At 38.1% G+C, this 144,179-nt stretch overlaps 5 protein-coding genes, 5 long non-coding RNA genes and 3 pseudogenes across 17 annotated transcripts in view; 6 read left to right on the top strand and 7 right to left on the bottom strand.

The window, feature by feature from the left end:
* The window catches only part of LOC146707203 (F-BAR and double SH3 domains protein 2-like), a 6,176-nt gene extending 2,666 nt beyond the window's left edge, over positions 1-3,510 (bottom strand). For both annotated transcript variants that reach the window (XM_085458534.1, XM_085458535.1), the window contains exons 1-2: positions 2,934-3,510; positions 935-1,018 (exon numbers count right to left, since the gene is read on the bottom strand). In XM_085458534.1, the coding sequence (XP_085314660.1) occupies positions 935-1,018; positions 2,934-3,035 (186 nt within the window). In that variant the 5' untranslated portion in view covers positions 3,036-3,510. The remainder of the gene's footprint in view (positions 1-934; positions 1,019-2,933) is intronic.
* A 438-nt stretch (positions 3,511-3,948) lies between these two features.
* LOC146707202 (uncharacterized) lies at positions 3,949-31,286 on the top strand. The gene is made up of 2 exons (XR_014920783.1): positions 3,949-4,015; positions 31,161-31,286. It is a non-coding gene; the product is annotated as an uncharacterized LOC146707202 (long non-coding RNA).
* On the bottom strand, positions 29,443-34,150 carry LOC146707201 (ras-related C3 botulinum toxin substrate 2-like; annotated as a pseudogene).
* Positions 34,151-35,905: 1,755 nt separating this feature from the next.
* On the top strand, positions 35,906-38,557 carry LOC146707200 (uncharacterized). 2 transcript variants are annotated; one of them, XR_014920785.1, is made up of 3 exons: positions 35,906-36,367; positions 37,542-37,718; positions 37,879-38,557. It is a non-coding gene; the product is annotated as an uncharacterized LOC146707200 (long non-coding RNA). The 2 variants fall into 2 exon arrangements; XR_014920786.1 differs by having other exon boundaries at positions 37,480-37,718.
* Positions 38,558-45,368: 6,811 nt separating this feature from the next.
* On the bottom strand, positions 45,369-48,705 carry LOC146707199 (uncharacterized). 2 transcript variants are annotated; one of them, XR_014920774.1, is made up of 3 exons: positions 48,466-48,705; positions 45,672-47,049; positions 45,369-45,440 (listed from the first exon to the last, which is right to left on the bottom strand). XR_014920774.1 is itself a non-coding variant. In XM_085458518.1 (2 exons), exons 1-2 carry the CDS (start codon positions 48,515-48,517, stop codon positions 45,944-45,946), a joined length of 1,158 nt encoding a protein of 385 aa, XP_085314644.1. In that variant the 5' UTR covers positions 48,518-48,705; the 3' UTR covers positions 45,559-45,943. The 2 variants fall into 2 exon arrangements, 1 of the variants encoding a protein (XP_085314644.1); XM_085458518.1 differs by lacking the exon at positions 45,369-45,440 and having other exon boundaries at positions 45,559-47,049.
* Positions 48,706-60,055: 11,350 nt separating this feature from the next.
* Positions 60,056-66,281, bottom strand: LOC146707198 (F-BAR and double SH3 domains protein 2-like). The gene is made up of 5 exons (XM_085458549.1): positions 65,333-66,281; positions 63,940-64,004; positions 61,941-62,024; positions 60,267-60,450; positions 60,056-60,182 (listed from the first exon to the last, which is right to left on the bottom strand). Exons 3-5 carry the CDS (start codon positions 61,956-61,958, stop codon positions 60,097-60,099), a joined length of 288 nt encoding a protein of 95 aa, XP_085314675.1. The 5' UTR covers positions 61,959-62,024; positions 63,940-64,004; positions 65,333-66,281; the 3' UTR covers positions 60,056-60,096.
* On the top strand, positions 64,515-107,759 carry LOC146707196 (uncharacterized). Its single transcript, XR_014920781.1, has 2 exons — positions 64,515-65,014; positions 106,823-107,759. It is a non-coding gene; the product is annotated as an uncharacterized LOC146707196 (long non-coding RNA).
* LOC146707197 (uncharacterized) lies at positions 105,108-106,893 on the bottom strand. Its single transcript, XR_014920779.1, has 2 exons — positions 106,829-106,893; positions 105,108-105,625 (listed from the first exon to the last, which is right to left on the bottom strand). It is a non-coding gene; the product is annotated as an uncharacterized LOC146707197 (long non-coding RNA).
* On the bottom strand, positions 107,222-109,031 carry LOC146707195 (ras-related C3 botulinum toxin substrate 2-like; annotated as a pseudogene).
* Positions 109,032-111,351: 2,320 nt separating this feature from the next.
* Positions 111,352-114,874, top strand: LOC146707194 (uncharacterized). Of its 2 annotated transcripts, none has more exons than XR_014920792.1 (3): positions 111,352-111,775; positions 112,957-113,133; positions 113,294-114,874. It is a non-coding gene; the product is annotated as an uncharacterized LOC146707194 (long non-coding RNA). The 2 variants fall into 2 exon arrangements; XR_014920793.1 differs by having other exon boundaries at positions 112,895-113,133.
* A 5,874-nt stretch (positions 114,875-120,748) lies between these two features.
* On the bottom strand, positions 120,749-124,136 carry LOC146707193 (uncharacterized). 2 transcript variants are annotated; one of them, XR_014920773.1, is made up of 3 exons: positions 123,896-124,136; positions 121,060-122,467; positions 120,749-120,829 (listed from the first exon to the last, which is right to left on the bottom strand). XR_014920773.1 is itself a non-coding variant. In XM_085458517.1 (2 exons), the coding sequence occupies exons 1-2, from the start codon at positions 123,945-123,947 to the stop codon at positions 121,332-121,334; spliced, it is 1,188 nt and encodes a 395-aa protein (XP_085314643.1). In that variant the 5' UTR covers positions 123,948-124,136; the 3' UTR covers positions 120,859-121,331. The 2 variants fall into 2 exon arrangements, 1 of the variants encoding a protein (XP_085314643.1); XM_085458517.1 differs by lacking the exon at positions 120,749-120,829 and having other exon boundaries at positions 120,859-122,467.
* Positions 124,137-124,523: 387 nt separating this feature from the next.
* LOC146707192 (uncharacterized) lies at positions 124,524-128,647 on the top strand. 3 transcript variants are annotated; one of them, XM_085458528.1, is made up of 4 exons: positions 125,387-126,791; positions 126,937-127,180; positions 127,695-127,822; positions 128,031-128,647. In XM_085458528.1, the coding sequence occupies exons 1-3, from the start codon at positions 126,163-126,165 to the stop codon at positions 127,797-127,799; spliced, it is 978 nt and encodes a 325-aa protein (XP_085314654.1). In that variant the 5' UTR covers positions 125,387-126,162; the 3' UTR covers positions 127,800-127,822; positions 128,031-128,647. The 3 variants fall into 3 exon arrangements, with proteins under 3 accessions (XP_085314653.1, XP_085314652.1, XP_085314654.1); XM_085458527.1 differs by lacking the exons at positions 127,695-127,822; positions 128,031-128,647 and adding an exon at positions 124,524-124,800 and having other exon boundaries at positions 125,744-126,791; positions 126,937-127,688; XM_085458526.1 differs by lacking the exons at positions 127,695-127,822; positions 128,031-128,647 and having other exon boundaries at positions 125,382-126,791; positions 126,937-127,688.
* Positions 128,648-140,173: 11,526 nt separating this feature from the next.
* On the top strand, positions 140,174-141,152 carry LOC146707191 (histone H1 pseudogene; annotated as a pseudogene).
* Positions 141,153-144,179: the final 3,027 nt, after the last annotated feature.

Below are 144,179 nucleotides of genomic sequence, written 5' to 3'. Positions count from 1 at the left end.
AAAAGTAAAACAGCAACAATGCACAATGTTCCTTCAGGGAAATGATCTGAAAACAACCACACACAAAGTACACAATGACTACACACCAGCAGCTCTGCAGAGGCGTTTATAAAAGAATGACTTCACACAATGATGGGAGCATCCACAGCTGACATTTCTACATTTAAGTAGACACCACTGACCACCCGAAAAATGTCCTCAAAGACTTCTCAAATTTTCTCCCAAAGGTCCAGGAGCAACTTTGTAACAGTCTGTGACAAACAAAGTGAAAATGACAACTAAGTAGCTGGGAGATCATCAAATTAACATTTTATATCCATGACCAGGTCACTCCGCAGATCTCAAACTGATCAAGAGTCCACGAACCGCTGTTAAAAAGCAGAAGCTGACAAACTGTGATCAAACCGGAGCGCTGCTGAGGCAGGATTGGATCACCATCAATCAGGATTTGGTCCAGATTTTCAGTAGCTGCACTTAAGGTATGAATTTAAAAACTGCCTCATTCATGAATTATTGCATTCACAAACTTGGGTGCCATGCCCGCCCACCTGCCTGCGTGACGAGAATCTCCCATCAGCCCTTTACGGCTGCAGGGCCAAAAAAGAAGCAGAGAACTGTGTATTTGTACATTTTTTGATTTGTCTGTATGTTCAGCAGAGCTTCTACCACCCAGGCCAACCTGACCTGCCTCAATGCACCGCAGGCATTTTAGTTGAATTATTCTAATTCCTGAAGCCACATCAGTTCAACTGATCCCAGAGAAACACTAAAACGTCCAGTAGATAGTCTGTACCGGTGCGAGGTCTTATAAAAACTGAAACTAAATGTTTGTCAAACAGTCTAAGAGCCAGAGAGTGAACTAATACACAAAACAACCAACCCTCAAACATGAGAGTGCATCTGCTACATAACTGTGTTTGTGTTATTTTTGTACCTTGACCCAGTCCTCCATGTCGCCATCATCGATGACCTCCAAGATTTCCTGCTCCTCGATGGTCAGCTCGTCTGGCTGAGAAGCCTGCAGACAGACAAACACGTTCATTCAAATTAAAGCTGCGATGTAACAGTTTAACCATCTTCATTTCACCCGTGATGTATATTTTTCAAATACCGCCACACTGGTGAACGGACAAAAATGCTCACTGTGGCTTCAATAACATCAGCCAGAACACTGAAGAAAACACTGAGACCATGCCTGCATTTATACCACACTTTACTCAGGACTCAGGTAATATAAAACAACTAATACTCCAAAGCAGCACAAAACTCAGACTTAAACTAGAATTTCTGTACAAATTCAAAGAGCAGGTGTTTTAAGCCTGGACACAGAATCATTAGTGCCACAAAGTTTGGGAAAGTAAATCTAAATGGGGGTTAAACACGACTGGAACTGATTAAAAACAGCCAAAACAAAATTGGCTTTACTTCAAAGTCAGAATTATAACTGGTATCCCAGTATTCGCTGCCTGTCTGTTGTCAGACACATTTGTGTGACCATAAATACCACTTAAGTGGGAAAAGGAACTTCTGGTCATCTCTGCTTGGACTGCTGACTCAAGTGTCAAAAAATGATTTGATAGAGGAACTTGTATTGGAAAAAAGAGGAGCAGGGTATTGATCCCTGTTGATTTACCCGTCAGTCTACAGTCATAACTTTACCTATGACTAAAATCTGACACAAATGAGCATCTTCTGAAGGATGTCACCAGTCCTTCACCTGGTGACATGTTAAAGATCCACGTCCAATCCAAATATTTAATTAAAAGTGGAGGTTGTGCATTTATTTAGGAAGATAAACAGTCTGATAAAGTCGGAACAAACACGAGCTGGAAATAGTCCCACGGTGAGGAAATGAGACGACACATCTGTAAATAAAAACTAAAAATGGGAAATAATCTAAGTTCCTGTGCAGGGCAAGGAGTACAGTACAAAGTTCACTGTTCTGCCTTCAGGCTCATAGTTCAGACTAACAAAGATAAAGACCAATCACGCAGGACTTATTATGTTTCCTGCTTTGACTTCTTACCCAGACTGTTCCATAATGTGTGTGCAGCACTTTTGTGATTAAAATCTATTTAAATTAGTTGTTTATTTCAGTGCAGACAGATTATTGACACTCAAACAATGGAGCTACTTTGTCTGTTACTTACAATTTTTTAGAAAATTAGAACATTTTTTCCTGCTTGTGTATCAATTTAGAGGAAAGGTCATCACCCAGCTTCTCAAGCTTCATACTCCAGTGATCATGAATGTCTAAAAAAAAAAAAAAATCTTTTCTGCATCTGGTATTGTTGAGATGTTTAACTCTGGACCAAAAAGGTGGATCTGCTCTGCCTAAAGCCGCTTTGAGCATCAAGGTCCTGAGCCGAGTCCAGTCCGGGCTTTTGTGGCCACGGCCAGCTCAGCTTTCAGGATGCCCGTGAGCTGCTTGTTCCACTCGTCTGATTTTGTATTGATTGTTGTCTAAACAAATTAATCTGTCATCTGTTGAGCTTTGTTCCACTTCTCAACAATCTCCTCTGATCTGTGTTCATTACAGCATTTTACCTGTGGTTTCCAACCTGTGCAGTTCAAACCTGAAGGATCCACATTTCACTTCACTTTTCTGTAGAAATTGATTTTCCGGTAAACTGATTAACACCTCCTGCCAACTAAATTAGTCAAACACGAACCTTATTTTATGCTACAAAATTTGTATTAAAAGCAACCCAAACACTTTGAGATTTGGATTTTAATAGTTTCAAAAATTATTCTTCAAGTTTTACTTGAACATTTTAGAGAAATCATGTTAAGTTCTAAATTTTTAAGGTTGGGGATTTCATTCCATGCATAATAAATACGAGTTTATTTTCCCCAATAATCACTAAAAGCAATCGCATGTGATATTTTATGCATTTAATAATGAATAAAAAGAGAAAAACATCAGTATTTACCGTACTGCTTGCTGGAACGCCATGTTCTTCTGCACAAACAGCTGCTGTTGAAACTCCTGCAGAACCTGCATGCGTTTCAAGGGAACAGACAAAAATATACATATATACTTATTTAAGGTTTATCACAAGCTTACAAATCAGCCCATGTCTAAACCTGCATAATTAACACTTAGTAAAGCCTTTAGGGTTCAGGCTTGCTCCCTATTTAGTTTTAATTTCTTGCCCACATTTATTTCTATTTAAAATTAACTTTGAAAAAAAAAAAAGACCTCCAGCTGAATGAATTGTGGCCAGTGATCCGTGTAGCTTTGGGCCACATTTATAATTTTTTATTTTCCATTACTCTGTCAGTTTATTTCTGTTGTATTAAGTTATGTGATTTGCTTATAAAATGAACCCAAATCAGCTTTTTATTATTTTAAACAAGTCAAATAAAAGAAAACGCCAATAACAATTAAGAGAATGACCATAAAGCCGTTTCTGGTTACTATCAGCTGATCTGAATGCTGATGACCACTCTGGTGTTTGTGGTCACAGCCTGACATTAAAAACGTATCACAGGCTCGAGTTCACCGCCTGCCTATTTTCACACAGACTATTTTTAACTCTCCAGCTGCTGAAAGCTTAAAGAGACAGTTAACAAATTACATAACATATCACTGTAAGTAACACAGGTGAAGGTACAAACAGTTTTAATTCTAATTTCAGGTTTTTTCTAAAGCCAGCTAAAGCAGCCGGGGACTGGACCACAACCTGGACCACAAAGCTCTCTGCCCACCCGAGGGAGGACGAAGTACCTGTGTGGATATTTTAAGCTGAACTCATGGGGCACAGCTATTAGCTGTTCTGGAAAACAAAGAAACCTCCCCAGTACTGGTCCCAGGCTAGTAACTTTGGTCTTTTGAATTGTACTTAAGTTTGGCCCCTCATCAAGAACCAGTTGCCTTGGGGAGACCATACCAGGGGACAGCATAGCTTCTCCTCCTCAACTGCGATCATTCACAGAAAGGAAAGGAGCCAGTGTAGGTGGTTTGACTGGCATCTGAAATAGGAGGCCTCCAGAATGTCTCCTAGACGAGCTGGTAAGGGCAGACCAAACACACACTGGACACATTATGTATCTCGGCCGGCTCGCCGTGGTATCCCAGTATTCGCTGCCTGTCTGTTGTCAGACGCATTTGTGTGGCCATAAATACCACTTAAGTGGGAAAAGGAACTTCTGGACATCTCTGCTTGGACTGCTGACTCAAGTGTCAAAAAATGATTTGATAGAGGAACTTGTATTGGAAAAAAGAGGAGCAGGATATTGATCCCTGTTGATTTACCCGTCAGTCTACAGTCATAACTTTACCTATGACTAAAATCTGACACAAATGAGCATCTTCTGAAGGATGTCTGACCTCTGCCTTAGAAACACGATGAAGAGCTGAGTTATTTGGAAAGCTACTCGTTTACACCGAAAGGCACCAGAGTGGCGGCTCACTGTTCTCCAGGAAGAGCAGGAGTAGGTGGCTGGGGAGGGGGACGTCTGGGCATCATGACCGGACTCAGATAAGCAGCAGAAAATAGATGGAAGGAAGTCAGGTTTAGTAATATCAGTTTTATATTCTTTAATCTTGTACACCGTATAAATGCCTAACATTTTAATCAGGCTTCCTGTAGAAACAAGATGCTGCTGCGTCTCTGCTCACATGGAGAGGCAGAGGTTGAGGTTGTGTGTGAGAAATATATTACTATGAATTACAAGGCTAACAATTACACCAAACTGCCAGGCTTGACACCATCTGAAAAGTAAAATGAGCATAAAATGAGCAGCTTACCCAAGCCAAGTTAAATAGTATCCCACAAGTAGCTCATTTTACTTTTGCTCCCCCAACTTATTTAATCAACCAGCCACAGTGTGGAGCTGACATTCCAATCAAGCTTAATCAAACAATTAAGCTCTCTCTTTCATAGATATAAATAACTGCTGCTAGCTATGACGTTTAAGGAGTGAATAGTGAACTTCTTTTAATGGTGTGTTTAATTAATTTTATTTAATAACTTGTGACCTTTGAGTCCCTTCCTTGCAAGAATTATGGCCAATGACGGAAATGTATGTATTACATTTAAATCAAATCAAATCACTTTTTATTGTCACATCACATGTGCAGGCACACTGGCACAGCACATGCGAGTGAAATTCTTGTGTGCGAGCCCCACAAGCAACAGAGATGTGCAAACACAACAACACAAACGAGCAAAATACAAGAATGGCCAACCTGAAACTAATAAATATATGTACAATATATAATAGTGTATGCATTTCTGGATGTGTATACTAAATATTTTCCTACGTGTGTGTGTGTGTGTGTGTGTGTGTGTGTGTGTGTGTGTGTGTGTATATACACATTTTTACAAATTAAATAGTAAAAAAATAAAATAAAATAATAATAATAATAATAATAATAAAATATATAAAATATACAGAGTTGAATATGTGCAAAACAAGTGGCATTTATATACAGTGTGGAGTGCATAATGTTGAAGTTCCAGTAGTGAAGCTGAGGTGTCTATGACGTGTTCAGCAGTCTGATGGCCTGATGGAAGAAGCTGTCTCTCAGTCTGCTGGTACGGGACCGGATGCTGCAGAACCTCCTTCCTGATGGAAGCAGTCTGAACAGTTTATGGCTGGGGTGACTGGAGTCCTTGATGATCCTCCCCGCTTTCCTCAGGCACCGCTTCCTGTAGATGTCTTGGAGGGAGGGAAGCTCACCTCCAATTATCCGTTCAGAGCACTGCACTACTCGCTGGAGAGCTTTGCAGTTGTAGGCGGTGCTGTTGCCATACCAGGTGGTGATGCATCCAGTGAGGATGCTCTCAATGGCACAGTGATAGAAGGTCCTGAGGATGCGGGGGCTCATGCCGAATCTTTTCAGTCTCCTGAGAAAGAAGAGGCGCTGCTGCGCCTTCTTCACTGTTTTGTTTGTGTGTACTGACCACGTAAGATCCTCAGCCAGGTGTACGCCAAGGAACCGGAAGCTGCTCACTCTCTCCACAGCAGCGCCGTTGATGGTGATGGGGGTGTGTACTTCTCTGCACCTCCGGAAGTCCACTATCAACTCCTTTGTCTTTGCGACGTTGAGGGTGAGATGGTTGTCTTGACACCAGTGGGTCAGGGCGCTGACCTCCTCCCTGTAAGCCGTCTCATCACCGTTGGTGATAAGACCCACCACTGTAGTGTCGTCCGCAAACTTCACAATGATGTTGGAGCTGTTAGTGGCTGTGCAGTCGTAGGTGTAGAGTGAGTACAGGAGAGGGCTCAGTACACACCCCTGTGGAGCACCAGTGTTCAGTGTGATGGGGGATGAGGTGATGCTGCCCAGTCTGACCACCTGGCGTCTGTCAGACAGGAAGCTAAGGATCCAGCTGCAGAGGGAGCTGCTCAGTCCTAGATCCTGCAGTTTCCTGTCCAGCTTCGAGGGAACGATGGTATTGAATGCTGAGCTGTAATCTACAAACAGCATCCTCACATACGTGTCTCTCTTCTCCAGGTGTGACAGGGCAGTGTGTAGTGTCAGGGCTATGGCATCATCAGTGGACCTGTTGTGGCGGTATGCAAACTGTAGAGGGTCCAGTGAGTCGGGTAGTGCAGAGCAGATGAAGTCCCTGACCAGCTTCTCGAAGCATTTGCTTACGATGGGGGTCAGGGCTACAGGTCGCCAGTCGTTCAATGAGGAGATGGTGGAGGATTTGGGTACAGGGACGATGGTGGCCATTTTGAAGCAGGCTGGGACTACAGACAGAGAGAGGGAAAGGTTGAAGATGTGCGTGAACACTCCAGCCAGCTGAGCCGCGCATGACCTGAGGACGCGGCCGGGAATCCCGTCCGGACCAGTAGCTTTGCGTGCGTTCACCTTCCTGAAGCACTTCCGCACATCCTCCTCAGACACAGTGTGCGCACTGACGTCATCCGCGGTGCGCACACTGTCCGGTCTCATGGTGTTCGCTGTGTCGAATCTAGCGTAGAATACGTTTAGATCCTCACACAGAGAGGCCGTGGTCTGCGGTGTGCTGGTTTTCCCTCTAAAGTCTGTGATCGTGTTTAGTCCCTGCCACATACTCCGAGGGTTGTCAAACTGTTGCTCCACCCTGTCCCTGTACTCACGTTTGGCTGCTTTGTTCGTCTTCCGGAGTTGGTAATGTGCGTGTTTGTAGTCCGATGTGTTCGCGGAGGCAAAGGCGGTGTTCCGTGCCGCCAGTGCCGCGCGAACATCTCCGTTAATCCAGGGTTTTTGATTTGGGAAGGATTTGACTGTTCTGGATGGGACGACATCTTCCACGCATTTCCTGATAAATCCACAGATTGAGTCTGTGTATTCATCAATGTCTCTGGCGGCCACGTGAAACATTTCCCAGTCCGCGTGATCAAAACAGTCCCGCAGCGCAGACTCCGATTGGTCCGTCCAACAGTGCACCGCCCTCCGGGTTGGAGCTTCCTGTTTCTGTTTAAGATTGGAAAACAATGTTAATGCCACAAACGTGAGTTGTCATATACATCTGTGAGTTAATCTGCACAACCGTGTGCACATGTGCTCTGTGCATGTACACACACAAAGAATTGACCTTCGTTCCTTAAATTTGTAGCATTGCCTCTGTGCTGACTGATGGTGCTCAGTGGCTTTTGCTTCTTGCTTTTAAATCAGATGTCACTCTCAACATAAACACAAGCTACAGCAGCCAAGCAGTCTTAGCTGAGGAAACAAAGATACATTTCCTCATTTAATGTAAAATATTGTGGTGATGTTATGTTATATTAGGCAGGCAGCTGCCCAAATAACACTGTGACAATCAAAAGTATATCTATTTTGAACGCCTCAGCTGGAAAAATTCAAAATGGTTTGTAAAGTTGGCCACAGGTCTGTATGTAAATGGGAGTTAAAACATTGCTTCATATTTGGATATGTATGATGTTAGTGTTTCTAAAATACTAAAAAATGTGTTTATTAACAAAGTAAACTAAAAATAGACATTATTAAACTTTATACTTTTAACTACAGAATTGAACATAATATGAGATAATGTGTTTCCACTGTGGGAATGATGGATCCAATGACAAATAACTTTCAGATTAGTAAAGCTATATTTTTAATCTTTCTAGTTTTCCATTTCTATTTAGATGGTTTATATTTATATTTAAAAGGAACAGGATCATAACAAAATAACACCACTGCAAGTGTAACAAAAATATGTTGAAATCAAATGGTATGTTATTTGAAATCAATATGAAACAATGACACATGCATTTTATCCAATTTTTTTTATTTATTTAATTTTTCCCAATTGTCCAAATTAGTCTGTGATTTGCCTTATTGTCCAACAAATCATATTTATATACAAATATATGTGACTCTCAAATATGATTTAAATGGATCATTCCTCACTTGATGACGAATTATCCATTTAAATATTTGCAGAGTCCTAAACTTGATGCCAGTGAACTTATCAGCGGTTGGTTTTAAGAAAAAAAGCCCAAAAAATCCCCTATGAGCAAGCACTTGGCGACGGTGGGGAGGAAAAACTCCCTTTTAACAGGGAGAAACCTCCGACAGAACCAGGCTCAGGAAGGGGTGGCCATCTGTCGCTGCCGAGTGGGCTTAAAATGTTCACTGTCCATCCTCCTTCTGACAGGAACTTCCTACAGACCAGGTATGAAGGATGCCTGAGTGGATATACAAAACTCACAAGTTCCTGGCTCTCACGGCTCCTCTGCAGAGGGTTAGTCGAAGAAGGAGGGGCATCGCGAGGGGCGTCGGGGGACGGGGGACTGTGCCTCACTGCCCTCCCCTTCTCCAAGAAACCCGTCTTCAACCGAGCCGAGAGAGCCGGGAACTTGTGAGGTGTGCATGTCCTGGTGAGCCTCCACCGTTTTATGGGTGGGTGCAGCCTCGACTGTACAGAGACAGACCAGACCAGCTGCACCACACAGACACTTCAAACCTCATCTGTGGACAAAAAACAGACACACACAGACAGACAGACACACATACACACACACACACACACACACACACAGACAGACACACATATATACACACACACACACACACACACACACACACACACAGACAGACACACATATATACACACACACACACACACACACACACACACACATACATACATACATACATCTTACTATTAAAAAAATAAATAAAGTTAGGGTTCCTAACAATTAGCAATACAAGACATACATACACACATAAACATTACAAGACGTAAAAACAAGTCAAAGATATTTGCAACAAACAGACCTCAGTGCAAGAAAGTTACTTACCAGCAATCCAAGACATACATACACACATAAACATTAGAAGACATAAAAACAAGTCAAAGATATTTGCAACAAACAGACCTCAGTGCAAGAAAGTTACTTACCAGCAATTGAAGACATAAGTACAAATATAAACATTATAAGACATAAAAACAAGTCAAAGATATTTGCAATAAACAGACCTCAGTGCAAGAAAGTTACTTACCAGCAATTGAAGACATACATACACACATAAACATTAAAAGACATAAAAACAAGTCAAAGATATTTGCAACAAACAGACCTCAGTGCAAGAAAGTTACTTACCAGCAATTGAAGACATACATACAAATATAAACATTATAAGACATAAAAGCAAGTAAAAGATATTTGCAACAAACAGACCTCAGTGCAAGAAAGTTACTTACCAGCAATCCAAGACATACATACACACATAAACATTAGAAGACATAAAAACAAGTCAAAGATATTTGCAACAAACAGACCTCAGTGCAAGAAAGTTACTTACCAGCAATTGAAGACATAAGTACAAATATAAACATTATAAGACATAAAAACAAGTCAAAGATATTTGCAATAAACAGACCTCAGTGCAAGAAAGTTACTTACCAGCAATACAAGACATAAATACACACATAAACATTATAAGACATAAAAACAAGTCAAAAGTTATTTGCAACAAACAGACCTCAGTGCAAGAAAGTTACTTACCAGCAATATAAGACATAAATACAGACATAAACATTACAAGACATAAAAACAGGTCAAAGATATTTGCAATAAACAGACCTCAGTGCAAGAAAGTTACTTACCAGCAATGCAACACATAAGTACAAATATAAACATTAGAAGACATAAAAACAGGTCAAAGATATTTGCAACAAACAGACCTCAGTGCAAGAAAGTTACTTAACAGCAATTGAAGACATACATACAGACATAAACATTATAAGACATAAAAACAAGTCAAAGATATTTGCAACAAACAGACCTCAGTGCAAGAAAGTTACTTAACAGCAATTGAAGACATACATACAGACATAAACATTATAAGACATAAAAACAGGTCAAAGATATTTGCAACAAACAGACCTCAGTGCAAGAAAGTTACTTACCAGCAATACAAGACATAAATACACACATAAACATTATAAGACATAAAAACAGGTCAAAGATATTTGCAACAAACAGACCTCAGTGCAAGAAAGTTACTTACCAGCAATACAAGATATAAATACACACATAAAAAGTTACAAGACATAAAAACAGGTCAAAGATATTTGCAACAAACAGACCTCAGTGCAAGAAAGTTACTTAACAGCAATACAAAACATAAATACACACATAAACATTATAAAACATAAAAGCAAGTCAAAGATATTTGCAACAAACAGTCCTCAGTGCAAGAAAGTTACTTACCAGCAATGCAACACATAAGTACAAATATAAACATTATAAGACATAAAAACAGGTCAAAGATATTTGCAATAAACAGACCTCAGTGCAAGAAAGTTACTTACCAGCAATGCAACACATAAGTACAAATATAAACATTATAAGACATAAAAACAGGTCAAAGATATTTGCAATAAACAGACCTCAGTGCAAGAAAGTTACTTACCAGCAATACAAGACATAAGTACAAATATAAACATTATAAGACATAAAAACAGGTCAAAGATATTTGCAATAAACAGACCTCAGTGCAAGAAAGTTACTTACCAGCAATTGAAGACATACATACAGACATAAACATTAAAAGACATAAAAACAACTCAAAGATATTCGCAATAAACAGACCTCAGTGCAAGAAAGTTACTTACCAGCAATATAAGACAAAAATACACACATAAACATTACAAGACATAAAAACAGGTCAAAGATATTTGCAACAAACAGACCTCAGTGCAAGAAAGTTACTTACCAGCAATACAAGACATACATACACACATAAACATTATAAGACATAAAAACAGGTCAAAGATATTTGCAACAAATAGACCTCAGTGCAAGAAAGTTACTTACCAGCAATACAAGACATAAGTACAAATATAAACATTATAAGACATAAAAACAGGTCAAAGATATTTGCAACAAACAGACCTCAGTGCAAGAAAGTTACTTAACAGCAATTGAAGACATACATACAGACATAAACATTAAAAGACATAAAAACAAGTCAAAGATATTCGCAATAAACAGACCTCAGTGCAAGAAAGTTACTTACCAGCAATACAAGACATAAATACAGACATAAACATTACAAGACATAAAAACAGGTCAAAGATATTTGCAACAAACAGACCTCAGTGCAAGAAAGTTACTTACCAGCAATACAAGACATAAGTACAAATATAAACATTATAAGACATAAAAACAGGTCAAAGATATTTGCAACAAACAGTCCTCAGTGCAAGAAAGTTACTTACCAGCAATGCAACACATAAGTACAAATATAAACATTATAAGACATAAAAACAGGTCAAAGATATTTGCAACAAACAGACGTCAGTGCAAGAAAGTTCCTTACCAGCAATACAAGACATAAATACACACATAAACATTACAAGACATAAAAACAGGTCAAAGATATTTGCAATAAACAGACCTAAGTGCAAGAAAGTTACTTACCAGCAATACAAGACATAAATACACACATAAACATTATAAAACATAAAAGCAAATCAAAGATATTTGCAACAAACAGACCTCAGTGCAAGAAAGTTACTTACCAGCAATACAAGACATAAATACACACATAAACATTATAAGACATAAAAACAAGTCAAAAGTTATTTGCAACAAACAGACCTCAGTGCAAGAAAGTTACTTACCAGCAATACAAGACATAAATACACACATAAACATTACAAGACATAAAAACAGGTCAAAGATATTTGCAATAAACAGACCTCAGTGCAAGAAAGTTACTTACCAGCAATACAAGACATAAATACACACATAAACATTATAAAACATAAAAGCAAGTCAAAGATATTTGCAACAAACAGTCCTCAGTGCAAGAAAGTTACTTACCAGCAATGCAACACATAAGTACAAATATAAACATTATAAGACATAAAAACAGGTCAAAGATATTTGCAATAAACAGACCTCAGTGCAAGAAAGTTACTTAACAGCAATTGAAGACATACATACAGACATAAACATTAAAAGACATAAAAACAAGTCAAAGATATTTGCAACAAACAGACCTCAGTGCAAGAAAGTTACTTAACAGCAATTGAAGACATACATACAGACATAAACATTAAAAGACATAAAAACAAGTCAAAGATATTCGCAATAAACAGACCTCAGTGCAAGAAAGTTACTTACCAGCAATACAAGACATAAATACAGACATAAACATTACATGACATGAAAACAGGTCAAATATATTTGCAACAAACAGACCTCAGTGCAAGAAAGTTACTTACCAGCAATACAAGACATAAAAAGACACATAAACATTATAAAACATAAAAGCAAGTCAAAGATATTTGCAACAAACAGACCTCAGTGCAAGAAAGTTACTTAACAGCAATTGAAGACATAAATACACACATAAACATTATAAGACATAAAAGCAAGTCAAAGATATTTGCAACAAACAGTCCTCAGTGCAAGAAAGTTACTTAACAGCAATAAAAGACATAAGTACAAATATAAACATTATAAGACATAAAAACAGGTCAAAGATATTTGCAATAAACAGACCTCAGTGCAAGAAAGTTACTTACCAGCAATACAAGACATAAGTACAAATATAAACATTATAAGACACAAAAACAGGTCAAAGATATTTGCAATAAACAGACCTCAGTGCAAGAAAGTTACTTACCAGCAATACAAGACATAAGTACAAATATAAACATTATAAGACATAAAAACAGGTCAAAGATATTTGCAACAAACAGACCTCAGTGCAAGAAAGTTACTTAACAGCAATTGAAGACATACATACAGACATAAACATTATAAGACATAAAAACAAGTCAAAGATATTTGCAACAAACAGACCTCAGTGCAAGAAAGTTACTTACCAGCAATACAAGACATAAATACACACATAAACATTACAAGACATAAAAACAGGTCAAAGATATTTGCAATAAACAGACCTCAGTGCAAGAAAGTTACTTACCAGCAATCCAAGACATACATACACACATAATCATTACAAGACATAAATACACACATAAACATTATAAGACATAAAAACAGGTCAAAGATATTTGCAATAAACAGACCTAAGTGCAAGAAAGTTACTTACCAGCAATCCAAGACATACATACACACATAATCATTACAAGACATAAATACACACATAAACATTATAAGACATAAAAACAAGTCAAAGATATTTGCAACAAACAGACCTCAGTGCAAGAAAGTTACTTACCAGCAATACAAGACATAAGTACAAATATAAACATTATAAGACATAAAAACAGGTCAAAGATATTTGCAACAAACAGACCTAAGTGCAAGAAAGTTACTTAACAGCAATACAAGACATAAGTACAAATATAAACATTATAAGACATAAAAACAGGTCAAAGATATTTGCAATAAACAGACCTAAGTGCAAGAAAGTTACTTACCAGCAATACAAGACATAAGTACAAATATAAACATTATAAGACATAAAAACAGGTCAAAGATATTTGCAACAAACAGACCTCAGTGCAAGAAAGTTACTTAAGAGCAATTGAAGACATACATACAGACATAAACATATAAGACATAAAAACAAGTCAAAGATATTTGCAACAAACAGACCTCAGTGCAAGAAAGTTACTTAAGAGCAAATGAAAACATACATACAAACATAAACATTATAAGACATAAAAACAAGTCAAAGATATTTGCAATAAACAGACCTCAGTGCAAGAAAGTTACTTACCAGCAATACAAGACATAAATACACACATAAACATTATAAAACATAAAAGCAAGTCAAAGATATTTGCAACAAACAGACCTCACTGCAAGAAAGTTACTTACCAGCAATACAAAACATAAATACACACATAAACATTATAAAACATAAAAGCAAGTCAAAGATATTTGCAACAAACAGACCTCAGTGCAAGAAAGTTACTTACCAGCAATACAAGACATAAATACACAGATAAAAAATTACAAGACATAAAAACAGGTCAAAGATATTTGCAACAAACAGACCTCAGTGCAAGAATGTTACTTACCAGCAATACAAGACATAAATACACAGACAAAAAATTACAAGACATAAAAACAGGTCAAAGATATTTGCAACAAACAGACCTCAGTGCAAGAAAGTTACTTACCAGCAATACAAGACATAAATACACAGACAAAAAATTACAAGACATAAAAACAGGTCAAAGATGTTTGCAACAAACAGACGTCAGTGCAAGAAAGTTACTTACCAGCAATACAAGACATAAATACACACATAAACATTACAAGACATAAAAACAGGTCAAAGATGTTTGCAACAAACAGACGTCAGTGCAAGAAAGTTCCTTACCAGCAATACAAGACATAAATACACACATAAACATTACAAGACATAAAAACAGGTCAAAGATGTTTGCAACAAACAGACGTCAGTGCAAGAAAGTTACTTACCAGCAATACAAGACATAAATACACAGACAAAAAATTACAAGACATAAAAACAGGTCAAAGATGTTTGCAACAAACAGACGTCAGTGCAAGAAAGTTCCTTACCAGCAATACAAGACATAAATACACACATAAACATTACAAGACATAAAAACAGGTCAAAGATATTTGCAATAAACAGACCTCAGTGCAAGAAAGTTACTTACCAGCAATACAAGACATGAATACACACATAAACATTATAAAACATAAAAGCAAATCAAAGATATTTGCAACAAACAGACCTCAGTGCAAGAAAGTTACTTACCAGCAATACAAGACATAAATACAGACATAAACATTACAAGACATAAAAACAGGTCAAAGATATTTGCAATAAACAGACCTCAGTGCAAGAAAGTTACTTACCAGCAATGCAACACATAAGTACAAATATAAACATTAGAAGACATAAAAACAGGTCAAAGATATTTGCAACAAACAGACCTCAGTGCAAGAAAGTTACTTACCAGCAATACAAGACATAAATACACACATAAAAAAATTACAAGACATAAAAACAGGTCAAAGATATTTGCAACAAACAGACCTCAGTGCAAGAAAGTTACTTAACAGCAATTGAAGACATACATACAGACATAAACATTAAAAGACATAAAAACAACTCAAAGATATTCGCAATAAACAGACCTCAGTGCAAGAAAGTTACTTACCAGCAATGCAACACATAAGTACAAATATAAACATTAGAAGACATAAAAACAGGTCAAAGATATTTGCAACAAACAGACCTCAGTGCAAGAAAGTTACTTAACAGCAATTGAAGACATACATACAGACATAAACATTAAAAGACATAAAAACAACTCAAAGATATTCGCAATAAACAGACCTCAGTGCAAGAAAGTTACTTACCAGCAATGCAACACATAAGTACAAATATAAACATTAGAAGACATAAAAACAGGTCAAAGATATTTGCAACAAACAGACCTCAGTGCAAGAAAGTTACTTACCAGCAATACAAGACATAAATACACACATAAAAAAATTACAAGACATAAAAACAAGTCAAAGATATTTGCAACAAACAGACCTCAGTGCAAGAAAGTTACTTACCAGCAATATAAGACAAAAATACACACATAAACATTACAAGACATAAAAACAGGTCAAAGATATTTGCAACAAACAGACCTCAGTGCAAGAAAGTTACTTACCAGCAATACAAGACATAAATACACACATAAACATTATAAGACATAAAAACAGGTCAAAGATATTTGCAACAAACAGACCTCAGTGCAAGAAAGTTACTTAACAGCAATACAAAACATAAATACACACATAAACATTATAAAACATAAAAGCAAGTCAAAGATATTTGCAACAAACAGTCCTCAGTGCAAGAAAGTTACTTACCAGCAATGCAACACATAAGTACAAATATAAACATTATAAGACATAAAAACAGGTCAAAGATATTTGCAACAAACAGACCTATGTGCAAGAAATTTACTTAAGAGCAATTGAAGACATACATACACACATAAACATTACAAGACATAAAAACAGGTCAAAGATATTTGCAATAAACAGACCTCAGTGCAAGAAAGTTACTTACCAGCAATACAAGACATAAATACACACATAAACATTATAAAACATAAAAGCAAGTCAAAGATATTTGCAACAAACAGACCTCAGTGCAAGAAAGTTACTTAAGAGCAATTGAAGACATACATACAGACATAAACATTAAAAGACATAAAAACAGGTCAAAGATATTTGCAATAAACAGACCTCAGTGCAAGAAATTTACTTAAGAGCAATTGAAGACATACATACACACATAAACATTATAAAACATAAAAGCAAGTCAAAGATATTTGCAACAAACAGACCTCAGTGCAAGAAAGTTACTTACCAGCAATACAAGACATAAATACACACATAAACATTATAAAACATAAAAGCAAGTCAAAGATATTTGCAACAAACAGACCTCAGTGCAAGAAAGTTACTTACCAGCAATACAAGACATAAATACACACATAAACATTACAAGACATAAAAACAGGTCAAAGATATTTGCAATAAACAGACCTCAGTGCAAGAAAGTTACTTACCAGCAATACAAGACATACATACACAAATAATCATTACAAGACATAAATACACACATAAACATTACAAGATATAAAAACAGGTCAAAGATATTTGCAATAAACAGACCTCAGTGCAAGAAAGTTACTTACCAGCAATACAAGACATAAATACACACATAAACATTACAAGACATAAAAACAAGTCAAAGATATTTGCAACAAACAGACCTCAGTGCAAGAAAGTTACTTACCAGCAATGCAACACATAAGTACAAATATAAACATTATAAGACATAAAAACAGGTCAAAGATATTTGCAACAAACAGACCTCAGTGCAAGAAAGTTAATTAAGAGCAATTGAAGACATACATACAGACATAAACATTATAAGACATAAAAACAAGTGAAAGATATTTGCAACAAACAGACCTCAGTGCAAGAAAGTTACTTAACAGCAATTGAAGACATACATACAGACATAAACATTATAAGACATAAAAACAAGTGAAAGATATTTGCAACAAACAGACCTCAGTGCAAGAAAGTTACTTAAGAGCAATTGAAGACATAAATACACACATAAACATTATAAGACATAAAAACAACTCAAAGATATTCGCAATAAACAGACCTCAGTGCAAGAAAGTTACTTACCAGCAATACAAGACATAAATACACATTTAACAGCAATACCAGACATAAATACAAACATAAACATTATAAGACATAAAAGCAAGTCAAAGATATTTCCAACAAACAGACCTCAGTGCAAGAAAGTTACTTACCAGCAATACAAGACATAAATACACACATAAACATTACAAGACATAAAAACAGGTCAAAGATATTTGCAACAAATAGAGCTCAGTGCAAGAAAGTTACTTACCAGCAATACAAGACATAAATACACACATAAACATTACAAGACATAAAAACAGGTCAAAGATATTTGCAACAAATAGAGCTCAGTGCAAGAAAGTTTCTTACCAGCAATACAAGACATAAATACACATATAAACATTACAAGACATAAATACACATATAAACATGATAAGACATAAAAACAAGTCAAAGATATTTGCAACAAAAAGACCTCAGTGCAATAAAGTTACTTACCAGCAATACAAGACATAAATACACACATAAAGATTACAAGACATAAAAACAAATCAAAGATATTTGCAACAAACAAAACTCAGTGCAAGAAAGTTACTTACCAGCAATACAAGACATAAATACACACATAAACATTATAAGACATAAAAACAAGTCAAAGATATTTGCAACAAACAGACCTCAGTGCAAGAAAGTTACTTACCAGCAATACAAGACATAAGTACAAATATAAACATTATAAGACATAAAAACAGGTCAAAGATATTTGCAATAAACAGACCTCAGTGCAAGAAATTTACTTAAGAGCAATTGAAGACATACATACAGACATAAACATTAAAAGACATAAAAACAAGTCAAAGATATTTGCAACAAACAGACCTCAGTGCAATAAAGTTACTTACCAGCAATACAAGACATAAATACACATATAAACATGATAAGACATAAAAACAAATCAAAGATATTTGCAACAAAAAAAACTCAGTGCAAGAAAGTTACTTACCAGCAATACAAGACATAAATACACATATAAACATGATAAGACATAAAAACAAGTCAAAGATATTTGCAACAAACAGACCTCAGTGCAATAAAGTTACTTACCAGCAATACAAGACATAAATACACATATAAACATGATAAGACATAAAAACAAGTCAAAGATATTTGCAACAAACAGACCTCAGTGCAAGAAAGTTACTTACCAGCAATACAAGACATAAATACACACATAAAGATTACAAGACATAAAAACAAGTCAAAGATATTTGCAACAAACAAAACTCAGTGCAATAAAGTTACTTACCAGCAATACAAGACATAAATACACATATAAACATGATTAGACATAAAAACAAATCAAAGATATTTGCAACAAAAAAAACTCAGTGCAAGAAAGTTACTTACCAGCAATACAAGACATAAATACACACATAAACATTACAAGACATAAAAACAAGTCAAAGATATTTGCAACAAACAGACCTCAGTGCAAGAAAGTTACTTACCAGCAATACAAGACATAAATACACACATAAACATTACAAGACATAAAAACAAGTCAAAGATATTTGCAACAAACAAAACTCAGTGCAATAAAGTTACTTACCAGCAATACAAGACATAAATACACATATAAACATGATAAGACATAAAAACAAATCAAAGATATTTGCAACAAAAAAAACTCAGTGCAAGAAAGTTACTTACCAGCAATACAAGACATAAATACACACATAAAGATTACAAGACATAAAAACAAGTCAAAGAATTTGCAACAAACAAAACTCAGTGCAATAAAGTTACTTACCAGCAATACAAGACATAAATACACATATAAACATGATAAGACATAAAAACAAGTCAAAGATATTTGCAACAAACAGACCTCAGTGCAAGAAAGTTACTTACCAGCAATACAAGACATAAATACACACATAAAGATTACAAGACATAAAAACAAATCAAAGATATTTGCAACAAACAAAACTCAGCGCAAGAAAGTTACTTACCAGCAATACAAGACATAAATACACACATAAAGATTACAAGACATAAAAACAAGTCAAAGATATTTGCAACAAAAAAAACTCAGTGCAAGAAATTTACTTACCAGCAATACAAGACATAAATACACACATAAAGATTACAAGACATAAAAACAAATCAAAGATATTTGCAACAAACAGACCTCAGTGCAAGAAAGTTACTTAAGAGCAATTGAAGACATACATACAGACATAAACATTATAAGACATAAAAACAAGTCAAAGATATTTGCAACAAACAGACCTCAGTGCAAGAAAGTTACTTACCAGCAATACAAGACATAAATACACACATAAACATTACAAGACATAAAAACAGGTCAAAGATATTTGCAAAAAAAAGACCTCAGTGCAATAAAGTTACTTACCAGCAATACAAGACATAAGTACAAATATAAACATTATAAGACATAAAAACAGGTCAAAGATATTTGCAATAAACAGACCTCAGTGCAAGAAATTTACTTAAGAGCAATTGAAGACATACATACACACATAAACATTAAAAGACATAAAAACAAGTCAAAGATATTTGCAATAAACAGACCTCAGTGCAAGAAAGTTACTTACCAGCAATACAAGACATAAATACACACATAAACATTACAAGACATAAAAACAGGTCAAAGATATTTGCAATAAACAGACCTCAGTGCAAGAAAGTTACTTACCAGCAATACAAGACATAAATACACACATAAACATTATAAAACATAAAAGCAAGTCAAAGATATTTGCAACAAACAGACCTCAGTGCAAGAAAGTTACTTACCAGCAATGCAACACATAAGTACAAATATAAACATTATAAGACATAAAAACAGGTCAAAGATATTTGCAACAAACAGACCTCAGTGCAAGAAAGTTACTTAACAGCAATTGAAGACATACATACAGACATAAACATTAAAAGACATAAAAACAACTCAAAGATATTCGCAATAAACAGACCTCAGTGCAAGAAAGTTACTTAAGAGCAATTGAAGACATACATACAGACATAAACATTAAAAGACATAAAAACAAGTCAAAGATATTTGTAACAAACAGATCTCAGTGCAAGAAAGTTACTTACCAGCAATACAAGACATAAGTACAAATATAAACATTATAAGACATAAAAACAGGTCAAAGATATTTGCAATAAACAGACCTCAGTGCAAGAAATTTACTTAAGAGCAATTGAAGACATACATACACACATAAACATTAAAAGACATAAAAACAAGTCAAAGATATTTGCAATAAACAGACCTCAGTGCAAGAAAGTTACTTACCAGCAATACAAGACATAAATACACACATAAACATTACAAGACATAAAAACAGGTCAAAGATATTTGCAACAAACAGACCTCAGTGCAAGAAAGTTACTTACCAGCAATGCAACACTTAAGTACAAATATAAACATTATAAGACATAAAAACAGGTCAAAGATATTTGCAATAAACAGACCTCAGTGCAAGAAAGTTACTTACCAGCAATACAAGACATAAATACACACATAAACATTACAAGACATAAAAACAGGTCAAAGATATTTGCAACAAACAGACCTCAGTGCAAGAAAGTTACTTACCAGCAATACAAGACATAAATACACACATAAAGATTACAAGACATAAAAACAAGTCAAAGATATTTGCAACAAACAGACCTCAGTGCAATAAAGTTACTTACCAGCAATACAAGACATAAATACACATATAAACATGATAAGACATAAAAACAAATCAAAGATATTTGCAACAAAAAAAACTCAGTGCAAGAAAGTTACTTACCAGCAATACAAGACATAAATACACACATAAACATTACAAGACATAAAAACAAGTCAAAGATATTTGCAACAAACAGACCTCAGTGCAAGAAAGTTACTTACCAGCAATACAAGACATAAATACACACATAAAGATTACAAGACATAAAAACAAGTCAAAGATATTTGCAACAAACAAAACTCAGTGCAATAAAGTTACTTACCAGCAATACAAGACATAAATACACATATAAACATGATAAGACATAAAAACAAATCAAAGATATTTGCAACAAAAAAAACTCAGTGCAAGAAAGTTACTTACCAGCAATACAAGACATAAATACACATATAAACATTACAAGACATAAAAACAAGTCAAAGATATTTGCAACAAACAGACCTCAGTGCAATAAAGTTACTTACCAGCAATACAAGACATAAATACACACATAAAGATTACAAGACATAAAAACAAGTCAAAGAATTTGCAACAAACAAAACTCAGTGCAATAAAGTTACTTACCAGCAATACAAGACATAAATACACATATAAACATGATAAGACATAAAAACAAGTCAAAGATATTTGCAATAAACAGACCTCAGTGCAAGAAATTTACTTAAGAGCAATTGAAGACATACATACACACATAAACATTACAAGACATAAAAACAGGTCAAAGATATTTGCAATAAACAGACCTCAGTGCAAGAAAGTTACTTACCAGCAATACAAGACATAAGTACAAATATAAACATTATAAGACATAAAAACAGGTCAAAGATATTTGCAATAAACAGACCTCAGTGCAAGAAATTTACTTAAGAGCAATTGAAGACATACATACACACATAAACATTAAAAGACATAAAAACAAGTCAAAGATATTTGCAATAAACAGACCTCAGTGCAAGAAAGTTACTTACCAGCAATACAAGACATAAATACACACATAAACATTACAAGACATAAAAACAGGTCAAAGATATTTGCAACAAACAGACCTCAGTGCAAGAAAGTTACTTACCAGCAATGCAACACATAAGTACAAATATAAACATTATAAGACATAAAAACAGGTCAAAGATATTTGCAACAAACAGACCTCAGTGCAAGAAAGTTACTTACCAGCAATATAAGACAAAAATACACACATAAACATTACAAAACATAAAAACAGGTCAAAGATATTTGCAATAAACAGACCTCAGTGCAAGAAAGTTACTTAAGAGCAATACAAGACATAAATACACATTTAACAGCAATACCAGACATAAATACACACATAAACATGATAAGACATAAACACAAATCAAAGATATTTGCAACAAACAGACCTCAGTGCAATAAAGTTACTTACCAGCAATACAAGATATAAATACACATATAAACATGATAAGACATAAAAACAAGTCAAAGATATTTGCAACAAACAAACCTCAGTGCAAGAAAGTTACTTACCAGCAATACAAGACATAAATACACACATAAACATTACAAGACATAAAAACAAGTCAAAGATATTTGCAACAAACAGACCTCAGTGCAAGAAAGTTACTTAACAGCAATTGAAGACATACATACAGACATAAACATTAAAAGACATAAAAACAAGTCAAAGATATTTGCAACAAACAGACCTCAGTGCAAGAAAGTTACTTACCAGCAATACAAGACATAAATACACACATAAAGATTACAAGACATAAAAACAAGTCAAAGATATTTGCAACAAACAAAACTCAGTGCAATAAAGTTACTTACCAGCAATACAAGACATAAATACACACATAAACATTACAAGACATAAAAACAAGTCAAAGAATTTGCAACAAAAAAAACTCAGTGCAAGAAAGTTACTTACCAGCAATACAAGACATAAATACACATATAAACATGATAAGACATAAAAACAAGTCAAAGATATTTGCAACAAACAGACCTCAGTGCAATAAAGTTACTTACCAGCAATACAAGACATAAATACACATATAAACATGATAAGACATAAAAACAAGTCAAAGATATTTGCAACAAACAGACCTCAGTGCAATAAAGTTACTTACCAGCAATACAAGACATAAATACACATATAAACATGATAAGACATAAAAACAAGTCAAAGATATTTGCAACAAACAGACCTCAGTGCAATAAAGTTACTTACCAGCAATACAAGACATAAATACACACATAAAGATTACAAGACATAAAAACAAATCAAAGATATTTGCAACAAACAAAACTCAGTGCAAGAAATTTACTTACCAGCAATACAAGACATAAATACACACATAAAGATTACAAGACATAAAAACAAATCAAAGATATTTGCAACAAACAGACCTCAGTGCAAGAAAGTTACTTAAGAGCAATTGAAGACATACATACAGACATAAACATTATAAGACATAAAAACAAGTCAAAGATATTTGCAACAAACAGACCTCAGTGCAAGAAAGTTACTTACCAGCAATACAAGACATAAATACACACATAAACATTACAAGACATAAAAACAAGTCAAAGATATTTGCAACAAACAGACCTCAGTGCAAGAAAGTTACTTACCAGCAATACAAGACATAAATACACACATAAATATTACAAGACATAAAAACAAGTCAAAGATATTTGCAACAAACAGACCTCAGTGCAAGAAAGTTACTTACCAGCAATACAAGACATAAATACACATATAAACATGATAAGACATAAAAACAAGTTATTAGATTATTCTGTTATTATATGTTACCTTATATATGTAATCAAAGTAGTTGAATTAGAATACTGCTGTAGATCACATTATACCCTTTAATATAGAGTGTGTGAGCTGTATGTAGTTTAGTTCTCATTATACTTTTGAGTTAACAGAACATATTCACATATTAGTTCATTAGATAAATGTGCATCACTCTGTATCCTTGATCTGCTGGGAATGTGTTACACTGTTTTCTTGACATGCTTAATTGTTGAATCATGAAGAGAAGGTTGTAAGCAGGAGACTCTGTGTCTAAAGACAGGGGAGATAGACAGACCACATTCCACACCCCCACCTTACAGAAAGCAGAGAAACAACTGCCGAGGTCATAACTTAGGCGCTGTAACAGAGAAAAAATGTGATGTTTTGGCTTTTACGACTAGCTGGGGGCCACTAGAGACTATAAAAAGCTGAGCAATCCGTCACCATTCTGAGACATGTGCCTGACCCTCTGGTAGCATCTCTCCCGTCCGGACGTTGTAATGCTCTTATTGTTGAATTGTATGGAAATAAATGATTGTTGATTGAGCATTGATACACCGAGTATTGTCCTTCCTTCAGCCCAAAGATTCAAAGAATTGGGAGAATTCAACAAAGTGAAAAATATTTGCAACAAACAGACCTCAGTGCAAGAAAGTGGGGACGGGGGACTGTGCCTCACTGCCCTCCCCTTCTCCAAGAAACCCGTCTTCAACCGAGTCGAGAGAGCCGGGAACTTGTGAGGTGTGCATGTCCTGGTGAGCCTCCACCGTTTTATGGGTGGGTGTAGCCTCGACTGTACAGAGACAGACCAGACCAGCTGCACCACACAGACACTTCAAACCTCATCTGTGGACAAAAAACATATACATATATATATATATATATTTACACACACAAACACACACACACACACACACACACACATATATTCAAACCTCAAGGACAAAAACCAGAGGACAAAAACTACAAGAACAATATAAATATGGAGAAAACTAACCTTAGAAACATGCAGGGTGACAGGAGACAGCAGCACTGCAGACATGAGGACAGATAGACAGTTAAGGCTGTGTGAGAGTCAAGTTCACTCCTATATATGACCTCCTATCGCAGAATGCGTTACTGTGACAACGCAGGCTTTGTGCTTTGAAGTGTGGTGATTGGTGACGTCATTGGAACGGCCTGTGATCTTACGTCACACTAGGCCGGATCAATTTGAAAAAGGTGTTTTTGTCTGAAAATGCTCGTGTCCAAACTACCGTTTTGACAGAGTTGTTCCAGCACTGCGCATGCGTGAAACGCAAGGTGACTCGACCTGCCTCATTTCTGTCTGCCGTTTATTTACTTTCCGGCTCTTTGAAACATGCAGCAAAATGAAAAGGAAAAGCGACTAGTTTTTTAAATGGACTAACAATGAGGTGGAGTTGTTGCTGCAAGTAATACAAAAGTACAAAGTTACAAAAGCGATTGAGAATTAAAGAATTTGAAGAAAAGCTATCTGGAGGATGTACAAACTGATATTAATCTTTAACGGGGCTGTCACAATTTATCACATGATTGCATCACTTGACTAGGCTATGTCCACATGTATGGGTATTTTTGAAAACGTAGATTTATCCACTGAAAACGGAGAGTTTTAAAAATTCCTGCCTGGGTGGAGATTTTCAAGAACTCCGTTTTTGCGTTTACTATGGACAAGGAAAACGGAGAAAACGCAGGGTCAAAGGTGTGCGCCTTTTTTGACATCACACTGTGCGCCAAGTTATTGTTTCGGTGAAATTAATTTCTACAATGGCGGACTTAGACAAAATACTGTTAATTTTACTCTCTGTAGTGTTTAAATGCTTACATACACAGACAGTTACGGTCCCTCCACACATAGTACTGGGTTCTGCTTCTTTGCGCCGCCATCTTTGTTTACTCTTTCCCGCCCAGGCGTCTAGACATCTGATTGGCCAACATTTCTACACGGTTAGGAATATAGCGCCACCTGTTGCTTTGGCATGCTCCTGGCAGCATTTTCCTTCGTTTTTGGTGTTGAGGTGTGAATGGGATTTTAAAAAAAAACGAAAAATCTCAGTTTTCAGAAATACCCGTGTATGTGTGGACGTAGTCTACAATGTGTCATTGTTTTTAAAAAGGCTCCAGTTCGCTTTCCACAATGCTATGCGAAAACGGCGTCAAATGTATACGCTTTGGAGAGCGTTTTCAAAACGCTGCGCTTTCCTTGACCGAAAACGCTGTCTCAGTGTGGACGGAAGGCCAAAACGGAGAGAAAAAGATGCGTTTGAGTGATGAGTCATGATAGCATTATAGGCTGTTCACTTTTAAGTGTGGTAATTAGAAATATTGCAAAATAAAATACACACAAATATACTGTAAGAAAAGGCTTTATTTTTTAGTATATGCTGAATTATCAGTTTCAAAGCTACTCTACCAGAGTTTCACTAAAAAATGAAACAAAGGATATGTTTTAACCCTTTCATGCATGAATTATGACAACCTCTCAGCGAATAGCTTCTCTAAAATCAATAGAAACCCAACATTAAGTTCAGCTGAAGGTCAAACTGCAACAAAAAACTCTATAATCAACAGTTTACGTTAAAAACAGCTTCTTCTTTTGGAAAATAAAAACAAAAACGAACAGAAATCCCAGTACAGTACAGTTCCTTTGTATCGTGCTGCTGCCACCTGCTGCTCTGGGGTGGGAACAACAACACTTTGGATTTGCGTTCGTTATCAGCAACAAATGAGTTTTACTTTTGAGGCTGCAGTTTTTAGTTATGTTTATTTGTTGGATTCCATCAGTTTTTCTTCGAAGAGCCGAAAGACTTTCAGTTACTTATGATAAACTGTTTGTCTTATACAAACAGATAAATACAGAAAACAAGGAAGAAAACAAAGCTTGTATTCTATTTGATTTTCAAGATATTGAACTTTATTTTTTCCATTTCACCGAGTTCTTTTTTCCATGTACTTTTTGTCCAATAATTTTTTTTAATAATCAGATTAATGTTTATTTTAAAATTAAGAATTATTTATATTTTTTCTATTTGCTATATACTGAGCTGAAACATCCTTCTGTGTAGTCATGTAACACATTATTTTAAAATAATATATTTTAAACAGGTGGATGCAGGAATTAAGTGTTAAAACAGAGTCTTGTTCCATTTAAGCTATCTTTATTTCACATTTATTTGTACGCAATAAATACAGTTAAACATCCATGGGTGTGTAAATACGACGCCTGGCAGCCTCCGCATAGCCGACGCTGTAAAACGTGGGAGTTTTTACGTCCTTTTTAAAAAAAATGAATTTCAGATTCTGACTTGATGCATAATCAAGACCAGTAAACAGGTTAACAAAAAATTCTCTAATGGAAAAGAAACTTTAGGTATTCTTTTAATACAACAGGGTAAATGCAAACTTCAAAAATAAGTTTGATGTCATTCAGATCTCAAGGAGATCAACGAGAACGCAGCGTCACAGCTGACGGATACCTCTTTTCCTCTGATCAGATTCAGCTACGGTTTAATTGTTTTTCTTTTCTTAAAATCTTAATTCTAAAAACAAAAAAGGGGAAAAAAGCTGTGCCATTACTTACACAGATATCCATCTCTAAGCTCTCCGTAAATTATCAATACGATCGATAAGTCATATCTCAATCAAAGACACTACAATGGCTATTTACGGCTAAATAACAGGAAGTATTGATACCAATACGGCTGGTAAACAAACATCAAAAAGGAAATATTGAACAAAACATCCACAATACTGAAAAGGAATAAGAAGACATCAGAAAGTGCTTCACTATAGATTTTAAACTGGACAGCTAGCAGCTCAGGATGGTTTCCTCCTTAAAAATAAAAGGCATCTTTAAACTGCACATGCTCAGTGTAAACTGTCCTCCCCAACAGCGACTGTTACTGGCATCATTAGTGTCGTAAAAACAGTTTTTCTCTGTATTATGCAACATAAAAACAAAAGAGTTAGACTGTGTGTTGCCTCTTTCATATCAGATTTTGTATGTTAACTGAATTTTTTTGTGTCCTTTCTTAAACCGATGGTGATTTGCTAATAGGGTCATTTTGTCTCAACTCAAACAATTTTTAGAATTTTTCCTGGTCCTTCCAACCATGAAATTAAATCAGGATCTGTCATCAGGGAAATGTACCACAAAAAAATTCTAGGTATGGTCTAGTTAAATTATATTATTAAAAAAAAATTATTTAAGGTCCCATATTTGAGCAAACACCAAAAAGAATTTGAAAAGTACTCTACATGCTTTATTTTGTCCATTCGTCCATTGTCTTCTGTGTATCCTTAATAGGGTCATAACTATAAACCATTCAGAAAAGATTACCAAATGTTTTGCAGTGTGGCGGTCCACGTCCATGTTGATTTCTTGTCTATGGAATTAATTTCTGTTACTGTCAGTCTCCTGAAAATTACAATACCACTACAATACAATACTAACTGGCAAGAGAAAATATTTTGTGAATGAAACATAATTCATGTTCATTATTATTATTATTATTATTATTACATGAATGCCTATACTTTCATTGATATTTGGAAAGTAGTAAAATATTTTTTACTACTACTGTATAGTTAAGAGTTTAATGATAATGTATTATCATATATCATTGCTTATTTATTTTTACAGTATCCACTAGAACAGCGGCATATGGAGCCTCTTGCAGAAAGGCAGAGAGGTGACAGTCATCATCCTGGCAAACTAACCACAAAATATCAAAGTTAACCTAATAATTCAAGAGGAAAATATTCCACATCAGTTTTATATGGACTAACATTACTGTTCTGTTATGAGTTTAAGATTGAGCTTCTTTTAAATGCTTTATATTCAGTTTAATCTTCAGTCGCACTGGGGATTAATAAAGTAAACAATCTCTCTGTATGCCTGTGTAGCTATCTATATTATAAGACATTAAACTGTATTAATTAAATAACAAATAAAATCACAGCTGAAGACTTGAGCACCATGTGACATGATTAACTGTTCGCAGGATTACTAAAATGATTGAAACATGAAGGTGTTTTGGCAAAAAAGCTGGTCAAACATTAAACTGCAAAACTGAAAGTGCTGTTTGAGTCTGAACATTTTCAACTCACCACCAGAAAAAGATGCTGTTCTCCACAATATGTAAATAAGGATAGAGTATAGGCGATATCAGCAGCTGTATCAAAATGAGAATTTTATATCCCCCATAGTTGAGTATAGGCATTCAATCCAAAAGGTCACATGTTGTGGAGAAATAATGTGAATCTTTTGTGCAATCAAATGTTTTATTTTTATTTTAATAGCACAACAAATAATACATTTGTTAATAAATCTTATTCAGACACAAGTTTGCTTGTTGCTTGCTTCCTCACAAACGACCATTTCTGCTCCTTACATTCATCACCCTGAAAACAGCACAGTGAACAAATCATACTGAAACACTGTGTTTATTTCAGTTACAAAAGTTATTTTTATTTTAGGTTTCATGAAACACATATATATTGTTGGCAGTACTTTAGATGAAGGCAGCATGCTGCTCTCAGACTTACACTTAAACTCAAAGGGTCTATAATCTCTAAACTGATATATTTTACAAAGAAATCCTGTCTGGGCAGCGTCTGGATTTGGACTGAAGAGCTCGTTGGCATTTCTAAAACAATAGCAAACCTGCACACCATACATTGTTTGGTTTTTTGTTTTGTTTAAAGTTGTAGATATACATTAGAGACATGGCAGATTTGCATATATTCTTCAGGGTCTGCAGTCCTTTTCTCTTCTTCTGTGCTCCTGTGAGAATCTAAAACAAAGGTCACATAAATCATGGGGTTAAATTGATGCCTGTGGGACAAAATTACTCCAACAATATTCAGGACAAATTTATTTTTCCTCTGCAAAAAAATGAAATTGAGTACAAAGCATGTGAAACTTTTCTGTCTTGTGTTGTGTTCATTTATGTCTTTTCTTTTCTCTTTAATGTTTCTGTCCATTATATGTGCAAGAACAAACTTCTGAATCACCTCTTAGTGATAAGTGTCTACAGTTTCCTTTCTCGTTTGGCTCTGGATGAAGGCAGTCGCACTTTTCTCCTCTCCCTCTTCCTTCTCTTTCCTGCTTGGCTTCTCAATGTCCTTGTCTAGTCTCGTCTACTTTTCTACTTTTGCCCTGGATGACTCTCACGGTCTGTTACAACCTAAAAGAGGAATTATGGATTTGAACAACTGGTCCCTGAATGCAATTGACACGCTCTTCTCAACGAGAAGCCTGGGCTTGAGTAAGTCCGAGTGTCCTAGAGGGACGTTCCCCTCTGGATACACAATGGACGGGTGGAGGAACTGGAGGGTCGTGTGCCTGGCGGGACTGTCAATCGAGGACATTGTAGACATCTACCTTTTCGGAACCATGATAACAGGGTTCTTGCTGTTCGGAGTTGGCTTGGCCCTGGCTTATCAAGGAAGGCGGAATTGGCTTTCCAAAACCCCACAAGGCTGCCCGCTATGATGGAAATGATGGGACGGGTCGTGACTTCTCAAAATGGGCTCATTGAACGCAGCACGGATAAGATCTTGGAGAAGCTCACGGCAGTCTCTGCTCTCTGAGCACAAGATTGATAACATCTCAGAGAAGCGCTCCAACGGGAGACTGAGAGACCAGTGACGGACTGTTAGACCAACTGTGAAATTGACATGCAGTTGTTCGCACTAAAGGAAAACCACCATCATTTCATGCAGCTACCGTATCGGTGTCAGCTGTGGTCTCAAGGCTGGAGCTGATACGTATGTATGTTCGGGGGGTCCAATTTCACTGCAGATGTAAACATTGCATGTGACAAATAAAAGGCTTGATTGAATAGCTTCAGACTTATGTTCAAAGAAAAGAAAAGAAGCCCTCAAACCTCTACTCTACTTTATGTGTTGATTTAATGAGCGAGTTCACTTTGTTTCTCTCTTCTCTCAAACGTCTAATCTCTCTTCCTCCTCTTCCTCTGTGTTTTATTCAGTCGTACCGTTTACAGCAGCGAGCAGGGCTTCTTCTTGACCTTGGCGGGCTGAGGGCAGAGGACGGCACGAATGGCCTCATCAAACACAGTCTTCAGACCACGCTGGGTCAAGGCTGAGCACTCCAGGTATTTGACTGCATCTATACATGCGAAGACACATATATGTTAATAAAAGAAGAGAAAGAACTACAAAGACAAAGTAAGAGAAGAAAGGTTTGCTGGTAGTGGAGAAGAATAAGTTCAACTTTCAAAGAACACTATAGTCAACTACAGCTACTATACTTTTACTGTGATGCCAGGAAATGAGGGGAATAACAAAAATTTGCAGAGGCAGTCAGGCTACAAAGTTCTCTAGCATCTTCATCTGCTAGTTTCATATCTTCACTGGTGAGGAGAGCTTCAAATCTTAAAGTGCTTTTCAAGCAAATAAAGTAAGAGTGACTGACCTATCTCCTTAGCCAGAGCTAGGCCCTGTGGATAGGTGATAGGCGCCAGCTTCTTGTCCTTCAGTTTCTCAATGGTATCCTTTTCATCCCTCAGATCCAGCTTAGTGCCAACCAGGATGATGGGCGTGGAGGGGCAGTGGTGACGGACCTCAGGGTACCACTGGCAGAATACAGAGTAAAGGAAAACTAAATAAGAGGCAAGAAAGGGGAACACGCAAAATCAAGGAACGTGTTAGAGGCAAAAAACAGAATCAAAGGTGGAGGGAGATGAAGCTCTGATGCCAGGTGTTACAGAAAGGTGGATGAAGGCATGAAAAACAAAAGATATGCTGTAGCTATTAAAGATGAGAGAAATACATCATCCAACTTTCACCCACAGCATCAATCATTCATTCACATCAATTATTAGACCTGTTTAGGCTTTTTCTCCATTTTGTAATCCAAGTACCTATTTTTTTTCTCTATAATAAATTACTGCTTTTGTTCCGTTTGTTCTTTTTTACATTTTGTTCCTCGGCAGCTGAGAGACAGGCCTCATAAAAAACAGCCAAAACTCACCTTAGCTCTGACGTTCTCATAGGATGCCGGGCTAACCAGGGAGAAGCAGATTAGGAAAACATCCTGGATGGAGAGACAAGGAGACAAAGAATTAGAATAGCTGCTGCAGTTTTAATTAGCTGACATGTTATATAAGTTCTGTCTCTGTAACTTTATGTCCATTAGTTACTGTGTGTGCCTGTGTGTGTATGTGTGATTCTGTACCGTCTGTGGCTAGGACAGTGGGCGGAGCCTGTCATAATCTTCCTGTCCAGCTGTATCCCAGAGGCCCAGGTTGACCGGCTTGCTGTCCACCATCACATTAGCTGAATATTTGTCGAATCTGTGGGGAGAGTAGAGAAGGTCAGCGATCAGCCAACAAGTCATAGGCAACCTTTCATTTCATTGGTTATTCATTCATTCAACAATCTTTCAATTCACTGATTGTTTAACCAGTGAAACTCCTGTAATGGAGAAAAAAAACAGGACCATACTTGAAATACCACTGTTCACAAAAACATTAACCAACAACATTACTTTGGTTAGTTTGACACAAAAGCCATCCTAACCATGTCTAGTAAGAGAGAATAATACATAATAAGGCAGGGCTGCCCCCGTGTGGTCTCATAGTAGAATAACAGTTTAATTTCTCATTTTTAAAAACTTGAGAAATTTCATATTCATATTCAAATGTATTCAGGCTCAAATGAAACTGATAACACAAATGTTTGCAGACACAGATGTTTTTTTTACAGAAAGAAAGAGACTAGTGTACCAGATTAATCCTGTTTTATGGCCTGTCCGAGGTCTACCCCGCCCTTTGCCTAATGACAGCTGGGATGGGCTTCAGCCTCCTTAATGACCCAGTAGTTAAAAAGATGGATGGATTTCCTGAAATAGAAAAGTCACTGAAATAACGTTAACTGTCAAACATAGAACAACTATGACAAACAGTCAACACTATCTGAGATCCTGCTGGTGGTTAGGGAGGATATACGTGATTCTGTTTGTTGTTTAAACATATTTATAGAGTTAAGAGTTCAGATTGCTGGAAGAACAACATTCACGCAGTCTGATTGCTGTTTTTCTCCCAAAATGTAGAAACACCTGCTAACCATGGCACACTCTGCTTTTCCATTAGGTCTGTGCAAATACTACTTAAGTACACTCATCCTCCTGTGCCATTAGTGATATTAACAGAGTGTATTTTTTGACATATATAATATAGTTAGTATAGTTATTATACTAGCCGTAGCTGCCCCGCTTATTTTAGACATTCACAATAAAAAAGTAAGCGATAATATTTCAATATCAAACGTCATAATTAAGGTCAACATTAAATAATGCTGTGTACAGACTCACACAGGTGTTAAATTACAGCATAAACTTACCTTAGACCTTCCTCCGTCATTCTCCTCCTAATTGTGCTCGGAGACACAGAAAACATATCGGCAATTACCCCGATGGTTATCCAGGACAGCACTAAAGTCCTGAGTGCTGCAGCCGGGATTTCAAGACGTGGACGACCAACATTTGAAGACTGTTCTTCCTCGGCGTATTCCAAACGAACACGGTGCTGAATTGATCTTAAACTTTCGACAATGCTGTCATCGATGCTAACATCTTGAAGAGCAATTATCATCCCAAGCATTTCAGAAACATCATCTAAACGACTCAAAACAGTATCTACAGGTAAATGTATCTACCCTCTCTATCTGATCTGCTAAAATGAGCAGAATTGACTGAAGTTCACACCAGTCCGCCATCCTCCCTGACCTTTGACCTAGCACGTTTTTGCTACCTGTGGCAGCCGTCCGCGGAGCAGGTATCCAGGAAAACTAGTCGATAGTAAACGATCAGCCAATAGGCGCAAAAGTCAAGCCCACTTGTTGTGTGCCCACCTTATTACTAAATTAGGCAGAGCACTCTGAATTGAATCAGGACATAAAGCACGGTCTTTATGTTGCTTTATTGAACACTGTCCATCTTACAACTAGCCACTTAACGGGGCTTCCTTCGGACAACCACATCCGGTTCAAAGGTCATCACATTAAATGGTAAATGGTAAATGGCCTGTATTTATATAGCGCTTTACTAGTCCCTAAGGACCCCAAAGCGCTTTACATATCCAGTCATCCACCCATTCACACACACATTCACACACTGATGATGGCAAGCTACATTGTAGCCACAGCCACCCTGGGGCGCACTGACAGAGGCGAGGCTGCCGAACACTGGCGCCACCGGGCCCTCTGACCACCACCAGTAGGCAACGGGTGAAGTGTCTTGCCCAAGGACACAACATTAAGACATAGCCATATCAATACATGACACCCCCCTTTTCCTTAGATTCAAACTTTAGTTGTAATAACTTTGATGTCTTTTTTTCCCCCAACATTGAACATTCTTCTTGTCTTACTTTCTAACAATTATATAATCTAAATGTCTCACCACACATGTACCTTTCTTTTTTCAATATATACATGTCGAAATACACATATGAACTTGAAACTTGCCAAATGTAAGTTACCTCTTCACCTTAACATATTATAGTTCATTTCACCACAAAATCACGAAACCTCTCGGGTATCTTTTTAGCCCTCTGTGATCTACTTGGTCTCTCTGGCCCCTGGGAGCCCTCTTGTGGTGTTGGAGTGAAGGTGTCAGTCTTTGTGGGTGTTTCACCTTCCTCCCTTTCAGGTATTGTGTCATAGTGTCCTTCTCTGGTCTCATTTGTCTCGTATTTCTTCACATGTGTGGTATTCCGGTGATAGCGAGCTCCTGTTGGTGATTCAATAATGACTTGGTTTCCAGTTCTGCTTACAACTTTGTGTGGTGTTGCGTTGAATGGTGTTGTAAACTTGTCCACTTTGTCTTGTTGAACCAGCACTGTGTCTTCCTATTTTTATTTATTTTTTATTTTTATTTTATTTATTTTTATTTTTATTTTATTTTTCTGAAATTACACACGTTACTAACGTGTGTAATTTCAGAAAAATAGCTCTACCATTGACCAATCTCACCTGTCCTAAGGTTATTTTTCTCACCTCCTATCACTTCCTGTTCCAACACATGGTTGTGTTTTTGTGTAGCTTATCTGGATAGCCGAAATAACTAAAAACTTATAGATAACTTCTTATTTCATAGTTTAATCTTCACTTGCTTCATCCGAAGCACACTCTCTTGTATTCACTCCCTGTATTTTTAGGAATTTGCTACCTTAGCTTAGCTAAGCCAAATAACACAGACCAATTAGTTAAACTACATGAATGTCTCAAAGCCATAAAGACCTGGATGACCTCTAATTTCTGCTTTTAAATTCAGATAAAACTGAGGTTATTGTACTCGGCCCTTAAAATCTTAGAAATATGGCATCTAACCAGATTCTTACTCTGGATGGCGTTACCTTGGCCTCCAGTAACACTGTGAGGAACCTTGGAGTGATTTTTGACGAGGACATGTCCTTCAATGCACATATTAAACAACTATGTAAGACTGCTTTCCTCGATTTGAGCAACATCTCTAAAATTAGAAATATCCTGTCTCAGAGTGAAGCTGCAGTTATTACTTCCAGGTTGGACTACTGTAATTCATTATTATCAGGATGTCCTAAAAACTCCCTGAAAAGCCTTGTAGTACCATATCACCCTATTAGAGCACTTCACTCTCACACTGCAGGCTTACTTGTTGTTCCTAGAGTATTTAGAAGTAGAATACGAGGGACAGCCTTCAATTTTCACGCCCCTCTTCTGTGGAACCAGCTTCCTGTTTGGACAGACACTATCTCTACTTTTAAGATTAGGCTTAAAACTTTCCAAAATATATAATTAGGGCTGGACCAGGTGACCCTGAATCCTTCCTTAGTTATGCTGCAATGCGGTGGGCTGCTGGGGGATTCCCATGATGCACTGAGTATTTCTTCTTCAGTCACCTTTCTCACTCACTATGTGTTAATAGACCTCTCTGCACTGAATCATACTTGTTATTAATCTGTCTCTCTTCCACAGCATGTCTTTATCCTGTCTTCCTTCTCTCACCCCAACCGGTCCCAGCAGATGGCCCCGCCCCTCCCTGAGCCTGGTTCTGCTGGAGGTTTCTTCCTGTTAAAAGGGAGTTTTTCCTTCCCACTGTCGCCAAAGTGTTTGCTCAACAGAAAGGCAGTTGTTAGAGGGTGAATGGCAGGAACACTGTGTCTGCTGCCTCTTCTCTTGCCTCTGTGTATCAGTGAGTATTCAACAACAGTTTCTATATTTAACTGCAGGTTCTTACTGCATAATTCTGTCTGTATAATATGAAAATGATTCAATGCATCGAGTTATGCCAAACCTCACAGAAACTGTGCACGCTGGGTATTCTGAATTGCTGCTCGGCACATATATGCAGACCACAGTCAGAGCCTTACCCTCTGCAGCTTGAAGTCACACAGAGGTAACCCACTCGCTCTCTGTCAGCACGCAGTCGCAGACTCGTGAGCGAGGTTTTTTTTTTCTTTTGTTTTGCTCTTCTACTCTTAAGAGCTCCATTAGCCACACAGAGGGCACAATATGTTCTGCATTGCTTCTCAAAGTTAGCATTGGTTAGTGATCATGGCCTGTTTTAGGTTTATAAATCATTGGTTTACACCACATTCCTCTGAATTAATGTCACAAATTGACAAACTGACAGTGAGATACAGTGAAGTGTGTAGAACATGTAATTCAAATCAGAGCACGAGCAGAACAAGGGCATGAAGCTGAGATCAAACTTCATTTGCTTCCATCTATAAGGTGCAGGTCACTGAGGTCTTCTGACAGAAACCTGCTGGTGGTTCCTCGTTCTAGGCTGAAAACCAAAAGAGACTAAGTGTGTCTTCAAGGCTGTTGGCTGATAATCTATGGAATGCACTAATATTACATTTGATCTCTGCGGTCTGAACATTTGAAAGAGCAGCTCTACTTATTTGTACAGGCTTAATTTTAGGTAGTGGATATTATTATTGTCTTTTAATGTTTGTATTTATTTTTATTGATTATTATTGTGAAGCACTTTCTCTATAGAAACATTTTACCTTCATTTCCCTTCTGTCACTTTATGAAAGCCAAAAGAGACGATAAGTAACTTTGCATAAATGTGTGGAGCTTTGCAGCTTTGCAGTTCATAAAGCTTCATAATGACACTATGTGACTATGCAGTGTCCAATATTCAAACTGAAATGCAGTCATTAGAGAGTGAATGGCAGCAACACTATGTGTGGTGCCCTTTTCTCTTTTCTCTGTATCAGCGAGTGCTCAGCTACAGTATCTATATTTAATGGCTCTGGTCCTCACTGTGTGTTTCTGCCTTACTTCTGAGAGCAGATATTTTACAGGTACAAAGAAAAACTGGCAGTGACCTGGTGGGCGGGGGATTCCTCTTTCAGGTGTGACGGCGAACACAGAGGTCGCTCTGCAAAAGAGAGTCATTGGAGGTGATGAATGTGAGCGACAGTATCATGTACAGCTCAGAGCAGTTTATCCACATGGACCTTCCAGCTTGTGTGGAGGCTCTTTGATCAGCGACCGCTGGATTCTGCAGCTCACCGTCTGAAGCCAGGAGGGTGAGGAGACCAGAGCAGCAACTAAAACTTGTTAACCCAAGGAATGTCTAGTAGCCATGTTTTTGCTATTCAGTAAAAAGTAAAATACATTCAGACAAGATGAGAAATAAAATATGGTGACCATCAGTAATCATGTTTTATGTTTGCTGTGCACATGCAGGACCATGTTTGCAAATCTAAGTGTGCATCAAGGGGGTCCGGAACAAGAAGTGCAGATAACAGCAGAAGCTGAGATCTATACAGACAAAGACACCAGCACAGGCAGAGTTCATGACATCATGCTGCTGCAGCTACTAGCAGCTCTGATGTCCATCCTATAAAACTACCTGACTGTGAGTTGTGGATGTTTCTGCTTCAGGTTCATGTGTTCTGACAGATACTGATACGTCGTGCTAACTTCAGTTTTAGATTCAAATGATACTTTGATGTTCCTGTGGCTCAAAGTTTCTTGCTTTGAAGTTTTTTTTCTTAAAGTTTCTTCTTGACCTGAGCTCTGTGCTGTGAAGTGAGTTCAGCATATGTAGAATATATTTCCTTTATCTTATCCCAACAGTGGGAATCAGGATAAGTACTCACAGGAAGCTGCTTATCAATTGAAAGCCCTGGTTATCAAGTTAACCAGGGCTTTCAATCCTAATGGATGTGGATAAACTATACTGGCAATGCAGGTTTTAAAAAGGAAGATAAAACTGTAATATTAGAAAAATATGAAGGGTTTAAATGCATAATACAGACTGAAGGTAACAGCTGCTGCAGAAAAACCAGTGTTGTGTGTGTGTGTGTGTGTGTGTGTGTGTGTGTGTGTGTGTGTGTGTGTGTGTGTGTGTGTGTGTGTGTGTGTGTGGAAAATTGCTTAGTAGTAAAAGCACTATATGAATGTGCAAGAACTTCAGATGCTTTGTTCAATAAGACTATCAGGAGGGACTATGCGCTTACCTGCTGCTCCTTGGCAGGTAGCTCTATGCCCTCCTGGGTTTTAATTGCACCTTAGAACACACATGCATCAACACTACAATGAGCGGGTGGAGGGAGGTTTGGAGTCTTCTCCCACCCCCGTTCTCTGCGGCCTGCTGGAGCGGGAGGGCTAGGAGAAGTTGGCCGTCCGACTGCGGTCTGGAGTGTGGGGCCTCCCTGCTGCTGCGGAGTCGGGGTGGTCTGCCTCTCCCCACCGCAGGGAAAAGGGTAACACCACCTGGGTCTGGGTGCAATTCCCCCCTCCAGGGGCAAGGGTACCTAGACCCGGTTTGTAGAGTACGCTTGGGGAGTGTGATCGTGTGTACAGCGTCTCTTTATGTCTGTCTCCACGTTGGTTGAGTGTGGAGTAAGTGCACATGAGAGCATGAGGGTGGGAATGGATGTTTGTGTCTGTGTGTGCCTGTATGTCTGTGTCTATATGTCAGGTTGGGTATCAGACGCCACCTCTCTGGGGACACCTCAGGCCCTCCAAGATTTGGAGGCCTATCTCCACCCACCACCACTTCCCCTGCCGGTGGCGGACTCCCTCAGGTGTCGGTGCGTTGGTGGTTCTTTGTGTCTGGGGGTGGGTGTCCAGGTACACACCGGCTCACTCCTTGGTGGCCGCTTATCGGGGCCTGGAGCCTGGGGCTCGCTCGGGCCCCTTCGGAGGTGGGGTGCCCCCGGCCTCTCGGCCTGGGGCTCGGTCACTCAGGCGCAGCTGGGGGCCGGCGGAGCTCATGGGCGCGTCACTGCAACTCCCCCTGGCTTCTGCTCCGCGGCTGCTGAGTGAACCCTCATCTGGGACTCTCCTCAGCTCTTACTGGAACAGTGGCGCAGCTGCCCCTCTGTTGGTCTTCCATGGTCTCTTGTGTTCTGGGGGCCTCTGGATGTCTGGAGTTTTGATCTCCTCCATACCCGCTTCACACCCTGGAGGACGGGGCTGTGGCCCCCCCACACTCCCTAGCAGATCGTTACATGGAGAAACCTTTGGAATACAAGCGCGCTGATCCACACAGGTATGTACACGGGTGTTCACTGCTCGTAGACCCAAATTACACCTTTCTTGGCCGCTACTTCGAAGCACATCTGTCCTGCGTGCTGCACAACAACATTGAATATTTAGTATTTACTGCTGTTTACACTTAGCTAGATTAATGCGATGGTGTTGTGTTTAGTATGTTGCTTTGTTTTTTTTGCTTGTTTTCTATTTTTCTCTCAACAGGTGATCCAGGAGATTTTTTTTCTCCCCCCCCTTTCTCACTGTCCCTCTCCCCTTCTGTTTCTCCTTTCCTTCCTCTTTCTTTCTTCCTTTCCTATCCCTCACTCATGTCTGTCCCGTCTGTAAAATCTGAAAATAAAATATAATAAATAATAAAAACAAAGATCGACCAAATGGACCAATACGGCAATGCCACGATGATCCATTTGGCAAAGTAAATCCATTGGGTATCCTTGTTGGTCTTCAGACAACAATTCTGATGGCTAAAGAACCAAATGGGACAGGCAAAAAAAAAAAAAAAAAAAAAGACAGCAAAAATCCTGACTGACATCACGACCTATCATTACACAGGAGAATCTGATGGATCATTAATCAAGTATTTCATTTAATTAATGTTTGAAAGACAGTTTCAGCTTTTATTCTGTCAGCTACAAACTTTCTGCTGTTTATTAGTTTAAGAGAAAATAAAACTTAATATAACAACAGAATTTAAACATAGGCTGCAAACTGAAAAATGTCTATGAAAAAATGCTATTGAAGAATTTTAGCCCCTCCCACTGTCCATGTAGTACAGTAGGAGGGTCTAAAGTTGAAAGTTTCAAGGGATCTTCCAGGAATGGTGATGCTGCTTTTCTGGACAAATGATCTCTAAGCTTGAACTTAACCAGAGGGATATAGTACAAAGAAAATTCAACAAGGCTTGGCTTACTTTGCGTTAGCTGGCTTGAGAAAACGTAAAACACCAGTCAGTGTCACGCCGCCGGGTATATCAACTTCTCTTTTAAGCTGTGCTTTCTGCTTCACGCTCCGTGCCCACGCATGTAACAAGGGCTGCTACAAGGCCCTTTAAAACAGGAAGTAGCATGTGCTGCAGTGAGCTTGAATGGTGTCCCAATGCGCTGAGCAAGCACAGTCCAAGCATGCTAGCCAGGTGTGGTGCGTGATGATAAAGTGGTGACTAAAACTCTATAAAGGACATAACTAATATAACAGCAGGTCAGGGTTACTCTTACAATTTTCTCTGGTAAGAAGTCAAAATCCTTCATATAGAACTCTGAAGTTACCTGGAGAGATGAGATCCTGCTTCATAGTACAGGCCTCAGGGCAACATTTCAAAGTTAACGTGCAAAACAATCAATATATGTATTTGTATGTAACTGACAAAAAAAGGAGAGAAAAGCGTCCAAACACTTCTTGTGTCATTCCAGAGTTGAGGTCGCAGGTTATGGTGCCACCACTGGACTAGCTAATGAGAAAAGAAGGAAGATGATTTTTAACAAATTTGTTGTATTAAGAAAAAAGAAAACAAACCATCCAAACTGTTACTTTATTAGTAAAGAGATGTTGCAGATATTTGTACTGAAATTGTATTTTTCTTCATTTCTAATGTGTTCAAAGCAAAAACAAGCTTTTCCTGTGAGCTCAGACCATTTTATTTCTTTCTGCTGCATTTCTGCATAAAATACAAATCTGCATCATTTTTTAAAAAGTGCTTTAAGCTGAACTAATTGTCCCTTTATTTCTAGAACCTGGTGAATCACCCTCTCTTCACTGTGCAGAGACTGAGGTTGTCAGCTGTACAGAGCTCAATGATATTTTACAGAAATAATTCCCCGAGGTCCACCGAGTCAGGAGCTATCAGCACTGGTTCTGTGGACAAAGTCCTGGGAAAGATATATGTCGAGTGAGTTTGCATGATCCCTCAGCTCACAGCTGCATTTATTAAACATTCAAAATACAGAAAGATTTTATAAAACTGGGAAACTGTATTTCTGTCTTGCAGGGAGACTCTGGTGGAGGAGTGGTTCATAATGGCAGGATTTATGGGGTCTCTTCTTTTGTGGGAGATCCAGACTTTGTATGCAGAGCACCGGCTGCCTTCATGGACCTCTGTGATCCTGAGTATGCAGATTGGATCAGGAAAACTATCAACCCATAAAAAGCTGTGAGGTGTGGATAACTGTAAACAAGCTGAAATAAATAATCTTTTAGAGTTTAGCTTTGGTTTCTTTTATTCTCTTTGATATAAGCAGTAGAGGATTTCAGAATTTCTGTGTTATTTGCCAAAAGACGTTTTTTCAGCTGCACCCACACACAGTTTCTTTAGATAACTTCAACTGCAGAAAGTAAAAACTCAGCATTAAGTTTCAAATGCAGTTTTAAAGATAATGATAATATGGTGGCCCTGAAGAAAACACCCGTCAATAGAAAAAGCTGCAAAATCCTGCAAAATGTAACAGAAGTTGAATAAAACACAACGGAAATAGAAAAAAATGCAACAGGGCTGAAAAACTGAACAAACAAACAAAAAACAAACACAAATTACAACAGAAATAATAACAACGATATAAAAAAAATAAAGTAGAAAAAAAACGTTCTCATCCTAAAACTTGGTGACAAAGTGGAACATGGTAAGGAAACACTCACTTAAGTGCTGTCATTACTCAAAGGTTCCTGATAATCATGCATGAAGTGATTTCTGGAGGGGAATGAAACTTAACTGAACTGCTCCCTGTGACATTTTGACCTGTCAAACGCAGGCGTAACTCCTGTTATTCATCGTTGTATTGCAGGTCTGCTGTGCACGACGTCTGTGAATCTGAGTAATTTGGTACAGATGAAGGAATAAGACTGCTCAGATGCTTTGGGTGTCACGTAATGATCCCTCAGGTTTGGGTGTCTTTGGTGCCCTTTGATTTCAATCTACCTGCACATTGAACAGAAATTCTGCCATGACAGAACACACTAATGCCTTTTCAAGGGAGAACCGATCCGAATCGGAGCTGTCAGCCCCAAGTTCTCTGCAGTCATCAAATCAAGCATAATCTGGTTTGAACAGGCTCCCTGCCTCACTGCAAAAGCCTTTTTACCAGCTGCTGTTTGACAAACTGCAAAGCCTCTGAAGAGACTTTAGAAAGGGGGAAAAAGGATACGACGAAAAAGCTGAACAAAAAGCTATCCATGCACTGTTTAACATTTCACTTGGAGCTTATTGACTGTATTCTATCTGTGGATTGCATTATAGCTTCTCTGAGAGCTTTGCTCCCTGAAGATTTTATGATCTGTGAACGCTGAGTCTCTCTTGTGGCTGTAAACCAGTCTGCTCAGCATGGCACTGCATGGCAGAGTTTCTCTCCATTTTTTTGAATCACCTTTGCTCAGTTGTGCTCCTAACTGGTCTCCTGAGTTTGGCTGTATTCCTGGACTTTGCCCTTTAGTTACTCTTCAGTCTCTTTGACACACAGGCTGCCAAATTTGAAATAACATTTTTAGTTTTGGAAAAAGAAGAGCGTGTCTAGCAAATTCTTGCACATCCTTGTTCTTAAATAGCACTTTTCTACTCAAGCACTCAAAGTACTTTATACACCTCATTCACCCATTCATACAAGCACTTTTCTGTACCTAAGTTCTTTCTATCTAACATTCATACTCTGATGGACACATGAAAGAGCAGTTTGGGGTTCAGTATCGTGTCCAAGGATACTTTGAGATACAGATCAGATCAGGCTGCGATCGAACCTCCAACCTTCTGATCGGTACTAATTGGACGTTTGCTGCTGCACATGTAGCATCACAGCTTAGAAGATGGTGGTGTGGAAATGTTTCCCCCATTAACAATTGACTAAGAAACTCTTAGTCAAGGGTTAACGTCACTAATGTCAGTATTTTCACTGACTCTAAAAAGGCACTGATCTTCATTAGATTAGATCAACATTGTTCCTTAATCCTGAGCTGTACAGGAAAATAGATTTCTGATACACATGTACATAAACAAATAAAGAGAGATGTTTCCCACCTGCTGAGAAGACAACAAATGCATAACCTGATTACCACCATTAATCTCACATCCACTGATTTCTGGCACCTATAAGTGAGATTGAGTTCACTGTCCTGCTGTCTTGGCCTTTAGGAGAACACAGTGAGACAGATGAAGCTTGCACCAGATGGTGGAAACACATTGATCGTGGTCTTAGACACAGCATCCACACTCTGTACATGATAGTGTGTGTATGGTGCTGTTTGCAGGAACTTGATGAGGCTTTGCTTAAGTGGAAATCCACTGATGTTCAAGCCCCAGGGAAGTGGGCGGGGGGATAGGACCTCTGGGGCCCTCTTCCTGATGGAGCCCTACCTGACTCCTTTCACTGCTAAAGCAAGAATGGTGCCACAACTCATTGAAACAATACTTCATTTCATCAGAATCATCAAATGATTCTGTTAAAAACAACCGCCCAGTGTACTTGCATGGCAAACATCGTGATTAGATATTCAAGAAGAGCCTCTTAAAGATGAAGGTCTGTGTCTCTTGACCTAAACACATAATCCAGTTAAATCTGATTTATGTTCATTAATGCCCCTCACACTGTAACTTAAAGTAATAAATCGGTCACTGATTAATTACAGAAGTACGTCTGTGAGCATAAAGATGTAAGCCTTGGACCATCAGGATAAAATGTGGTTGGGAAACTTAACAAGCTTTGATAAAACTTCATCAGTAGCTCAAGCAAGACCTCAAAACCTTCGATCACCACGGGTGGTTAGCAGACTGTGGTTGTACCATGCAGCCTAACAACATGCAGTAAATTGCAGGTTAAAGCAGTCTGCTTACACATTGTTAAACGAGGGAAGGGAACTAATGTGGCTGTCACATTACCCTTTTGTCCCATTTCATCCCAGGACTTGATTCAATTGCTGCTCACTTTCTACAATACTTAAAACTGATCAGTAGGACCTGAAACTGCAAACATTCAAACATTCAGGCCAACAATCAGTTGGTGAACATATTAATCTACTACAATTAGCAAAAATGAATAAATAAACAGAAGAAAGTTAGAGTGATATCAGAGTCATGCAAGTTTTTGACCAGCAGGTTAAACTCATGCAAATTAGCTTCATCCAGGCTCATGAAAACACTGTCCTGCTTATAAACAGCAGATCATTTGTGTCAGTGTCAGGATGGTTTATATTTGAGCTTTTAGTTCACACAGAACAATTTTTATTAATTGTTTTTAGCGATTACAAAAGTCTGTGAATCCCCAAATTGTTCAGTTGTTCTCTTTGCTCCCCATGAGGTCACTTTCACCATGTGACAAAAACAACACCCCACTCTACACACTCGGGCCACCAGCAACTTTCTAAATCCTCAATAAAAAGCTGACAGGTTGCAATGATGTTCCAAAGAACTTATTAAGAAAACAACTAAATACACAGAAAATTTTATGAAAATTGGTTTATTTTATATCTCATAGTTTTAAATGATGCAATAAAAATATGTACAAAACATCACAAACTGTAATATTTTACAAATGCTTACGTCCTGCTGATGCAATGGAGACATCTTCCAGTGACAGTCTTCATCAGTGTGAGTGTGAGGAGGATCCTAAACCCACCAACACAGAAGTGCATGTTCACAACTCCCTCTGTGCAGGCGGGGTCAGGACCCTCCTCACCCTGGGTGAGGAGGGTTGGTGCTGTGGCCAGTCAGGTATGAAGTGCTGAGAGTGGATCTTTGGTCCTCTGTGCAGCTCTGTCCACTCTCAGCTGCCCTGCAAAGTAATAACACAAGAAAGACGTCATTTTAACACAAAACAGCATTTTCATTGTTGGTAGCTGCAGTATGTTGTTAAAAAAACTATTTTAAACCCAACGTATACACATGAAAAATATAAATAAAGCTAAACCTACAGTGCTGCTGACATAGGATGATGATTTATACCAACTATTGGAAGAATTTTGTCTTCAATACAGTTTGTTGTCAATGTGAGGTGATAACTTACATAGTTGGAACACAGCACCACTCTCCCGTTTTTCACTTGGTCATCCATCCTTCTCATCGGGTTGGTCGGGGTAAGGCTGTCTTCTGGGTGGGGTGTTTGCTCCATCTTGGACGTAACTGGAAGTAATAACAACTAAAAAACTACCTTTAATTCACAATGTAATATTAATATTAATGTCACATATCAACAAAAAAAGCAATACATTTCACATGTGCGAGTCACATGTTCTTATATCTGTAAAAACAAAGTTTAAAAACACATTCTAACATAAACTAATCAGAGTCACTGTCATCCATGGAAAGGCTAAAAGGCCTCTCCCAGAAACGTCTGACTCCAAAACTACCTGAGGATGTTGAAGGGGCATCAAACTGGTCACTCACCTTGCACCTCTTTGCACTTACCTCTTCGGTGCAGATGTCTTCTCTGCTTCTCTTTTCTGAGGAAGGAGCAGCAGAGAGATCAGCTGAGGAAGAAGCAGCAGAGGGAGCAGCTGAGGGAGGAGCAGCTGAGGAAGAAGCAGCAGAGAGAGCAGCTGAGGAAGAAGCAGCAGAGGGAGCAGCTGAGGAAGAAGCAGCAGAGGGAGCAGCTGAAGAAGGAGCAGCAGAGGGAGCAGCTGAGGAAGGAGCAGCAGAGGGAGCAGCTGAAGAAGGAGCAGCAGAGGGAGCAGCTGAGGAAGGAGCAGCAGAGGGAGCAGCAGAGAGAGCAACTGAGGAAGGAGCAGCTGAGGAAGAAGCAGCAGAGGGAGCAGCTGAGGAAGGAGCAGCAGAGGGAGCAGCTGAGGGAGGAGCAGCAGAGGGAGCAGCAGAGGGAGCAGCTGAGGGAGCAGCTGAGGGAGCAGCTGAGGGAGGAGCAGCTGGCGGATCACCAACTGGGGCAACAACTCGAGGGAAGAGTGGGGCATTGGCCTGGCCGAAAGGCGGCATGGCGATGGGGGCAGCACCTGGAGCAATAGGACGTTGCCAATCGTGCCAAAACGGCTCTGGAGGGTGCTCCCGGATGAGAGGGGAATCATCTCTCTCATCCATGGTGTCATACCCAGAGTCATCGCTAAGCCAATCCCCCCACTCTTCTGAGTCGTTCCAGTCAGATGAATTGTCAGTCTGTTCACTCACCTCTTCATCGTCTACAGGTAGGTAGGGGGGGTACTCACCATACTCACCTTGCTGTTCACCGACATCAGCATCTGGTGCTTCATCAGAAGAGGGTGAGGGTGAGAGAGGGATAAAATACTCACCATACTCACCTTCGCTGATACGCTGGGTATCAGTGTCCTGAGCTTCACCAGAAGAGGTGGTGCTCTGGAGACTGTCATCCAGGATCCTGATGACTTCAGGAAGGCCTTCTTCTGCAGGGCGTTCAACCACATAGTCAAGACGCCCTGTGAGGAAACAATTTTTAAAATAACATTAGGAATGTAATAGACACCCAGTGTTAAAGCAACAGACCTACATCTGTTAGTTTGAGCAGAGGATGAGAGAAAAGCATTTTATGTCAGACTGAATGACACTTCTACTTGTTCAATCTTTAAGTGAAGTTTTTTAATAGAAGACCACCAAACCTCCACCAAGGCAGCTCACTCTGTGTACTTTTAAGGTGACACTATATTGACACTATATATGACACTGTATTTTGTGTACATTCAATTTGTTTTATTTGTTCCTTGTAAGCCTTTATGCAAACACTATGTTGGAATAGGTAATGGATAATAGGTATTGATTTGTAAATAGCCGGACATGAGTAACTTATTATATAAATATACTACAGTACATTTATAACTAACCATGCAGCTCATTCTCCTGTTTTATTTACAATTCACGATGTCACACATTTTGAAAAAAGCTCATAGGTTAAATATGTGGATGCAAACCATAATGTAACATTTAGACCACATGTACCAATTGCATGTCCTAAATATATATATATATATATATATATATATATATATATATATATATATATATATATATATATTTTTTTTTTAATAAAAACACAACCTTCTTGGCAAGAGTTGGCAAGAATTGCACACACAAAGCTCTGCAGGTATGTCTGAAAATGATGGTCAAGTGAAAAACAAACAAACAAACAAGCAAACAAACAAACAAACAAACAGAAACTCTTAACTCAGAATCCACATTTTTAGAAATGTGCACAAGGACTGTATCTGCCATAAGGACAGATACATCTAATCTGTGGTAAACATGCTATCCCTGTGTAAATATCCCTGTGTACAATATCTCTCTCTGCTATCTAATAAGGTTAAAAGCATTACCGTAACAGAAGATGGGTCTTAATGCCATTATTACTACTGTTTTCATATTCTTTTGATATTATTTTATTTGTATTTTTTTATCTTTGTGTTTTGCAGCAGAGAAAAAATATAGTTTATGTCAATAAAGCCTTTGATCCGGAGAAGAAAAGGATGTCAGGAGGGGACCTGGATCTGTGTGTTTACGCCTGCGTGTTCTGAGGCCATGACATCTTGAAGATGCCGTTACCACAGAAACTGATTTTTGGGCATTTTACAAATTTTAGTCCATTAAGCTATTTTTAACCATTTCATTTTAAAGAAAAGTGTCAAATTTGAAGCCTTCAAATCAAAGTAACACCTTTTTTTCATATTCATACACCAGTCGTTAATAATTTCTACACCTCTCCTGGAAAATTTAAAACATACAAACAATTTACGGGAAACAATCTTGAATACACATATTTGATCACGTTAAAACTTGATATTCACACTGGAACTTGTTAAATTATTACAGTAATTTACATTTAAAGAAATTTTCAAACGTACCTGCAGCGAAGTCCAGGTGACAGTCGGGGAGTCCGGGTCCACGGCGAGCCATCTTCAAACTTGAAAAACAAAAACAAGTACAAACGATCCACAGATGAAGTACTTGTTATGCGTTCAAGTTATATCCGCTTTTAGTAAAATGGTTTGCAAAACTTAGCTTTCCACAGGCTGAGGTTGGAGCAGGTCGAAACAAGTCCACGAGCAAGTGTAAACGGACGTTTGGAACCTTGTGCAGCATTTATATACCCTCGGCGGCCATGGTTACGGTTGTCAACGTGTACAGGTGCACGTGATAGAACTATAGGAATGGAGCTCACCACAGTGTAATTACAGTTAATTTATGGTCATTTACTGTCAGGGGTGGAAGTAATGAATTACAAATACTCACGTTACTGTAATTAAGTAGATTTTTTTGGGTACTTGTACTTTTATGAGTAATTTTTCAAGTGTGTAATTTTACTCATACTTGAGTACAACTTACACCATGTAATCTACTGAGTACTACTGAGTACGCCCACAATTTGAATTAATATTCAAACCTTTCGTCTGCATTTTTGCAGCCAATAAGGCCGTGCAATCCCGACCGGCCAATTTAAGACATAAGCAAAGATAAACTCTGCTGCAGCAGCAGGCACAGGTGTCTGGAGGTGCTACATGGTGGAGTACAAACTACTTTATAGACGGAAGATTTGGAGACAAAGAAGCCAAAATGGAGACAGAGGACAACACTGTCAACCATGAAAACGACGTAGAAAAGACGGAGGACGCGTGCCCGTGGCCATACCTGGAGGAATTTTTCATGTGCAGAGGGAGAAAAGGAGACAGCGTCCAGATGCAGTGCAAACTTTGTTTGACCTCTACAGTCATTTCAGCTTACAAGACTTCAGCGTCTAATCTTAAAAAAACACATTGAGGTAAGAGGTTTTACAACTATACGTGTACAATATTGCCTTCTTATTTTTCATGTGTGTTAAGGTTATTAGTTTGGCTAAGATATTGTCACCGCCATTGGTTAGCCTGATATTAAAATAAGACGGAGCTAGCTAATGTGCGTGTGTGTGCATAATTGAGCTAAATTCGTAGGAATGTTTTAGCTTATTATTTGGATAACCACCGTCATTACAATAAATTACATTTGTAGTCATTTAAAACTCACAGGCCTACAATCAGCTGGCCTATATAAAAAACAAAAACAAAATTTGAACACAGTGCTGAGCTGCATCTCAAATGAATCTTCCAGCTCTCAGCTGACATGTATCAGAGCCCGATGGATCAGTTGATCAGGATCATTGGCCTGATATAGGTCTATCATAGTGACATGGCTCTTAATCAGTAGGGTTATATGTTTCCCAATATGATTTTTTTTTTTAAAGAACATAATGTGGATTGTTTTTATTTGTTAGCTGTATGGGCAGCATTTTTGTGTATGTGATCCCTTTTCTTAAATTACATTTGCTATATACACATATTTTGCTCTCTTAGTATTTTTAGAACCCGACTAATATTGAAAACTTTAGGGTGATACTGATAAAAAGGAGTTAAAAATTTAGATACTGATACATTGGTCGATACTCTTTTTACAGATAGTATACAGATTACAGAACTTAGAATGTATACAGAAATTCATGTTTTTCGCAATGATCGTTCAAAATTGGTTTACATTTGTAAATAAATACAGCAATATATCTGCAAGATTTGACCAAATTCACCACTCTTTTATACTATGCTAAACAATCAAAGATTAGCTCATGTCTAGTTGAATGATGTTTTAAAAATGTGTTTTCCTGTAGTGTTAATCACAGTGATGTTATGAAGTAATGTATGAACCTGACGTATGATAATATTTATCTCTACAGAGGAAACATCCATCGAAGATTGAGCAGTACAATATCACTGTGGCATCAACATCTCGTCAGCGAAAGACCACAGCCACACCAAACAAGCTCTCAGCAAATACACAAGCCAAGTTACCAGACCTGATGTTGAGAGCTGCAAACAAACATGTTCCACAAGCAACTGTTGACATGCTTGTCATCAATTTCATATGTGAGGGTCTACAGCCATTTGCAGTGGTAGAACAGCCATCTTTCAAAGAATTGGTTACCACATTACAACCTCAAGCCAAAGTCATCTCCAGACCCACTGTCCGTGCCAGAATCTGTGAAGCTGCTGATCACATGAAGATGACTTTGGTTGCAGCATTGGATAAAGTCAAATTGGTTGCTACCACTACTGATTGTTGGTCAGCTCATCAGAAAAGTTACCTTGGAGTCACATGCCATTGGAGGAAGAGTCCCTGGAAAGAAGATCTGCAGCACCAGCATGCAAAAGATTGAGAGGGTCTCACACATTTGACATGCTTGCTGGTGCGCTTGATGATATCCATTGCCAATACAAGATTAGAGGCAAAGTTGTAAGAACCACAACTGATAGTGGATCCAACTTTGTCAAGGCCTTCCACATGTTTGGGGCACAAAATGATGCAGATGAAGCTGAAGATGAAGCAGACCCAGAAACTATTGACCTGACTGACCATATTGACTACCATGAGGCAAGTGCAATTCTTGATGAAGACTCTGGTTTGGAGTATCAACTCCCGCCTCATCAGCGATGTGCATGTCACCTGCTAAACCTTGTGGCAACATCTGATGCTGCCCTAGCAGAGAGCATGAATGAAACCTACAAGAGGCTCTCCAGTGCAAGCTTTGCAAAATGCCAGGCCATTTGGAACAAAACTCATTTGGCTAATGAAGTGGTAGAGGACAAGTGTGAACTACAGATCATTCGTCCCAATGCAACACAATGGAATTCAACCTACCTTGCCATTGAAAGGATAATACGCATCATTGATGAGAAGGGGGAAAATGCCATCAGGAGCATTTGTGAGGAGTTCAAGGTGAAAATGTGAGTAAAATTGGACACCTACCAATATGGTTGCAAATTTTGTGAATTTTCCTTAATGGATGGTTAAAAACGTGAGCAGACTCTTAATATTAAATCAGAAGATCCCTATTATAGTCATGGTGGGTTTTGTTGTTGTGTCTTACAGGTTGAGTCCTGCAGAAGTTGCATTCCTTAGGGAGTACTGTACCACCATGAAGCCACTGGTGAAAGCTTCAAACATTCTTCAGTCTGAGTCCACTTCCTTTATGGGATGGCTCCTGCCAGTAATCCAACAACTACTGTCCAAACTTAGCAGGCTGGAGACATCAAGCAAGACATGTGTGCCACTCATCAGGGTGATCCGAAGGGCCAGCTCTGTTCTAGGATGCCCTCTGGACCCAGTGGAGGTGGTGAGTGACAGGAGAATGGCGGCTAAGCTGTCATCCCTGTTGGACAACGTCTCCCACCCCATGCAGCAGACTGTGACAGCACTGAGCAGCTCCTTCAGTGGGAGACTGCGGCACCCACGGTGTGGGACGGAGAGATTTCGCAGGTCTTTCCTCCCCACTGCTGTCAGACTCCACAACAAAGACTTTAACTGAACAAACACACACATCCACACATGTGCAATAACACTAAGTGCAATAATCTTTTCTGGCATCGTTGTATTTTACTCAGTTGTATATAGCATTCGTATTCTATTTTTATCTTATTGTATATTTTTATTCTATTTTATTCTACTGTATATAGTATATTATTTTATTCTATTCTGTACAGCTGTGTACTGTATTTATTCTTATTGTATTCTAATTTTTGCGTCATAACTTTTGCACTGTCCACTTCCTGCTGTGACAAAACAAATTTCCCACATGTGGGACTAATAAAGGTTATCTTATCTTATCTTATCTTATCTTATCTTATCTTATCAGAGCCCTGCAAAATGGCCTTCAAAAGCGTTTTGGAGCGATGATGGAGGATCCAGAGTTGGCTGCAGCTGCAGTCCTCTTACCCAAGTTCAAGACTTCCTGGACTGACAGAGCAGATGTAACAGAGGCTGGTAAGGATTCATGTGATCCCATTTTTGTGTGTTTTTACATTTGAACACATGCTTAAGTGAGTATTTCACCTAATACATTGTAAGCTATTGATGGTCTGTCCTGAATACTAAACAATCCTTTTTGAGAATTTGCCGTTTTTAAATTTGTGTTCAGGAATAATCACTGAAATGTAAATAACAAAATTGTGTTATCTACTTGCAATTACAGCCTTGACATACATCAAACAACATCTTGAAACGACAGAGCATGAGAGTGAGGATCAGCAAAGAGAGTCATCTGATGAAGATGAATTCTTCTCCAGACCAATCTCCAGAAGGCTGCAAAGTGCAGTTGAGCTTGATGGTTACCTTGCTTGTGCCACAGACACCATGGAGCTGCTGCACTCCTTCTCAGGTATCAAAAACCTCTCTCTTAAACTGAACACAGCTCTGCCTGCTTCTGCTGCGTGTGAACGACTTTTTAGCTGTGCTGGTCTACTCTTCACAGCCAAACCAAGTTGGATTGCCTCTGTTAATTTAGAAAACCAGCTCTTGCTGAAACTGAACAAAAGGTTCAAGTGTGACAGAAATGCTAAGAGTTTAAGACACTCACCTGCCTGTTGTTCAGTGTATGGGGAAAAGTTTAAACGGTTCTACGCATGTTCAGAAACATATTTGTCATTGTTTTAACAAACAAAATTCCTTCTTTTATATCTACATTTATTTACAAAACAAGTTACCTTTCTATACCTTGTTCATCTGAGAAATGTGCTTTGAACATAAATATTTATACTGGTGAATCGAGTTGAATGCCTGCTATTGACGACAGAATAAAACATCAGTCTGTTAAAAAGTAATTAATACTCTGAGTAGTTTTTGAGAAGAGTACTTTGTACTTTTACTCAAGTATTTTTTTAACACCAGTACTTTTACTTGTAATTGAGTACAATTTAAGCAGTGTAACAGTACTTGTACTTGAGTACAAATTTTGAGTACAGCAGGTGGATGAGGGAAAGGGGAGGAAGGAGGAGGAGAGACCCGCGGACCGGCCGCGTCTCGTATTGAAAAGGAACCCGATTTGTCCCGGACTTCAGCTTGAATGAAAAACAAATACACAAAGCTGGAGTTCTTCTGTGTCTTTACGTGGCCAGCTGCCTCTTCTTCTCCCATTCTCTCTCCCTCTCTCTCCTGTTGCTACTTAAATCATGAAACTGATCAATGATCAGCTGATCGCTTTTCTCTTGGAGATACTATATAGCTCATGCTTACGGAGCCCCTCTGATGACATCCTCCAAAAAATTAATAGATTGTGGTGACAAAATACTACTTCCTGCCCTCGAAATAGTATAAGTGCCCACGAAATACTTATTTGTGGCCACAAAATACTATTTCGAGGGCACGAAATAACGTGCGCACGAAATGCTAATTTGTGGGCACGAATTGGGTATAACGTGGCAACGAATTACGCATTTGTGGCAACAAATAGATGACGTGCGCACATCATATTGATACATTGGACAGCTGTGTAGAGACATAAGCATAAGAGTAGGCTAAACCTGTACAACATGGCCAGAGACAGTATGATTGAGTTTTATTTTTGTCATGGTCTGCGTGGCAGACCTTGGGTGTGTGGGGAAGGAGGACCCAAAATGCGTTTATTTACAGTGGAGTAAACAATACACAATAATAGGTCTAGGTCCCTCAGACCCAGATCCCTGACAATTTTAGGCTGGGAATGAGCTACACATGCATTTTGAAAAGCCTGGCACTGAAAGGAACCATTATTATGGAGAGACAGTTAAACAGGATATTAAGAGCCCAGTTGCATTGCAGACGTAAGTACGACCCGGACGTTGGGATAGATTCTATTGTCAACCAACTGCAAGGGCCTGGGAAGGATCACGGTTATTGGTCAAGTGTTTCGTGCTCACAAATAAGCATTTCGTGCGCACGTTATACCCATTTCGTGGCCACGAAGTAGTATTTTGTGGCCACAATTTATTTATTTTTTGGACCATGTCATCAGAGGGGCTCCGTACATGCTAATATCACATCTTCACATTTTTTTTAGAGGTAACAATAACTTTGCATTCTCGCTACTCAGCATGCTCTAAAACAGGTATATGTTAGCAATGACAACATTTAACAAATGTTTTTAAAATTCTAGCCGTGCTAATTAGCCTTAGGATTGGTTGAGGTCTGTGAAAGCCTTTGGAACAAAATCAGTCTTGTAAAGCTCACTATTTTCCAGCTGAGCCTATAGCACATTTGTTAAAGTCAGTCCGGATTGTACAGCTTCTAATCAGAAACAATTAAAGTTTGTTTCTTTTTTTCTGCTCATCAATCTTTTTCTGTAACCAGGATACCTGGAAAGTCTTAAATAACTCATGTTAAAATGTTGCAGTGCTGTAGAGTGGGGTCATGTTAACAATCCATTCAAACTTGTGGTCTTCAAGGTCAACTTTATCAACTTAATCTAGAAACTATCATTCCTACAACTGTGCTGTGTATATGTCACAACATATAGCAGGAACCTATAAACGTAACTGACCTTTGACCTCTCCTTCAAGAAGGTACATGTAATGTCTACAGTGATTAGACATACTTAATAAAACAGTGTGGGGCCCAGAGTATTGTTGTGCATCAGTGTGGAACATGTCAGTAACACTGAGGGTTACACACACTTTGCCAGGTACACCTGTTCACCTGCTCGTTAAACACAAATGTCTAGTGAACCAATCAGACATCAGCAAATTAAAGTATTTTAGCATACAGACATGTTCATGATGACCTGCTGAAGGTCAAAGCAAGTATCAGAATGGGGGAAAGAGATTGCGTGGTTGTTGGTGCCAGATGGGCTGGTCTGAGTATTTCAGAAACTGCTCATCCAATGAGCTCACAAAATTACCTCTACAGTTTACAGACTGTAGTGGCAATCCAACCAGCAAAAGGCCACCTGAGGGAATTTGAGTTATTTCCAACTCATCCTGGTGATGAGGTCAAACACAACCAGTACTTTTAACATTTTATCAATTATTTACCAATTTAAAAAACAACATGTGGTAACTTATTTTTAATTTTGCTGCAGACAAGTTGAATGAATGCTTACTGGATCTAGAACACCATTTAGATCATAACAGCTCCTGATCAGGATGAATTTCATTTTCAAATCAAATTTCATGTCGCAGTTTCACAATTTTGTAACATATTATTTCAAAGCTTGCTTATGGGCTTGTTTTGGAGCAGACCAACAGTCAGGCTCGTCTTCACCCTTACTGTCAGACTCTGAATTGATGGTTCTGCTATATCTCACCTGGCTGAGCTCTTGTAATTATTTTGTGATAAAACTTTTTCTATTTTGAGATGAAGATTCAAGTGGAAATCTTTGTGTGTCTGTCTCTCTCCCTTGGTTTCTGTAGAGGTACAGTGTGGGGGCGCCTGGATAAATGTTAAACAGAAGCTAGATGTAGTGTTCCTCCACTGTCCATTAAGGATATGAGGAAAAGAAATGGTCAAGAACAAAGTGTATGGTGTATTTATAAAAGAAAATGGCTTTTAAATTGTATACCAAAACCACCACCAGAAAGTCAACTACAACTTGTTACATAATCATCATGACTGTTGTATCAGTTTAACAGTTTATGGGTTGACTTCTTTCAGTTCATTCACTGTTTACATCATGAAGGGAAAAGAAGGCAACAGGCTGAGAAATGAAGCTGTTGTGTGTCTTTGTGGCCACACGGGGGCAGTGCTGCATAAATAGTAGAATCTCTTCCTGGACACTTTTTCTAGACCTCTTTTTAAATGACTAATAAAGACAACAACAAAATGAATTACATCAGGATCTGATATGGTTTTGTTTTTTTGTTGAGCTTTATATATTTCAGAATGCCTAGAGTTTGTTTGTTTTCCATGTTTTGTGATACAGAACATCTCCTCTCAGACGGCTGTTGTCTCATAATGGGTCATTACCTGGTCTGATGGGGTGTTTGTTCCATTTATAAATCAAGTGATTGATTTGTGAAATGAGAGATGGCCTCTGACCTGCTGACTGGTGTCTGATCTTCTCTGCTCCCCTCAAATTTGACAACTACTCAGCTGATGTGATGGTGGACAGGAAGTCACTAAACCTGGGACTCTGGAAACACATTTCTAGGGATAGAAAAGTTAATGTAGATCGTTTCAGGAGATAAATACGAAATAATCGATTTGGTGATTATACTAATATAGTAAGAAAATAATGTATGAAAAAAAGATTTTTTATCTATACACTTAAGCAACGACCAGAGTCTTAGAATTGCGCTTTCACCAGGTTTTACTTGACTGAACAACAGAACTTCTCTGTCTCCTTTATAAGGGGTCACATCCTGAGTTACACAATGAGTCTTTCAAATGTGTGCGATAACCCACTGCATGTGTAGTCGTGCTGAGACCGCGTGGTCTTACTTTTATTACCCCTTGATTCAGCTGTGACCTGCTTATCAAGTCTTTTTACAAGTACATCATAATTATCTGCTCTGTGCAGACATAAGTTGAGCAATGGTTTAACAAACTTTCCCATCAAAAACATGAAGGTTTAGCTTTAAGCTTATTTGTCCAAACAACAAAGGATAAACTGCCAGCACCTGGACTGAAACAGAACATAGTAGTGTTGGATGTAAGTAAAGGAAATACAAGTATAACTGTGACTATGGAACAAATCTCCTTCAATGTTAAACCTTAATGTTAACCTGATTGTGTTTATTAGAAAAATCAGCCATTACAGTGTCTGTGATTGCTTCACATAGTTAACTCTGGTTGTCTGTGGGTTTGTGTCAAATTTGGAGTGAACAAAAGCATGAAAACTGTGGAAGATGCAGACTGTGAAAGTCTAGTTTATTTCATGAATACAATTATTTTTTACAGTCGCTAGAACAAAGTAGCGTACTGTTAGAGTTTGTATTGTTGATTGTCATTTATGCTTAGAAATATTTAACCATAGATGCTTAGAGGTGTATAATCAATTGTGTAGTGATAAGTTGTGTGATCTTTAACAGGCTACAGAGGCTTGGTGTGCATTCCACACCTACATCCTGGGAGCATGAGAGAGGTCATACCTTCTCTTATTGTTTTATGGTAGGATTAACGTAATTACGTCTGTTCTAGTCTAAGTGCTTTTTGTGTATAAATGAACTGCTGGACTTCCTTACTGTGTTATCTAGGATGAGGGGGGGTCTACCCTCTTCCTGACCAAGGATGTTTGCTTGTGTGCTTTTATGACCCTTTGATCAGCAGTACCCGACACACACACACACACACACACACACACACACACACACACACACACACACACACACACACACACACACACACAGGCAAGGTACTCTTTGTGTGTATGTAGACGTCACATGTTAATGAACCTATGCATATTCATGTAACCTCAATAAAAGGACAGTGGTACGGGAGAACGGACGAGAGCGACTGGGGTCAAGTGAAGGAACGGCACTCTGTCCGGTCTCTCCCGTGCACGAGTAACATGAAGAACTTTGCCTATTTGTGTCTTGCTTAGCAGTGTAATTATATTGTCTTCAACGTTCCAGCGGATGGGTTCAAGCTACAAAACTATCACATACATTCATGATAAAGTAAATACCACAACACAACATGGACAGTAAGAAGTAAACTGAATTGTCTTAGAACTTATTATATTCTTTAAGCTTAAAAGCAACACCCAGGATTAGACTGTTTGTGTTTTAAGCCTTTTATTCAAAGCTAGTATGTGTCAACACTTCTTTCTGCCAGCAGCATTATTGAAGTGACACTTTAACGACACTTTACCTGCTGATGCTTCACATCACAATCTTTATGACGAAAAAGCTCAGATGTCTGTGCTGTCACTTGTTATGAAAATGGACAGAACCTGGGCTCAGGCTTCCTCTTCATCTTTCCTTCCTCTTTAATAATAACCATAGATCAGTAAAACAGCCATATTTTTAAACAAATGATTGTGATGAAGAGAATTTTTTTTCCAGTGTGCATGAACTCAAAATCTTTTAAGTTTAAATCTTTTTTGTTTACCAACAACTGGGCAAATCCAAACTTGATGTACCAGGTCAACTCAGCTCCTGCCTTGACCTCCCCTCTGCTGAGCGTAAATGACATCAGAAACAGCAGTATGCGACATTACGTGATGGCAGAGCTTCAGTTCATCCTTTGTCTTCTTTTTTTTTTTTTTTTTTTTTTTTTTTAATAAATAGGACAGGGGGAATGAATGAGAGAAAGAGGGGGAGAGAAAGAAAGAAAACCAAAGGGGAGAAGAGACGGTGAGAAGGGGGGGGAAGAGAGAGAAAAAAAAAAAGAACTCCTGGGTCACCTGTATGGAGAAAAAAACAAAAAAACAAAAAAAACAAACAGAGGAGACAGCAAACAACAAAGAGCAACATAATAATAGAGAAAACAAAGCACCATCACAATAAACTAGCTAGTCATAGATATCAATATTTACTAAATAATAAACGATATTGTGCAGCACGCAAGATAGACAGCGCACAGTGTGCTTTGAGGCAGCAGCCAAGAAAGCTTTAGTCCGCGTCTGTGAATACCCATGTGTGCATACCTGTGTGGATCAGCATGCTTGCATTCCAAAGGTTTCTCCATGTAATGATCTGCTAGGGAGTGTGGGGGGGCCACAGCCCCGTCCTCCAGGGTGTGAAGTGGGTATGGAGGAGATCAAAACTCCAGACATCCAGAGGCCCCCAGAACACAAGAGACCATGGAAGACCAACAGAGGGGCAGCCGCGCCACTGTTCCAGTAAGAGCTGAGGAGAGTCCCAGATGAGGGCTCGCCCAGCAGCCGCGGAGCAGAAGTCAGGGGGAGTTGCAGTGACGCGCCCGTGAGCTCCGCCGGCCCCCAGCTGCGCCTGAGTGACCGAGCCCCAGGCCGAGAGGCCGGGGGCACCCCACCTCCAAAGGGGCCCGAGCGAGCCCCAGGCCCCAGGCCCCGACAAGCGGCCGCCAAGGAGTGAGCCGGTGTGTACCCGGACGCCCACCCCCAGATACAAAGAACCACCAACACACCGACACCTGAGGGAGTCCAGGACTTGACGACTGGCCCAACCCGTACAGTCTTTGTCTCTTAATACTGAATGTTGAAAACTGATACTCATGGACACCTTATTTCAGCCTCTTTACTTTGCATAAGAGACCCAAAGCTTTACATCAACATGATGTTGTCTAGTGGACCAGCACGTCCATTACATGTTTTGCTGTTTGTTACGAGTTCAAACATTGAGGGTGAGCACAAAACAATAATGGTCCAGAAGAGCTTCGGTCAAACAATGTTTTTAATGAACACGTGCGTGGGGAGATGAACACTGCCCACAGACAGCATCGATCTCCGCCCAATGATACACAAGCAGTTGTTTTATACCATCAGGGTTTACTTTTATGACGCCCCCTCATGCGTCAAGCAGATACAACACAGGCATAAGTTTCAAAACCACAAATGTTCTGTTGACGACTTTTGACACATTTAAAAGGACATCTTCTCCGTCTGGAGGCCAGGTGCTTCCTATTAATCTTCTAACTCTCGCTTATCTCCTGGAACAAACTGTCCCTTAGGCAGACACAATTTTGCAGTCACAAGCTTTTGCAAACTATTATTTGAACTCTTACACCAACAACGCTGTTAAACTCGCCCTCCCAGAAGCCATCGTCCTCGTGGGTCTCTCTGCTCAGGATGGGGATGATGGCGCCTTCTGGGAACGACAGCTCATCTTCCGTTTGTCCGCGTAGTCGTACAAAGCCTTTGCGAATGAAACTGCAACACAGACAGTGGCAACGAGGGTATTAAACAAAGCAGGAAATCAAAACTCCGATATTATCTGGTGGAGGCGGATCTCACTCCTCGAGTCTCCGTTGACGGAGCCGGTTGGGAGTTCGGTTTCAGGTTCGGTGGAGTTGCTGGAGGACTGGGATCGGGCGTCCAGCGCGGCCAGCGACTGCAGCATGCTCAGCAGGCTGTTGGAGGAGGGCAGCTGCAGGTATTTCTCCGGGACGTAGCCCACCTGTCCGCTACGGTTTCTGGCCTGGAAACACAGACAATGCACACAGACGATGACAACAGCCAAAAATGTTTCAACAGGAAAACTCCTAATGAGAAAAAATAAAGTCAGATGTAAAGAGTAGGGCTGTAACAATATCACTGCATCGTCGCCAGAATTTAATAACAGCCACAAAGAGAATAATAGGAGAGCTTTTGTTCTCTCTTCCTGAATTAACGAGAAATCTAAAATCCTAAACAAGCCTCTGCTGAATTCATGAAGCTTGATTTCATGAACACCGGTGGCCTCCCCTTCCGCTGCTTACTTATTTTCATTCAGATTGAAAACACTCAGAGGTATTGGGATCTCTGTTGGGGCATGCTGTGGGGAATCACAGCACTAAAACAGATCTATATAAATGATATTGCTCACATTTTTATGTATGATTATATTCATTAAAATAAATACCCCATTAAAACACTATATCTGTATATGAAAAGATAATCACCTAAGTAAATATACATAAAATATTGGCTCAACACGTGGAACATTTGCACAATGGCTCACAGGAAAGCCAGACTTACACAATAAACAAAAGTAAAACAGCAACAATGCACAATGTTCCTTCAGGGAAATGATCTGAAAACAACCACACACAAAGTACACAATGACTACACACCAGCAGCTCTGCAGAGGCGTTTATAAAAGAATGACTTCACACAATGATGGGAGCATCCACAGCTGACATTTCTACATTTAAGTAGACACCACTGACCACCCGAAAAATGTCCTCAAAGACTTCTCAAATTTTCTCCCAAAGGTCCAGGAGCAACTTTGTAACAGTCTGTGACAAACAAAGTGAAAATGACAACTAAGTAGCTGGGAGATCATCAAATTAACATTTTATATCCATGACCAGGTCACTCCGCAGATCTCAAACTGATCAAGAGTCCACGAACCGCTGTTAAAAAGCAGAAGCTGACAAACTGTGATCAAACCGGAGCGCTGCTGAGGCAGGATTGGATCACCATCAATCAGGATTTGGTCCAGATTTTCAGTAGCTGCACTTAAGGTATGAATTTAAAAACTGCCTCATTCATGAATTATTGCATTCACAAACTTGGGTGCCATGCCCGCCCACCTGCCTGCCCGGCTGCGTGACGAGAATCTCCCATCAGCCCTTTACGGCTGCAGGGCCAAAAAAGAAGCAGAGAACTGTGTATTTGTACATTTTTTGATTTGTCTGTATGTTCAGCAGAGCTTCTACCACCCAGGCCAACCTGACCTGCCTCAATGCACCGCACGCATTTTAGTTGAATTATTCTAATTCCTGAAGCCACATCAGTTCAACTGATCCCAGAGAAACACTAAAACGTCCAGTAGATAGTCTGTACCGGTGCGAGGTCTTATAAAAACTGAAACTAAATGTTTGTCAAACAGTCTAAGAGCCAGAGAGTGAACTAATACACAAAACAACCAACCCTCAAACATGAGAGTGCATCTGCTACATAACTGTGTTTGTGTTATTTTTGTACCTTGACCCAGTCCTCCATGTCGCCATCATCGATGACCTCCAAGATTTCCTGCTCCTCGATGGTCAGCTTGTCTGGCTGAGAAGCCTGCAGACAGACAAACACGTTCATTCAAATTAAAGCTGCGATGTAACAGTTTAACCATCTTCATTTCACCCGTGATGTATATTTTTCAAATACCGCCACACTGGTGAACGGACAAAAATGCTCACTGTGGCTTCAATAACATCAGCCAGAACACTGAAGAAAACACTGAGACCATGCCTGCATTTATACCACACTTTACTCAGGACTCAGGTAATATAAAACAACTAATACTCCAAAGCAACACAAAACTCAGACTTAAACTAGAATTTCTGTACAAATTCAAAGAGCAGGTGTTTTAAACCTGGACACAGAATCATTAGTGCCACAAAGTTTGGGAAAGTAAATCTAAATGGGGGTTAAACACGACTGGAACTGATTAAAAACAGCCAAAACAAAAAGTGGCTTCACTTCAAAGTCAGAATTATAACTGGTATCCCAGTATTCGCTGCCTGTCTGTTGTCAGACGCATTTGTGTGACCATAAATACCACTTAAGTGGGAAAAGGAACTTCTGGTCATCTCTGCTTGGACTGCTGACTCAAGTGTCAAAAAATGATTTGATAGAGGAACTTGTATTGGAAAAAAGAGGAGCAGGGTATTGATCCCTGTTGATTTACCCGTCAGTCTACAGTCATAACTTTACCTATGACTAAAATCTGACACAAATGAGCATCTTCTGAAGGATGTCACCAGTCCTTCACCTGGTGACATGTTAAAGATCCACGTCCAATCCAAATATTTAATTAAAAGTGGAGGTTGTGCATTTATTTAGGAAGATAAACAGTCTGATAAAGTCGGAACAAACACGAGCTGGAAATAGTCCCACGGTGAGGAAATGAGACGACACATCTGTAAATAAAAACTAAAAATGGGAAATAATCTAAGTTCCTGTGCAGGGCAAGGAGTACAGTACAAAGTTCACTGTTCTGCCTTCAGGCTCATAGTTCAGACTAACAAAGATAAAGACCAATCACGCAGGACTTATTATGTTTCCTGCTTTGACTTCTTACCCAGACTGTTCCATAATGTGTGTGCAGCACTTTTGTGATTAAAATCTATTTAAATTAGTTGTTTATTTCAGTGCAGACAGATTATTGACACTCAAACAATGGAGCTACTTTGTCTGTTACTTACAATTTTTTAGAAAATTAGAACATTTTTTCCTGCTTGTGTATCAATTTAGAGGAAAGGTCATCACCCAGCTTCTCAAGCTTCATACTCCAGTGATCATGAATGTCTAAAAAAAAAAAAAATCTTTTCTGCATCTGGTATTGTTGAGATGTTTAACTCTGGACCAAAAAGGTGGATCTGCTCTGCCTAAAGCCGCTTTGAGCATCAAGGTCCTGAGCCGAGTCCAGTCCGGGCTTTTGTGGCTACGGCCAGCTCAGCTTTCAGGATGCCCGTGAGCTGCTTGTTCCACTCGTCTGATTTTGTATTGATTGTTGTCTAAACAAATTAATCTGTCATCTGTTGAGCTTTGTTCCACTTCTCAACAATCTCCTCTGATCTGTGTTCATTACAGCATTTTACCTGTGGTTTCCAACCTGTGCAGTTCAAACCTGAAGGATCCACATTTCACTTCACTTTTCTGTAGAAATTGATTTTCCGGTAAACTGATTAACACCTCCTGCCAACTAAATTAGTCAAACACGAACCTTATTTTATGCTACAAAATTTGTATTAAAAGCAACCCAAACACTTTGAGATTTGGATTTTAATAGTTTCAAAAATTATTCTTCAAGTTTTACTTGAACATTTTAGAGAAATCATGTTAAGTTCTAAATTTTTAAGGTTGGGGATTTCATTCCATGCATAATAAATACGAGTTTATTTTCCCCAATAATCACTAAAAGCAATCGCATGTGATATTTTATGCATTTAATAATGAATAAAAAGAGAAAAACATCAGTATTTACCGTACTGCTTGCTGGAACGCCATGTTCTTCTGCACAAACAGCTGCTGGTGAAACTCCTGCAGAACCTGCATGCGTTTCAGGGGAACAGACAAAAATATACATATATACTTATTTAAGGTTTATCACAAGCTTACAAATCAGCCCATGTCTAAACCTGCATAATTAACACTTAGTAAAGCCTTTAGGGTTCAGGCTTGCTCCCTATTTAGTTTTAATTTCTTGCCCACATTTATTTCTATTTAAAATTAACTTTGAAAAAAAAAAAGACCTCCAGCTGAATGAATTGTGGCCAGTGATCCGTGTAGCTTTGGGCCACATTTATCATTTTTTATTTTCCATTACTCTGTCAGTTTATTTCTGTTGTATTAAGTTATGTGATTTGCTTATAAAATGAACCCAAATCAGCTTTTTATTATTTTAAACAAGTCAAATAAAAGAAAACGCCAATAACAATTAAGAGAATGACCATAAAGCCGTTTCTGGTTACTATCAGCTGATCTGAATGCTGATGACCACTCTGGTGTTTGTGGTCACAGCCTGACATTAAAAACGTATCACAGGCTCGAGTTCACCGCCTGCCTATTTTCACACAGACTATTTTTAACTCTCCAGCTGCTGAAAGCTTAAAGAGACAGTTAACAAATTACATAACATATCACTGTAAGTAACACAGGTGAAGGTACAAACAGTTTTAATTCTAATTTCAGGTTTTTTCTAAAGCCAGCTAAAGCAGCCTGGACCACAACCTGGACCACAAAGCTCTCTGCCCACCCGAGGGAGGACGAAGTACCTGTGTGGATATTTTAAGCTGAACTCATGGGGCACAGCTATTAGCTGTTCTGGAAAACAAAGAAACCTCCCCAGTACTGGTCCCAGGCTAGTAACTTTGGTCTTTTGAATTGTACTTAAGTTTGGCCCCTCATCAAGAACCAGTTGCCTTGGGGAGACCATACCAGGGGACAGCATAGCTTCTCCTCCTCAACTGCGATCATTCACAGAAAGGAAAGGAGCCAGTGTAGGTGGTTTGACTGGCATCTGAAATAGGAGGCCTCCAGAATGTCTCCTAGACGAGCTGGTAAGGGCAGACCAAACACACACTGGACACATTATGTATCTCGGCCGGCTCGCCGTGGTATCCCAGTATTCGCTGCCTGTCTGTTGTCAGACGCATTTGTGTGACCATAAATACCACTTAAGTGGGAAAAGGAACTTCTGGACATCTCTGCTTGGACTGCTGACTCAAGTGTCAAAAAATGATTTGATAGAGGAACTTGTATTGGAAAAAAGAGGAGCAGGGTATTGATCCCTGTTGATTTACCCGTCAGTCTACAGTCATACCTTTACCTATGACTAAAATCTGACACAAATGAGCATCTTCTGAAGGATGTCTGACCTCTGCCTTAGAAACACGATGAAGAGCTGAGTTATTTGGAAAGCTACTCGTTTACACCGAAAGGCACCAGAGTGGCGGCTCACTGTTCTCCAGGAAGAGCAGGAGTAGGTGGCTGGGGAGGGGGACGTCTGGGCATCATGACCGGACTCAGATAAGCAGCAGAAAATAGATGGAAGGAAATCAGGTTTAGTAATATCAGTTTTATATTCTTTAATCTTGTACACCGTATAAATGCCTAACATTTTAATCAGGCTTCCTGTAGAAACAAGATGCTGCTGCGTCTCTGCTCACATGGAGAGGCAGAGGTTGAGGTTGTGTGTGAGAAATATATTACTATGAATTACAAGGCTAACAATTACACCAAACTGCCAGGCTTGACACCATCTGAAAAGTAAAATGAGCATAAAATGAGCAGCTTACCCAACCCAAGTTAAATAGTATCCCACAAGTAGCTCATTTTACTTTTGCTCCCCCAACTTATTTAATCAACCAGCCACAGTGTGGAGCTGACATTCCAATCAAGCTTAATCAAACAATTAAGCTCTCTCTTTCATAGATATAAATAACTGCTGCTAGCTATGACGTTTAAGGAGTGAATAGTGAACTTCTTTTAATGGTGTGTTTAATTAATTTTATTTAATAACTTGTGACCTTTGAGTCCCTTCCTTGCAAGAATTATGGCCAATGACGGAAATGTATGTATTACATTTAAATCAAATCAAATCACTTTTTATTGTCACATCACATGTGCAGGCACACTGGCACAGCACATGCGAGTGAAATTCTTGTGTGCGAGCCCCACAAGCAACAGAGATGTGCAAACACAACAACACAAACGAGCAAAATACAAGAATGGCCAACCTGAAACTAATAAATATATGTACAATATATAATAGTGTATGCATTTCTGGATGTGTATACTAAATATTTTCCTACGTGTGTGTGTGTGTGTGTGTGTGTGTGTGTGTGTGTGTGTGTGTGTGTGTGTGTGTGTGTGTGTATACACATTTTTACAAATTAAATAGTAAAAAAATAAAATAAAATAATAATAATAATAATAATAAAATATATAAAATATACAGAGTTGAATATGTGCAAAACAAGTGGCATTTATATACAGTGTGGAGTGCATAATGTTGAAGTTCCAGTAGTGAAGCTGAGGTGTCTATGACGTGTTCAGCAGTCTGATGGCCTGATGGAAAAAGCTGTCTCTCAGTCTGCTGGTACGGGACCGGATGCTGCAGAACCTCCTTCCTGATGGAAGCAGTCTGAACAGTTTATGGCTGGGGTGACTGGAGTCCTTGATGATCCTCCCCGCTTTCCTCAGGCACCGCTTTCTGTAGATGTCTTGGAGGGAGGGAAGCTCACCTCCAATTATCCGTTCAGAGCACCGCACTACTCGCTGGAGAGCTTTGCAGTTGTAGGCGGTGCTGTTGCCATACCAGGTGGTGATGCATCCAGTGAGGATGCTCTCAATGGCACAGTGATAGAAGGTCCTGAGGATGCGGGGGCTCATGCCGAATCTTTTCAGTCTCCTGAGAAAGAAGAGGCGCTGCTGGGCCTTCTTCACTGTTTTGTTTGTGTGTACTGACCACGTAAGATCCTCAGCCAGGTGTACGCCAAGGAAGCGGAAGCTGCTCACTCTCTCCACAGCAGCGCCGTTGATGGTGATGGGGGTGTGTACTTCTCTGCACCTCCGGAAGTCCACTATCAACTCCTTTGTCTTTGCGACGTTGAGGGTGAGATGGTTGTCTTGACACCAGTGGGTCAGGGCGCTGACCTCCTCCCTGTAAGCCGTCTCATCACCGTTGGTGATAAGACCCACCACTGTAGTGTCGTCCGCAAACTTCACAATGATGTTGGAGCTGTTAGTGGCTGTGCAGTCGTAGGTGTAGAGTGAGTACAGGAGAGGGCTCAGTACACACCCCTGTGGAGCACCAGTGTTCAGTGTGATGGGGGATGAGGTGATGCTGCCCAGTCTGACCACCTGGCGTCTGTCAGACAGGAAGCTAAGGATCCAGCTGCAGAGGGAGCTGCTCAGTCCTAGATCCTGCAGTTTCCTGTCCAGCTTCGAGGGAACGATGGTATTGAATGCTGAGCTGTAATCTACAAACAGCATCCTCACATACGTGTCTCTCTTCTCCAGGTGTGACAGGGCAGTGTGTAGTGTCAGGGCTATGGCATCATCAGTGGACCTGTTGTGGCGGTATGCAAACTGTAGAGGGTCCAGTGAGTCGGGTAGTGCAGAGCAGATGAAGTCCCTGACCAGCTTCTCGAAGCATTTGCTTACGATGGGGGTCAGGGCTACAGGTCGCCAGTCGTTCAATGAGGAGATGGTGGAGGATTTGGGTACAGGGACGATGGTGGCCATTTTGAAGCAGGCTGGGACTACAGACAGAGAGAGGGAAAGGTTGAAGATGTGCGTGAACACTCCAGCCAGCTGAGCCGCGCATGACCTGAGGACGCGGCCGGGAATCCCGTCCGGACCAGTAGCTTTGCGTGCGTTCACCTTCCTGAAGCACTTCCGCACATCCTCCTCAGACACAGTGTGCGCACTGACGTCATCCGCGGTGCGCACACTGTCCGGTCTCATGGTGTTCGCTGTGTCGAATCTAGCGTAGAATACGTTTAGATCCTCACACAGAGAGGCCGTGGTCTGCGGTGTGCTGGTTTTCCCTCTAAAGTCTGTGATCGTGTTTAGTCCCTGCCACATACTCCGAGGGTTGTCAAACTGTTGTTCCACCCTGTCCCTGTACTCACGTTTGGCTGCTTTGATCGTCTTCCGGAGTTGGTAATGTGCGTGTTTGTAGTCCGATGTGTTCGCGGAGGCAAAGGCGGTGTTCCGTGCCGCCAGTGCCGTGCGAACATCTCCGTTAATCCAGGGTTTTTGATTTGGGAAGGATTTGACTGTTCTGGATGGGACGACATCTTCCACGCATTTCCTGATAAATCCACAGACTGAGTCTGTGTATTCATCAATGTCTCTGGCGGCCACGTGAAACATTTCCCAGTCCGCGTGATCAAAACAGTCCCGCAGCGCAGACTCCGATTGGTCCGTCCAACAGTGCACCGCCCTCCGGGTTGGAGCTTCCTGTTTCTGTTTAAGATTGGAAAACAATGTTAATGCCACAAACGTGAGTTGTCATATACATCTGTGAGTTAATCTGCACAACTGTGTGCACATGTGCTCTGTGCATGTACACACACAAAGAATTGACCTTCGTTCCTTAAATTTGTAGCATTGCCTCTGTGCTGACTGATGGTGCTCAGTGGCTTTTGGTTCTTGCTTTTAAATCAGATGTCACTCTCAACATAAACACAAGCTACAGCAGCCAAGCAGTCTTAGCTGAGGAAACAAAGATACATTTCCTCATTTAATGTAAAATATTGTGGTGATGTTATGTTATATTAGGCAGGCAGCTGCCCAAATAACACTGTGACAATCAAAAGTATATCTATTTTGAACGCCTCAGCTGGAAAAATTCAAAATGGTTTGTAAAGTTGGCCACAGGTCTGTATGTAAATGGGAGTTAAAACATTGCTTCATATTTGGATATGTATGATGTTAGTGTTTCTAAAATACTAAAAAATGTGTTTATTAACAAAGTAAACTAAAAATAGACATTATTAAATTTTATACTTTTAACTACTGAATTGAACATAATATGAGATAATGTGTTTCCACTGTGGGAATGATGGATCCAATGACAAATAACTTTCAGATTAGTAAAGCTATATTTTTAATCTTTCTAGTTTTCCATTTCTATTTAGATGGTTTATATTTATATTTAAAAGGAACAGGATCATAACAAAATAACACCACTGCAAGTGTAACAAAAATATGTTGAAATCAAATGGTATGTTATTTGAAATCAATATGAAACAATGACACATGCATTTTATCCAATTCTTTTTATTTATTTAATTTTTCCCAATTGTCCAAATTAGTCTGTGATTTGCCTTATTGTCCAACAAATCATATTTATATACAAATATATGTGACTCTCAAATATGATTTAAATGGATCATTCCTCACTTGATGACGAATTATCCATTTAAATATTTGCAGAGTCCTAAACTTGATGCCAGTGAACTTATCAGCGGTTGGTTTTAAGAAAAAAAGCCCAAAAAATCCCCTATGAGCAAGCACTTGGCGACGGTGGGGAGGAAAAACTCCCTTTTAACGGGGAGAAACCTCCGACAGAACCAGGCTCAGGAAGGGGTGGCCATCTGTCGCTGCCGAGTGGGCTTAAAATGTTCACTGTCCATCCTCCTTCTGACAGGAACTTCCTACAGACCAGGTATGAAGGATGCCTGAGTGGATATACAAAACTCACAAGTTCCTGGCTCTCACGGCTCCTCTGCAGAGGGTTAGTCGAAGAAGGAGGGGCATCGCGAGGGGCGTCGGGGGACGGGGGACTGTGCCTCACTGCCCTCCCCTTCTCCAAGAAACCCGTCTTCAACCGAGCCGAGAGAGCCGGGAACTTGTGAGGTGTGCATGTCCTGGTGAGCCTCCACCGTTTTATGGGTGGGTGCAGCCTCGACTGTACAGAGACAGACCAGACCAGCTGCACCACACAGACACTTCAAACCTGATCTGTGGACAATAAACAGACACACACAGACAGACAGACACACATACACACACACACACACACACACACACACACAGACAGACACACATATATACACACACACACACACACACATATATACACACACACACACACAGACAGACACACATATACACACACACACACACACACACACACACACACACACATACATACATACATACATACATACATACATCTTACTATTAAAAAAATAAATAAAGTTAGGGTTCCTAACAATTAGCAATACAAGACATAAGTACAAATATAAACAATATAAGACATAAAAACAAGGCAAAGATATTTGCAACAAACAGACCTCAGTGCAAGAAAGTTACTTACCAGCAATACAAGACATAAGTACAAATATAAACATTATAAGACATAAAAACAGGTCAAAGATATTTGCAACAAACAGACCTCAGTGCAAGAAAGTTACTTAACAGCAATTGAAGACATACATACACACATAAACATTAAAAGACATAAAAACAAGTCAAAGATATTTGCAATAAACAGACCTCAGTGCAAGAAAGTTACTTACCAGCAATACAAGACATAAATACACACATAAACATTAGAAGACATAAAAACAAGTCAAAGATATTTGCAACAAACAGACCTCAGTGCAAGAAAGTTACTTACCAGCAATTGAAGACATACATACAAATATAAACATTATAAAACATAAAAGCAAGTCAAAGATATTTGCAACAAACAGACCTCAGTGCAAGAAAGTTACTTACCAGCAATCCAAGACATACATACACACATAAACATTAGAAGACATAAAAACAAGTCAAAGATATTTGCAACAAACAGACCTAAGTGCAAGAAAGTTACTTAACAGCAATACAAGACATAAATACACAGATAAACATTATAAAACATAAAAGCAGGTCAAAGATATTTGCAACAAACAGACCTCAGTGCAAGAAAGTTACTTACCAGCAATCCAAGACATACATACACACATAAACATTAGAAGACATAAAAACAAGTCAAAGATATTTGCAACAAACAGACCTAAGTGCAAGAAAGTTACTTAACAGCAATACAAGACATACATACACACATAAACATTATAAAACATAAAAGCAGGTCAAAGATATTTGCAACAAACAGACCTAAGTGCAAGAAAGTTACTTAACAGCAATCCAAGACATACATACACACATAAACATTATAAAACATAAAAGCAGGTCAAAGATATTTGCAACAAACAGACCTAAGTGCAAGAAAGTTACTTAACAGCAATACAAGACATAAATACACACATAAACATTATAAGACATAAAAGCAAGTCAAAGATATTTGCAACAAACAGACCTCAGTGCAAGAAAGTTACTTACCAGCAATATAAGACATAAATACACACATAAACATTATAAGACATAAAAACAAGTCAAAGATATTTGCAACAAACAGACCTAAGTGCAAGAAAGTTACTTACCAGCAATATAAGACATAAATACACACATAAACATTATAAGACATAAAAACAAGTCAAAGATATTTGCAACAAACAGACCTCAGTGCAAGAAAGTTACTTAACAGCAATTGAAGACATAAGTACAAATATAAACATTATAAGACATAAAAACAGGTCAAAGATATTTGCAACAAACAGACCTCAGTGCAAGAAAGTTACTTAACAGCAATTGAAGACATAAGTACAAATATAAACATTATAAGACATAAAAACAGGTCAAAGATATTTGCAATAAACAGACCTCAGTGCAAGAAAGTTACTTAACAGCAATTGAAGACATAAGTACAAATATAAACATTATAAGACATAAAAACAGGTCAAAGATATTTGCAATAAACAGACCTCAGTGCAAGAAAGTTACTTAACAGCAATTGAAGACATAAGTACAAATATAAACATTATAAGACATAAAAACAGGTCAAAGATATTTGCAATAAACAGACCTAAGTGCAAGAAAGTTAATTACCAGCAATACAAGACATAAGTACAAATATAAACATTATAAGACGTAAAAACAGGTCAAAGATATTTGCAACAAACAGACCTCAGTGCAAGAAAGTTACTTAACAGCAATTGAAGACATAAATACACACATAAACATTATAAGACATAAAAGCAAGTCAAAGATATTTGCAACAAACAGTCCTCAGTGCAAGAAAGTTACTTACCAGCAATGCAACACATAAGTACAAATATAAACATTATAAGACATAAAAACAGGTCAAAGATATTTGCAACAAACAGACCTCAGTGCAAGAAAGTTACTTAACAGCAATTGAAGACATACATACAGACAAAAACATTAAAAGACATAAAAACAACTCAAAGATATTCGCAATAAACAGACCTCAGTGCAAGAAAGTTACTTACCAGCAATATAAGACATAAGTACAAATATAAACATTATAAGACATAAAAACAGGTCAAAGATATTTGCAATAAACAGACCTCAGTGCAAGAAAGTTACTTAACAGCAATTGAAGACATACATACAGACAAAAACATTAAAAGACATAAAAACAACTCAAAGATATTCGCAACAAACAGACCTCAGTGCAAGAAAGTTACTTACCAGCAATACAAGACATAAATACACACATAAACATTATAAAACATAAAAGCAAGTCAAAGATATTTGCAACAAACAGACCTCAGCGCAAGAAAGTTACTTACCAGCAATACAAGACATACATACAGACATAAACATTAAAAGACATAAAAACAACTCAAAGATATTCGCAATAAACAGACCTCAGTGCAAGAAAGTTACTTACCAGCAATACAAGACATAAATACACACATAAACATTACAAGACATAAAAACAAGTCAAAGATATTTGCAATAAACAGACCTCAGCGCAAGAAAGTTACTTACCAGCAATGCAACACATAAGTACAAATATAAACATTATAAGACATAAAAACAGGTCAAAGATATTTGCAACAAACAGACCTCAGTGCAAGAAAGTTACTTACCAGCAATGCAACACATAAGTACAAATATAAACATTATAAGACATAAAAACAGGTCAAAGATATTTGCAACAAACAGACCTCAGTGCAAGAAAGTTACTTAACAGCAATTGAAGACATACATACAGACATAAACATTATAAGACATAAAAACAAGTGAAAGATATTTGCAACAAACAGACCTCAGTGCAAGAAAGTTACTTAAGAGCAATTGAAGACATACATAAACACATAAACATTAAAAGACATAAAAACAACTCAAAGATATTTGCAATAAACAGACCTCAGTGCAAGAAAGTTACTTACCAGCAATACAAGACATAAATACACACATAAACATTACAAGACATAAATACACACAAAAACATTAGAAGACATAAAAACAAGTCAAAGATATTTGCAACAAACAGACCTCAGTGCAAGAAAGTTACTTACCAGCAATGCAACACATAAGTACAAATATAAACATTATAAGACATAAAAACAGGTCAAAGATATTTGCAACAAACAGACCTCAGTGCAAGAAAGTTACTTAACAGCAATTGAAGACATACATACACACATAAACATTACAAGACATAAAAACAGGTCAAAGATATTTGCAATAAACAGACCTCAGTGCAAGAAAGTTACTTACCAGCAATATAAGACAAAAATACACACATAAACATTACAAGACATAAAAACAGGTCAAAGATATTTGCAATAAACAGACCTCAGTGCAAGAAAGTTACTTAACAGCAATTGAAGACATAAATACACACATAAACATTACAAGACATAAAAACAGGTCAAAGATATTTGCAATAAACAGACCTCAGTGCAAGAAAGTTACTTACCAGCAATATAAGACAAAAATACACACATAAACATTACAAGACATAAAAACAGGTCAAAGATATTTGCAATAAACAGACCTCAGTGCAAGAAAGTTACTTAACAGCAATTGAAGACATAAATACACACATAAACATTACAAGACATAAAAACAGGTCAAAGATATTTGCAATAAACAGACCTCAGTGCAAGAAAGTTACTTAACAGCAATTGAAGACATAAATACACACATAAACGTTACAAGACATAAGAACAAATCAAAGATATTTGCAACAAAAAAAACTCAGTGCAAGAAAGTTACTTACCTGCAATACAAGACATAAATACACATATAAACATGATAAGACATAAAAACAAGTCAAAGATATTTGCAACAAACAGACCTCAGTGCAAGAAAGTTACTTACCAGCAATACAAGACATAAATACACATATAAACATGATAAGACATAAAAACAAGTCAAAGATATTTGCAACAAACAGACCTCAGTGCAAGAAAGTTACTTACCAGCAATACAAGACATAAATACACATATAAACATGATAAGACATAAAAACAAGTCAAAGATATTTGCAACAAACAGACCTCAGTGCAAGAAAGTTACTTACCAGCAATACAAGACATAAATACACATATAAACATGATAAGACATAAAAACAAGTCAAAGATATTTGCAACAAACAGACCTCAGTGCAATAAAGTTACTTACCAGCAATACAAGACATAAATACACATATAAACATGATAAGACATAAAAACAAGTCAAAGATATTTGCAACAAAAAGACCTCAGTGCAATAAAGTTACTTACCAGCAATACAAGACATAAATACACACATAAAGATTACAAGACATAAAAACAAGTCAAAGATATTTGCAACAAACAGACCTCAGTGCAATAAAGTTACTTACCAGCAATACAAGACATAAATACACATATAAACATGATAAGACATAAAAACAAGTCAAAGATATTTGCAACAAACAGACCTCAGTGCAATAAAGTTACTTACCAGCAATACAAGACATAAATACACATATAAACATGATAAGACATAAAAACAAATCAAAGATATTTGCAACAAACAAAACTCAGTGCAATAAAGTTACTTACCAGCAATACAAGACATAAATACACATATAAACATGATAAGACATAAAAACAAGTCAAAGATATTTGCAACAAAAAGACCTCAGTGCAATAAAGTTACTTACCAGCAATACAAGACATAAATACACACATAAACATTATAAGACATAAAAACAAGTCAAAGATATTTGCAACAAACAGACCTCAGTGCAAGAAAGTTACTTAACAGCAATTGAAGACATACATACACACATAAACATTAAAAGACATAAAAACAAGTCAAAGATATTTGCAACAAACAGACCTCAGTGCAAGAAAGTTACTTACCAGCAATACAAGACATAAGTACAAATATAAACATTATAAGACATAAAAACAGGTCAAAGATATTTGCAATAAACAGACCTCAGTGCAAGAAAGTTACTTACCAGCAATACAAGACATAAATACACACATAAACATTACAAGACATAAAAACAGGTCAAAGATATTTGCAATAAACAGACCTCATTGCAAGAAAGTTACTTAACAGCAATTGAAGACATACATACACACATAATCATTACAAGACATAAATACACACATAAACATTAGAAGACATAAAAACAAGTCAAAGATATTTGCAACAAACAGACCTCAGTGCAAGAAAGTTACTTACCAGCAATATAAGACAAAAATACACACATAAACATTACAAGACATAAAAACAAGTCAAAGATATTTGCATCAAATAGAGCTCAGTGCAAGAAAGTTACTTACCAGCAATACAAGACATAAATACACATATAAACATTACAAGACATAAAAACAAGTCAAAGATATTTGCATCAAATAGAGCTCAGTGCAAGAAAGTTTCTTACCAGCAATGCAACACATAAGTACAAATATAAACATTATAAGACATAAAAACAAGTCAAAGATATTTGCAACAAACAGACCTCAGTGCAAGAAAGTTACTTACCAGCAATACAAGACATAAATACACACATAAAAAATTAAAAGACATAAAAACAGGTCAAAGATATTTGCAACAAACAGACCTCAGTGCAAGAAAGTTACTTAACAGCAATACAAAACATAAATACACATAAAAAATTACAAGACATAAAAACAGGTCAAAGATATTTGCAACAAAAAAAACTCAGTGCAAGAAAGTTACTTACCTGCAATACAAGACATAAATACACATATAAACATTACAAGACATAAATACACATATAAACATGATAAGACATAAAAACAAGTCAAAGATATTTGCAACAAACAGACCTCAGTGCAAGAACGTTACTTACCAGCAATACAAGACATAAATACACACATAAACATTACAAGACATAAAAACAAGTCAAAGATATTTGCAACAAACAGACCTCAGTGCAAGAAAGTTACTTACCAGCAATACAAGACATAAATACACACATAAAGATTACAAGACATAAAAACAAGTCAAAGATATTTGCAACAAACAGACCTCAGTGCAATAAAGTTACTTACCAGCAATACAAGACATAAATACACATATAAACATGATAAGACATAAAAACAAATCAAAGATATTTGCAACAAACAGACCTCAGTGCAAGAAAGTTACTTACCAGCAATACAAGACATAAATACACACATAAACATTATAAGACATAAAAACAAATCAAAGATATTTGCAACAAAAAAAACTCAGTGCAAGAAAGTTACTTACCAGCAATACAAGACATAAATACACACATAAACATTACAAGACATAAAAACAGGTCAAAGATATTTGCAACAAACAGACCTCAGTGCAAGAAAGTTACTTACCAGCAATACAAGACATAAATACACATATAAACATGATAAGACATAAAAACAAATAAAAGATATTTGCAACAAACAGACCTCAGTGCAAGAAAGTTACTTACCAGCAATACAAGACATAAATACACACATAAAGATTACAAGACATTAAAACAGGTCAAAGATATTTGCAACAAACAGACCTCAGTGCAATAAAGTTACTTACCAGCAATACAAGACATAAATACACATATAATCATTACAAGACATAAATACACACATAAAGATTACAAGACATAAAAACAAATCAAAGATATTTGCAATAAACAGACCTCAGTGCAAGAAAGTTACTTAGCAGCAATACAAGACATAAATACACACATAAACATTACAAGACATAAAAACAGGTCAAAGATATTTGCAATAAACAGACCTCAGCGCAAGAAAGTTACTTACCAGCAATACAAGACATAAATACACACATAAACATTATAAAACATAAAAGCAAGTCAAAGATATTTGCAACAAACAGACCTCAGTGCAAGAAAGTTACTTACCAGCAATACAAGACATAAATACACACATAAACATTACAAGACATAAATACACACATAAACATTATAAAACATAAAAGCAAGTCAAAGATATTTGCAACAAACAGACCTCAGTGCAAGAAAGTTACTTAACAGCAATTGAAGACATAAATACACACATAAACATTATAAGACATAAAAGCAAGTCAAAGATATTTCCAACAAACAGACCTCAGTGCAAGAAAGTTACTTACCAGCAATACAAGACATAAATACACACATAAACATTATAAAACATAAAAGCAAGTCAAAGATATTTGCAACAAACAGACCTCAGTGCAAGAAAGTTACTTAACAGCAATTGAAGACATAAATACACACATAAACATTATAAAACATAAAAGCAAGTCAAAGATATTTGCAACAAACAGTCCTCAGTGCAAGAAAGTTACTTACCAGCAATGCAACACATAAGTACAAATATAAACATTATAAGACATAAAAACAGGTCAAAGATATTTGCAATAAACAGACCTCAGTGCAAGAAAGTTACTTAGCAGCAATACAAGACATAAGTACAAATATAAACATTATAAGACATAAAAACAGGTCAAAGATATTTGCAACAAACAGACCTCAGTGCAAGAAAGTTACTTAACAGCAATTGAAGACATACATACAGACATAAACATTACAAGACATAAAAACAGGTCAAAGATATTTGCAATAAACAGACCTCAGTGCAAGAAAGTTACTTACCAGCAATACAAGACATAAATACACATATAAACATGATAAGACATAAAAACAAATCAAAGATATTTGCAACAAACAAAACTCAGTGCAAGAAAGTTACTTACCAGCAATACAAGACATAAATACACACATAAACATTACAAGACATAAGAACAAATCAAAGATATTTGCAACAAAAAAAACTCAGTGCAAGAAAGTTACTTACCTGCAATACCAGACATAAATACACATATAAACATTACAAGACATAAATACACATATAAACATGATAAGACATAAAAACAAGTCAAAGATATTTGCAACAAAAAAAACTCAGTGCAAGAAAGTTACTTACCAGCAATACAAGACATAAATACACATATAAACATGATAAGACATAAAAACAAGTCAAAGATATTTGCAACAAACAGACCTCAGTGCAAGAAAGTTACTTACCAGCAATACAAGACATAAATACACATATAAACATGATAAGACATAAAAACAAGTCAAAGATATTTGCAACAAACAAAACTCAGTGCAAGAAAGTTACTTACCAGCAATACAAGACATAAATACACACATAAAGATTACAAGACATAAAAACAAGTCAAAGATATTTGCAACAAACAGACCTCAGTGCAATAAAGTTACTTACCAGCAATACAAGACATAAATACACATATAAACATGATAAGACATAAAAACAAATCAAAGATATTTGCAACAAAAAAAACTCAGTGCAAGAAAGTTACTTACCAGCAATACAAGACATAAATACACATATAAACATTACAAGACATAAAAACAAGTCAAAGATATTTGCAACAAATAGAGCTCAGTGCAAGAAAGTTTCTTACCAGCAATACAAGACATAAATACACATATAAACATTACAAGACATAAGAACAAATCAAAGATATTTGCAACAAAAAAAACTCAGTGCAAGAAAGTTACTTACCTGCAATACAAGACATAAATACACATATAAACATTACAAGACATAAATACACATATAAACATGATAAGACATAAAAACAAGTCAAAGATATTTGCAACAAACAGACCTCAGTCCAAGAACGTTACTTACCAGCAATACAAGACATAAATACACACATAAACATGATAAGACATAAAAACAAGTCAAAGATATTTGCAACAAAAAAAACTCAGTGCAAGAAAGTTACTTACCTGCAATACAAGACATAAATACACATATAAACATTACAAGACATAAATACACACATAAACATGATAAGACATAAAAACAAGTCAAAGATATTTGCAACAAACAGACCTCAGTCCAAGAACGTTACTTACCAGCAATACAAGACATAAATACACACATAAACATGATAAGACATAAAAACAAGTCAAAGATATTTGCAACAAAAAAAACTCAGTGCAAGAAAGTTACTTACCTGCAATACAAGACATAAATACACACATAAACATTACAAGACATAAAAACAAGTCAAAGATATTTGCAACAAACAAAACTCAGTGCAAGAAAGTTACTTACCAGCAATTGAAGACATAAATACACACATAAACATGATAAGACATAAGAACAAATCAAAGATATTTGCAACAAAAAAAACTCAGTGCAAGAAAGTTACTTACCTGCAATACAAGACATAAATACACATATAAACATTACAAGACATAAAAACAAGTCAAAGATATTTGCAACAAACAGACCTCAGTGCAAGAAAGTTACTTACCAGCAATACAAGACATAAATACACATATAAACATGATAAGACATAAAAACAAATCAAAGATATTTGCAACAAAAAAAACTCAGTGCAAGAAAGTTACTTACCAGCAATACAAGACATAAATACACATATAAACATTACAAGACATAAAAACAAGTCAAAGATATTTGCAACAAACAGACCTCAGTGCAAGAAAGTTACTTACCAGCAATACAAGACATAAATACACACATAAACATTACAAGACATAAAAACAAATCAAAGATATTTGCAACAAAAAAAACTCAGTGCAAGAAAGTTACTTACCAGCAATACAAGACATAAATACACACATAAACATTACAAGACATAAAAACAAGTCAAAGATATTTGCAACAAACAGACCTCAGTGCAAGAAAGTTACTTACCAGCAATACAAGACATAAATACACACATAAACATTATAAAACATAAAAGCAAGTCAAAGATATTTGCAACAAACAGACCTCAGTGCAAGAAAGTTACTTACCAGCAATACAAGACATAAATACACACATAAACATTACAAGACATAAAAACAGGTCAAAGATATTTGCAATAAACAGACCTCAGCGCAAGAAAGTTACTTACCAGCAATACAAGACATAAATACACACATAAACATTATAAAACATAAAAGCAAGTCAAAGATATTTGCAACAAACAGACCTCAGTGCAAGAAAGTTACTTACCAGCAATACAAGACATAAATACACACATAAACATTACAAGACATAAAAACAAGTCAAAGATATTTGCAATAAACAGACCTCAGCGCAAGAAAGTTACTTACCAGCAATGCAACACATAAGTACAAATATAAACATTATAAGACATAAAAACAGGTCAAAGATATTTGCAACAAACAGACCTCAGTGCAAGAAAGTTACTTACCAGCAATGCAACACATAAGTACAAATATAAACATTATAAGACATAAAAACAGGTCAAAGATATTTGCAACAAACAGACCTCAGTGCAAGAAAGTTACTTAACAGCAATTGAAGACATACATACAGACATAAACATTATAAGACATAAAAACAAGTGAAAGATATTTGCAACAAACAGACCTCAGTGCAAGAAAGTTACTTAAGAGCAATTGAAGACATACATAAACACATAAACATTAAAAGACATAAAAACAACTCAAAGATATTTGCAATAAACAGACCTCAGTGCAAGAAAGTTACTTACCAGCAATACAAGACATAAATACACACATAAACATTACAAGACATAAATACACACAAAAACATTAGAAGACATAAAAACAAGTCAAAGATATTTGCAACAAACAGACCTCAGTGCAAGAAAGTTACTTACCAGCAATGCAACACATAAGTACAAATATAAACATTATAAGACATAAAAACAGGTCAAAGATATTTGCAACAAACAGACCTCAGTGCAAGAAAGTTACTTAACAGCAATTGAAGACATACATACACACATAAACATTACAAGACATAAAAACAGGTCAAAGATATTTGCAATAAACAGACCTCAGTGCAAGAAAGTTACTTACCAGCAATATAAGACAAAAATACACACATAAACATTACAAGACATAAAAACAGGTCAAAGATATTTGCAATAAACAGACCTCAGTGCAAGAAAGTTACTTAACAGCAATTGAAGACATAAATACACACATAAACATTACAAGACATAAAAACAGGTCAAAGATATTTGCAATAAACAGACCTCAGTGCAAGAAAGTTACTTACCAGCAATATAAGACAAAAATACACACATAAACATTACAAGACATAAAAACAGGTCAAAGATATTTGCAATAAACAGACCTCAGTGCAAGAAAGTTACTTAACAGCAATTGAAGACATAAATACACACATAAACATTACAAGACATAAAAACAGGTCAAAGATATTTGCAATAAACAGACCTCAGTGCAAGAAAGTTACTTAACAGCAATTGAAGACATAAATACACACATAAACGTTACAAGACATAAGAACAAATCAAAGATATTTGCAACAAAAAAAACTCAGTGCAAGAAAGTTACTTACTTGCAATACAAGACATAAATACACATATAAACATGATAAGACATAAAAACAAGTCAAAGATATTTGCAACAAACAGACCTCAGTGCAAGAAAGTTACTTACCAGCAATACAAGACATAAATACACATATAAACATGATAAGACATAAAAACAAGTCAAAGATATTTGCAACAAACAGACCTCAGTGCAAGAAAGTTACTTACCAGCAATACAAGACATAAATACACATATAAACATGATAAGACATAAAAACAAGTCAAAGATATTTGCAACAAACAGACCTCAGTGCAATAAAGTTACTTACCAGCAATACAAGACATAAATACACATATAAACATGATAAGACATAAAAACAAGTCAAAGATATTTGCAACAAAAAGACCTCAGTGCAATAAAGTTACTTACCAGCAATACAAGACATAAATACACACATAAAGATTACAAGACATAAAAACAAGTCAAAGATATTTGCAACAAACAGACCTCAGTGCAATAAAGTTACTTACCAGCAATACAAGACATAAATACACATATAAACATGATAAGACATAAAAACAAGTCAAAGATATTTGCAACAAACAGACCTCAGTGCAAGAAAGTTACTTACCAGCAATACAAGACATAAATACACACATAAACATTACAAGACATAAAAACAAATCAAAGATATTTGCAACAAACAAAACTCAGCGCAAGAAAGTTACTTACCAGCAATACAAGACATAAATACACACATAAAGATTACAAGACATAAAAACAAGTCAAAGATATTTGCAACAAACAAAACTCAGTGCAATAAAGTTACTTACCAGCAATACAAGACATAAATACACATATAAACATGATAAGACATAAAAACAAATCAAAGATATTTGCAACAAACAAAACTCAGTGCAATAAAGTTACTTACCAGCAATACAAGACATAAATACACATATAAACATGATAAGACATAAAAACAAGTCAAAGATATTTGCAACAAAAAGACCTCAGTGCAATAAAGTTACTTACCAGCAATACAAGACATAAATACACACATAAACATTATAAGACATAAAAACAAGTCAAAGATATTTGCAACAAACAGACCTCAGTGCAAGAAAGTTACTTAACAGCAATTGAAGACATACATACACACATAATCATTACAAGACATAAATACACACATAAACATTAGAAGACATAAAAACAAGTCAAAGATATTTGCAACAAACAGACCTCAGTGCAAGAAAGTTACTTACCAGCAATATAAGACAAAAATACACACATAAACATTACAAGACATAAAAACAAGTCAAAGATATTTGCATCAAATAGAGCTCAGTGCAAGAAAGTTACTTACCAGCAATACAAGACATAAGTACAAATATAAACATTATAAGACATAAAAACAGGTCAAAGATATTTGCAATAAACAGACCTCAGTGCAAGAAAGTTACTTACCAGCAATACAAGACATAAATACACACATAAACATTACAAGACATAAAAACAGGTCAAAGATATTTGCAATAAACAGACCTCATTGCAAGAAAGTTACTTAACAGCAATTGAAGACATACATACACACATAATCATTACAAGACATAAATACACACATAAACATTAGAAGACATAAAAACAAGTCAAAGATATTTGCAACAAACAGACCTCAGTGCAAGAAAGTTACTTACCAGCAATATAAGACAAAAATACACACATAAACATTACAAGACATAAAAACAAGTCAAAGATATTTGCATCAAATAGAGCTCAGTGCAAGAAAGTTACTTACCAGCAATACAAGACATAAATACACATATAAACATTACAAGACATAAAAACAAGTCAAAGATATTTGCAACAAATAGAGCTCAGTGCAAGAAAGTTTCTTACCAGCAATGCAACACATAAGTACAAATATAAACATTATAAGACATAAAAACAAGTCAAAGATATTTGCAACAAACAGACCTCAGTGCAAGAAAGTTACTTACCAGCAATACAAGACATAAATACACACATAAAAAATTACAAGACATAAAAACAGGTCAAAGATATTTGCAACAAACAGACCTCAGTGCAAGAAAGTTACTTAACAGCAATACAAGACATAAATACACATAAAAAATTACAAGACATAAAAACAGGTCAAAGATATTTGCAACAAAAAAAACTCAGTGCAAGAAAGTTACTTACCTGCAATACAAGACATAAATACACACATAAAAAATTACAAGACATAAAAACAAGTCAAAGATATTTGCAACAAACAGACCTCAGTGCAAGAAAGTTACTTAACAGCAATACAAAACATAAATACACATAAAAAATTACAAGACATAAAAACAGGTCAAAGATATTTGCAACAAAAAAAACTCAGTGCAAGAAAGTTACTTACCTGCAATACAAGACATAAATACACATATAAACATTACAAGACATAAATACACATATAAACATGATAAGACATAAAAACAAGTCAAAGATATTTGCAACAAACAGACCTCAGTGCAAGAACGTTACTTACCAGCAATACAAGACATAAATACACACATAAACATTACAAGACATAAAAACAAGTCAAAGATATTTGCAACAAACAGACCTCAGTGCAAGAAAGTTACTTACCAGCAATACAAGACATAAATACACACATAAAGATTACAAGACATAAAAACAAGTCAAAGATATTTGCAACAAACAGACCTCAGTGCAATAAAGTTACTTACCAGCAATACAAGACATAAATACACATATAAACATGATAAGACATAAAAACAAATCAAAGATATTTGCAACAAACAGACCTCAGTGCAAGAAAGTTACTTACCAGCAATACAAGACATAAATACACACATAAAGATTACAAGACATAAAAACAGGTCAAAGATATTTGCAACAAACAGACCTCAGTGCAAGAAAGTTACTTACCAGCAATACAAGACATAAATACACACATAAACATTATAAGACATAAAAACAAATCAAAGATATTTGCAACAAAAAAAACTCAGTGCAAGAAAGTTACTTACCAGCAATACAAGACATAAATACACACATAAACATTACAAGACATAAAAACAGGTCAAAGATATTTGCAACAAACAGACCTCAGTGCAAGAAAGTTACTTACCAGCAATACAAGACATAAATACACATATAAACATGATAAGACATAAAAACAAATAAAAGATATTTGCAACAAACAGACCTCAGTGCAAGAAAGTTACTTACCAGCAATACAAGACATAAATACACACATAAAGATTACAAGACATAAAAACAGGTCAAAGATATTTGCAACAAACAGACCTCAGTGCAAGAAAGTTACTTACCAGCAATACAAGACATAAATACACACATAAAGATTACAAGACATAAAAACAGGTCAAAGATATTTGCAACAAACAGACCTCAGTGCAATAAAGTTACTTACCAGCAATACAAGACATAAATACACATATAATCATTACAAGACATAAATACACACATAAAGATTACAAGACATAAAAACAAATCAAAGATATTTGCAATAAACAGACCTCAGTGCAAGAAAGTTACTTAGCAGCAATACAAGACATAAATACACACATAAACATTACAAGACATAAAAACAGGTCAAAGATATTTGCAATAAACAGACCTCAGCGCAAGAAAGTTACTTACCAGCAATACAAGACATAAATACACACATAAACATTATAAAACATAAAAGCAAGTCAAAGATATTTGCAACAAACAGACCTCAGTGCAAGAAAGTTACTTAACAGCAATTGAAGACATAAATACACACATAAACATTATAAAACATAAAAGCAAGTCAAAGATATTTGCAACAAACAGTCCTCAGTGCAAGAAAGTTACTTACCAGCAATGCAACACATAAGTACAAATATAAACATTATAAGACATAAAAACAGGTCAAAGATATTTGCAATAAACAGACCTCAGTGCAAGAAAGTTACTTAGCAGCAATACAAGACATAAGTACAAATATAAACATTATAAGACATAAAAACAGGTCAAAGATATTTGCAACAAACAGACCTCAGTGCAAGAAAGTTACTTAACAGCAATTGAAGACATACATACAGACATAAACATTACAAGACATAAAAACAGGTCAAAGATATTTGCAATAAACAGACCTCAGTGCAAGAAAGTTACTTACCAGCAATACAAGACATAAATACACACATAAACATTACAAGACATAAAAACAGGTCAAAGATATTTGCAATAAACAGACCTCAGTGCAAGAAAGTTACTTACCAGCAATACAAGACATAAATACACACATAAACATTACAAGATATAAAAACAGGTCAAAGATATTTGCAATAAACAGACCTCAGTGCAAGAAAGTTACTTACCAGCAATACAAGACATACATACACACATAATCATTACAAGACATAAATACACACATAAACATTAGAAGACATAAAAACAAGTCAAAGATATTTGCAACAAACAGACCTCAGTGCAAGAAAGTTACTTACCAGCAATGCAACACATAAGTACAAATATAAACATTATAAGACATAAAAACAGGTCAAAGATATTTGCAACAAACAGACCTCAGTGCAAGAAAGTTACTTACCAGCAATACAAGACATAAATACACACATAAACATTACAAGATATAAAAACAGGTCAAAGATATTTGCAACAAACAGACCTCAGTGCAAGAAAGTTACTTAAGAGCAATTGAAGACATACATACAGACATAAACATTAAAAGACATAAAAACAACTCAAAGATATTTGCAACAAACAGACCTCAGTGCAAGAAAGTTACTTAACAGCAAGTGAAGACATACATACAGACATAAACATTATAAGACATAAAAACAACTCAAAGATATTTGCAACAAACAGACCTCAGTGCAAGAAAGTTACTTAAGAGCAATTGAAGACATACATACAGACATAAACATTATAAGACATAAAAACAACTCAAAGATATTTGCAACAAACAGACCTCAGTGCAAGAAAGTTACTTAAGAGCAATTGAAGACATACATACAGACATAAACATTATAAGACATAAAAACAAGTCAAAGATATTTGCAACAAACAGACCTAAGTGCAAGCAAGTTACTTACCAGCAATACAAGACATAAGTAAAAATATAAACATTATAAGACATAAAAACAGGTCAAAGATATTTGCAACAAACAGACCTCAGTGCAAGAAAGTTACTTAACAGCAATTGAACACATACATACAGACATAAACATTATAAGACATAAAAACAAGTCAAAGATATTTGCAACAAACAGACCTCAGTGCAAGAAAGTTACTTACCAGCAATACAAGACATAAATACACACATAAACATTACAAGACATAAAAACAGGTCAAAGATATTTGCAATAAACAGACCTCAGTGCAAGAAAGTTACTTACCAGCAATACAAGACATAAATACACACATAATCATTACAAGACATAAATACACACATAAACATTATAAGACATAAAAACAAGTCAAAGATATTTGCAACAAACAGACCTCAGTGCAAGAAAGTTACTTACCAGCAATGCAACACATAAGTACAAATATAAACATTATAAGACATAAAAACAGGTCAAAGATATTTGCAATAAACAGACCTCAGTGCAAGAAAGTTACTTACCAGCAATACAAGACATACATACACACATAATCATTACAAGACATAAATACACACATAAACATTATAAAACATAAAAGCAAGTCAAAGATATTTGCAACAAACAGACCTCAGTGCAAGAAAGTTACTTACCAGCAATGCAACACATAAGTACAAATATAAACATTATAAGACATAAAAACAGGTCAAAGATATTTGCAATAAACAGACCTCAGTGCAAGAAAGTTACTTAGCAGCAATACAAGACATAAGTACAAATATAAACATTATAAGACATAAAAACAGGTCAAAGATATTTGCAACAAACAGACCTCAGTGCAAGAAAGTTACTTAACAGCAATTGAAGACATACATACAGACATAAACATTACAAGACATAAAAACAGGTCAAAGATATTTGCAATAAACAGACCTCAGTGCAAGAAAGTTACTTACCAGCAATACAAGACATAAATACACACATAAACATTATAAAACATAAAAGCAAGTCAAAGATATTTGCAACAAACAGACCTCAGTGCAAGAAAGTTACTTACCAGCAATACAAGACATAAATACACACATAAACATTACAAGACATAAAAACAGGTCAAAGATATTTGCAATAAACAGACCTCAGTGCAAGAAAGTTACTTACCAGCAATACAAGACATAAATACACACATAAACATTACAAGATATAAAAACAGGTCAAAGATATTTGCAATAAACAGACCTCAGTGCAAGAAAGTTACTTACCAGCAATACAAGACATACATACACACATAATCATTACAAGACATAAATACACACATAAACATTAGAAGACATAAAAACAAGTCAAAGATATTTGCAACAAACAGACCTCAGTGCAAGAAAGTTACTTACCAGCAATGCAACACATAAGTACAAATATAAACATTATAAGACATAAAAATAGGTCAAAGATATTTGCAACAAACAGACCTCAGTGCAAGAAAGTTACTTAAGAGCAATTGAAGACATACATACAGACATAAACATTATAAGACATAAAAACAAGTCAAAGATATTTGCAACAAACAGACCTAAGTGCAAGCAAGTTACTTAAGAGCAATTGAAGACATACATACAGACATAAACATTAAAAGACATAAAAACAACTCAAAGATATTCGCAATAAACAGACCTCAGTGCAAGAAAGTTACTTACCAGCAATACAAGACATAAGTACAAATATAAACATTATAAGACATAAAAACAGGTCAAAGATATTTGCAATAAACAGACCTCAGTGCAAGAAATTTACTTAAGAGCAATTGAAGACATACATACACACATAAACATTATAAGACATAAAAACAAGTCAAAGATATTTGCAATGAACAGACCTCAGTGCAAGAAAGTTACTTACCAGCAATACAAGACATAAATACACACATAAACATTATAAAACATAAAAGCAAGTCAAAGATATTTGCAACAAACAGACCTCAGTGCAAGAAAGTTACTTACCAGCAATACAAGACATAAATACACACATAAACATTACAAGACATAAAAACAGGTCAAAGATATTTGCAACAAACAGACCTCAGTGCAAGAAAGTTACTTACCAGCAATACAAGACATAAATACACACAAAAACATTACAAGACATAAAAACAAGTCAAAGATATTTGCAACAAACAGACCTCAGTGCAAGAAAGTTACTTACCAGCAATACAAGACATAAATACACACATAAACATTACAAGACATAAAAACAGGTCAAAGATATTTGCAATAAACAGACCTCAGTGAAAGAAAGTTACTTACCAGCAATACAAGACATAAGTACAAATATAAACATTATAAGACATAAAAACAGGTCAAAGATATTTGCAATAAACAGACCTCAGTGCAAGAAAGTTACTTACCAGCAATACAAGACATACATACACACATAATCATTACAAGACATAAAAACAAGTCAAAGATATTTGCAACAAACAGACCTCAGTGCAAGAAAGTTACTTACCAGCAATACAAGACATACATACACACATAATCATTACAAGACATAAAAACAAGTCAAAGATATTTGCAACAAACAGACCTCAGTGCAAGAAAGTTACTTAACAGCAATTGAAGACATACATACAGACATAAACATTATAAGACATAAAAACAGGTCAAAGATATTTGCAACAAACAGACCTCAGTGCAAGAAAGTTACTTACTAGCAATACAGGACATAAATACACACATAAACATTATAAAACATAAAAGCAAGTCAAAGATATTTGCAACAAACAGTCCTCAGTGCAAGAAAGTTACTTACCAGCAATGCAACACATAAGTACAAATATAAACATTATAAGACATAAAAACAGGTCAAAGATATTTGCAATAAACAGACCTCAGTGCAAGAAATTTACTTAAGAGCAATTGAAGACATACATACACACATAAACATTATAAGACATAAAAACAAGTCAAAGATATTTGCAATGAACAGACCTCAGTGCAAGAAAGTTACTTACCAGCAATACAAGACATAAATACACACATAAACATTATAAAACATAAAAGCAAGTCAAAGATATTTGCAACAAACAGACCTCAGTGCAAGAAAGTTACTTACCAGCAATACAAGACATAAATACACACATAAACATTACAAGACATAAAAACAGGTCAAAGATATTTGCAACAAACAGACCTCAGTGCAAGAAAGTTACTTACCAGCAATACAAGACATAAATACACACAAAAACATTACAAGACATAAAAACAAGTCAAAGATATTTGCAACAAACAGACCTCAGTGCAAGAAAGTTACTTACCAGCAATACAAGACATAAATACACACATAAACATTACAAGACATAAAAACAGGTCAAAGATATTTGCAATAAACAGACCTCAGTGAAAGAAAGTTACTTACCAGCAATACAAGACATAAGTACAAATATAAACATTATAAGACATAAAAACAGGTCAAAGATATTTGCAATAAACAGACCTCAGTGCAAGAAAGTTACTTACCAGCAATACAAGACATACATACACACATAATCATTACAAGACATAAAAACAAGTCAAAGATATTTGCAACAAACAGACCTCAGTGCAAGAAAGTTACTTAACAGCAATTGAAGACATACATACAGACATAAACATTATAAGACATAAAAACAAGTCAAAGATATTTGCAACAAACAGACCTCAGTGCAAGAAAGTTACTTACCAGCAATACAAGACATACATACACACATAAACATTATAAAACATAAAAACAGGTCAAAGATATTTGCAACAAACAGACCTCAGTGCAAGAAAGTTACTTAACAGCAATTGAAGACATACATACAGACATAATCATTACAAGACATAAAAACAAGTCAAAGATATTTGCAACAAACAGACCTCAGTGCAAGAAAGTTACTTAACAGCAATTGAAGACATACATACAGACATAAACATTATAAGACATAAAAACAGGTCAAAGATATTTGCAACAAACAGACCTCAGTGCAAGAAAGTTACTTACTAGCAATACAGGACATAAATACACACATAAACATTATAAAACATAAAATCAAGTCAAAGATATTTGCAACAAACAGTCCTCAGTGCAAGAAAGTTACTTACCAGCAATGCAACACATAAGTACAAATATAAACATTATAAGACATAAAAACAGGTCAAAGATATTTGCAACAAACAGACCTCAGTGCAAGAAAGTTACTTAAGAGCAATTGAAGACATACATACAGACATAAACATTAAAAGACATAAAAACAGGTCAAAGATATTTGCAATAAACAGACCTCAGTGCAAGAAAGTTACTTACCAGCAATACAAGACATACATACACACATAATCATTACAAGACATAAATACACACATAAACATTAGAAGACATAAAAACAAGTCAAAGATATTTGCAACAAACAGACCTCAGTGCAAGAAAGTTACTTAAGAGCAATTGAAGACATACATACAGACATAAACATTAGAAGACATAAAAACAAGTCAAAGATATTTGCAACAAACAGACCTCAGTGCAAGAAAGTTACTTACCAGCAATGCAACACATGAGTACAAATATAAACATTATAAGACATAAAAACAGGTCAAAGATATTTGCAACAAACAGACCTCAGTGCAAGAAAGTTACTTAAGAGCAATTGAAGACATACATACAGACATAAACATTAAAAGACATAAAAACAACTCAAAGATATTTGCAACAAACAGACCTCAGTGCAAGAAAGTTACTTAACAGCAATTGAAGACATAAATACACACATAAACATTATAAGACATAAAAACAACTCAAAGATATTCGCAATAAACAGACCTCAGTGCAAGAAAGTTACTTACCAGCAATACAAGACATAAATACACATTTAACAGCAATACCAGACATAAATACACACATAAACATTATAAGACATAAAAGCAAGTCAAAGATATTTCCAACAAACAGTCCTCAGTGCAGGAAAGTTACTTACCAGCAATGCAACACATAAGTACAAATATAAACATTATAAGACATAAAAACAGGTCAAAGATATTTGCAATAAACAGACCTCAGTGCAAGAAAGTTACTTAGCAGCAATACAAGACATAAGTACAAATATAAACATTATAAGACATAAAAACAGGTCAAAGATATTTGCAACAAACAGACCTCAGTGCAAGAAAGTTACTTAACAGCAATTGAAGACATACATACAGACATAAACATTATAAGACATAAAAACAAGTCAAAGATATTTGCAACAAACAGACCTCAGTGCAAGAAAGTTACTTACCAGCAATACAAGACATAAGTACAAATATAAACATTATAAGACATAAAAACAGGTCAAAGATATTTGCAATAAACAGACCTCAGTGCAAGAAAGTTACTTACCAGCAATACAAGACATAAATACACATTTAACAGCAATACCAGACATAAATACACACATAAACATTATAAGACATAAAAGCAAGTCAAAGATATTTCCAACAAACAGACCTCAGTGCAAGAAAGTTACTTACCAGCAATACAAGACATAAATACACACATAAACATTATAAAACATAAAAGCAAGTCAAAGATATTTGCAACAAACAGACCTCAGTGCAAGAAAGTTACTTAGCAGCAATACAAGACATAAGTACAAATACAAACATTATAAGACATAAAAACAGGTCAAAGATATTTGCAACAAACAGACCTCAGTGCAAGAAAGTTACTTAACAGCAATTGAAGACATACATACAGACATAAACATTATAAGACATAAAAACAAGTCAAAGATATTTGCAACAAACAGACCTCAGTGCAAGAAAGTTACTTAACAGCAATTGAAGACATACATACAGACATAAACATTATAAGACATAAAAACAAGTCAAAGATATTTGCAACAAACAGACCTCAGTGCAAGAAAGTTACTTAACAGCAATTGAAGACATACATACAGACATAAACATTATAAGACATAAAAACAAGTCAAAGATATTTGCAATAAACAGACCTCAGTGCAAGAAAGTTACTTACCAGCAATACAAGACATAAATACACACATAAACATTACAAGACATAAAAACAGGTCAAAGATATTTGCAATAAACAGACCTCAGTGCAAGAAAGTTACTTACCAGCAATAAAAGACATAAATACACACATAAACATTATAAAACATAAAAGCAAGTCAAAGATATTTGCAACAAACAGACCTCAGTGCAAGAAAGTTACTTACCAGCAATACAAGACATAAATACACACATAAACATTACAAGACATAAAAACAGGTCAAAGATATTTGCAATAAACACACCTCAGTGCAAGAAAGTTACTTACCAGCAATACAAGACATAAATACACACATAAACATTACAAGATATAAAAACAGGTCAAAGATATTTGCAATAAACAGACCTCAGTGCAAGAAAGTTACTTACCAGCAATGCAACACATAAGTACAAATATAAACATTATAAGACATAAAAACAGGTCAAAGATATTTGCAACAAACAGACCTCAGTGCAAGAAAGTTACTTAAGAGCAATTGAAGACATACATACAAACATAAACATTAAAAGACATAAAAACAACTCAAAGATATTTGCAACAAACAGACCTCAGTGCAAGAAAGTTACTTACCAGCAATACAAGACATAAGTACAAATATAAACATTATAAGACATACATACAGACATAAATATTAAAAGACATAAAAACAAGTCAAAGATATTCGCAATAAACAGACCTCAGTGCAAGAAAGTTACTTACCAGCAATGCAACACATGAGTACAAATATAAACATTATAAGACATAAAAACAGGTCAAAGATATTTGCAACAAACAGACCTCAGTGCAAGAAAGTTACTTAAGAGCAATTGAAGACATACATACAGACATAAACATTAAAAGACATAAAAACAACTCAAAGATATTTGCAACAAACAGACCTCAGTGCAAGAAAGTTACTTAACAGCAATTGAAGACATAAATACACACATAAACATTATAAGACATAAAAACAACTCAAAGATATTCGCAATAAACAGACCTCAGTGCAAGAAAGTTACTTACCAGCAATACAAGACATAAATACACATTTAACAGCAATACCAGACATAAATACACACATAAACATTATAAGACATAAAAGCAAGTCAAAGATATTTGCAACAAACAGACCTCAGTGCAAGAAAGTTACTTAACAGCAATTGAAGACATAAATACACACATAAACATTATAAGACATAAAAGCAAGTCAAAGATATTTCCAACAAACAGTCCTCAGTGCAGGAAAGTTACTTACCAGCAATGCAACACATAAGTACAAATATAAACATTATAAGACATAAAAACAGGTCAAAGATATTTGCAATAAACAGACCTCAGTGCAAGAAAGTTACTTAGCAGCAATACAAGACATAAGTACAAATATAAACATTATAAGACATAAAAACAGGTCAAAGATATTTGCAACAAACAGACCTCAGTGCAAGAAAGTTACTTAACAGCAATTGAAGACATACATACAGACATAAACATTATAAGACATAAAAACAAGTCAAAGATATTTGCAACAAACAGACCTCAGTGCAAGAAAGTTACTTACCAGCAATACAAGACATAAGTACAAATATAAACATTATAAGACATAAAAACAGGTCAAAGATATTTGCAATAAACAGACCTCAGTGCAAGAAAGTTACTTACCAGCAATACAAGACATAAATACACATTTAACAGCAATACCAGACATAAATACACACATAAACATTATAAGACATAAAAGCAAGTCAAAGATATTTCCAACAAACAGACCTCAGTGCAAGAAAGTTACTTACCAGCAATACAAGACATAAATACACACATAAACATTATAAAACATAAAAGCAAGTCAAAGATATTTGCAACAAACAGACCTCAGTGCAAGAAAGTTACTTAGCAGCAATACAAGACATAAGTACAAATACAAACATTATAAGACATAAAAACAGGTCAAAGATATTTGCAACAAACAGACCTCAGTGCAAGAAAGTTACTTAACAGCAATTGAAGACATACATACAGACATAAACATTATAAGACATAAAAACAAGTCAAAGATATTTGCAACAAACAGACCTCAGTGCAAGAAAGTTACTTAACAGCAATTGAAGACATACATACAGACATAAACATTATAAGACATAAAAACAAGTCAAAGATATTTGCAACAAACAGACCTCAGTGCAAGAAAGTTACTTAACAGCAATTGAAGACATACATACAGACATAAACATTATAAGACATAAAAACAAGTCAAAGATATTTGCAATAAACAGACCTCAGTGCAAGAAAGTTACTTACCAGCAATACAAGACATAAATACACACATAAACATTACAAGACATAAAAACAGGTCAAAGATATTTGCAATAAACACACCTCAGTGCAAGAAAGTTACTTACCAGCAATACAAGACATAAGTACAAATATAAACATTATAAGACATACATACACACATAAACATTATAAAACATAAAAGCAAGTCAAAGATATTTGCAACAAACAGACCTCAGTGCAAGAAAGTTACTTACCAGCAATACAAGACATAAATACACACATAAACATTACAAGACATAAAAACAGGTCAAAGATATTTGCAATAAACACACCTCAGTGCAAGAAAGTTACTTACCAGCAATACAAGACATAAATACACACATAAACATTACAAGATATAAAAACAGGTCAAAGATATTTGCAATAAACAGACCTCAGTGCAAGAAAGTTACTTACCAGCAATGCAACACATAAGTACAAATATAAACATTATAAGACATAAAAACAGGTCAAAGATATTTGCAACAAACAGACCTCAGTGCAAGAAAGTTACTTAAGAGCAATTGAAGACATACATACAAACATAAACATTAAAAGACATAAAAACAACTCAAAGATATTTGCAACAAACAGACCTCAGTGCAAGAAAGTTACTTACCAGCAATACAAGACATAAGTACAAATATAAACATTATAAGACATACATACAGACATAAATATTAAAAGACATAAAAACAAGTCAAAGATATTTGCAATAAACAGACCTCAGTGCAAGAAAGTTACTTACCAGCAATACAAGACATAAATACACATTTAACAGCAATACCAGACATAAATACACACATAAACATTATAAGACATAAAAGCAAGTCAAAGATATTTCCAACAAACAGACCTCAGTGCAAGAAAGTTACTTAGCAGCAATACAAGACATAAGTACAAATATAAACATTATAAGACATAAAAACAGGTCAAAGATATTTGCAACAAACAGACCTCAGTGCAAGAAAGTTACTTAACAGCAATTGAAGACATACATACAGACATAAACATTATAAGACATAAAAACAAGTCAAAGATATTTGCAACAAACAGACCTCAGTGCAAGAAAGTTACTTAACAGCAATTGAAGACATACATACAGACATAAACATTATAAGACATAAAAACAACTGGAAGATATTTGAAACAAACAGACCTCAGTGCAAGAAAGTTACTTACCAGCAATACAAGACATAAGTACAAATATAAACATTATAAGACATAAAAACAGGTCAAAGATATTTGCAACAAACAGACCTCAGTGCAAGAAAGTTACTTAACAGCAATTGAAGACATACATACAGACATAAACATTATAAGACATAAAAACAAGTCAAAGATATTTGCAACAAACAGACCTCAGTGCAAGAAAGTTACTTAACAGCAATTGAATACATACATACAGACATAAACATTATAAGACATAAAAACAACTCAAAGATATTTGAAACAAACAGACCTCAGTGCAAGAAAGTTACTTACCAGCAATACAAGACATAAGTACAAATATAAACATTATAAGACATAAAAACAGGTCAAAGATATTTGCAATAAACAGACCTCAGTGCAAGAAATTTACTTAAGAGCAATTGAAGACATACATACACACATAAACATTAAAAGACATAAAAACAAGTCAAAGATATCTGCAATAAACAGACCTCAGTGCAAGAAAGTTACTTACCAGCAATACAAGACATAAATACACACATAAACATTACAAGACATAAAAACAGGTCAAAGATATTTGCAATAAACAGACCTCAGTGCAAGAAAGTTACTTACCAGCAATACAAGACATAAATACACACATAAACATTACAAGACATAAAAACAGGTCAAAGATATTTGCAACAAACAGACCTCAGTGCAAGAAAGTTACTAACCAGCAATACAAGACATAAATACACACATAATCATTACAAGACATAAATACACACAAAAACATTAGAAGACATAAAAACAAGTCAAAGATATTTGCAACAAACAGACCTCAGTGCAAGAAAGTTACTTACCAGCAATGCAACACATAAGTACAAATATAAACATTATAAGACATAAAAACAGGTCAAAGATATTTGCAACAAACAGACCTCAGTGCAAGAAAGTTACTTACCAGCAATATAAGACAAAAATACACACATAAACATTATAAGACATAAAAACAGGTCAAAGATATTTGCAACAAACAGACCTCAGTGCAAGAAAGTTACTTACCAGCAATACAAGACATAAATACACATTTAACAGCAATACCAGACATAAATACACACATAAACATTATAAGACATAAAAACAGGTCAAAGATATTTGCAATAAACAGACCTCAGTGCAAGAAAGTTACTTAACAGCAATTGAAGACATAAATACACACATAAACATTACAAGACATAAAAACAAGTCAAAGATATTTGCAACAAATAGAGCTCAGTGCAAGAAAGTTACTTACCAGCAATACAAGACATAAGTACAAATATAAACATTATAAGACATAAAAACAGGTCAAAGATATTTCCAATAAACAGACCTAAGTGCAAGAAAGTTTCTTACCAGCAATACAAGACATAAATACACACATAAACATTACAAGACATAAGAACAAATCAAAGATATTTGCAACAAAAAAAACTCAGTGCAAGAAAGTTACTTACCAGCAATACAAGACATAAATACACACATAAACATTACAAGACATAAAAACAAGTCAAAGATATTTGCAACAAACAGACCTAAGTGCAAGAAAGTTACTTACCAGCAATACAAGACATAAGTAAAAATATAAACATTATAAGACATAAAAACAGGTCAAAGATATTTCCAACAAACAGACCTCAGTGCAAGAAAGTTACTTACCAGCAATACAAGACATAAATACACACATAAACATTACAAGACATAAAAACAGGTCAAAGATATTTGCAACAAACAGACCTCAGTGCAAGAAAGTTACTTACCAGCAATGCAACACATAAGTACAAATATAAACATTATAAGACATAAAAACAGGTCAAAGATATTTGCAATAAACAGACCTCAGTGCAAGAAAGTTACTTACCAGCAATACAAGACATACATACACACATAATCATTACAAGACATAAATACACACATAAACATTATAAGACATAAAAACAAGTCAAAGATATTTGCAACAAACAGACCTCAGTGCAAGAAAGTTACTTACCAGCAATACAAGACATAAATACACACATAAACATTACAAGACATAAAAACAGGTCAAAGATATTTGCAACAAACAGACCTCAGTGCAAGAAAGTTACTTACCAGCAATGCAACACATAAGTACAAATATAAACATTATAAGACATAAAAACAGGTCAAAGATATTTGCAATAAACAGACCTCAGTGCAAGAAAGTTACTTACCAGCAATACAAGACATAAATACACACATAATCATTACAAGACATAAAAACAGGTCAAAGATATTTGCAACAAACAGACCTCAGTGCAAGAAAGTTACTTACCAGCAATACAAGACATAAATACACACATAAACATTACAAGACATAAAAACAGGTCAAAGATATTTGCAACAAACAGACCTCAGTGCAAGAAAGTTACTTACCAGCAATACAAGACATAAATACACACATAAACATTACAAGACATAAAAACAGGTCAAAGATATTTGCAACAAACAGACCTCAGTGCAAGAAAGTTACTTACCAGCAATGCAACACATAAGTACAAATATAAACATTATAAGACATAAAAACAGGTCAAAGATATTTGCAATAAACAGACCTCAGTGCAAGAAAGTTACTTACCAGCAATACAAGACATAAATACACACATAATCATTACAAGACATAAATACACACATAAACATTATAAGACATAAAAACAAGTCAAAGATATTTGCAACAAACAGACCTCAGTGCAAGAAAGTTACTTACCAGCAATGCAACACATAAGTACAAATATAAACATTATAAGACATAAAAACAGGTCAAAGATATTTGCAATAAACAGACCTCAGTGCAAGAAAGTTACTTACCAGCAATACAAGACATACATACACACATAATCATTACAAGACATAAATACACACATAAACATTATAAGACATAAAAACAAGTCAAAGATATTTGCAACAAACAGACCTCAGTGCAAGAAAGTTACTTACCAGCAATGCAACACATAAGTACAAATATAAACATTATAAGACATAAAAACAGGTCAAAGATATTTGCAACAAACAGACCTCAGTGCAAGAAAGTTACTTAAGAGCAATTGAAGACATACATACAGACATAAACATTATAAGACATAAAAACAAGTCAAAGATATTTGCAACAAACAGACCTAAGTGCAAGCAAGTTACTTAAGAGCAATTGAAGACATACATACACACATAAACATTAAAAGACATAAAAGCAAGTCAAAGATATTTGCAACAAACAGACCTCAGTGCAAGAAAGTTACTTACCAGCAATACAAGACATAAATACACACATAAACATTACAAGACATAAAAACAAGTCAAAGATATTTACAACAAACAGACCTCAGTGCAAGAAAGTTACTTACCAGCAATACAAGACATAAATACACATATAAACATTACAAGACATAAATACACATATAAACATGATAAGACATAAAAACAAGTTATTAGATTATTCTGTTATTATATGTTACCTTATATATGTAATCAAAGTAGTTGAATTAGAATACTGCTGTAGATCACATTATACCCTTTAATATAGAGTGTGTGAGCTGTATGTAGTTTAGTTCTCATTATACTTTTGAGTTAACAGAACATATTCACATATTAGTTCATTAGATAAATGTGCATCACTCTGTATCCTTGATCTGCTGGGAATGTGTTACACTGTTTTCTTGACATGCTTAATTGTTGAATCATGAAGAGAAGGTTGTAAGCAGGAGACTCTGTGTCTAAAGACAGGGGAGATAGACAGACCACATTCCACACCCCCACCTTACAGAAAGCAGAGAAACAACTGCCGAGGTCATAACTTAGGCGCTGTAACAGAGAAAAAATTTGATGTTTTGGCTTTTACGACTAGCTGGGGGCCACTAGAGACTATAAAAAGCTGAGCAACCCGTCACCATTCTGAGACATGTGCCTGACCCTCTGGTAGCATCTCTCCCGTCCGGACGTTGTAATGCTCTTATTGTTGAATTGTATGGAAATAAATGATTGTTGATTGAGCATTTATACACCGAGTATTGTCCTTCCTTCAGCCCAAAGATTCAAAGAATTGGGAGAATTCAACAAAGTGAAAAATATTTGCAACAAACAGACCTCAGTGCAAGAAAGTGGGGACGGGGGACTGTGCCTCACTGCCCTCCCCTTCTCCAAGAAACCCGTCTTCAACCGAGTCGAGAGAGCCGGGAACTTGTGAGGTGTGCATGTCCTGGTGAGCCTCCACCGTTTTATGGGTGGGTGCAGCCTCGACTGTACAGAGACAGACCAGACCAGCTGCACCACACAGACACTTCAAACCTCATCTGTGGACAAAAAACATATACATATATATATATATATATTTACACACACACACACACACACACACACACACACACACACACACACACACATATATTCAAACCTCAAGGACAAAAACCAGAGGACAAAAACTACAAGAACAATATAAATATGGAGAAAACTAACCTTAGAAACATGCAGGGTGACAGGAGACAGCAGCACTGCAAACATGAGGACAGATAGACAGTTAAGGCTGTGTGAGAGTCAAGTTCACTCCTATATATGACCTCCTATCGCAGAATGCGTTACTGTGACAACGCAGGCTTTGTGCTTTGAAGTGTGGTGATTGGTGACGTCATTGGAACGGCCTGTGATCTTACGTCACACTAGGCCGGATCAATTTGAAAAAGGTGTTTTTGTCTGAAAATGCTCGTGTCCAAACTACCGTTTTGACAGAGTTGTTCCAGCACTGCGCATGCGTGAAACGCAAGGTGACTCGACCTGCCTCATTTCTGTCTGCCGTTTATTTACTTTCCGGCTCTTTGAAACATGCAGCAAAATGAAAAGGAAAAGCGACTAGTTTTTTAAATGGACTAACAATGAGGTGGAGTTGTTGCTGCAAGTAATACAAAAGTACAAAGTTACAAAAGCGATTGAGAATTAAAGAATTTGAAGAAAAGCTATCTGGAGGATGTACAAACTGATATTAATCTTTAACGGGGCTGTCACAATTTATCACATGATTGCATCACTTGACTAGGCTATGTCCACATGTATGGGTATTTTTGAAAACGTAGATTTATCTATGCGTTTGTACCTTTCGTCCACACGTGTCGGCCACTGAAAACGGAGAGTTTTAAAAATTCCTGCCTGGGTGGAGATTTTCAAGAACTCCGTTTTTGCGTTTACTATGGACAAGGAAAACGGAGAAAACGCAGGGTCAAAGGTGTGCGCCTTTTTTGACATCACACTGTGCGCCAAGTTATTGTTTCGGTGAAATTAATTTCTACAATGGCGGACTTAGACAAAATACTGTTAATTTTACTCTCTGTAGTGTTTAAATGCTTACATACACAGACAGTTACAGTCCCTCCACACATAGTACTCGGTTCTGCTTCTTTGCGCCGCCATCTTTGTTTACTCTTTCCCGCCCAGGCGTCTAGACATCTGATTGGCCAACATTTCTACACGGTTAGGAATATAGCGCCACCTGTTGCTTTGGCATGCTCCTGGCAGCATTTTCCTTCGTTTTTGGTGTTGAGGTGTGAATGGGATTTAAAAAAAAAACGAAAAATCTCAGTTTTCAGAAATACCCGTGTATGTGTGGACGTAGTCTACAATGTGTCATTGTTTTTAAAAAGGCTCCAGTTCGCTTTCCACAATGCTATGCGAAAACAGCGTCAAATGTATACGCTTTGGAGAGCGTTTTCAAAACGCTGCGCTTTCCTTGACCGAAAACGCTGTCTCAGTGTGGACGGAAGGCCAAAACGGAGAGAAAAAGATGCGTTTGAGTGATGAGTCATGATAGCATTATAGGCTGTTCACTTTTAAGTGTGGTAATTAGAAATATTGCAAAATAAAATACACACAAATATACTGTAAGAAAAGGCTTTATTTTTTAGTATATGCTGAATTATCAGTTTCAAAGCTACTCTACCAGAGTTTCACTAAAAAATGAAACAAAGGATATGTTTTAACCCTTTCATGCATGAATTATGACAACCTCTCAGCGAATAGCTTCTCTAAAATCAATAGAAACCCAACATTAAGTTCAGCTGAAGGTCAAACTGCAACAAAAAACTCTATAATCAACAGTTTACGTTAAAAACAGCTTCTTCTTTTGGAAAATAAAAACAAAAACGAACAGAAATCCCAGTACAGTACAGTTCCTTTGTATCGTGCTGCTGCCACCTGCTGCTCTGGGGTGGGAACAACAACACTTTGGATTTGCGTTCGTTATCAGCAACAAATGAGTTTTACTTTTGAGGCTGCAGTTTTTAGTTATGTTTATTTGTTGGATTCCATCAGTTTTTCTTCGAAGAGCCGAAAGACTTTCAGTTACTTATGATAAACTGTTTGTCTTATACAAACAGATAAATACAGAAAACAAGGAAGAAAACAAAGCTTGTATTCTATTTGATTTTCAAGATATTGAACTTTATTTTTTCCATTTCACCGAGTTCTTTTTTCCATGTACTTTTTGTCCAATAATTTTTTTTAATAATCAGATTAATGTTTATTTTAAAATTAAGAATTATTTATATTTTTTCTATTTGCTATATACTGAGCTGAAACATCCTTCTGTGTAGTCATGTAACACATTATTTTAAAATAATATATTTTAAACAGGTGGATGCAGGAATTAAGTGTTAAAACAGAGTCTTGTTCCATTTAAGCTATCTTTATTTCACATTTATTTGTACGCAATAAATACAGTTAAACATCCATGGGTGTGTAAATACGACGCCTGGCAGCCTCCGCATAGCCGACGCTGTAAAACGTGGGAGTTTTTACGTCCTTTTTAAAAAAAATGAATTTCAGATTCTGACTTGATGCATAATCAAGACCAGTAAACAGGTTAACAAAAAATTCTCTAATGGAAAAGAAACTTTAGGTATTCTTTTAATACAACAGGGTAAATGCAAACTTCAAAAATAAGTTTGATGTCATTCAGATCTCAAGGAGATCAACGAGAACGCAGCGTCACAGCTGACGGATACCTCTTTTCCTCTGATCAGATTCAGCTACGGTTTAATTGTTTTTCTTTTCTTAAAATCTTAATTCTAAAAACAAAAAAGGGGAAAAAAGCTGTGCCATTACTTACACAGATATCCATCTCTAAGCTCTCCGTAAATTATCAATACGATCGATAAGTCATATCTCAATCAAAGACACTACAATGGCTATTTACGGCTAAATAACAGGAAGTATTGATACCAATACGGCTGGTAAACAAACATCAAAAAGGAAATATTGAACAAAACATCCACAATACTGAAAAGGAATAAGAAGACATCAGAAAGTGCTTCACTATAGATTTTAAACTGGACAGCTAGCAGCTCAGGATGGTTTCCTCCTTAAAAATAAAAGGCATCTTTAAACTGCACGTGCTCAGTGTAAACTGTCCTCCCCAACAGCGACTGTTACTGGCATCATTAGTGTCGTAAAAACAGTTTTTCTCTGTATTATGCAACATAAAAACAAAAGAGTTAGACTGTGTGTTGCCTCTTTCATATCAGATTTTGTATGTTAACTGAATTTTTTTGTGTCCTTTCTTAAACCGATGGTGATTTGCTAATAGGGTCATTTTGTCTCAACTCAAACAATTTTTAGAATTTTTCCTGGTCCTTCCAACCATGAAATTAAATCAGGATCTGTCATCAGGGAAATGTACCACAAAAAAATTCTAGGTATGGTCTAGTTAAATTATATTATTAAAAAAAAATTATTTAAGGTCCCATATTTGAGCAAACACCAAAAAGAATTTGAAAAGTACTCTACATGCTTTATTTTGTCCATTCGTCCATTGTCTTCTGTGTATCCTTAATAGGGTCATAACTATAAACCATTCAGAAAAGATTACCAAATGTTTTGCAGTGTGGCGGTCCACGTCCATGTTGATTTCTTGTCTATGGAATTAATTTCTGTTACTGTCAGTCTCCTGAAAATTACAATACCACTACAATACAATACTAACTGGCAAGAGAAAATATTTTGTGAATGAAACATAATTCATGTTCATTATTATTATTATTATTATTATTATTATTACATGAATGCCTATATTTTACTACTTTCATTGATATTTGGAAAGTAGTAAAATATTTTTTACTACTACTGTATAGTTAAGAGTTTAATGATAATGTATTATCATATATCATTGCTTATTTATTTTTACAGTATCCACTAGAACAGCGGCATATGGAGCCTCTTGCAGAAAGGCAGAGAGGATGACAGTCATCATCCTGGCAAACTAACCACAAAATATCAAAGTTAACCTAATAATTCAAGAGGAAAATATTCCACATCAGTTTTATATGGACTAACATTACTGTTCTGTTATGAGTTTAAGATTGAGCTTCTTTTAAATGCTTTATATTCAGTTTAATCTTCAGTCGCACTGGGGATTAATAAAGTAAACAATCTCTCTGTATGCCTGTGTAGCTATCTATATTATAAGACATTAAACTGTATTAATTAAATAACAAATAAAATCACAGCTGAAGACTTGAGCACCATGTGACATGATTAACTGTTCGCAGGATTACTAAAATGATTGAAACATGAAGGTGTTTTGGCAAAAAAGCTGGTCAAACATTAAACTGCAAAACTGAAAGTGCTGTTTGAGTCTGAACATTTTCAACCCACCACCAGAAAAAGATGCTGTTCTCCACAATATGTAAATAAGGATAGAGTATAGGCGATATCAGCAGCTGTATCAAAATGAGAATTTTATATCCCCCATAGTTGAGTATAGGCATTCAATCCAAAAGGTCACATGTTGTGGAGAAATAATGTGAATCTTTTGTGCAATCAAATGTTTTATTTTTATTTTAATAGCACAACAAATAATACATTTGTTAATAAATCTTATTCAGACACAAGTTTGCTTGTTGCTTGCTTCCTCACAAACGACCATTTCTGCTCCTTACATTCATCACCCTGAAAACAGCACAGTGAACAAATCATACTGAAACACTGTGTTTATTTCAGTTACAAAAGTTATTTTTATTTTAGGTTTCATGAAACACATATATATTGTTGGCAGTACTTTAGATGAAGGCAGCATGCTGCTCTCAGACTTACACTTAAACTCAAAGGGTCTATAATCTCTAAACTGATATATTTTACAAAGAAATCCTGTCTGGGCAGCGTCTGGATTTGGACTGAAGAGCTCGTTGGCATTTCTAAAACAATAGCAAACCTGCACACCATACATTGTTTGGTTTTTTGTTTTGTTTAAAGTTGTAGATATACATTAGAGACATGGCAGATTTGCATATATTCTTCAGGGTCTGCAGTCCTTTTCTCTTCTTCTGTGCTCCTGTGAGAATCTAAAACAAAGGTCACATAAATCATGGGGTTAAATTGATGCCTGTGGGACAAAATTACTCCAACAATATTCAGGACAAATTTATTTTTCCTCTGCAAAAAAATGAAATTGAGTACAAAGCATGTGAAACTTTTCTGTCTTGTGTTGTGTTCATTTATGTCTTTTCTTTTCTCTTTAATGTTTCTGTCCATTATATGTGCAAGAACAAACTTCTGAATCACCTCTTAGTGATAAGTGTCTACAGTTTCCTTTCTCGTTTGGCTCTGGACGAAGGCAGTCGCACTTTTCTCCTCTCCCTCTTCCTTCTCTTTCCTGCTTGGCTTCTCAATGTCCTTGTCTAGTCTCGTCTACTTTTCTACTTTTGCCCTGGATGACTCTCACGGTCTGTTACAACCTAAAAGAGGAATTATGGATTTGAACAACTGGTCCCTGAATGCAATTGACACGCTCTTCTCAACGAGAAGCCTGGGCTTGAGTAAGTCCGAGTGTCCTTTCCTGCCGGATACACAATGGACAGGTGGAGGAACTGGAGGGTCGTGTGCCTGGCGGGACTGTCAATCGAGAACATTGTAGACATCTACCTTTTCGGAACCACGATAACAGGGTTCTTGTTGTTCGGAGTTGGCTTGGCCCTGGCTTATCAAAGATAGCAGAATTGGCTTTTCAAAACCCCACAAGGCTGCCCGCTATGATGGAAATGATGGGACGGGTCGTGACTTCTCAAAATGGGCTCATTGAACGCAGCACGGATAAGATCTTGGAGAAGCTCACGGCAGTCTCTGCTCTCTGAGCACAAGATTGATAACATCTCAGAGAAGCTCTCCAACGGGAGACTGAGAGACCAGTGACGGACTGTTAGACCAACTGTGAAATTGACATGCAGTTGTTCGCACTAAAGGAAAACCACCATCATTTCATGCAGCTACCATATCGGTGTCAGCTGTGGTCTCAAGGCTGGAGCTGATACGTATGTATGTTCGGGGGGGGGGGGGTCCAATTTCACTGCAGATGTAAACATTGCATGTGACAAATAAAAGGCTTGATTGAATAGCTTCAGACTTATGTTCAAAGAAAAGAAAAGAAGCCCTCAAACCTCTACTCTACTTTATGTGTTGATTTAATGAGCGAGTTCACTTTGTTTCTCTCTTCTCTCAAACGTCTAATCTCTCTTCCTCCTCTTCCTCTGTGTTTTATTCAGTCGTACCGTTTACAGCAGCGAGCAGGGCTTCTTCTTGACCTTGGCGGGCTGAGGGCAGAGGACGGCACGAATGGCCTCATCAAACACAGTCTTCAGACCACGCTGGGTCAAGGCTGAGCACTCCAGGTATTTGACTGCATCTATACATGCGAAGACACATATATGTTAATAAAAGAAGAGAAAGAACTACAAAGACAAAGTAAGAGAAGAAAGGTTTGCTGGTAGTGGAGAAGAATAAGTTCAACTTTCAAAGAACACTATAGTCAACTACAGCTACTATACTTTTACTGTGATGCCAGGAAATGAGGGGAATAACAAAAATTTGCAGAGGCAGTCAGGCTACAAAGTTCTCTAGCATCTTCATCTGCTAGTTTCATATCTTCACTGGTGAGGAGAGCTTCAAATCTTAAAGTGCTTTTCAAGCAAATAAAGTAAGAGTGACTGGCCTATCTCCTTAGCCAGAGCTAGGCCCTGTGGATAGGTGATAGGCGCCAGCTTCTTGTCCTTCAGTTTCTCAATGGTATCCTTTTCATCCCTCAGATCCAGCTTAGTGCCAACCAGGATGATGGGCGTGGAGGGGCAGTGGTGACGGACCTCAGGGTACCACTGGCAGAATACAGAGTAAAGGAAAACTAAATAAGAGGCAAGAAAGGGGAACACGCAAAATCAAGGAACGTGTTAGAGGCAAAAAACAGAATCAAAGGCGGAGGGAGATGAAGCTCTGATGCCAGGTGTTACAGAAAGGTGGATGAAGGCATGAAAAACAAATGATATGCTGTAGCTATTAAAGATGAGAGAAATACATCATCCAACTTTCACCCACAGCATCAATCATTCATTCACATCAATTATTAGACCTGTTTAGGCTTTTTCTCCATTTTGTAATCCAAGTACCTATTTTTTTTCTCTATAATAAATTACTGCTTTTGTTCTGTTTGTTCTTTTTTACATTTTGTTCCTCGGCAGCTGAGAGACAGGCCTCATAAAAAACAGCCAAAACTCACCTTAGCTCTGACGTTCTCATAGGATGCCGGGCTAACCAGGGAGAAGCAGATTAGGAAAACATCCTGGATGGAGAGACAAGGAGACAAAGAATTAGAATAGCTGCTGCAGTTTTAATTAGCTGACATGTTATATAAGTTCTGTCTGTGTAACTTTATGTCCATTTGTTACTGTGTGTGCCTGTGTGTGTATGTGTGATTCTGTACCGTCTGTGGCTAGGACAGTGGGCGGAGCCTGTCATAATCTTCCTGTCCAGCTGTATCCCAGAGGCCCAGGTTGACCGGCTTGCTGTCCACCATCACATTAGCTGAATATTTGTCGAATCTGTGGGGAGAGTAGAGAAGGTCAGCGATCAGCCAACAAGTCATAGGCAACCTTTCATTTCATTGGTTATTCATTCATTCAACAATCTTTCAATTCACTGATTGTTTAACCAGTGAAACTCCTGTAATGGAGAAAAAAACAGGACCATACTTGAAATACCACTGTTCACAAAAACATTAACCAACAACATTACTTTGGTTAGTTTGACACAAAAGCCATCCTAACCATGTCTAGTAAGAGAGAATAATACATAATAAGGCAGGGCTGCCCCCGTGTGGTCTCATAGTAGAATAACAGTTTAATTTCTCATTTTTAAAAACTTGAGAAATTTCATATTCATATTCAAATGTATTCAGGCTCAAATGAAACTGATAACACAAATGTTTGCAGACACAGATGTTTTTTTTACAGAAAGAAAGAGACTAGTGTACCAGATTAATCCTGTTTTATGGCCTGTCCGAGGTCTACCCCGCCCTTTGCCTAATGACAGCTGGGATGGGCTTCAGCCTCCTTAATGACCCAGTAGTTAAAAAGATGGATGGATTTCCTGAAATAGAAAAGTCACTGAAATAACGTTAACTGTCAAACATAGAACAACTATGACAAACAGTCAACACTATCTGAGATCCTGCTGGTGGTTAGGGAGGATATACGTGATTCTGTTTGTTGTTTAAACATATTTATAGAGTTAAGAGTTCAGATTGCTGGAAGAACAACATTCACGCAGTCTGATTGCTGTTTTTCTCCCAAAATGTAGAAACACCTGCTAACCATGGCACACTCTGCTTTTCCATTAGGTCTGTGCAAATACTACTTAAGTACACTCATCCTCCTGTGCCATTAGTGATATTAACAGAGTGTATTTTTTGACATATATAATATAGTTAGTATAGTTATTATACTAGCCGTAGCTGCCCCGCTTATTTTAGACATTCACAATAAAAAAGTAAGCGATAATATTTCAATATCAAACGTCATAATTAAGGTCAACATCTAAATAATGCTGTGTACAGACTCACACAGGTGTTAAATTACAGCATAAACTTACCTTAGACCTTCCTCCGTCATTCTCCTCCTAATTGTGCTCGGAGACACAGAAAACATATCGGCAATTACCCCGATGGTTATCCAGGACAGCACTAAAGTCCTGAGTGCTGCAGCCGGGATTTCAAGACGTGGACGACCAACATTTGAAGACTGTTCTTCCTCGGCGTATTCCAAACGAACACGGTGCTGAATTGATCTTAAACTTTCGACAATGCTGTCATCGATGCTAACATCTTGAAGAGCAATTATCATCCCAAGCATTTCAGAAACATCATCTAAACGACTCAAAACAGTATCTACAGGTAAATGTATCTACCCTCTCTATCTGATCTGCTAAAATGAGCAGAATTGACTGAAGTTCACACCAGTCCGCCATCCTCCCTGACCTTTGACCTAGCACGTTTTTGCTACCTGTGGCAGCCGTCCGCGGAGCAGGTATCCAGGAAAACTAGTCGATAGTAAACGATCAGCCAATAGGCGCAAAAGTCAAGCCCACTTGTTGTGTGCCCACCTTATTACTAAATTAGGCAGAGCACTCTGAATTGAATCAGGACATAAAGCACGGTCTTTATGTTGCTTTATTGAACACTGTCCATCTTACAACTAGCCACTTAACGGGGCTTCCTTCGGACAACCACATCCGGTTCAAAGGTCATCACATTAAGACATAGCCATATCAATACATGACACCCCCCTTTTCCTTAGATTCAAACTTTAGTTGTAATAACTTTGATGTCTTTTTTTCCCCCAACATTGAACATTCTTCTTGTCTTACTTTCTAACAATTATATAATCTAAATGTCTCACCACACATGTACCTTTCTTTTTTCAATATATACATGTCGAAATACACATATGAACTTGAAACTTGCCAAATGTAAGTTACCTCTTCACCTTAACATATTATAGTTCATTTCACCACAAAATCACGAAACCTCTCGGGTATCTTTTTAGCCCTCTGTGATCTACTTGGTCTCTCTGGCCCCTGGGAGCCCTCTTGTGGTGTTGGAGTGAAGGTGTCAGTCTTTGTGGGTGTTTCACCTTCCTCCCTTTCAGGTATTGTGTCATAGTGTCCTTCTCTGGTCTCATTTGTCTCGTATTTCTTCACATGTGTGGTATTCCGGTGATAGCGAGCTCCTGTTGGTGATTCAATAATGACTTGGTTTCCAGTTCTGCTTACAACTTTGTGTGGTGTTGCGTTGAATGGTGTTGTAAACTTGTCCACTTTGTCTTGTTGAACCAGCACTGTGTCTTCCTATTCTTATTTATTTTTTATTTTTATTTTATTTATTTTTATTTTTATTTTATTTTTCTGAAATTACACACGTTACTAACGTGTGTAATTTCAGAAAAATAGCTCTACCATTGACCAATCTCACCTGTCCTAAGGTTATTTTTCTCACCTCCTATCACTTCCTGTTCCAACACATGGTTGTGTTTTTGTGTAGCTTATCTGGATAGCCGAAATAACTAAAAACTTATAGATAACTTCTTATTTCATAGTTTAATCTTCACTTGCTTCATCCGAAGCACACTCTCTTGTATTCACTCCCTGTATTTTTAGGAATTTGCTACCTTAGCTTAGCTAAGCCAAATAACACAGACCAATTAGTTAAACTACATGAATGTCTCAAAGCCATAAAGACCTGGATGACCTCTAATTTCTGCTTTTAAATTCAGATAAAACTGAGGTTATTGTACTCGGCCCTTAAAATCTTAGAAATATGGCATCTAACCAGATTCTTACTCTGGATGGCGTTACCTTGGCCTCCAGTAACACTGTGAGGAACCTTGGAGTGATTTTTGACGAGGACATGTCCTTCAATGCACATATTAAACAACTATGTAAGACTGCTTTCCTCGATTTGAGCAACATCTCTAAAATTAGAAATATCCTGTCTCAGAGTGAAGCTGCAGTTATTACTTCCAGGTTGGACTACTGTAATTCATTATTATCAGGATGTCCTAAAAACTCCCTGAAAAGCCTTGTAGTACCATATCACCCTATTAGAGCACTTCACTCTCACACTGCAGGCTTACTTGTTGTTCCTAGAGTATTTAGAAGTAGAATACGAGGGACAGCCTTCAATTTTCAGGCCCCTCTTCTGTGGAACCAGCTTCTTGTTTGGACAGACACTATCTCTACTTTTAAGATTAGGCTTAAAACTTTCCAAAATATATAATTAGGGCTGGACCAGGTGACCCTGAATCCTTCCTTAGTTATGCTGCAATGCGGTGGGCTGCTGGGGGATTCCCATGATGCACTGAGTATTTCTTCTTCAGTCACCTTTCTCACTCACTATGTGTTAACAGACCTCTCTGCACTGAATCATACTTGTTATTAATCTGTCTCTCTTCCACAGCATGTCTTTATCCTGTCTTCCTTCTCTCACCCCAACCGGTCCCAGCAGATGGCCCCGCCCCTCCCTGAGCCTGGTTCTGCTGGAGGTTTCTTCCTGTTAAAAAGGAGTTTTTCCTTCCCACTGTCGCCAAAGTGTTTGCTCAACAGAAAGGCAGTTGTTAGAGGGTGAATGGCAGGAACACTGTGTCTGCTGCCTCTTCTCTTGCCTCTGTGTATCAGTGAGTATTCAACAACAGTTTCTATATTTAACTGCAGGTTCTTACTGCATAATTCTGTCTGTATAATATGAAAATGATTCAATGCATCGAGTTATGCCAAACCTCACAGAAACTGTGCACGGTGGGTATTCTGAATTGCTGCTCGGCACATATATGCAGACCACAGTCAGAGCCTTACCCTCTGCAGCTTGAAGTCACACAGAGGTAACCCACTCGCTCTCTGTCAGCACACAGTCGCAGACTCGTGAGCGAGGTTTTTTTTTTCTTTTGTTTTGCTCTTCTACTCTTAAGAGCTCCATTAGCCACACAGAGGGCACAATATGTTCTGCATTGCTTCTCAAAGTTAGCATTGGTTAGTGATCATGAGCTGTTTTAGGTTTATAAATCATTGGTTTACACCACATTCCTCTGAATTAATGTCACAAATTGACAAACTGACAGTGAGATACAGTGAAGTGTGTAGAACATGTAATTCAAATCAGAGCACGAGCAGAACAAGAGCATGAAGCTGAGATCAAACTTCATTTGCTTCCATCTATAAGGTGCAGGTCACTGAGGTCTTCTGACAGAAACCTGCTGGTGGTTCCTCGTTCTAGGCTGAAAACCAAAAGAGACTAAGTGTGTCTTCAAGGCTGTTGGCTGATAATCTATGGAATGCACTAATATTACATTTGATCTCTGCGGTCTGAACATTTGAAAGAGCAGCTCTACTTATTTGTACAGGCTTAATTTTAGGTAGTGGATATTATTATTGTCTTTTAATGTTTGTATTTATTTTTATTGATTATTATTGTGAAGCACTTTCTCTATAGAAATATTTTACCTTCATTTCCCTTCTGTAACTTTATGAAAGCCAAAAGCAAAAAGAGACGATAAGTAACTTTGCATAAATGTGTGGAGCTTTGCAGCTTTGCAGTTGATAAAGCTTCATAATGACACTATGTGACTATGCAGTGTCCAATATTCAAACTGAAATGCAGTCATTAGAGAGTGAATGGCAGCAACACTATGTGTGGTGCCCTTTTCTCTTTTCTCTGTATCAGCGAGTGCTCAGCTACAGTATCTATATTTAATGGCTCTGGTCCTCACTGTGTGTTTCTGCCTTACTTCTGAGAGCAGATATTTTACAGGTACAAAGAAAAACTGGCAGTGACCTGGTGGGCGGGGGATTCCTCTTTCAGGTGTGACGGCGAACACAGAGGTCGCTCTGCAAAAGAGAGTCATTGGAGGTGATGAATGTGAGCGACAGTATCATGTACAGCTCAGAGCAGTTTATCCACATGGACCTTCCAGCTTGTGTGGAGGCTCTTTGATCAGCGACCGCTGGATTCTGCAGCTCACCGTCTGAAGCCAGGAGGGTGAGGAGACCAGAGCAGCAACTAAAACTTGTTAACCCAAGGAATGTCTAGTAGCCATGTTTTTGCTATTCAGTAAAAAGTAAAATACATTCAGACAAGATGAGAAATAAAATATGGTGACCATCAGTAATCATGTTTTATGTTTGCTGTGCACATGCAGGACCATGTTTGCAAATCTAAGTGTGCATCAAGGGGGTCCGGAACAAGAAGTGCAGATAACAGCAGAAGCTGAGATCTATACAGACAAAGACACCAGCACAGGCAGAGTTCATGACATCATGCTGCTGCAGCTACTAGCAGCTCTGATGTCCATCCTATAAAACTACCTGACTGTGAGTTGTGGATGTTTCTGCTTCAGGTTCATGTGTTCTGACAGATACTGATACGTCGTGCTAACTTCAGTTTTAGATTCAAATGATACTTTGATGTTCCTGTGGCTCAAAGTTTCTTGCTTTGAAGTTTTTTTTCTTAAAGTTTCTTCTTGACCTGAGCTCTGTGCTGTGAAGTGAGTTCAGCATATGTAGAATATATTTCCTTTATCTTATCCCAACAGTGGGAATCAGGATAAGTACTCACAGGAAGCTGCTTATCAATTGAAAGCCCTGGTTATCAAGTTAACCAGGGCTTTCAATCCTAATGGATGTGGATAAACTATACTGGCAGTGCAGGTTTTAAAAAGGAAGATAAAACTGTAATATTAGAAAAATATGAAGGGTTTAAATGCATAATACAGACTGAAAGTAACAGCTGCTGCAGAAAAACCAGTGTTGTGTGTGTGTGTGTGTGTGTGTGTGTGTGTGTGTGTGTGTGTGTGTGTGTGTGTGTGTGTGTGTGTGTGTGTGTGTGTGTGAGTGGAAAATTGCTTAGTAGTAAAAGCACTATATGAATGTGCAAGAACTTCAGATGCTTTGTTCAATAAGACTATCAGGAGGGACTATGCGCTTACCTGCTGCTCCTTGGCAGGTAGCTCTATGCCCTCCTGGGTTTTAATTGCACCTTAGAACACACATGCATCAACACTACAATGAGCGGGTGGAGGGAGGTTTGGAGTCTTCTCCCACCCCCGTTCTCTGCGGCCTGCTGGAGCGGGAGGGCTAGGAGAAGTTGGCCGTCCGACTGCGGTCTGGGGTGTGGGGCCTCCCTGCTGCTGCGGAGTCGGGGTGGTCTGCCTCTCCCCACCGCAGGGAAAAGGGTAACACCACCTGGGTCTGGGTGCAATTCCCCCCTCCAGGGGCAAGGGTACCTAGACCCGGTTTGTAGAGTACGCTTGGGGAGTGTGATCGTGTGTACAGCGTCTCTTTATGTCTGTCTCCACGTTGGTTGAGTGTGGAGTAAGTGCACATGAGAGCATGAGGGTGGGAATGGATGTTTGTGTCTGTGTGTGCCTGTATGTCTGTGTCTATATGTCAGGTTGGGTATCAGACGCCACCTCTCTGGGGACACCTCAGGCCCTCCAAGATTTGGAGGCCTATCTCCACCCACCACCACTTCCCCTGCCGGTGGCGGACTCCCTCAGGTGTCGGTGCGTTGGTGGTTCTTTGTGTCTGGGGGTGGGTGTCCAGGTACACACCGGCTCACTCCTTGGTGGCCGCTTATCGGGGCCTGGAGCCTGGGGCTCGCTCGGGCCCCTTCGGAGGTGGGGTGCCCCCGGCCTCTCGGCCTGGGGCTCGGTCACTCAGGCGCAGCTGGGGGCCGGCGGAGCTCATGGGCGCGTCACTGCAACTCCCCCTGGCTTCTGCTCCGCGGCTGCTGGGCGAGCCCTCATCTGGGACTCTCCTCAGCTCTTACTGGGACAGTGGCGCGGCTGCCCCTCTGTTGGTCTTCCATGGTCTCTTGTGTTCTGGGGGCCTCTGGATGTCTGGAGTTTTGACCTCCTCCATACCCGCTTCACACCCTGGAGGACGGGGCTGTGGCCCCCCCACACTCCCTAGCAGATCGTTACATGGAGAAACCTTTGGAATACAAGCGCGCTGATCCACACAGGTATGTACACGGGTGTTCACTGCTCGTAGACCCAAATTACACCTTTCTTGGCCGCTACTTCGAAGCACATCTGTCCTGCGTGCTGCACAACAACATTGAATATTTAGTATTTACTGCTGTTTACACTTAGCTAGATTAATGCGATGGTGTTGTGTTTAGTATGTTGCTTTGTTTTTTTTGCTTGTTTTCTATTTTTCTCTCAACAGGTGATCCAGGAGATTTTTTTTCTCCCCCCCCCTTTCTCACTGTCCCTCTCCCCTTCTGTTTCTCCTTTCCTTCCTCTTTCTTTCTTCCTTTCCTATCCCTCACTCATGTCTGTCCCGTCTGTAAAATCTGAAAATAAAATATAATAAATAATAAAAACAAAGATCGACCAAATGGACCAATACGGCAATGCCACGATGATCCATTTGGCAAAGTAAATCAGCTGCAAATAAATTGGGTATCCTTGTTGGTCTTCAGACAACAATTCTGATGGCTAAAGAACCAAATGGGACAGGCAAAAAAAAAAAAAAAAAAAAGACAGCAAAAATCCTGACTGACATCACGACCTATCATTACACAGGAGAATCTGATGGATGGATAATTAAGTATTTCATTTAATTAATGTTTGAAAGACAGTTTCAGCTTTTATTCTGTCAGCTGCAAACTTTCTGCTGTTTATTAGTTTAAGAGAAAATAAAACTTAATATAACAACAGAATTTAAACATAGGCTGCAAACTGAAAAATGTCTACGAAAAAATGCTATTGAAGAATTTTAGCCCCTCCCACTGACCATGTAGTACAGTAGGAGGGTCTAAAGTTGAAAGTTTCAAGGGATCTTCCAGGAATGGTGATGCTGCTTTTCTGGACAAATGATCTCTAAGCTTGAACTTAACCAGAGGGATATAGTACAAAGAAAATTCAACAAGGCTTGGCTTACTTTGCGTTAGCTGGCTTGAGAAAACGTAAAACACCAGTCAGTGTCACGCCGCCGGGTATATCAACTTCTCTTTTAAGCTGTGCTTTCTGCTTCACGCTCCGTGCCCACGCATGTAACAAGGGCTGCTACAAGGCCCTTTAAAACAGGAAGTAGCATGTGCCGCAGTGAGCTTGAATGGTGTCCCAATGCGCTGAGCAAGCACAGTGCAAGCATGCTAGCCAGGTGTGGTGCGTGATGATAAAGTGGTGACTAAAACTCTATAAAGGACATAACTAATATAACAGCAGGTCAGGGTTACTCTTACAATTTTCTCTGGTAAGAAGTCAAAATCCTTCATATAGAACTCTGAAGTTACCTGGAGAGATGAGATCCTGCTTCATAGTACAGGCCTCAGGGCAACATTTCAAAGTTAACGTGCAAAACAATCAATATATGTATTTGTATGTAACTGACAAAAAAAGGAGAGAAAAGCGTCCAAACACTTCTTGTGCCATTCCAGAGTTGAGGTCGCAGGTTATGGTGCCACCACTGGACTAGCTAATGAGAAAAGAAGGAAGATGATTTTTAACAAATTTGTTGTATTAAGAAAAAAGAAAACAAACCATCCAAACTGTTACTTTATTAGTAAAGAGATGTTGCAGATATTTGTACTGAAATTGTATTTTGCTTCATTTCTAATGTGTTCAAAGCAAAAACAAGCTTTTCCTGTGAGCTCAGACCATTTTATTTCTTTCTGCTGCATTTCTGCATAAAATACAAATCTGCATCATTTTTTAAAAAGTGCTTTAAGCTGAACTAATTGTCCCTTTTTTCTAGAACCTGGTGAATCACCCTCTCTTCACTGTGCAGAGACTGAGGTTGTCAGCTGTACAGAGCTCAATGATATTTTACAGAAATAATTCCCCGAGGTCCACCGAGTCAGGAGCTATCAGCACTGGTTCTGTGGACAAAGTCCTGGGAAAGATATGTGTCGAGTGAGTTTGCATGATCCCTCAGCTCACAGCTGCATTTATTAAACATTCAAAATACAGAAAGATTTTATAAAACTGGGAAACTGTATTTCTGTCTTGCAGGGAGACTCTGGTGGAGGAGTGGTTCATAATGGCAGGATTTATGGGGTCTCTTCTTTTGTGGGAGATCCAGACTTTGTATGCAGAGCACCGGCTGCCTTCATGGACCTCTGTGATCCTGAGTATGCAGATTGGATCAGGAAAACTATCAACCCATAAAAAGCTGTGAGGTGTGGATAACTGTAAACAAGCTGAAATAAATAATCTTTTAGAGTTTAGCTTTGGTTTCTTTTATTCTCTTTGATATAAGCAGTAGAGGATTTCAGAATTTCTGTGTTATTTGCCAAAAGACGTTTTTTCAGCTGCACCCACACACAGTTTCTTTAGATAACTTCAACTGCAGAAAGTAAAAACTCAGCATTAAGTTTCAAATGCAGTTTTAAAGATAATGATAATATGGTGGCCCTGAAGAAAACACCCGTCAATAGAAAAAGCTGCAAAATCCTGCAAAATGTAACAGAAGTTGAATAAAACACAACGGAAATAGAAAAAAATGCAACAGGGCTGAAAAACTGAACAAACAAACAAAAAACAAACACAAATTACAACAGAAATAATAACAACGATATAAAAAAAATAGAAGTAGAAAAAAAACATTCTCATCCTAAAACTTGGTGACAAAGTGGAACATGGTAAGGAAACACTCATTTAAGTGCTGTCATTACTCAAAGGTTCCTGATAATCATGCATGAAGTGATTTCTGGAGGGGAATGAAACTTAACTGAACTGCTCCCTGTGACATTTTGACCTGTCAAACGCAGGCGTAACTCCTGTTATTCATCGTTGTATTGCAGGTCTGCTGTGCACGACGTCTGTGAATCTGAGTAATTTGGTACAGATGAAGGAATAAGACTGCTCAGATGCTTTGGGTGTCACGTAATGATCCCTCAGGTTTGGGTGTCTTTGGTGCCCTTTGATTTCAATCTACCTGCACATTGAACAGAAATCCTGCCATGACAGAACACACTAATGCCTTTTCAAGGGAGAACCGATCCTAATCTGAGCTGTCAGCCCCAAGTTCTCTGCAGTCATCAAATCAAGCATAATCTGGTTTGAACAGGCTCCCTGCCTCACTGCAAAAGCCTTTTTACCAGCTGCTGTTTGACAAACTGCAAAGCCTCTGAAGAGACTTTAGAAAGGGGGAAAAAGGATACGACGAAAAAGCTGAACAAAAAGCTATCCATGCACTGTTTAACATTTCACTTGGAGCTTATTGACTGTATTCTATCTGTGGATTGCATTATAGCTTCTCTGAGAGCTTTGCTCCCTGAAGATTTTATGATCCGTGAACGCTGAGTCTCTCTTGTGGCTGTAAACCAGTCTGCTCAGCATGGCACTGCATGGCAGAGTTTCTCTCCATTTTTTTGAATCACCTTTGCTCAGTTGTGCTCCTAACTGATCTCCTGAGTTTGGCTGTATTCCTGGACTTTGCCCTTTAGTTACTCTTCAGTCTCTTTGACACACAGGCTGCCAAATTTGAAATAACATTTTTAGTTTTGGAAAAAGAAGAGCGTGTCTAGCAAATTCTTGCACATCCTTGTTCTTAAATAGCACTTTTCTACTCAAGCACTCAAAGTACTTTATACACCACACCACCATCTTCTAAGCTGTGATGCTACATGTGCAGCAGCAAACGTCCAATTAGTACCGATCAGAAGGTTGGAGGTTCGATCGCAGCCTGATCTGATCTGTATCTCAAAGTATCCTTGGACACGATACTGAACCCCAAACTGCTCTTTCATGTGTCCATCAGAGTATGAATGTTAGATAGAAAGAACTTAGGTATGGAAATGTGTTTCCCATTAACAATTGACTAAGAAACTCTTAGTCAAGGGTTAACGTCACTAATGTCAGTATTTTCACTGATCTTCATTAGATTAGATCAACATTGTTCCTTAATCCTGAGCTGTACAGGAAAATAGATTTCTGATACACATGTACATAAACAAATAAAGAGAGATGTTTCCCACCTGCTGAGAAGACAACAAATGCATAACCTGATTACCACCATTAATCTCACATCCACTGATTTCTGGCACCTATAAGTGAGATTGATTTCACTGTCCTGCTGTCTTGGCCTTTAGGAGAACACAGTGAAACAGATGAAGCTTGCACCAGATGGTGGAAACACAATGATCGTGGTCTTAGACACAGCATCCACACTCTGTACATGATAGTGTGTGTATGGTGCTGTTTGCAGGAACTTGATGAGGCTTTGCTTAAGTGGAAATCCACTGATGTTCAAGCCCCAGGGAAGTGGGCGGGGGGATAGGACCTCTGGGGCCCTCTTCCTGATGGAGCCCTACCTGACTCCTTTCACTGCTAAAGCAAGAATGGTGCCACAACTCATTGAAACAATACTTCATTTCATCAGAATCTTCAAATGATTCTGTTAAAAACAACCGCCCAGTGTACTTGCATGGCAAACATCGTGATTAGATATTCAAGAAGAGCCTCTTAAAGATGAAGGTCTGTGTCTCTTGACCTAAACACATAATCCAGTTAAATCTGATTTATGTTCATTAATGCCCCTCACACTGTAACTTAAAGTAATAAATCGGTCACTGATTAATTACAGAAGTACGTCTGTGAGCATAAAGATGTAAGCCTTGGACCATCAGGATAAAATGTGGTTGGGAAACTTAACAAGCTTTGATAAAACTTCATCAGTAGCTCAAGCAAGACCTCAAAACCTTCGATCACCACGGGTGGTTAGCAGACTGTGGTTGTACCATGCAGCCTAACAACATGCAGTAAATTGCAGGTTAAAGCAGTCTGCTTACACATTGTTAAACGAGGGAAGGGAACTAATGTGGCTGTCACATTACCCTTTTGTCCCATTTCATCCCAGGACTTGATTCAATTGCTGCTCACTTTCTACAATACTTAAAACTGATCAGTAGGACCTGAAACTGCAAACATTCAAACATTCAGGCCAACAATCAGTTGGTGAACATATTAATCTACTACAATTAGCAAAAATGAATAAATAAACAGAAGAAAGTTAGAGTGATATCAGAGTCATGCAAGTTTTTGACCAGCAGGTTAAACTCATGCAAATTAGCTTCATCCAGGCTCATGAAAACACTGTCCTGCTTATAAACAGCAGATCATTTGTGTCAGTGTCAGGATGGTTTATATTTGAGCTTTTAGTTCACACAGAACAATTTTTATTAATTGTTTTTAGCGATTACGAAAGTCTGTGAATCCCCAAATTGTTCAGTTGTTCTCTTTGCTCCCCATGAGGTCACTTTCACCATGTGACAAAAACAACACCCCACTCTACACACTCGGGCCACCAGCAACTTTCTAAATCCTCAATAAAAAGCTGACAGGTTGCAATGATGTTCCAAATAACTTATTAAGAAAACAACTAAATACACAGAAAATTTTATGAAAATTGGTTTATTTTATATCTCATAGTTTTAAATGATGCAATAAAAATATGTACAAAACATCACAAACTGTAATATTTTACAAATGCTTACGTCCTGCTGATGCAATGGAGACATCTTCCAGTGACAGTCTTCATCAGTGTGAGTGTGAGGAGGATCCTAAACCCACCGACACAGAAGTGCATGTTCACAACTCCCTCTGTGCAGGCGGGGTCAGGACCCTCCTCACCTAGGGTGAGGAGGGTTGGTGCTGTGGCCAGTCAGGTATGAAGTGCTGAGAGTGGATCTTTGGTCCTCTGTGCAGCTCTGTCCACTCTCAGCTGCCCTGCAAAGCAATAACACAAGAAAGACGTCATTTTAACACAAAACAGCATTTTCATTGTTGGTAGCTGCAGTATGTTGTTAAAAAGCAATTTTAAACCCAACGTATACACATGAAAAATATAAATAAAGCTAAACCTACAGTGCTGCTGACATAGGATGATGATTTATACCAACTATTGGAAGAATTTTGTCTTCAATACAGTTTGTTGTCAATGTGAGGTGATAACTTACATAGTTGGAACACAGCACCACTCTCCCGTTTTTCACTTGGTCATCCATCCTTCTCATCGGGTTGGTTGGGGTAAGGCTGTCTTCTGGGTGGGGTGTTTGCTCCATCTTGGACGTAACTGGAAGTAATAACAACTAAAAAACTACCTTTAATTCACAATGTAATATTAATATTAATGTCACATATCAACAAAAAAAGCAATACATTTCACATGTGCGAGTCACATGTTCTTATATCTGTAAAAACAAAGTTTAAAAACACATTCTAACATAAACTAATCAGAGTCACTGTCATCCATGGAAAGGTTAAAAGGCCTCTCCCAGAAACGTCTGACTCCAAAACTACCTGAGGATGTTGAAGGGGCATCAAACTGGTCACTCACCTTGCACCTCTTTGCACTTACCTCTTCGGTGCAGATGTCTTCTCTGCTTCTCTTTTCTGAGGAAGGAGCAGCAGAGAGATCAGCTGAGGAAGAAGCAGCAGAGGGAGCAGCTGAGGGAGGAGCAGCTGAGGAAGAAGCAGCAGAGAGAGCAGCTGAGGGAGGAGCAGCTGAGGAAGAAGCAGCAGAGAGAGCAGCTGAGGAAGAAGCAGCAGAGGGAGCAGCTGAGGAAGAAGCAGCAGAGGGAGCAGCTGAAGAAGGAGCAGCAGAGGGAGCAGCTGAGGAAGGAGCAGCAGAGGGAGCAGCTGAAGAAGGAGCAGCAGAGGGAGCAGCTGAGGAAGGAGCAGCAGAGGGAGCAGCAGAGAGAGCAACTGAGGAAGGAGCAGCTGAGGAAGAAGCAGCAGAGGGAGCAGCTGAGGAAGGAGCAGCAGAGGGAGCAGCTGAGGGAGGAGCAGCAGAGGGAGCAGCAGAGGGAGCAGCTGAGGGAGCAGCTGAGGGAGGAGCAGCTGGCGGATCACCAACTGGGGCAACAACTCGAGGGAAGAGTGGGGCATTGGCCTGGCCGAAAGGCGGCATGGGGATGGGGGCAGCACCTGGAGCAATAGGACGTTGCCAATCGTGCCAAAACGGCTCTGGAGGGTGCTCCCGGATGAGAGGGGAATCATCTCTCTCATCCATGGTGTCATACCCAGAGTCATCGCTAAGCCAATCCCCCCACTCTTCTGAGTCGTTCCAGTCAGATGAATTGTCAGTCTGTTCACTAAACTCTTCATCGTCTACAGGTAGGTAGGGGGGGTACTCACCATACTCACCTTGCTGTTCACCGACATCAGCATCTGGTGCTTCATCAGAAGAGGGTGAGGGTGAGAGAGGGATAAAATACTCACCATACTCACCTTCGCTGATACGCTGGGTATCAGTGTCCTGAGCTTCACCAGAAGAGGTGGTGCTCTGGAGACTGTCATCCAGGATCCTGATGACTTCAGGAAGGCCTTCTTCTGCAGGGCGTTCAACCACATAGTCAAGACGCCCTGTGAGGAAACAATTTTTAAAATAACATTAGGAATGTAATAGACACCCAGTGTTAAAGCAACAGACCTACATCTGTTAGTTTGAGCAGAGGATGAGAGAAAAGCATTTTATGTCAGACTGAATGACACTTCTACTTGTTCAATCTTTAAGTGAAGTTTTTTAATAGAAGACCACCAAACCTCCACCAAGGCAGCTCACTCTGTGTACTTTTAAGGTGACACTATATTGACACTATATATGACACTGTATTTTGTGTACATTCAATTTGTTTTATTTGTTCCTTGTAAGCCTTTATGCAAACACTATGTTGGAATAGGTAATGGATAATAGGTATTGATTTGTAAATAGCCGGACATGAGTAACTTATTATATAAATATACTACAGTACATTTATAACTAATCATGCAGCTCATTCTCCTGTTTTATTTACAATTCACGATGTCACACATTTTGAAAAAAGCTCATAGGTTAAATATGTGGATGCAAACCATAATGTAACATTTAGACCACATGTACCAATTGCATGTCCTAAATATATATATATATATATATATATATATATATATATATATATATATATATATATATATATATATTTGTTTTTTTTTAAATAAAAACACAACCTCCTTGGCAAGAGTAAAAATTGCACACACAAAGCTCTGCAGGTATGTCTGAAAATGATGGTCAAGTGAAAAACAAACAAACAAACAAGCAAACAAACAAACAAACAAACAAACAAACAGAAACTCTTAACTCAGAATCCACATTTTTAGAAATGTGCACAAGGACTGTATCTGCCATAAGGACAGATACATCTAATCTGTGGTAAACATGCTATCCCTGTGTAAATATCCCTGTGTACAATATCTCTCTCTGCTATCTAATAAAGTTAAAAGCATTACCGTAACAGAAGATAGGTCTTAATGCCATTATTACTACTGTTTTCATATTCTTTTGATATTATTTTATTTGTATTTTTTTATCTTTGTGTTTTGCAGCAGAGAAAAAATATAGTTTATGTCAATAAAGTCTTTGATCCGGAGAAGAAAAGGATGTCAGGAGGGGACCTGGATCTGTGTGTTTACGCCTGCGTGTTCTGAGGCCATGACATCTTGAAGATGCCGTTACCACAGAAACTGATTTTTGGGCATTTTACAAATTTTAGTCCATTAAGCTATTTTTAACCATTTCATTTTAAAGAAAAGTGTCAAATTTGAAGCCTTCAAATCAAAGTAACACCTTTTTTTCATATTCATACACCAGTCGTTAATAATTTCTACACCTCTCCCGGAAAATTTAAAACATACAAACAATTTACGGGAAACAATCTTGAATACACATATTTGATCACGTTAAAACTTGATATTCACACTGGAACTTGTTAAATTATTACAGTAATTTACATTTAAAGAAATTTTCAAACGTACCTGCAGCGAAGTCCAGGTGACAGTCGGGGAGTCCGGGTCCACGGCGAGCCATCTTCAAACTTGAAAAACAAAAACAAGTACAAACGATCCACAGATGAAGTACTTGTTATGCGTTCAAGTTATATCCGCTTTTAGTAAAATGGTTTGCAAAACTTAGCTTTCCACAGGCTGAGGTTGGAGCAGGTCGAAACAAGTCCACGAGCAAGTGTAAACGGACGTTTGGAACCTTGTGCAGCATTTATATACCCTCGGCGGCCATGGTTACGGTTGTCAACGTGTACACGTGCACGTGATAGAAGTATAGGAATGGAGCTCACCACAGTGTAATTACAGTTAATTTATGGTCATTTACTGTCAGGGTGGAAGTAATGAATTACAAATACTCACGTTACTGTAATTAAGTAGATTTTTTTGGGTACTTGTACTTTTATGAGTAATTTTTCAAGTGTGTAATTTTACTCATACTTGAGTACAACTTACACCATGTAATCTACTGAGTACTACTGAGTACGCCCACAATTTGAATTAATATTCAAACCTTTCCTCTGCATTTTTGCAGCCAATAAGGCCGTGCAATCCCAACCGGCCAATTTAAGACATAAGCAAAGATAAACTCTGCTGCAGCAGCAGGCACAGGTGTCTGGAGGTGCTACATGGTGGAGTACAAACTACTTTATAGACGGAAGATTTGGAGACAAAGAAGCCAAAATGGAGACAGAGGACAACACTGTCAACCATGAAAACGACGTAGAAAAGACGGAGCCCGTGGCCATACCTGGAGGAATTTTTCATGTGCAGAGGGAGAAAAGGAGACAGCGTCCAGATGCAGTGCAAACTTTGTTTGACCTCTACAGTCATTTCAGCTTACAAGACTTCAGCGTCTAATCTTAAAAAAACACATTGAGGTAAGAGGTTTTACAACTATACCTGTACAATATTGCCTTCTTATTTTTCATGTGTGTTAAGGTTATTAGTTTGGCTAAGATATTGTCACCGCCATTGGTTAGCCTGATATTAAAATAAGACGGAGCTAGCTAATGTGCGTGTGTGTGCATAATTGAGCTAAATTCGTAGGAATGTTTTAGCTTATTATTTGGATAACCACCGTCATTACAATAAATTAAATTTGTAGTCATTTAAAACTCACAGGCCTACAATCAGCTGGCCTATATAAAAAACAAAAACAAAATTTGAACACAGTGCTGAGCTGCATCTCAAATGAATCTTCCAGCTCTCAGCTGACATGTATCAGAGCCCGATGGATCAGTTGATCAGGATCATTGGCCTGATATAGGTCTATCATAGTGACATGGCTCTTAATCAGTAGGTTTATATGTTTCCCAATATGATTTTTTTTTTTTAAAGAACATAATGTGGATTGTTTTTATTTGTTAGCTGTATGGGCAGCATTTTTGTGTATGTGATCCCTTTTCTTAAATTACATTTGCTATATACACATATTTTGCTCTCTTAGTATTTTTAGAACCCGACTAATATTGAAAACTTTAGGGTGATACTGATAAAAAGGAGTTAAAAATTTAGATACTGATACATTGGTCGATACTCTTTTTACAGATAGTATACAGATTACAGAACTTAGAATGTATACAGAAATTCATGTTTTTTGCAATGATCGTTCAAAATTGGTTTACATTTGTAAATAAATACAGCAATATATCTGCAAGATTTGACCAAATTCACCACTCTTTTATACTATGCTAAACAATCAAAGATTAGCTCATGTCTAGTTGAATGATGTTTTAAAAATGTGTTTTCCTGTAGTGTTAATCACAGTGATGTTATGAAGTAATGTATGAACCTGACGTATGATAATATTTATCTCTACAGAGGAAACATCCATCGAAGATTGAGCAGTACAATATCACTGTGGCATCAACATCTCGTCAGCGAAAGACCACAGCCACACCAAACAAGCTCTCAGCAAATACACAAGCCAAGTTACCAGACCTGATGTTGAGAGCTGCAAACAAACATGTTCCACAAGCAACTGTTGACATGCTTGTCATCAATTTCACATGTGAGGGTCTACAGCCATTTGCAGTGCTAGAACAGCCATCTTTCAAAGAATTGGTTACCACATTACAACCTCAAGCCAAAGTCATCTCCAGACCCACTGTCCGTGCCAGAATCTGTGAAGCTGCTGATCACATGAAGATGACTTTGGTTGCAGCATTGGATAAAGTCAAATTGGTTGCTACCACTACTGATTGTTGGTCAGCTCATCAGAAAAATTACCTTGGAGTCACATGCCATTGGAGGAAGAGTCCCTGGAAAGAAGATCTGCAGCACCAGCATGCAAAAGATTGAGAGGGTCTCACACATTTGACATGCTTGCTGGTGCGCTTGATGATATCCATTGCCAATACAAGATTAGAGGCAAAGTTGTAAGAACCACAACTGATAGTGGATCCAACTTTGTCAAGGCCTTCCACATGTTTGGGGCACAAAATGATGCAGATGAAGCTGAAGATGAAGCAGACCCAGAAACTCTTGACCTGACTGACCATATTGACTACCATGAGGCAAGTGCAATTCTTGATGAAGACTCTGGTTTGGAGTATCAACTCCCGCCTCATCAGCGATGTGCATGTCACCTGCTAAACCTTGTGGCAACATCTGATGCTGCCCTAGCAGAGAGCATGAATGAAACCTACAAGAGGCTCTCCCGTGCAAGCTTTGCAAAATGCCAGGCCATTTGGAACAAAACTCATTTGGCTAATGAAGTGGTAGAGGACAAGTGTGAACTACAGATCATTCGTCCCAATGCAACACAATGGAATTCAACCTACCTTGCCATTGAAAGGATAATACGCATCATTGATGAGAAGGGGGAAAATGCCATCAGGAGCATTTGTGAGGAGTTCAAGGTGAAAATGTGAGTAAAATTGGACACCTACCAATATGGTTGCAAATTTTGTGAATTTTCCTTAATGGATGGTTAAAAACGTGAGCAGACTCTTAATATTAAATCAGAAGATCCCTATTATAGTCATGGTGGGTTTTGTTGTTGTGTCTTACAGGTTGAGTCCTGCAGAAGTTGCATTCCTTAGGGAGTACTGTACCACCATGAAGCCACTGGTGAAAGCTTCAAACATTCTTCAGTCTGAGTCCACTTCCTTTATGGGATGGCTCCTGCCAGTAATCCAACAACTACTGTCCAAACTTAGCAGGCTGGAGACATCAAGCAAGACATGTGTGCCACTCATCAGGGTGATCCGAAGGGCCAGCTCTGTTCTAGGATGCCCTCTGGACCCAGTGGAGGTGGTGAGTGACAGGAGAATGGCGGCTAAGCTGTCATCCCTGTTGGACAACGTCTCCCACCCCATGCAGCAGACTGTGACAGCATTGAGCAGCTCCTTCAGTGGGAGACTGCGGCACCCACGGTGTGGGACGGAGAGATTTCGCAGGTCTTTCCTCCCCACTGCTGTCAGACTCCACAACAAAGACTTTAACTGAACAAACACACACATCCACACATGTGCAATAACACTAAGTGCAATAATCTTTTCTGGCATCGTTGTATTTTACTCAGTTGTATATAGCATTCGTATTCTATTTTTATCTTATTGTATATTTTTATTCTATTTTATTCTACTGTATATAGTATATTATTTTATTCTATTCTGTACAGCTGTGTACTGTATTTATTCTTATTGTATTCTAATTTTTGCGTCATAACTTTTGCACTGTCCACTTCCTGCTGTGACAAAACAAATTTCCCACATGTGGGACTAATAAAGGTTATCTTATCTTATCTTATCTTATCTTATCTTATCAGAGCCCTGCAAAATGGCCTTCAAAAGCGTTTTGGAGCGATGATGGAGGATCCAGAGTTGGCTGCAGCTGCAGTCCTCTTACCCAAGTTCAAGACTTCCTGGACTGACAGAGCAGATGTAACAGAGGCTGGTAAGGATTCATGTGATCCCATTTTTGTGTATTTTTACATTTGAACACATGCTTAAGTGAGTATTTCACCTAATACATTGTAAGCTATTGATGGTCTGTCCTGAATACTAAACAATCCTTTTTGAGAATTTGCCGTTTTTAAATTTGTGTTCAGGAATAATCACTGAAATTTAAATAACAAAATTGTGTTATCTACTTACAATTACAGCCTTGACATACATCAAACAACATCTTGAAACGACAGAGCATGAGAGTGAGGATCAGCAAAGAGAGTCATCTGATGAAGATGAATTCTTCTCCAGACCAATCTCCAGAAGGCTGCAAAGTGCAGTTGAGCTTGATGGTTACCTTGCTTGTGCCACAGACACCATGGAGCTGCTGCACTCCTTCTCAGGTATCAAAAACCTCTTTCTTAAACTGAACACAGCTCTGCCTGCTTCTGCTGCGTGTGAACGACTTTTTAGCTGTGCTGGTCTACTCTTCACAGCCAAACCAAGTTGGATTGCCTCTGTTAATTTAGAAAACCAGCTCTTGCTGAAACTGAACAAAAGGTTCAAGTGTGACAGAAATGCTAAGAGTTTAAGACACTCACCTGCCTGTTGTTCATTGTATGGGGAAAAGTTTAAATGGTTCTACGCATGTTCAGAAACATATTTGTCATTGTTTTAACAAACAAAATTCCTTCTTTTATATCTACATTTATTTACAAAACAAGTTACCTTTCTATACCTTGTTCATCTGAGAAATGTGCTTTGAACATAAATATTTATACTGGTGAATCGAGTTGAATGCCTGCTATTGACGACAGAATAAAACATCAGTCTGTTAAAAAGTAATTAATACTCTGAGTAGTTTTTGAGAAGAGTACTTTGTACTTTTACTCAAGTATTTTTTTAACACCAGTACCTTTTACTTGTAATTGAGTACAATTTAAGCAGTGTAACAGTACTTGTACTTGAGTACAAATTTTGAGTACAGCAGGTGGATGAGGGAAAGGGGAGGAAGGAGGAGGAGAGACCCGCGGACCGGCCGCGCTTCGTATTGAAAAGGAACCCGATTTGTCCCGGACTTCAGCTTGAATGAAAAACAAATACACAAAGCTGGAGTTCTTCTGTGTCTTTACGTGGCCAGCTGCCTCTTCTTCTCCCATTCTCTCTCCCTCTCTCTCCTGTTGCTACTTAAATCATGAAACTGATCAATGATCAGCTGATCGCTTTTCTCTTGGAGATACTATATAGCTCATGCTTACGGAGCCCCTCTGATGACATCCTCCAAAAAATTAATAGATTGTGGTGACAAAATACTACTTCCTGCCCTCGAAATAGTATAAGTGCCCACGAAATACTTATTTGTGGCCACAAAATACTATTTCGAGGGCACGAAATAACGTGCGCACGAAATGCTAATTTGTGGGCACGAATTGGGTATAACGTGGCAACGAATTACGCATTTGTGGCAACAAATAGATGACGTGCGCACATCACATTGATACATTGGACAGCTGTGTAGAGACATAAGCATAAGAGTAGGCTAAACCTGTACAACATGGCCAGAGACAGTATGATTGAGTTTTATTTTTGTCATGGTCTGCGTGGCAGACCTTGGGTGTGTGGGGAAGGAGGACCCAAAATGCGTTTATTTACAGTGGAGTAAACAATACACAATAATAGGTCTAGGTCCCTCAGACCCAGATCCCTGACAATTTTAGGCTGGGAATGAGCTACACATGCATTTTGAAAAGCCTGGCACTGAAAGGAACCATTATTATGGAGAGACATTTAAACAGGATATTAAGAGCCCAGTTGCATTGCAGACGTAAGTACGACCCGGACGTTGGGATAGATTCTATTGTCAACCAACTGCAAGGGCCTGGGAAGGATCACGGTTATTGGTCAAGTGTTTCGTGCTCACAAATAAGCATTTCGTGCGCACGTTATACCCATTTCGTGGCCACGAAGTAGTATTTTGTGGCCACAATTTATTTATTTTTTGGACCATGTCATCAGAGGGGCTCCGTACATGCTAATATCACATCTTCACATTTTTTTTAGAGGTAACAATAACTTTGCATTCTCGCTACTCAGCATGCTCTAAAACAGGTATATGTTAGCAATGACAACATTTACCAAATGTTTTTAAAATTCTAGCCGTGCTAATTAGCCTTAGGATTGGTTGAGGTCTGTGAAAGCCTTTGGAACAAAATCAGTCTTGTAAAGCTCACTATTTTCCAGCTGAGCCTATAGCACATTTGTTAAAGTCAGTCCGGATTGTACAGCTTCTAATCAGAAACAATTAAAGTTTGATGAGCAGAAAAAAAGAAACAATCTTTTTCTGTAACCAGGATACCTGGAAAGTCTTAAATAACTCATGTTAAAATGTTGCAGTGCTGTAGAGTGGGGTCATGTTAACAATCCATTCAAACTTGTGGTCTTCAAGGTCAACTTTATCAACTTAATCTAGAAACTATCATTCCTACAACTGTGCTGTGTATATGTCACAACATATAGCAGGAACCTATAAACGTAACTGACCTTTGACCTCTCCTTCAAGAAGGTACATGTAATGTCTACAGTGATTAGACATACTTAATAAAACAGTGTGGGGCCCAGAGTATTGTTGTGCATCAGTGTGGAACATGTCAGTAACACTGAGGGTTACACACACTTTGCCAGGTACACCTGTTCACCTGCTCGTTAAACACAAATGTCTAGTGAACCAATCAGACGTCAGCAAATTAAAGTATTTTAGCATACAGACATGTTCATGATGACCTGCTGAAGGTCAAAGCAAGTATCAGAATGGGGGAAAGAGATTGCGTGGTTGTTGGTGCCAGATGGGCTGGTCTGAGTATTTCAGAAACTGCTCATCCAATGAGCTCACAAAATTATCTCTACAGTTTACAGACTGTAGTGGCAATCCAACCAGCAAAAGGCCACCTGAGGGAATTTGAAGTATTTCCAACTCATCCTGGTGATGAGGTCAAACACAACCAGTACTTTTAACATTTTATCAATTATTTACCAATTTAAAAAACAACTTGTGGTAACTTATTTTTAATTTTGCTGCAGACAAGTTGAATGAATGCTTACTGGATCTAGAACACCATTTAGATCATAACAGCTCCTGATCAGGATGAATTTCATTTTCAAATCAAATTTCATGTCGCAGTTTCACAATTTTGTAACATATTATTTCAAAGCTTGCTTATGGGCTTGTTTTGGAGCAGACCAACAGTCAGGCTCGTCTTCACCCTTACTGTCAGACTCTGAATTGATGGTTCTGCTATATCTCACCTGGCTGAGCTCTTGTAATTATTTTGTGATAAAACTTTTTCTATTTTGAGATCAAGATTCAAGTGGAAATCTTTGTGTGTCTGTCTCTCCCTTGGTTTCTGTAGAGGTACAGTGTGGGGGCGCCTGGATAAATGTTAAACAGAAGCTAGATGTAGTGTTCCTCCACTGTCCATTAAGGATATGAGGAAAAGAAATGGTCAAGAACAAAGTGTATGGTGTATTTATAAAAGAAAATGGCTTTTAAATTGTATACCAAAACCACCACCAGAAAGTCAACTACAACTTGTTACATAATCATCATGACTGTTGTATCAGTTTAACAGTTTATGGGTTGACTTCTTTCAGTTCATTCACTGTTTACATCATGAAGGAAAAAGAAGGCAACAGGCTGAGAAATGAAGCTGTTGTGTGTCTTTGTGGCCACACGGGGGCAGTGCTGCATAAATAGTAGAATCTCTTCCTGGACACTTTTTCTAGACCTCTTTTTAAATGACTAATAAAGACAACAACAAAATGAATTACATCAGGATCTGATATGGTTTTGTTTTTTTGTTGAGCTTTATATATTTCAGAATGCCTAGAGTTTGTTTGTTTTCCATGTTTTGTGATACAGAACATCTCCTCTCAGACGGCTGTTGTCTCATAATGGGTCATTACCTGGTCTGATGGGGTGTTTGTTCCATTTATAAATCAAGTGATTGATTTGTGAAATGAGAGATGGCCTCTGACCTGCTGACTGGTGTCTGATCTTCTCTGCTCCCCTCAAATTTGACAACTACTCAGCTGATGTGATGGTGGACAGGAAGTCACTAAACCTGGGACTCTGGAAACACATTTCTAGGGATAGAAAAGTTAATGTAGATCGTTTCAGGGGATAAATATGAAATGATCGATTTGGTGATTATACTAATATAGTAAGAAAATAATGTATGAAAAAATGATTTTTTATCTATACACTTAAGCAACGACCAGAGTCTTAGAATTGCGCTTTCACCAGGTTTTACTTGACTGAACAACAGAACTTCTCTGTCTCCTTTATAAGGGGTCACATCCTGAGTTACACAATGAGTCTTTCAAATGTGTGCGATAACCCACTGCATGTGTAGTCGTGCTGAGACCGCGTGGTCTTACTTTTATTACCCCTTGATTCAGCTGTGACCTGCTTATCAAGTCTTTTTACAAGTACATCATAATTATCTGCTCTGTGCAGACATAAGTTGAGCAATGGTTTAACAAACTTTCCCATCAAAAACATGAAGGTTTAGCTTTAAGCTTATTTGTCCAAACAACAAAGGATAAACTGCCAGCACCTGGACTGAAACAGAACATAGTAGTGTTGGATGTAAGTAAAGGAAATACAAGTATAACTGTGACTATGGAACAAATCTCCTTCAATGTTAAACCTTAATGTTAACCTGATTGTGTTTATTAGAAAAATCATCCATTACAGTGTCTGTGATTGCTTCACATAGTTAACTCTGGTTGTCTGTGGGTTTGTGTCAAATTTGGAGTGAACAAAAGCATGAAAACTGTGGAAGATGCAGACTGTGAAAGTCTAGTTTATTTCATGAATACAATTATTTTTTACAGTCGCTAGAACAAAGTAGCGTACTGTTAGAGTTTGTATTGTTGATTGTCATTTATGCTTAGAAATATTTAACCATAGATGCTTAGAGGTGTATAATCAATTGTGTAGTGATAAGTTGTGTGATCTTTAACAGGCTACAGAGGCTTGGTGTGCATTCCACACCTACATCCTGGGAGCATGAGAGAGGTCATACCTTCTCTTATTGTTTTATGGTAGGATTAACGTAATTACGTCTGTTCTAGTCTAAGTGCTTTTTGTGTATAAATGAACTGCTGGACTTCCTTACTGTGTTATCTAGGATGAGGGGGGGTCTACCCTCTTCCTTTTTTTTTTTTTTTTTTTTTTTAAATGACATCAGAAACAGCAGTATGCGACATTACGTGATGGCAGAGCTTCAGTTCATCCTTTGTCATTTTTTTTTTTTTTTTTTTTTAATAAATAGGACAGGGGGAATGAATGAGAGAAAGAGGGGGAGAGAAAGAAAGAAAACCAAAGGGGAGAAGAGACGGTGAGAAGGGGGGGGGAAGAGAGAGAAAAAAAAAAAGAACTCCTGGGTCACCTGTATGGAGAAAAAAAAAACAAACAAAAAAAACAAACAGAGGAGACAGCAAACAACAAAGAGCAACATAATAATAGAGAAAACAAAGCACCATCACAATAAACTAGCTAGTCATAGATATCAATATTTACTAAATAATAAACGATATTGTGCAGCACGCAAGATAGACAGCGCACAGTGTGCTTTGAGGCAGCAGCCAAGAAAGCTTTAGTCCGCGTCTGTGAATACCCATGTGTGCATACCTGTGTGGATCAGCATGCTTGCATTCCAAAGGTTTCTCCATGTAATGATCTGCTAGGGAGTGTGGGGGGGCCACAGCCCCGTCCTCCAGGGTGTGAAGCGGGTATGGAGGAGATCAAAACTCCAGACATCCAGAGGCCCCCAGAACACAAGAGACCATGGAAGACCAACAGAGGGGCAGCCGCGCCACTGTCCCAGTAAGAGCTGAGGAGAGTCCCAGATGAGGGCTCGCCCAGCAGCCGCGGAGCAGAAGTCAGGGGGAGTTGCAGTGACGCGCCCGTGAGCTCCGCCGGCCCCCAGCTGCGCCTGAGTGACCGAGCCCCAGGCCGAGAGGCCGGGGGCACCCCACCTCCAAAGGGGCCCGAGCGAGCCCCAGGCCCCAGGCCCCGACAAGCGGCCGCCAAGGAGTGAGCCGGTGTGTACCCAGACGCCCACCCCCAGATACAAAGAACCACCAACACACCGACACCTGAGGGAGTCCGCCACCGGCAGGGGAAGTGGTGGTGGGTGGAGATAGGCCTCCAAACCTTGGAGGGCCTGAGGTGTCCCCAGAGAGGTGGCGTCTGATACCCAACCTGACATATAGACACAGACATACGGGCACACACAGACACAAACATCCATTCCCACCCTCATGCTCTCATGTGCACTCACTCCACACTCAACCAACGTGGAGACAGACATAAAGAGACGCTGTACACACGATCACACTCCCCAAGCGTACTCTATGAACCGGGTCTAGGTACCCTTGTCCCTGGAGGGGGGAATTGCACCCAGACCCAGGTGGTGTTACCCTTTTCCCTGCAGTGGGGAGAGGCAGACCACCCCGACTCCGCAGCAGCAGGGAGGCCCCACACCCCAGACCGCAGTCGGACGGCCAACTCCTCCTACTAGCCCTCCCGCTCCAACAGGCCGCAGAGAATGGGGGTGGGAGAAGACTCCAAACCTCCCTCCACCCGCTCATTGTAGTGTTGATGCATATGTGTTCTAAGGTGCAATTAAAACCCAGGAGGGCATGGAGCTACCTGCCAAGGAGCAGCAGGTAAGCGCATAGTCCCTCCTGCTAGCCCTCAATGACTAAGTGTATTTAAAATTGAGAGGTGGGCAACGACGTCAGGGGTGAGGTATACACCCTGATGGTATTTTGGACTCCGTGATTGTGCCCACCCCCAAGATCCTATATGTATGTGTAATGAGAGTGTGAATAATGTGAATGTCTAAGTTGTGGGATAAAATTGAGGCAGAGGCAGCCAGAAGGGGACGGGGGGGGGTAGCCTCCTCTGCACCCTGGTGACATACCCCCACTCCAAGGCCCTGCATGTGTGAGTGGTTGTGGAGGAGCGGGAAGAGGGAGGCAGCTGGAGATGGGGAGGGAAGGAAGGGAGGGGCAGGTAACCCCTCCCTGGGGCCAGCTCCCCCGCTGACCCCAGTAGGCACTCCCACCCTTCGCGAGGGAAGGGGGGCCCAGGCCCATCAGACCGGGGCCCAGTGCAGTAGCGCCCTCCGGCTCCACAGAGCCCTGGATAGTCCACCCAACCCCACCACAGAGAAAACTGCACCCACCCCACCATCCACACATCTTCCAGACTACATAAGACGGTAAACGCCCAGGCTGAGATCTTCCTCCACCTCTCCTGTATCTCCCCCTCCTGCAGAGAGTTCCTGAAGAGAAGAAAGCTCCTGCAAGATGTGACCATCCCCCCCACCAGTTGAAGAGCCCCCCAGGCGGCTCGACGCACCGGCGGCACCCTGCTCCAGGGCCGGGCCCCCATGCACCCACCCGCCCACAACCCCGGCAACACACCAACCAGGACCCAAGCCCCCGAGGCCCGGCCCGGGCCCCAGCCCAGAGACGGAGCGCCCCCAGAACCTCACGCCCATCCCGGACCCACCCAGGGGCAGCCAGGTTGCCAGGTCAGTAACCCACGTCCGTCAGCACAGACCCTCCCCTAGCCCCGCTGCACGCAGCCGCGAGGAAACAGTCACCTGAGAGCCAACAGAGCCCCCAACCGGACGTGACCGCTACCCCGGGTTGAGCCGGGGAACCCCCCGACGCCCTAAGCCTGTCCCTACCCCCTCACCAATCACAACAGTGAAGGCGGGACCAAACTATGACCCCCCACCCCCACTAGGTGATGGAGCTGATAAAAGGGGCCCAGAGCAATTGATCTAATGTGGTGGCAGAGGCTGTGTCAAGACTAATGTAATCTAATAGATAATTTCTATATTGGTTAGAATTAAGATTATTTTTATTTTTCCAGTTCATGAGGACTGTTTTCTTGGCTATGCATAGGGCAGTGAAGATCATATGGGCTATATTCTTTTCTGAAGTGACATTATCTAAGCTGCCCAACAAACACACTAAGGGGGAAGTTGGAATGTTACATTTCAGACACTTTGATAAGTCTTCACATATCTCGCGCCAAAACTTTTGCACTGGTGGACGGAACCAAAGAGCGTGGATGTAATTGTCTGGTGTATTGCCTTGACAGTGTGAGCAGTTGTTGAAAGATGTAAAGCCCATCTTGAACATCCGATGACCTGTATAGTGCACTCTATGAAGTATTTTGTATTGTATTAATTGCAGACTGGGATTTTTAATTAGTTTAAAAGTTTTTAAGCAAATCTGAGACCAGAAGTTTTGGTCTAGGTTGACTGATAAATCTGCTTCCCACTTTGCAGTAGGAAGGGATATTGATTCATCTAATTTAGAAAGTGTTCTGTATATTTTAGATAATAATTTGGGGGATTTAAGAGTAAGAAAATGTGCCGCACTTAGTGGTGTTTGTAATTCAACTTGACTGAGGTTAAATTTCTTTTTTACTATGGATTTAATTTGTTGATATTCTAAAAACCTTGTCTTGTTGATCCCATATTGTTCAACTAGTCTGTCAAATGGAATAAATTCTGTTCCCTCTAATATATGTTCTAAGTATTTAATTCCTTTACAACTCCATTCTGGGAAATTAATCATATTATTGTTTTGTAATATGTCAGGGTTATTCCAGATAGGTGTACGTTTGCATGGGATTAATGAAGACTCCGTTATTTTTAGAAACTCCCACCATGCTGTTAGAGAAAAGCTGATGTTGATACTTTTAAAGCATTCATGTCTTTTGATGTTTGAGCTAATAAATGGTAGGTCTGAAATCTCTAGATCCTTGCATAGTGCCTGTTCAACATCTAGCCAGGGCTCAACTAAGAAGGTATGTTTTAACCATTCTGAGATGAACTGAAGCCTGTTGGCTAAGAAGTATTGGTGAAAATTAGGCAGATCTAATCCTCCTCTATCCTTGGTTCTTTGTAGCGTTTTTAAGCTAATACGCGGGGGTTTATCTTTCCAAAGGAATTTGGAAATATATGAATCCAGAGATCTGAACCAATCTTGTGATGGTTTGTTAGGGATCATCAAAAATAAGTAATTTATTTTTGGCAAGATCATCATTTTTATAGTGGCGACCCTTCCCATGAGTGATATGGGTAAAGATTTCCATCTAGTCAGATCGCCTTCTACTTTCTTTAGAAGTGGGATGTGGTTTAGTTTAGTTAAGTCTGAAAGCTTAGGAGAGACATTAATACCTAAATATTTAATATTTCCGGATTGCAGTGGGGCAGAGGAAGAATTATGGAAGGAGCAGTTAATGGGGAGAACTGTAGATTTTGGCCAGTTAATTGAGTAATCTGAAACTCTTGAAAACCAGTTTATTAAAGTAATTACCTCAGAGAGGTTGGTTTGTGTGTTTTGCAGAAAAAGCAACACATCATCCGCATAGAGACTGATTTTATGTTCTATGTTCTTACATTTTATGCCCTTAATTGTTGTAGCCTGTCTAAATGCTGCTGCTAGAGGTTCGATAAAAATTGCAAAAAGTGAAGGGGAGAGTGGGCATCCCTGTCTGGTGCCCCTCAGGAGACAGAAGCTGGAGGATGTCTGGTCATTTGTTCTGATACGAGCCGTTGGGGAATTGTCTACCCTCTTCCTGACCAAGGATGTTTGCTTGTGTGCTTTTATGACCCTTTGATCAGCAGTACCCGACACACACACACACACACACACACACACACACACACACACACACACACACACACACACACACACACACACAGGCAAGGTACTCTTTGTGTGTATGTAGACGTCACATGTTAATGAACCTATGCATATTCATGTAACCTCAATAAAAGGACAGTGGTACGGGAGAACGGACGAGAGCAACTGGGGTCAAGTGAAGGAACGGCACTCTGTCCGGTCTCTCCCGTGCACGAGTAACATGAAGAACTTTGCCTATTTGTGTCTTGCTTAGCAGTGTAATTATATTGTCTTCAACGTTCCAGCGGATGGGTTCAAGCTACAAACCTATCATTAATTGGTCCTTCGAGTGCCGGAGCCCTGGAATCGGCATTCACCGGGGGGAGGAGGGACACGCTGAAAGACTGACGTCAGCCAGGAAGTTCCTGTGGATTCGCGGTCTGTCTTTCTCCTCGATGAATGGCGATCGGCGGGATTCGAGGCTATATTACACGCTAAGCAACACCGAGTAAGTTTACAGAGGCCGACTCTATAACTGTGTTGTTGTGCAGTCTCCGCCATTTTGTGAGGCGTTGAGAAGTTCGCTGCTTTGTGGAGCGAAACCCGGGTTCCTTGCTACTGTGTGCAGCAAGAGGTTCCTTACCGCTTTGTGGGGTAAGAGGTTCCTTACCGCTTTGTGGGGTAAGAGGTTCCTCGCTACTTTGTGCAGCGAGAGGTGAGTTCTCCGCCACTTTGTGAGGCGTTGAGAGGTTCCGCGGGGTCCAGATTGTGCTGGACAGTAGGCCTATTTTGTGTTGTTGTCATTGTCGTCGTCGTTGTTGTTGTTGTGTGAGTGTGTGCGGAGCAGAACATGTGGTCTGTGACACCGACTGTTGTTGTTATCATGGGTTTCTAAGCAACCAAGAGTGAGTCGGAGGGAGACAGACGTTTGTGCTGGACTTTGCTCCTGGCAGCACAAAGTATTTATGTAAAAAAGAGAGGGAGCGACGGCTCCACAGCTGCGCGGGTTCACGCGAGCGCGGTCACGCGGGTTTCACGCGGACCTGAGCCGTGCGGTTAATCGCAGGCTTATAAATGGAAGAGATTCAAATGTTAGAAGTTTTCAGAAAACACACCAGCCTTGAAGAGCGTGTGGAGACCATAGACGTAATTGAGGTGGATAGTTGTTAAAAGTAATCTACATTACGCTTGTGGTTGCTCAAATTCAGTACAATGACATATGAGGTGAAGTGATATAGATAAATATTTAAACTAATGAAGTGCATAGAGGCACTTGACCTGTGTGGAAGACTGTCGTCTTATTATGAACCATTGTTGAGATGTAGAGCACACCTGTGAAAACAACTAATATGCTGAACCCTGTATGAAACATCTAAAAGTACATGATGGAGAAGCTGTGTTGAATATGAAAGTGTAAGACTTTGCCGCTGTGGGCAGAGCAACTACTGTGTGATGTTGCGTTGCAGTTTTTTTTTCTGAGCTGATGAGCAAGCTACACATTATCAGATCGAGAGCTGTCTGAGAACTACTCTAAGAGAGGGAAACAGCGCTATGATAACTGTGATAACTGGAGTGTGCAGCGTTTCCATGAGCAGTTTTCCTGAATCTTGACTCTTGTGTGTGAAGTGTTCATAACATCAGCATCATGTTTTTGTTTATTTGTTTTGTTGGGTTGAAAATAATTAAATAAACATGTGATCATGCCTATGGATCACCATGGCACATATCTCCAGCCATATGATTTATTTATGCAGGTGACAAAGTGAGTGTGAATGTGTCTGACATCACAGTGTTTTTGTGCACTGTGCAAAAGTAATTGCCTTTGATTGTGAGTGACAGCGGTGATTTTGCAGGTCGCCAGCTATTGTAAAAAAAAAAAAAGAGTGAATAAGAGGGAGAATTTATATTGTAGAAAAAAAATAATCATAGGAAAAAGGTTTTGTGTTGATCAACCAAAAAAACAACTATAATTTCATTTTCTGCTTTTAAGAAAGGATTGTTCACAAAAACACAGAGCGAGAGAGAGAGAGAGATATGTGTTGATTAAGCAGTGATGATAATAATGAAAATGTCTTAGTTGTCACTTTCAGGTGAAAAGCAGACCTGAATCAATTTTCCACATGCAGCGGTCGGAAGAAAGTTATAGTTTAACAATTGGAAACGTTCAAGCCAAGTTTCTGGCTGACTTATTTACAGCACGATCTGTCTCAAAGCTCTCACTCGTCCCTGAAAAAACCTGATCAGCAGCGGCAGTATCGGAGCAGAGGCTGCAGAAGCAACCTAACAAAGCATCAGAGAAGAAGAAAAGCAAACCCATCTTCCTGTCTGATTGGATGAATTCCACGGAAGGGCGAGCAAGATGGCGGCGTGAAGAAGAGTTTTTGTTCGAGCGCTTAGCACGAGACACTTATTTGACGTCTTTCTGGCTTTCGGGACTTTTTTGGAGATCAGCGCGCTAAGCTTGCTGGATCTGAGGCCAGGTTCTGCGGCGGCAGCATGTCGAAATGCTCAGAAAGGACTGAGTGACTCGGGCAAGCCACATGCGGCTAGCATGCTGGCTAGCGACCATAGCTACATGAAAGAAATGGACCCTTCATGATGCGCTCAACGTGCCGGCGCTGTGGTGGGAAAGGCTCCATCATAAACACGCCCTGCGCCCTGTGCAGAGGTTCAGGCCAAGAAGAAGAAGACGACGACTTCCAATCCCAAGAAGGTCAGCCCCAGCGTGGGCGAGCTGATTGTGAAAGCCGTGGCCGCTTCCAAGGAGCGCAACGGCGTGTTCGCAGCCGCTCTCAAGAAGGCTCTGGCTGCCGGAGGCTACGATGTGGACAAGAACAAGGCCCGTGTCAAGACCGCCATCAAGAGTCTGGTGGCGAAGGGCACTCTGGTGCAGACCAAGGGCACCGGGGCCTCCGGATCCTTCAAGATGAACAAGGTTACTGAGAGCAAAGCTAAGACGCCCGCCGCGGCCAAAGCCAAGAAACCGGCAGCAGCTGCTAAGAAGTCGCCCAAGAAGGCAGCAGCAGCACTTCAGCCACTAGACAGGACAAAGCTGAAGGAGAACTGCCGGGACTGTTGAAGTGGGAGAGGACAACAGAGTGAGAAGACTAGGTGAGAACACAGGAATTATTTAATGTGGGAAATCAAAATTTGGGTTAGCAAACCTGGGGAAAAGAAAACTGACTGCTTAAGTTGGAAAATTGAGAAGGAGTCTCAAACACTGCAAAAATAGAAACATACAAAATCACACACACAAGCACAACATGCATTAACCCTACTAACACAAACACAAGAGAGCTCATGAAGATTAGACAACATCTTAAGCGTGTGAGTCTGTTTATCATCTTGTCCAAGTCACTCAGTGTGATGCAAAAACCAGTGGACTCATAGCACATTAGTTACAGAATGATCAAATAATAGTAGAGAAGTGTGTAGGACAGGCAGCTTTAAGAACATGCTCTGCTGGAGATGCAGCTCCACACACATGCAATGAAAATTAGCTTGTCATCTTTCATCAGTGTTAAAATAGTGTCAATTTAGCAGACACTTGTTATCAAATGCTGAATTTATCCAATGCAAAAAAAAAAAAAATTGACTCTCTAGGTTGCAGGACAACAGTTTAACTTTTGTGGGGAAAAAAGATTCTGGTTTGAACAACCAGTGATCAGACAATAAATTTAGTTGTTAATATAGTAAATTGGGAGAAGCTTCCTGCTTGATTGATGCAGCACAAGTTTACTATAAATTTACTGTATGAGGGAAATTCTCTTTTAGTGATAACTTTTTGAACATGCTTTTCTGTTGTCCTGTCAACTTAGTGGGTTAATAGCTGATATGCAAATTAGTTGATCGTTCTTAGATTAATGAAAGGTGATTGAATTCTAGCACGAGTGAATGAGATGTGTTGGAGTTTGTTAGAGTGGAGACTCTAAAACACTGAGTTTCCTGTTTTGATGTGCGAGTGAATTCTGTATCTAGATACACAACTCTGAATACGTCAGAACAAACTTTTTTGTGAAGTGCATGACAGCATGTCACATGTTTTATGATGACGGGAACAGGAAAACTGAATAAAATAGATCTGTGGCCTAAATGAGTGAAGAGCACAGACCTGGTGATTAAACTCATAGCTAATAAGACATTAGGCTTATGTGTGTGTTGTGCAGCTGATGGTTGATTTGGAGTGAATCTAGCTGATGATTTTTCTTCTGTTGTGAAGTCGAGCTTGCCGATTAGTATAATGGTATGATTTACCCTCCTGAGATGAGGAGCTTGTGTCATGACTTAACAAGGCCTTTTTATTTTGATACTTTCACAGTGCACTGAGAGTTTGGTTTGATAATCTCTGTTATTTTTCATTTTTATCTTTTGAACAGGCACTGATTTTGTTTGTCGATTTCTTTTCTTTAAGCAGATCTGCACGTCGGGAATTAAAAGTGCTATACGACCTGTCGAGAAAGTCGTTACAAGTGAGTTCTCCACATTAAAATGGGCTCTGGAGAAAGCCACTTATTGGGACAATATTAAATAAAAGTCCCGGCCTAAAACGGATACAGCGATGTAATCTGATCTAGAAGTTCTTTTTCTTTTTGAAATGACGTCATTTTGCTGAGAGTGGAAACTGAATGCGACGACAGGTTCCACTATCAGCAAAGAAAGAAAGAATGCATGTATGAATGTATGAGTGAAAGAGGGAAAAAAACTGACTAACTGGTAAAAGCTGACAAGACTTTACTGATGTAACACGACTCAAAGTTAACCCCCACCTGACAAAGGTGGATGAATTTATGTGTTTTTGTTACAGGAGCAGAAAGATGACAGCAACATTCGAGGTTGCATGATGATTTAACTTGTGAAATGCCATTTTCTGTGTCTGTGCATTTACCAAAGGTGTTATTCCCTACCTTGTGTTGCTCACAGACATTACTGTGAGAAAGTGTACACACCTGCGCAGCGCTAACATTTACATTTCTTTTTACAGCAGATGATTAATCATGTGTTTGATCATGTGGTTTATAAGAGGATTAGTTGATTTTTTTTTTTTACTATAGGATTTTTGGGTTTATATGTGAATGACATTCTTTCCACGAGAAGGGATGGTTGACTTTATGGTCTTTTTTATGGCACCTCTAGAATCTGTTGACCTGTGTCTGACCTCCGTCTGACCACAGTCAATGTGTATTGCTAATGTTTGTTTCTTTGAGAATGCTGTAGTAGATTCAGCTGAAGCGGACAAGTGACATGAGTAAAACAAATAAGAGATTACGGTATTTATGGAATAGTTTATTATGGGCTCATTTGCTGGCCACTTTTGAACCCATAATAATATATGAGTGGAGTGACCTTGCTTAAGAGTAGTCACTGATTACATTAATGTTGACTGAGTACATGGGATGATCCATGTCTGAGGCAAATTATGGAAATGATTGTAGTTTACTGAGAAAACCTGCACATGACACTTGTCTTGCTGATGTTGAATGCTTATTACTCTTATGATACAATTGTTTACAGGTATGAAGTTTGATTTCACTTCCAGATTTTTCTTTCCAGGCCGTGATGGTGTGTATGCAGGCTCCTGGTGGAGCCAGGTGTTAAGCAAACTTAATATGCAAGACACACTAACATCTTTTATTGCAGGGTTACGGAGCTACTCCGGAGGAGATGCCCTGATGTTGCCTGGGACATGATCTAGCTAATCTTTTTCTGTAAGACAGGGATCCAGGTTTGATGAGTTGACGCGTGGGGGTGCCCATGCGTCAAGAGGAGGGGTCCAGGAATTAACATTAAACAAGGTTTACTATTATTGTTGCAGTGATTTGTGTGATTAGCCGTTTATTTACGAGTATTAAATCTATGCAAGTGGTGCATCCATGTTCAGATGAGGCTTTGATGGCCTATAAGTGAAGTTCACTGAACTAAAGAATGTGGTTTGATGATTGTTGACATGCTCTCCAAATAGAAGTTTTTCTTTTTAGCAAGGGAATACAGGTGCAGCAGTAATCTCCTGAGAAATCTTCAGAGGCCCAGTGAGAAGCGTGAACCATTCCAGGCATAGCCGACAGCCAGGCAGTGGTTGAGGTCAAAGGTCAAGCTGGTTGGGGCCCATCATGTGATCAGACTTTGGAGCCACAGCAAGGACCATGAAACTGCGTTGGAATGAGAGCTGTGCCAAAAGGGCTTTCCAGAGGCCAACAGAGGAGATTGTGGACAGCAGACGGGCACCTGAAGGATGAGGGGAGCGTGCCAAGCTCCATCGACAGCGCAGAGGGAGTCTAAGGATGACATCATGATTCTGTGAAAGCACAGGAACCAGAAGCTGTGGTGGTGATGACAGCAGTTTCCTATGTGCATATGATGACACTCTGAAGGCTGCTGGGATCATAACAGCAGTAAGACAACGGAACCCTGCACCCTTTCCACAGAGGTGTTTCTCTGCAGAGCGTGGACAATTAAGGAGTCATAAATATCCCCCTCACAGGACAAAGGCTTGAATGAGGTGATGGGGGTTGGTGGAGGCCATAAAACTAGGGTGCTGAGAGGTCTGCAGCTTTGGAAATAGCTGAGACCCATGTTGACAAACAACAACACTAACTGGTATGTTTGAATGTTTATTCTACATACATTTGGACTCTGGTCCTATGGACAATGAA

Source organism: Copadichromis virginalis, linkage group LG6 (assembly GCF_057382275.1).
Source record: "Copadichromis virginalis isolate Kocher_CV1m ecotype Utaka linkage group LG6, C_Virginalis_male_GT1.1, whole genome shotgun sequence".
In the NCBI taxonomy this organism is placed as follows: Eukaryota; Metazoa; Chordata; class Actinopteri; order Cichliformes; family Cichlidae; genus Copadichromis; species Copadichromis virginalis.
Note: the sequence above shows the minus strand (reverse complement) of the source record. Positions and strands in the feature narration are given on the sequence as shown.

What these genes read in the sequence shown, in the direction of transcription:
- LOC146707199 (XM_085458518.1), bottom strand. Translation starts at nt 48,517, where the DNA reads ATGGCTCGCCGTGGACCCGGACTCCCCGACTGTCACCTGGACTTCGCT. An exon ending in TCACCTGGACTTCGCTGCAG is followed by an intron (nt 47,050 to 48,465) that starts GTACGTTTGAAA and finishes GTTTCCTCACAG; the next exon opens with GGCGTCTTGACTATGTGGTT.
- LOC146707198 (XM_085458549.1), bottom strand. An exon ending in CGTCAACGGAGACTCGAGGA is followed by an intron (nt 60,183 to 60,266) that starts GTGAGATCCGCC and finishes TCTGTGTTGCAG; the next exon opens with TTTCATTCGCAAAGGCTTTG.
- LOC146707193 (XM_085458517.1), bottom strand. Translation starts at nt 123,947, where the DNA reads ATGGCTCGCCGTGGACCCGGACTCCCCGACTGTCACCTGGACTTCGCT. An exon ending in TCACCTGGACTTCGCTGCAG is followed by an intron (nt 122,468 to 123,895) that starts GTACGTTTGAAA and finishes GTTTCCTCACAG; the next exon opens with GGCGTCTTGACTATGTGGTT.
- LOC146707192 (XM_085458527.1), top strand. Translation starts at nt 126,163, where the DNA reads ATGCCATTGGAGGAAGAGTCCCTGGAAAGAAGATCTGCAGCACCAGCA. An exon ending in GAGGAGTTCAAGGTGAAAAT is followed by an intron (nt 126,792 to 126,936) that starts GTGAGTAAAATT and finishes TGTGTCTTACAG; the next exon opens with GTTGAGTCCTGCAGAAGTTG.